Source organism: Aulonocara stuartgranti, assembly GCF_965226115.1.
Source record: "Aulonocara stuartgranti genome assembly, chromosome: 6".
Lineage (NCBI taxonomy): Eukaryota > Metazoa > Chordata > Actinopteri > Cichliformes > Cichlidae > Aulonocara > Aulonocara stuartgranti.
This window is the reverse complement of record NC_138944.1, coordinates 16,708,291-16,815,837: the sequence shown is the minus strand read 5'-3', so window position 1 is coordinate 16,815,837 and position 107,547 is coordinate 16,708,291. Positions and strand designations below refer to the sequence as shown.

At 40.4% G+C, this 107,547-nt stretch overlaps 4 protein-coding genes and 2 long non-coding RNA genes across 13 annotated transcripts; 3 read left to right on the top strand and 3 right to left on the bottom strand.

The window, feature by feature from the left end:
• Window positions 1–22,794: 22,794 nt before the first annotated feature.
• Window positions 22,795–62,753, bottom strand: LOC309709374. 4 transcript variants are annotated; one of them, XR_014277491.1, is made up of 4 exons: window positions 61,679–62,753; window positions 41,943–42,175; window positions 24,231–24,330; window positions 22,795–23,925 (listed from the first exon to the last, which is right to left on the bottom strand). It is a non-coding gene; the product is annotated as an uncharacterized lncRNA (long non-coding RNA). The 4 variants fall into 4 exon arrangements; XR_014277492.1 differs by having other exon boundaries at window positions 61,740–62,752; XR_014277493.1 differs by lacking the exon at window positions 61,679–62,753 and having other exon boundaries at window positions 41,943–55,611.
• A 2,035-nt stretch (window positions 62,754–64,788) lies between these two features.
• LOC309708366 lies at window positions 64,789–68,192 on the top strand. The gene is made up of 2 exons (XR_014277249.1): window positions 64,789–64,938; window positions 66,398–68,192. It is a non-coding gene; the product is annotated as an uncharacterized lncRNA (long non-coding RNA).
• On the bottom strand, window positions 68,119–80,618 carry utp6 (UTP6 small subunit processome component). The gene is made up of 19 exons (XM_082536340.1): window positions 80,362–80,618; window positions 78,642–78,726; window positions 78,505–78,546; window positions 78,304–78,396; window positions 77,940–77,987; window positions 77,783–77,846; window positions 77,499–77,617; window positions 77,296–77,373; window positions 77,120–77,201; window positions 76,054–76,135; window positions 75,762–75,940; window positions 74,296–74,375; window positions 74,107–74,184; window positions 73,132–73,311; window positions 71,190–71,270; window positions 70,702–70,811; window positions 70,471–70,537; window positions 70,238–70,310; window positions 68,119–68,707 (listed from the first exon to the last, which is right to left on the bottom strand). The coding sequence occupies exons 1-19, from the start codon at window positions 80,451–80,453 to the stop codon at window positions 68,553–68,555; spliced, it is 1,788 nt and encodes a 595-aa protein (XP_082392466.1). The 5' UTR covers window positions 80,454–80,618; the 3' UTR covers window positions 68,119–68,552.
• A 3,414-nt stretch (window positions 80,619–84,032) lies between these two features.
• Window positions 84,033–96,195, top strand: suz12b (SUZ12 polycomb repressive complex 2 subunit b). 3 transcript variants are annotated; one of them, XM_082535313.1, is made up of 17 exons: window positions 84,033–84,344; window positions 84,588–84,732; window positions 85,163–85,209; window positions 85,306–85,370; window positions 85,523–85,591; window positions 85,715–85,764; window positions 86,241–86,326; window positions 86,412–86,643; window positions 86,915–87,020; window positions 87,121–87,226; window positions 87,346–87,523; window positions 89,320–89,405; window positions 90,109–90,252; window positions 90,619–90,776; window positions 91,430–91,628; window positions 94,557–94,636; window positions 95,418–96,195. In XM_082535313.1, the coding sequence occupies exons 1-17, from the start codon at window positions 84,330–84,332 to the stop codon at window positions 95,722–95,724; spliced, it is 2,073 nt and encodes a 690-aa protein (XP_082391439.1). In that variant the 5' UTR covers window positions 84,033–84,329; the 3' UTR covers window positions 95,725–96,195. The 3 variants fall into 3 exon arrangements, with proteins under 3 accessions (XP_082391439.1, XP_082391440.1, XP_082391438.1); XM_082535312.1 differs by having other exon boundaries at window positions 84,034–84,344; window positions 89,317–89,405; XM_082535314.1 differs by lacking the exons at window positions 94,557–94,636; window positions 95,418–96,195 and adding an exon at window positions 94,182–94,549 and having other exon boundaries at window positions 89,317–89,405.
• A 1,852-nt stretch (window positions 96,196–98,047) lies between these two features.
• atad5b (ATPase family AAA domain containing 5b) lies at window positions 98,048–104,258 on the top strand. Of its 3 annotated transcripts, none has more exons than XM_082535373.1 (15): window positions 98,048–98,848; window positions 98,943–99,188; window positions 99,285–99,381; window positions 99,484–99,566; window positions 99,673–99,821; window positions 100,255–100,417; window positions 100,532–100,797; window positions 100,891–100,984; window positions 101,060–101,124; window positions 101,300–101,474; window positions 101,559–101,671; window positions 101,759–102,546; window positions 102,963–103,121; window positions 103,839–103,967; window positions 104,178–104,258. In XM_082535373.1, the coding sequence occupies exons 1-14, from the start codon at window positions 98,203–98,205 to the stop codon at window positions 103,915–103,917; spliced, it is 3,123 nt and encodes a 1,040-aa protein (XP_082391499.1). In that variant the 5' UTR covers window positions 98,048–98,202; the 3' UTR covers window positions 103,918–103,967; window positions 104,178–104,258. The 3 variants fall into 3 exon arrangements, with proteins under 3 accessions (XP_082391499.1, XP_082391498.1, XP_082391500.1); XM_082535372.1 differs by having other exon boundaries at window positions 101,553–101,671; XM_082535374.1 differs by lacking the exons at window positions 98,048–98,848; window positions 98,943–99,188 and having other exon boundaries at window positions 99,312–99,381; window positions 99,479–99,566; window positions 101,553–101,671.
• On the bottom strand, window positions 104,006–107,197 carry tefm (transcription elongation factor, mitochondrial). The gene is made up of 5 exons (XM_082535375.1): window positions 106,817–107,197; window positions 106,118–106,602; window positions 105,139–105,288; window positions 104,828–105,006; window positions 104,006–104,704 (listed from the first exon to the last, which is right to left on the bottom strand). The coding sequence occupies exons 1-5, from the start codon at window positions 106,857–106,859 to the stop codon at window positions 104,443–104,445; spliced, it is 1,119 nt and encodes a 372-aa protein (XP_082391501.1). The 5' UTR covers window positions 106,860–107,197; the 3' UTR covers window positions 104,006–104,442.
• Window positions 107,198–107,547: the final 350 nt, after the last annotated feature.

The following is a 107,547-nucleotide window of genomic DNA, read 5'->3' as shown; positions in this document are numbered from 1 at the left end:
ACAATCCACCCCTCACAACTCATCAGGAAACTGACAGACCTGGGTATCAGTTCCCTCATCTGCAAATGGTTACTGGACTTCCTGACCAACCGCCCCCAACATGTCCGGCTGGATAACCGCTGCTCATCTACCATCACAATGAACACCGGTGTACCACAAGGCTGTGTGATGAGCCCTTTCCTCTACTCCCTCTTCACCCACGACTGCAGACCTGCTGATGGTTCCAACACCATCATTAAGTTTGCAGATGACACCACGGTGATTGGCCTCATCAGTGACAACGATGAGGCCGCCTACAGGGAGGAGGTGGATCGTCTGGCTGAGTGGTGCGACAGAAACAACCTGCTGCTTAACACCGAGAAGACCAAGGAGCTCATCGTGGACTACAGGAGGAATGCTGACCCACATCCACCCATCCACATTAAGGGGACGGCTGTGGAGCGTGTGAGCAGCTTCAAGTTCCTGGGAGTCCACATCTCCGAGGATCTCACCTGGACGACCAACTGCTCCAAGCTGGTCAAGAAGGCTCACCAGCGCCTCTTCTTCTTGAGGACTCTGAGGAAGAACCACCTGTCCTCAGACATCCTGGTGAACTTCTATCGCTGCACCATCGAGAGCATCCTGACCAACTGTATAACAGTCTGGTACGGGAACTCCTCTGCCTCGGACCAGAAGGCGTTGCAGAGGGTCGTGAAAACTGCCCAGCGCATCGCCGGAGCACCACTTCCTGCCATAAAAGACATCTACAGGAAGCGGTGTCTGAAAAGGGCTGGGAAAATCATCAAAGACCCCAGTCACCCATCACATGGACTCTTCACCCTCCTGCCCTCTGGGAGGCGCCACAGGAGCCTCCGGACTAAGACCACCAGGTACCGGAACAGCTTCTTCCCCACAGCTGTCAGACTCCTGAACTCTGCCTCCTGACATCTGACCCACGTTAAACTCATGGACTGAACATACACACACCCACAATGGACAACTGTACCCTCAAACACAATAATAACATGGACTGAACCACCACTCACAACCACTAGCACTTATATAGCCTCTGTAGAAACTATCTACACCCTCACTTATCTTAACTGCACTACTGTATAGCTCTGTGTAAATAATCATTCTGTACATTCGATAATCTTTAATCCTACAACTGTTTACAACTTGCATAGTTCCCATTTCTGTATAGCTGTATATCTCAGATTTCTGTAAAGTTATTTATTTCATATTCTGTATAGTTTTTCATATTTATATCCTGTTCATATCCTGTACATAGCTTGTACTCACTACAGCCTGTACATACTTATAGTTATAGAATATTCACAACATACTTCATACCGTGTACATTATAACATACCATAATAGACCCATTTCTGTAATATACTCACATATCTATATTATTGCTAATATATATTGTAATATATCTATATCACTAAAGCACTTCTGGATGGATGCAAACTGCATTTCGTTGCCCTGTACCTGTGCATGTGCAATGACAATAAAGTTGAATTCTATTCTATTCTATTCCTGAAGTTTAAAATGTCCTGGGTTGCTTTCACTGTATATTTAGTTTCATTGTACATTGTCTGTCTAGTAAACTTTGCTACATTTGTCTGAATTTTACCAGCAGTTATATCCCTAAACACAGAATTCATCCTGTGTCTTCTGTGTTTTAGTGACCCAGTGAAAGGCATACATGACCATGCATCACACTGCCTCTAGTGTGTGTTACAGAGTATGTGTCAGATCATGAGCTGTTAAAAGCATACTCCATACTTTACTCTGGTACGGGCAGATCTTAGCTTCCTCTCTTACAGATATTGTTGGATAAATGGCCTTTCATTTTTTGGTTGTTTGTTCTGCAAAATTGCAGATCTGGCATTGCTGTTCAAAAACCCGAGGAGTGGTTTAAATCTTGTAGTGTTTGAAGCCTTCCCTTTATCTCTTTGTGTTATGTTGTTCAGCAGAGGATGAAACTTGTGAATTTTTTTTTCCCATGGAAAGGATCCTGTGATCATCCTCATTGTTGTCTTCCATAAACAATCAGACTTTATTATGTTGCGATGTGCGAAGCTCATGTGAGCTCTTAATTTTTGTACCTGAATTATTTCTATTGTTTCTCCACATTTTCTCCATTATCTTTTTGGTGGTTTTGAGTTCTTTTGTTTGTTTGTTTTTCTTGTTTGTTTGTTTTTAAATTCTGAGGATGGCTATTCGACTTGCCTTTTACCTGCCTAATTGATTAAAAAATACAATTAAAATCTCCTTGCCTGTTGATAAACAGCTTTTGAATAAATAGTCCATTACATTTGACCACTTAAAATAGAACACTAATAAAGTAAATATTAAAAAAATATAATAACAATCTTTTTTAACCCCTTGAATTAAAGCTCAAATTCCATAGTTCAATAACATCATGCCAAGTTCTGCCGAAACATTTCAATACTTTACACCATGTTATTGCTGACGGAGACTGACCAGTCATTGAGCACAACCTAAATACCAATGAAATGGTCATAAAAGTTTCAGACAGTGTCGAAAATGGGAGAAAGGTGGCCTCAAGTTCTTCAAAATATAGAGATGATTCAGTCTGGATGTGTCACTGTTTCAAAGGTTATTGTGTTCCATGTCTCAACAGAACGGAAAAATTTGCACGTTGTCTCCGTGTCTGTGTAGGTCTACTGGGGACTGTTTGTTTGCTACCTAGGGTTTGTGGCATAGGTTAGATTATTTACTTTAAATTATTTAGTTTTATCATAGATATTTTTAGTTTTAGGTTTTTTTTCGTTTTTATTATAGATATATTATTTATTTTATTTTGTAAATCTGTGAGCTAATGCAGATGTTTTTCTCACCGCGTCCCTATGATGGCCTCATAATAGCCCTAGAAACTGCTCGAATAGCTTGTAGCCTGCACACACCTGAACAGGATTAAGCGATACAAATTGGATGGATGATTTCCTGATTGTTCATTTTAATCTGTGCTTGTCTCCATCTGTTTGAAGCATTCGTTTCCAGGAAGCTGACCCATTCTGAAAGTCATTTTTAATTTACTGTAGCGATCATCACTCTTTGTAAACTTGGCTAACCCTACAGTGAAAATCCCCTGCGAAGCAGAATTCACATATGTTATTTGTTTGATCATAGACAGTTGATAAACACTTGTGGTCACGAATAGCTGCCTTCTGCAAAAAGAATCCAAAAATCCCAAAACGAACTTGGTGTCACTTTGACAAGATGCTCCTTTTGACATGAAATATGTCACTTTCACTGACTTTACATATGATCTTCTTTTCTAAAAATGTGTTTCTACATTCAAAGTCAACCTAAACGTGCTGGGTCTGTACCCAAAGACATCTGTTACTCATAGTCGTGGTGCTCACTTTTAGCTCTGAGGTGCTGCTTCACATTTGTAACCACCATTTGGCTTTCAAGGGATTTCCCTGCAGCTATTCGTGACCACAAGTGTTAAGCTGTAATAGTTTTGCATTACCATTTTGAGGGGGTGGCGATGGGAGCTCTAATGTTAAGAAATGGCATGTTTGATAACATGTTGTAATCTCTATGAGGGATTAATACATCTATATGTCCCAGTGGACCCTTTACCACATCCTGTATTTGGACAAATAAGTAGATACAAAGAACCAGCCCTGCCCTGCTTGCCCTCCTACGTCCTCATTGTTGTTCATAATTCATCTGTTTTCATTGTTTTCCTTCCTAGAGTTCATCTTTCAATTGAAACAAATTAGATTGACGTTCAAACACTGCACTCGCAGTTCACTGGCCAGCTCACGATATGGGATAATGATGAATTCTTGCCAGATATCCTCTAATTGTTGTAAAAATGTTCTCATGCTGACATGACTCTGGGAAATCAGCCTGAGGTCTTAACAGCTACATTTCTCATATGTGAATCACCCCCCAGTTATTTCATCTGGATCCGGTGTGACCAGTAATTTAGCATTCATCGTCTTTATTGATCTGGCAACATAATGGTTTGTTAGGCTGGCACATGAAGAGACCCAGGAGGAGACAGGAAGCAAGAATGTGGTCAGTTCAATCCCCTGCAGCTAACTAAAGCAAACACACTGCGGTAGTGGATGGATGTTTGTCACAGTACTGACCATAATACTTAGTCAGGGGTCTGACTTTGATAACCTTGTGTATTTATATTTTTCAGTTATTTACTATATGGTCTTCCCAATGTAATTATAATCAATCAAAGAAATAAAAGAAAAATATTTTCATAAAAAAAAAAAAAAGTAAATTATATCATAAGATGGCTATAGACATATCATCATAATAATAACATATAATAATTTGATTATAAATTCTCAAAAGTACATTTATTCCTTGTTCCTTCTCATAAAAGTTTTATATGCTGTCTTTTTTGTTTTCATATACCAATAATCAGATATAATCTGCCTCTTTAACTGATGTTCAGAGTTAAATGTCTTAAACTAGTATTTCAGCTGAATACAAAGGAGCATTCAGATTTCATCAAATACATGTGTACACATTTTAGTCTTCTAGTACAAAACCTTGCACACATTATGTAGAGCTCACTTATCTAAGGAATGTTTGAATACGGAAGTTGATTTTTTTTGTTTTTTTTAAATAGTCACTTACATACAGATGTGTTCCTGTTTGTAAGTAACATTTTCGTGTGTGTGTCTGAAACATGCTGGTTTTGGCTAACGGACATTATTTATTTGCACATCATCTAACCTAATTGTACTCAATTATTGTCCATGTTAATGCAAGCATCCAGCACATTAGCAACATCTGTAAATGACAGAAAATAAGGAAGAGCATATTGAATCAATTTAAGCAACAAATCTGCCAGTCAAACATATTCATGGATGTACTAATGTTTGTTAATTTAGGCTTTTTCTGCAGGATGAAAATGGAGTATCAATATTTTACAGTATATTGCATTGTATTTGTGAGGTACCTTCCTAGACAGAGGTACTTTTAACTAAGAAATGGAACCAAATATTAAATGTGCAGTATTTTATAACAACATTAGAATAAGTTTTTCAGCTTGCACATCTTTCTTCCTAATCCAAATATTGTTGTTCCACCAGCTGACACAAATTATTCTGTTCCCGTATATATGGTCCCATGTAAACAATCTGTACTATTTGTTCTATCAATAGGATGCAGACCCGCCTTCCTCTACCTCTAAATTACCTCCCACCATGCATGATAAATTGTACAGCCAGTTCAGAAAGGCATCTAACGCTGTATTCTTCCTTTGTGACTCACCTCCAGTCATTGCTTTTTCATCTCGCTTCAGTGTGTCCGGTCATTTTCTGTGCCTTCTCTTGAGTGATCTTGTAATGATGTGTTGGCAAGTAGAGAACGATGCAGTACCGCCAGAACTAACCACTACAAAAACATAAATCGGCAGTTTTCGGGGTGCAGAGATTCCAGTAAATTTGAACAGATACTAGCAGTCAACTAGTTAAAATTGCTTAAAGATGGAAATTTCAAGACCTGTTGGAAAAATATCCTCAGTTACTTGTGATCTGTGCCAGTTTAATTTAATTTGGGATTTTTATTATTTTGGCAGGATTAAATATAATGACTTGTTGGCATTTTTAAACCTCAACTTTAAGGAAATGGTGGATGGCTTTTATGGCTTGTTTTTGACTGTGAGGATGAGAAGACTCTGTTGAGTTTCCCTGTTGTTAGTTTCTGCAAAGCCACTTGTATCGCTCCCAAAGAAGAAGGCTCATAATTTCCTGTCATTGTGACTTGACCCAGTAGGAAGACAGCCAGAGTGCAGAGATCTGGGTGACAGACCATCAAGAAAAAAACCCACACACAGCCTGTGGAAATAGCTGGCAGTAGTGACTGTAAAGGTTGCAATAGCCTGATGACAAAGCACTCTGTTTCTTAACTTTGTGATGAAATAAAAAGGTTCTGCAATGCTCCAGGCAGTCCTTCCAACTAGGTGAGCTTATTACACACTAAATAATTTCAAAGCTTTAACTCTGAGCAAGGTTATTGATGTTTATATTTCAGAACACGGGCTCTGCAATTAAAGTCTTAGCATGTTAATGTTTATTTTTTGGTGGATTGCTCTGAAAGGAGCCATTGCCACATCTGGTGAGCAGAGGAAAGGCTAATGAATTTTGCTGAGTCAGAGTGATTGGAATTTGCATGGACTGAAATCTTCACCATATGGTGAAACTGGAGCACTGCACAAGTGCTGCAAGCCTGCGTCTGGTAAAATCACTTCCTGAGTGTGAAAGTAATGCTTTTGTAGTCCATTCTTGCGGTAACATGATGACTTTTATTGGAGTACAGTTGAGGAAATACGTATGTTTTAACATTAATCCCTCCTGACATGAATTAAGGCAGCATTTGATGGTTATGATGAGGTCCAGTTTGCTTCAGCGTTATCAAAAAAGTCTGTTTAACATCACACGGCAACACTTTTCCACAAAGAATTCGTAGGACAAAAGGAAAATTTGTCAGTGCCATTCACAAACAATATTAGCTTTGTACTTTGAAATGGTCTCTGCTTATAATACACTATTGTATTCTTGTCATGGCCTGCTCTGCTACATAGCAGTATTTAATCTTAAATTCACCGCATTGTAGTTGTTGCTTCAATAGTCACCTTATACTAAAACTGTAAAAATAAGTGAATACTGTTGTTTGAGTAACAGTCTAAGCAAACTGTGGATGAAAACGTGCACGATAATTATCTCTTCAGCAGCTAGTCGAGCTTTGCTTTCAAGGTGCTGGAAAGCTGAAGCTTTATTTAAACGCCAAATGACGCTGACCTTAATGTTCACTCCATTCCTCTGACCCTTACTACCGGTTTTAGGATGAGGTAACTGAACAGCCTGTAATTAGACTGTTATTCATCACTATGCGGGCATCAGTGATTGCCTGCAGTACCGTGCCAGGCCCAGACAGCGGCAGTGTTTGTCAGCCGTGCACCCACTGGCCCTCTGGCATGTTGGGATGCTGGGCTCGTAGTTTGGCTGGCTGCTACACACCGGCCTGTGGCGACCTGTCTGGCTACTCTGCCTACCTGTTTCTCTTCTACTTGTCTGCCTTTATCTGTCTTCTTACCTGTTTGGTAACCTCTTACTGACAGTCCGTCTTGTCTTTTTGACAGACTACTCTCTTAGCTGTCTCCATGGACATCTGCCGTCCAGTTGCAATTTTTTTGCCTTTCCTCCTGCCTGTCAGTATTGCTGCAGAGGCTGCCCAGCTGTCACTCTTTCCTCCTTGCTGCTCTTCTTTTGTCTGTCTATCTGCCCTGCCGCCTGTCTTGTCGTCTGGCTTCCCAACCGGGGGATGTCTGGAAAGGTGCTGGATAACAAGCACCCTGCAGACCGACCACTCACTAGAACAGAGGCGTGGAGGGAGGGTGAGAGAAAGAGAGGGGGTAGGAGGTGGCTGTGACAGATGAAAGGAGAGATAAATGGAGAAAAAGGAGGAGATGAGTAGGGAGGGAGCACACAGAGTTAAAGAGGGTGTGGAGAGCAATCCTGAGAGGCAGAGAATGAGCGAGCACATGAAGATAGACAAGCGTTAAGGAGGAACAGAGGTAGACGACGAAGGCAGGGTGAAGCAGATGGATAGGTGGGAAAGCAGAGCGCAGTGAGTGAAAGCAGTAGTGAGTCGAGGGATCGGGAGACAGACAGACAAGGCATGCTGCTTATTAAGAGGCTTACACACCACGGCTGTTCTGTTATTGAATTAGTGTGCGAGATGTACTGTTAGTCTGGAGAGCAGAACTGTGACTCTATGGGGATTTTACATGCACAAAAACACACATCCTAGCACTCCGTGTCTCTCACATTTTCTCTCACACTCTCTTTTACACATGCACACCCACACAGGCAGTTATCTAGTGTCAGACTCCTGTGCCTCTGCACACAGGCGTTGTGATGAGGCTTGCATCTGAATTACAGATGAGACCATCTAATGTAAAGTGCTGTAGTCAGAGACTCATTTGTATACATAACTTTGACTCTAGTTAATCCCATCAAGACACCCTGGGCCTGTCTTTCTATATAATGCTGTGGTCAAATGCCCTGCTTAAACCCTCTGAACAAATAAACAGGGATACAGGGCATCATCTGAAGCTGTACTCTGAAATGTAAAAATTAGATATGAATCTGTGTAGGATTCAATTAATCAATAAATTTTTTTCTGTCAAGAAAATGTATTCAACAAGCAAAAATGCCCAAAAAATTCTGCTTTCCTACATTTTATAGAAATATACCTTTTTACAGAGGAAGTTTTGGACCGTCTTCAATGAAGGTCCTCAGTTTTTGTTTACTGAGGTTTCATTTACTTCAGACCATCTGGCCAAAGGACCAGTGAGCTTATGCAATAGCAGGGTGTCCATTGTCCATTCCTCCATCCATCTGTTACTACACAGTTTACAAGAATTGCTTGTCCTTAATCTTAAGTGCGTTGGACCAGTGAAATTTTCCTTGTCTGTCAATGTAAAGAAGCCCACACTGTCCTGTAGTTAAAAAAAAAAAAAAAAATTAATTCACAGACATCTCTATAGTTGATAGGTTGCTCTTTTTCTCCATTTAATTATTTACCGATTGCTTAATTACTTTGGTGTAGTCTCAATGGCCATGGGGGAAGTCTTTATCAGTAGAAAAAGTTGAAAACCTTACAGCTAAAACTCCAACAGTGGGGCAGATTAGAGCCTTGCTGGGCCTATTCTGTCAACTTTGTCTTATGTTCGACCCTCCTGTCTTACAATAACCTGCAAATTGCGTTAAGTCTTGACCCAGATGAACTACTGCTTCATTGACATTCTGGTTGTTTATCAAAAAAACCCCACCTTTTTTTTTGGTTATTTTGTTTTTTGGCAGATAAATGACTACCGCCCAGCAGCACTCACCCCCATCATCACAAAGTACTTAGAGCAGCTGGTCCTAGCACACTTCAAATCCTGTCTCCCCCCCACCAATTCGCATACCACCAGAACAGGAGCACAGAGGATGCAGTCTCCATCGCACTGCACTCTGTCCTCTCACACCTGGACAACAACAACACCTAAGTCAGAATGCTGTTTATAGACTTCAGTTCAGCATTCAATACAATCCACCCCTCACAACTCATCAGGAAACTGACAGACCTGGGCATCAGTTCCCTCATCTGCAAATGGTTACTGGACTTCCTGACCAACCGCCCCCAACATGTCCGGCTGGATAACCGCTGCTCATCTACAATCACAATGAACACTGGTGTACCACAAGGCTGTGTGATGAGCCCTTTCCTCTACTCCCTCTTCACCCACGAATGCAGACCTGCTGATGGTTCCAACACCATCATTACATTTCCAGCTTCAAGTTCCTGGAAGTTCACATCTCCGGGGATCTCATCTGGACGACCAACTGCTCCAAGCTGGTCAAGAAGGCTCACCAGCGCCTCTTCTTCTTGAGGACTCTGAGGAAGAACCACCTGTCCTCAGACATCCTGGTGAACTTCTATCGCTGCACCATCGAGAGCATTCTGACCAACTGTATAACAGTCTGTATGGGAACTGCTCTGCCTCGGACCGGAAGGCGTTGCAGAGGGTTGTGAAAACTGCCCACAGCCACCTACACACACAATGGACAACTGTACCCTCATACACACAATAATAACATGGACTGAACAACCACTCTCAACCACTAGCACTTTATATAGCCTCTGTAGAAATTATCCACATATCTCACTTACCTTAACTGCACTACTGTATAATTCTGTGTAAATAATCATTCTGTACAATACGATAATTTTTAAATCTACAACTGTTTATAACCTGCATAGTTCACATTTCTGTATAGCTGTATATCTCATATTTCTGTATAGTTTTTCATATTTATATCCTGTACATAGCTTGTACTCACTACAGCCTGTACATACTTATAGTTATAGCATATTCATAACATACTTCATACCGTGTACATTATAACATACCATAATAGACCCATTTCTGTAATATACTCACATATCTATATTATTGCTAATATATATTTGTAATATATCTATATCATGGCTAAAGCACTTCTGGATGGATGCAAACTGCATTTCGTTGCCTTGTACCTGTGACATGTGCAATGACAATAAAGTTGAATTCTATTCTATTCTATAAATTACTATTTAAAAAATAAAGTAGAGATGAGACAATTCAATTCAATTTTATTTATACAGCACCAAATCACAACAACTGTCGCCTCAAGGTGCTTTGTACAGTACAATAGATCCTACAATAGTACATACAGAGAAAAACCCAACAATCATATGACCCCCTATGTGCAAGCACTTTGGCAAAACTGGGAAAGAAAAACTCCCTTTTAACAGGAAGAAACCTCCGGCAGAACCAGGCTCAGGGAGGGGCGGCCATCTGCTGCGACCGGTTGGGGTGAAGGAAGATAGGATAAAACGAGTAGGAGGAGCAGGATTTTGGATGCAACCCAATTCTGGATTTAACAGGGAGCTGATGAAGAGAAGCCAATATAGGAGAAATACGCTCTCTCTTTCTAGTCCCTGTCAGTACTCTTGCTGTAGCATTTTGGATTAACTGAAGGCTTTTCAGGGAGTTTTTAGGACATCCTGATAATAATGAATTACAGTAGTCCAGCCTAGAAGTAATAAATAATACATGAATACATGTATATGTACTAGTATTTCAGCATCACTCTGGGACAGGATGCTTCTAATTTTAGAGAGATTGCGCAGTGGAAGAAAGCAGTTCTACATATTTGCTTAATATGTGCATTGAAGGACATATCCAGGTCAAAAATGACTCCAAGGTTCCTCACAGTGTTACCGGAGGCAAAGGTAACACTGTGGTTTTAAGACATTCCTGCAGTTTAACTATTTGGTGTGTGTTATCTGGCTTCATGGATAGATAGAGATGGGTGTCATCTGCATAGCAGTGAAAATGTATACTATGTCTTCTAATGATACTGCCTAAGGGAAGCATGTATAATGTAAACAGAATTGGTCCTAGCACTGAACCCTGTGGAACTCCATAATTAACTTCAGCATGTGAAGAAGACTCCATTTACAAACTGGACAAATTGGACTCTATTAGATGGATATGATACAAACCACTGCAGCACAGTACCTGTAATGCACACAGCATGCTCTAATCGTTCTAATAGAATATTATGGTCAACAGTATCAAACGCTGCACTGAGGTGTTTCAGGACAAGCACAGAGATGAGTCCACTGTCAGAGGCCATAAGAAGATCATTTGTAACCTTCACTAAAGCTGTGCTGTGATGAGCTCTGAAACCTGACTGAAACTCTTAAAAATAAAATTTCATTTGTGAAGAAACACCCTTCAACCATCTTATGAGTGTTAATGTTAAATACTTTGTCCACTAGAAAGCACTCTACAACTTTCGTGTTGGCAGCGTATTTGGAATGCCACAAACATGAAAACGTGATCCAAAACAGATTTTGCCAGAACATAAACGAGTAATCCACGACAACAGAAAAATTATTATTTTTAGACTTTCAGAGCACACAAAAAATGTGTGGCATATGTTTTTATCTTTTGTGATTTTAAAAATACAGATCCACTGATACAGAAGCTTTTTACTTCACCAAATATCGGTGTTGGCCTTTAAAATTCTATATCGGTCAGGCTTTGCTTATGATTAAGGAAAAGAGGTTAGCTGCGGGTCACTGACCGGTCTTTTGGATCAGTTGCACAATGACTGCCAGCAATTTTCCTCTACTAGTCAGGGATTACTCATTTCTCGTGAGTTGCTGGCTGTTGCTTGGTGGTCACCAGCTGATGTCTAGACCTGTGGGACTGGGCCCTAAGCTAGTAATTTCATGATGTTTCATGAGTCTTTTATCTGAGTGTATAGTAGATGTAGGTAAAAAAACAGGTGGTTTTTTTCATTGAAATTTCTCACAGATATTTAAACTGAACTCCCTCTGCCTTTCAGTGGAGTGATCACTCAAAGTCTTAGCCTACATGCTATTTTGCTGAGCTTGTAATTTTATGTGTGTGCGTGCATCGACGAGTGAACTGGAAAGGAGGGGAGCAGCAGGGGGATTTTGTATCACCGTCTACGTGTCTTTGATCATCAGGGAAGAACCCAAAGTCTTCATTTTCTACATTGCTCTGTGAAGCAGTAAGAGGAGTTGCAACTAGCTAGCTTGCACCTCCCACACCCATTTCTACAATACACAGACTCTGTGCATCATACATCACACAGGAATCTGCCCTTTTAAAGATGAATTACATCCACTTTCCTGTCTCTGCCTCTCCCTTCTTCTAATGCACACAGGAACAGGCTAATACATGATCAGGGCCAAGGTTCTTCAACTTTTCTGCCATCCATTCAGAAAAATAACCCCTTTTTTTTTTTGTTCCACCAATCTTACTCCCTCGTCTGTCTCAGGCCATGTGTTCTCTTTCCATGCCTTTTGTAGCTGTGGTCATTGGAGCCATCTTTGCAGCTGTATCTACAGTCATAACCAACTTTCCGAAGGGGAAGGCCCATCAGACAGCACATAACAAAGGAATGTGACCTCACTGTCACAGCTGATAGAGTTATCTGTGGCCTTGTGTGTTGCAGTGGCTGGTGGTGAATTTCAGCTGTTTGCGACTTGATTAGATTTCAGGTAGTCTTTCAATACAAGCTTGGTATACTGTGGAGGTTCTCACATTGAGTGATCCCTCCCCATGACCTACAGTGTAATATATTTCTTTACTCTTGGGCTAAAGTCAAATACTGTGTGGCAGTGTCATGATGGCCACAAAAATGCTTTTATTTGGATATGAGAGGCCACATCCTTCATTTGTACAGGAGCTACAGGATTCCTTTGAAGTTTTAAGAAGTATTAAAGTTTATTTCTTTAGAAAGAACAAAACTAAAATTGAGTATAACATTAGTGCAGACAGGCTGTAAATTCAGTCACAGTCCCTTAAAATCAACTATCTCAGTGCCAGGTGATGGATCAGCTGATGCCCTTTTATTGGCATTTGGCAAATATCATGCAGTGCACACTATTTAACATGCTTCAGCCTGCTGGCAATTGTTCTCTATCTGCAAGCTGCTTTGAGGCCCACCTCCACCCCAGCTCCTCCTCTCTTTGCTATCGGATGATTTGCTATCTGAATTCTTTGCTGGGGTCTTGCTGCTGTGCTCTCTGCCTCTGCCAATCCATGTATCCACATGAAAGTATGGAAAGGTGTGAGAGACTCCTCAAATATAAATGACTGCAAATGGAAATTAATCATGTTTTTTGTCTTTAGTGGCCCAACTGAAGCGAATCAATTGTCTTAAATAGTATACCGGTATGTTACTTTGTGGATTTTGGGTTACATTTGATTTCACATAGCATGTTATTTACACTGTCATAAACAAAAGAGAGCAAAGGAAGCTTGCAAGAATGGGAAATACAAACCTAATGGCACATGACTCCAAGATGAACTATACCAGGAACAGCTCGAGACAACTTCCAAGATGTGCCAAAAGAACATGGGCTTTTCACTGACTGCTACACTGAGGACTGAAGTATTGGGGGTTCTGCAAATGATAACTCTGCACAAGTCAACAGGCATCCTTCACACACTTTTCAAGGCAATGTTTCCTGCCTTAGAACATGTAAGACTTTCCCTGTGACAGAGCTAAAAGACAATGCATTAGGTCTGAAATTGTTTGTCTGTTGTAAAGTAATAGTTGTTCTTAGTTTTAGTCTTTAAATGATTAATTTAATTTTTGAAAAAAGTATATTGCACATATTGAAAGCAGCCGGTTGTTGAGGTGGTCTGGGCATCTGATTAGGATGCCTCCTGGGCAAAGTGTTCTGAGCACGTCTCTCTCGGCCTGCCTGGGGAGGTGGAGGAGGTGACTGGGGAAGGGAGGAAAAAACGGTGGAAAAGGGGTGCTTAGGCTGCTGCCCTTGTGACCCAGCTCTGGATAAGCAGTAGAAAAATGGGTGGACGGATGTATAGCGCTTGCTTGCTACTTTTGCTACTACTGTGAATTAAAACAGTGGCTGTTGGCACGCCATGCATGCAAGTTTTAAGTCTGACTTGGTCGCTTCTTTCAGGATCATACACATAGGAGTGTAAAGATGTGATCACGGTTTTATGGTTTATCAAGTCTGTCACTTATGTCTCTTTATGAAGCAATCAGGAAAGTAATTTTGAAGTTAAAGTCCTAATATTGATTCATATGTCATTTTAGCAACATATATTATTGTGCGCTCTCAAGAAATTACTTGTAGTTTCGGCTTGGTGTCCATTAACGTTGTCAAGTGAGGCTTATGTATGACGTTTATATATCTCCTTAGGACAAGCTCCAAAGTTTCCATGTTTCTTCCTTTAGCTCCAGATGCATGATGTCATCCTTTTCAAGTTCTGAGGCACATTAAAAAGTGCTCGCATTAGATCCGGCTCTAAAAGTACCAGATCTTAAAGGGTTAACATACATGCACAACTCTCTAAAGGCTCACTTTGGTTAATCAAAACCATTCTTTCATTATGTGCTGTATAAATCACTTTGTAGCCGTCTGTCAGCAAAGTATACAAAGAGGAATAGGATCCCCCACATAGTAATTAACGTGGATATGGTTTGACATAAACCCCTGTCAAAGATCTCTCTTAACACTGATGGAAAACAGAGCTGTCTGCCTCTGAATTTTTGGCACAGCGTGAGCAGAAAAGTGGGCATCTTGTGGAACGACACCTCTGTGCCTGTGGCATTGTAACCTGGCACCAGCTGCAGAGAGATGGCAGCAGGATGGCAGTGTAGCAGGCAGACAAACAGAGGGAGCGGGCACTGTATCCAGGACAAGCAAGGTCGCCGCCAGGTTGATTGAGTGCTTGTAGGCGTAGGTGACCTCCTTCGCTTCCCCTTAGTGGCAGAAGACAGGAGAATGAGGGGAGGATGAAGCAGGAGAGGAGAGGAGGGAGCTAAGATTTTGTATTGCTGCTGTCTGTCCCACTTTCACCCTCCCCTCTCTCACACTTTCTCTTTCTCTCACCATCTCTGTCCCTGTTGTCACACAGACACACTCTTTATTCCCATACACTTACATATTTACACACTACAACGGAGTATACTCCCATACACACTTTTCAAGGCATTCACGCATACAGCGTTCATGCTTGTTGTACTTTGGTGTGTCTGCCACACCACATATAAACACACTGGACCTTGACCGTGTTCATTGCATAGCATCGAAGCGACGCCCTATAATTTAGAGCTTATGTTAAGTTAATCTGTTACTTTCTCTTTGTGTGTGCCACTACATTCAATGCAGCCAACTGCAGCTTTTATAAAAGCCATATTATTGTGCATTAGCGCAGCCGTGGTTGGCACACAGCATTGATCATTTGACAATCGCTTTGACAGACGAGCAGGTTAGTGAGTCAGCGGGCATGCACGCACGTCCGTGTGTGTCAAGTGGATCTGCCACTGAAATGTAACAGACAGGCTTAAAACCTGGCCGTCATATGCAAACCTGAAAAGCACAGCGGGGCTGAGAAGTCTAGAGCAGAGAGGAAGTGGAGGTGGAAAATGGAGATTTAAAGTAATAGTTTAGGAGATATGCTAATTGGCCCCTACAGCTACACCTGTAGGGTAAATATAAAGAAATAGGTTGCAGCCAATTAGCTCAGCTACACCTCTGTATATATTGATATAATGGTGGTGCTCTTATTAAATATGGCCAAAGTTTTAAATATTGAGGTTGGAGTATGTACAGGTAATTGCCATGAGCCAAAAGCTTAGGCTTCAGACTGCTCTAAACACTCCTTTTTGGACAGTTTTTTTGAGTGGGATGGGATAAACTAAATATATCAGGAACACACCTCTTACTGTGTACAGAGCTCCATTCACCTGCTGTTCAACCTTGTGTTTCCGAGGGGCAGCCAATGATAAGAATGCTGACTTAGAGGGGAAGGGGGAGTGGAGCTAAAATGTCTTGTTTTAGACAGTGTGTACACTTTGGAGCTGCACTGAGGCCCAGTAAATCATGCAAAACTACTCTAGAAGAGTCCAAGAATATGAATATGGTGCTGAAGCATAGTAGGTCCCCTTTAAAGACCTGAAACAACTTGTCCGAAAGTAACATATTCTTGGCTGTGGTGCAGTTAAATTTCACCAGTTTCCCTGAAACCTCACTGTGAAAACGAGACTAGATCTAAGTGCTCATCATCTCATGGTTGAAGCTTCTTATTGGGTTTAAAGATGTCAGTAGCATCAAAGCTACCGTTTGTTCCATGGCAGTAAAGCAAATTGGCATATCTCCCCAAGTTTTTCCTTAAACAGAGCAGCAGTTGTTCACAATGTTTTTTTGTTTTTGCATTGAGTTCTTTACACACACCCCAACCTCCCGGACTCTTTCTTCATTTAACATTTGAATCCTTAGTTGTCTGTCTTTGTGCCTTTGCTCAGGTATGTGTCTCTTCCGTCCATTCCCCTTTTCCACCGTTTTCTCCAGTGTTTGTTCCTTCAGTCTCTAGAATAAGCTTTTTAAAATTCCCCGTGCTCCTCAATGGCCTCCAATACCGTTTAAATGTGTTTTGCGTGTTTTCTCTCCTCATGCACGGCTTCCCATTTTCATTCAGCTGCAAATTGGTCTGTGCAGGGCTTTAGTCGCCTGCTGGATACAAGGAACATTTCTCGCTCTTTTCCCCTCTATCACACATCCACACAACACCTCACTCCAGGCTGTGTTTTTAGTGCCACGATAGGTGTGCATGCTTTGTCTGGAATTGAGACTTCCGGATGTTTCTAACAGGTGGCCTTCGACACTTTGTATCAGAGTCTGGTGAGATGCGAGGCTGGGATGATGTGTGCGTATATGTATGTGTGCTGGAACTGAGCCCTGTATCCTCTGGGGGGGTCATCAGGGTCACTTACTGTAAACAGATCTTCGTGGGCATCAGCAAATCCCCTGGCTGGAGTGTGTGCTCTTTACCATTCTGTAATTTTCTATTTCACATACACACAAACACATACAAGGCAGGCAGGCAAATAAACACGCCCACTCATGCATTCACACATATTTCTTATCTGCTGGACAGAGGCTTTAGTCGCTCTCTCTGTGCACACTGTCACAGAGTTTCTCTCTCCCTCTCTTTCGCTACCCCTTTCCCTGACAGCGGGGCCTCCCGCTTGCTTTACCGTTTCCAGGAAGCGGGTAAAACCAGTCTTGAGTTTCCCTCCCCACCGTTCCAAGCTTCCAGGTGGAGAAAATAGACTCTGCAGTCGCCCTTGTCCAAATCTGTCCCCACGTTGGAGTGGAAAACAAACAGTAGAGCTGCCTGAAAGGTCCAAGGGGACATGCGAACCTGCCGGTTATTTTAACAGAGCCCAAGACGAGAAATAAAGGGTTAAACTTTTGAAGCGCCGCTGCATTTCTCGCAGTTGACCTTCTCTCGCTGTTTTCATTCATTTATCATTTCTTCAACTTATTGCTTGTCGCCAGAAAAATAACAATAAGCTTGCCACTCTGACAAGCTTCCACTTGCAGCTGGTCTGGAGATGCAAAACTCTCTGATGGTTTAGTTATTTTTCAACATTTCCATTTGCTCCTCATGTTGTAAACAGTTTCTTTTTTTCTTTTTCTTTTTTTTTTTAAATGAAGCTTGTAAGGATTCCTAGAAGGAGAGGCGTGGCTATTTGCTTCATAGAAACCATCAATCATGTGGCAGTTCTGTCGATTTCCTCTTCCTTTCTTACAAATAGCTGCACTCCTGACCCACAATAGCTGTAAGTAGCACGCAGTAGACACATTTACAGCACTTAAATGACATACTTTACCAACATTGTCCAGCATTTTAAAAAGACAACTGTCATAACCGCAACACAAAACTATATATTTTAGGGATTGGGTGTGTGACAACCATTAATTATCAATCACCTCTCCTCTCACTGCAAGACTGAAGCAACTTGATTATAACCTCTCTTTTTTTCCCAAGGATGAAGGTTTTATTCAACGTTTTCTCATCGCTTTTAAGGTTACATTGAAAGTATTTTTGTCTTACTGCCAGGCAAAGAAAACAACAATTTCTACAAAAGTCCTTCTAAACTTCCCACACAACAGCTTTCTACCACTTTGGCAGGTCTTTCAGTGAGCAGAGTTTTGGCTCGTCTCCCATTTGTGTGATAGTTGTTTGCTGAGTTTCAGGAAGGCTCACTTTGCCAGCAGGCCTGAAACAATAGAGCACGGTTTTCTCAGCTTGTTGCTGCTCGGTGTAGGCCTTCGACTGCAAGAGCAAGAGGGAAACTCCAGACTTGCCACCTCCTGCTTCTCCTCCTCCCCCTTCTTCTTCTTCGTCTCCTTCTTCTTCTTCTCCTCCTCCTGTTTCCCCTCCCTCTCTCCCCTCTGTGATGACTCAGAGAAATGTGCTTGGCTTTGCTCCCGTTGCCAGAGTGCAAACCAAGGTTCAATGAAAACGGAGTGAAATCGACAGAGGATTCCTTTACAAGAATTTGGCTGCATTGCGGCCTTAAGCTTTGTCAGATGTATCTAGTTCGATAAGTGCAATAAAAGGAGAAAGATCTGTTGAACGCAGACCAAATGGATTCATGTTTCATAACTTATTCATACATGTTTGTGTGCTGTGCTGTTGTGCTGGAAGCGGCTGCAGGCATCCAGTTGCTGCCAAGCACAGTTAGAAAAATCATAGCATTTTTAATCCTGTGAGTTCTCAAGGAGACAAAAAAATACTGATATAATTTAAGTCAGGCTAATGTATTCTGTCAGTTTTTACTGTAACAGACCGAAACTGAAATCCTTTCTGACACTGATGTTTTTAAAATATCTGTTTTCTTTTCCTTTTGTAAAAGGACCTTTGGCTTGAAAAAACACACTGAGGAGAGTGATTTCAGATCAATTATGATTGACTATAGGATAGTAAGTGTTACCAAATAGGTGGTATTTTTAAAAAGAGCTGTTACCTTATTTTTCTGTACGCTTTCTTGACTTTATCCTTATTTTAAATTCAGTTCAGTTCAGTTCAGTTCATTTTTATTTCAAACATTTCAAACATGTGCCTTCACAATCATTACAAAATATCATTCCATTATTTGTTTGAAAAGGAGTAGGCTGAAGTATTTACTTATTTGTCCCTACCCCCTCAAGTTTTACCTCTCATTCATTTAATTTTTTTTTGTCTTAAATTAAACAAACAACATATGAAACATATGAAGTGAAACAAAACATAACATACATAAATCAAAAACAAGAAATTAGCAAGCCCCACCACAGTATAGTTTCTTTCATATGAAAAATACAGAATGTGTATATTTGCAGATACACAAGTTATGGAAAAACAACAAACCAAAACAAAACAAAAAAACAACCAAAAAAGAACCGCAACACCATTACCAGCAACATTACCGTCCTGGGTTAACCCCGTTTTCTTCATTCTTATACTTATTTAAAATTAGGTTTTTATATTTTACTTTAAACTGTTTTATGTTTTGACTGTCTTTTATTTCTTCTGTTAGACTGTTCCATAATTTAACTCCTGCAATTGAGATAGACATAGTTCTTAAAGTTGTTCTAGCACTTTGTATTTTTAAATTCCATTTCCCTCTTAAGTTATACCCACCTTCTCTTTCTATGAACAATTTACAGATTTCTTTGGGAAGCAATTTATTTCTGACTTTATACATTATTTGCGCTGTTTTAAGCTTCACCAAGTCTTGGAATTTAATAGCTTGCATTTTGACAAAGAGTGCATTTGTATGGTCCCTGTACCCTACATTATTTATTAATCTAATGGCCCTTTTCTGTATTATAGTTATTGTTTGTGTGTTACTTTTGTATGTGTTTCCCCAGACCTCTACACAGTAGCTCATATATGGCAGTAGTAAAGCACAGTATAAAATGTGCAGTGCTTTCTGATCCAACATATGCTTTGCTTTTCCCAGGACGGCAATGCCCCGTGCCAATTTCCCCCGAACATAAGTAATGTGTGGCTTCCAACAGAGCTTGTGGTCAATGATCACCCCAAGAAATTTTATTTCATTTACTCTTTCTAAATATACATTGTCAACACATATTTCTACTTCGATGTTTTTCTTTTGGTTTCCAAACAACATAAATTTGGTTTTATCGAGATTCAATGATAATTTATTTATATCAAACCACTTCTTTAATATCGTTAATTCCTGTGTGATCATTTCCAAAACCTGTGGCAATTCCCCACCTGCACACAGTATATTTGTGTCATCTGCAAATATTACAAACTTTAAAATCTCAGATACTCTGCAGATATCATTTAAGTACATAATAAACATTTTTGGACCCAGTACTGAACCTTGAGGTACTCCACCAGCTATATCCATCAAATTAGATTTATATTCATTTATTTGTACATATTGTTGCCTATTCCCTACATAGCTTTTTAACCATTCCAAAACCACTCCCCTAAACCCGTACTTTTCCAGTTTTTTTAATAGAATTTCATGATTAACAGTATCAAACGCCTTCTTTAGATCTAAGAAAACTCCGAGCGCATACCTCTTATTATCCATACATTCCGTTATCTTTTCCATTAAATCTATCAGTGCCAAAGCTGTTGATCTGTTGTTTCTGAACCCATACTGACTATCTGTCATTAATTCATATTTTTCCACAAAACTGTCAAATCTTTTTATGAAGAGTTTTTCCAGTATCTTAGAGAACTGGGAGAGTATTGACACTGGTCTATAGTTTGTAAAATTATGTCTTTCACCGGTTTTGTAAATGGGAATAACTTTAGCAACTTTCATTTTTTGTGGAAAAACTCCTTTTTGAAACGACAAGTTGAATATATATTTTAATGGTTTTACGATACCATCAATAACTGTCTTTACCGTTACCATATCAAATCATTTTGATTTCCAGTTTTATCATTTGAGTGGTTTGCAGGACACGTGGAAGAAGGCTGTTTCAAACAGTCACCCTCATATGACATTTGTGTGTGTGTGTGTGTGTGTGTGTGTGTGTGTGTGTGTGTGTGTGTGTGTGTGTGTGTGTGTGTGTGTGTTTAAAAGCCAGGATTCTTTTGAAGCTATTAAAATGTTGCAGAAACCAAATAACAGAGTGCAGAATTTCCCTCACACATTTTATTCTCTTAAAGAAAATTCATTGCTGACTAAAAAATTGTGAGCAGGATTATTTAGACTGGTTAAATTAACGGTCTGGTATTCGGGGAATGATTTTGAAATAGAAATAGAAATTTGTGTTCATTTTGTAATATATTAAGGTCTACTGTAAAATTACATTTTAAAATTACAGCAAAATAACATTTAAATCATTACAGGGAGGTTTTTATGGGTCTTCTTTTCTCCTGGATAATACATTTATATATTATTAAAGTGTTTTTTATAAACCTGATCTGACACGATGTTCACATCACAGGTTCATAACTAACAACATCAAATTCTCACATTAGCAATATAACTTATTTATTATTATTCCTTTTTGTCTGTTTGTACAAAATTATTATATTATTTATAGTACAAATAAAATGCATAGTAACAGCTAGAATGCTGATTATCAGTCTCAACTTTTTAATATATTTAAAAAATTGTATTTATACATATGTAAAGCAGACCCTTTCTCATCAGTTCTCATCAATGTGAAATCTTAGCTTATCTCAGCTGCCTATTTTACAACAAATAATGTGTTTGTTTTAAATATATTACATATATTATATTGTAATATTTTTACAAACAACTACAGATAATAAATGTATGTTCTTAGACTATTATGAAGGAAGAATATTCATATTTAAAATCATAATAGTTAAAGAAAAAAAGTGTCTGTCAGGCTGGTAAGTATTTAACCTCCTAGGACCCGGCGTCCACATATGTGGACATCACATTTTGGGTTATTTAGACCAAAATACTCAATTTTGTTCTACAAGGGCCTGATATCCACTTACGAGGACATTATACTGCTACTGTTCTATCAAAATTTTAAACGAATATCCTCATATGTGGCTCTGATTTTTCATAAAAACAAAAATAAGGTAAAAAAAAAAAATCTGGTAATTCTTTGGGGCCTAATGAATGTAAAAACAATCAGCCCAGATATCAAATAGAAATTAAAAATGCATGCCGTGGAAGAGTTCGGGTCTTAGGAGGTTAAACAAATAATTTGAAGACTTTTTTTTTTCCAGCGAATGACTCACAAATAGTTTTCTGGATGACTTTTTATTCTTGTTGTTTCTTGTCCGACCACTTTGCTTCTTCACTGAAGTTTTACATGCCATGGCTAATCTGCAGTTCTGCATCCTTAAAATGGCAGCTTTGGGATTTCTGTCCAGTCGGCCTTCCAGATTTATCTTTCCGTGCCAATGGAGCTCAACAACAGTGTGCTGAAACTAGTGTGAAGGTATATATCTTGAACACTTGGCTGTGTGTGATTTGTTTAATTTTTATTTACTTTTTGCAGAAGTATTTGTCACTGACCTCTATTATTTTCCTCCTTCCTTCTTAAATTTCTCCACTGTTATTCTCCATTTGAAAATTCAGCACACATTTTCCTTTCACGAAAGTAATTTGTAGATTATTTCTGTTTTGGCTGTCTTTGTCCTTCTTTATCTTTAAATCTGTTTTTCTTTATAGTTAATATTTCTTTCTTTATTTGTCACTCACCTCTGTGAGGAAGAGATCTCACACAACACATCCAAAGACCCCCGACAGTTCCTGTCAGGAATATCAATGCGTTGTCACAAACGTCCCTGTTGGGAGGGCCTGATATTATTCAACTTTGTGAATAAGAAATTTGGACCAAAACCCCAAGACAGATGGTTAAACGTGACAATAATAACACATCAGATTTTCTTGGCAGTCCTTTATACTGTGTTAGATTAAACTGTTGGCGTTCATACATTCAGCCAAATACAATAGTTGCTCCAAAGCACTGTAGAGGGGTCCCCCAGGGTTTGTATGTTGGCCTTGTGCAGTTTCTTCTCTGGAACAGCATCTGCTTTGTTCACTTCTCTGAAGTAGCATCCCTCAGATCACATATCTCACCACTATACTGATCTTAATAGCTTGAGCCTACGGCCCTCTGATACACACAAACACCCGCAGAGACACTATCACAGAAGCTCAGTTGGTCACTCTCTCACGAAGGGCACACAGACACAGATAATCGAATAGGTTGTGCAACACCGGTGATAAATCTGTTGAAAGAAATGGCCTACTGTAAAGGAAAGAGCGAGATCTCCCAGCTAGGGTGCTGGATAAATGTGTGTACGTGACAAAGAGAATAAGTTGCTGAGTTAGGTGTTTACTTAGCACCCTATTTACTTTACGATTACACACAAGAGTACAGCATCCATACAGTAAGTCTGTATGTCTGTGAATGTGTACTCCAGTACATGTGCGTGTTCTGCAGGAATTGATCCTTTACGATACACCGATTATACGCTGAATTGACTTGGTTTATTTGTATGCTTAGAACTGTTCTGTGTGTGTGCCTATAAAGTTGCATGTGTGTGCCTGCACAGGGAGAGAGGTTTTACATGGTCAGAGGTGTTGCTGCTAGAAGTCTATGTCTGTGCTGGAGAGCCAGATTGTGTGAGTGTAGTGTATGCAGGTGGTCACATGTGTGTTTGTGTGTGTATGCATTGCGTGGAGAGAAGCTGAGTGACAGGTTTTTGTTTTTTTTTAAGCCTGCCACTGAGACTAGCATCAAACACCACCTCAACTCCTTGCCCTTCTCTAATCTCACACACATACACACAGTGTGCTCAAACTCACACATGTGTGTACACACACACACACACACACACACACACACACACACACACTCCTGTTACAGCTCAGACTCCCTTTTACATCCCTGAGAGCTACACAGATCTTTTAAATACAAGAATAAAAATAACAACAAAAAAAAGATCCGACACTCCTTCTGCAGGTATTTTACTCTCTTCACAGCAGTCAGTTCATCTGTCTGATGCATCTGTTCAACAAAGGAGACACACACACACACACACACACACACACACACACACACACACACACACACACACACACACACAGAGGGTGGTTTGTCAGTTATCTGATGTAATCTGTTGTACAATGTTGGGCAACAATTATTTGATCATTTGTAAGTTTGCTCAATTAGAAAGAATGAACAGTCTCTAATTTGTAAGGTATTTGCATTTTAATGGAGAGAGACAGAATATCAACAAAGAAGCACACAGTTACATAAAAGTTAGAAATTGATGTGCATTTTATTGTGTGAAAAAATATTTGATCTCCTACCAACCAACAAAGACTCTGGATCAGATTCAGTTTCTTCCCTTCCACAATCATGGGCAAGGCCAAAGAGTGGTCAAAGGACGTCAGGGACAAAACCGTAGACCTGCACAAGGTTTGAATGGGATACAAGATCATCAGAAAGCAGCTTGGCCAGATGGTGACAGCCATTGGTGCGATTATTTGGAAATGGAACAAATATAAAACAACCATCAATCACCCTCAATCTGGAGATTGTAAGATTGTACAGGACAACTTCACCACATTGAGCCAATGGACAATAAATTTTTGGAAAAGAACTTCCTTTCTGGGTGGTGGGTGGGTCTTTCAGCATCACAATGACCCAAAACATGTAATCAAGGCAACAAAGGAGTGGCTAGAAGCACATTAAGCTACAGACCTCAATCCTATAAAAAAATCACCAAAATGGCGCCTGAGATGTGTGCAAACCTGGTATCCAACTACAAGAAACTTCTTACCGCTGTGCTTGCCAGCTAGAGTTTCTCCACCAAGTACTAAGTCATGATTTGCTTGCGGATCAAGTACTTCAATTTATAACTTTTAATGTAGTATGTTTAAAAAAAAAAAAACTTAACTCAGCAGGGGATTAAATAACTATTTCCCTCACTGTAGATTAAAACATTTAGTATAATAAGACCAAAGAACTACCATTAAGTAGTTAGTCTAGACAAAGTAAAAATAAAATGAAATAATTGCCTGAGTAAACATCCTATAATTAAACAAACACAAGTAAAAACAGACTCGTGCATATTTAGACGATTGCTAATGTTTGAGGTGTGTCTGAACTGAAGGCCTTGGTGCATATGACCTAGTTTACTTGATGCCATAGATCTCAAACAGGATGTTGAAAGTAAGAAAGACTGTCTTTGGTTAAAATATGTGTCAGGGAAATTCCTTTGTGACTCACACTGAGTTGGTGTTGGTTTATTATAAATTGGTTTGGTAAAATACCACCCTCTGGTCTCCTTAGTTGGTATTAGATTTCTGGGCAAGGCGGGAGGGGTGGATGAGAGGGATGGAGAGTGGGCTTGGGTGTGGGGAAGACAGGTTGTCACCCCTGCCCTTTATATTGAGATACAGTCTGGCTGATGACACTGACTCATCCTTGCTTTCCAAGCTCTCTTCTTTCCTCTTAGTAACCTCCGTCATGGCGTCTGTTCTCACCACACCCAGCGGTGCACATGCCACAAAGTGTGCTGCAGGTCTACACAATCCCCATTAGGCGTTTTTGTTGGAGTTTTTTTTTCTTTCTTTTTTTTAAATCTGGGTCAGGAGCCAAATGAGAGTAATGCGAATAGGAAAAAATGCCTCTCAACAATGTCTATTATTACTATTGCCTTTTCTTTTTTAACAGAGACTCAAAGTCTTCCTGTATTCATGCTATGTAAGGACAAAATACACCATTGCCTGTAGATATGTCCTTTTACATGCTAAGTGAGGGAATTGCATCAGTTCTCCACATGATGTAACCCATGCTGCAGATAGGCAAACATAATAGTCTGAAAAATCTGGGCTCACAAAGAAAAACATGTTGGAAATATGAACTATCAACCACGCAGCTGACAGTTCCTTTTTCTTTTTTTAATTCAGTGCTGGTCTGCCTTAGTACAGTTTAGAGACATGGGATCCCGAGGTAATAGCGATACGCCGGCTTTACAACTTTTGGCTTTTTAGCAGTGTTAGCAGATTAATGAACAGCAGTGTTGGTGTGTTAGTCTTCCTATTGTCGGTGAAAAACTTCAGTCCAAATTAAAACATATCAAGACTGATTTCTGAGAAATTTTCTGGTTTGGTGACCACTTCAGGCACGAACATGAGGTTCATATTTGTGGTTCTAAAGAAGATGTCTCAGCAACTTTAACTTTAGCCTCTAAACCAGTCACCAGTTTAAAATTTTAATTTGTCTACTGGCTTGGCTATTGGATGACTAAATACTGGCAAAGCAAATACACCTTCCCATCAGCCACAGCTGTACTTTGTTCAGTTCAAATAAGTAAATGTTAGCATGTTGATACATTGGATTAAGATGGTAAACAAGGCTTGTTGGCACTATCATGTTTAACACACTTTTCCCACCAAAAGACAAAATTTGATCTTTTGTGTTTCATATCAGAATTTACTCTCCTGCCAAAAATATATTACTAAAAAAAACACTAAAATGAGATTTTACTGACTGTGATTTCTTGCAATTAAATGCAAGCCAAAAAGCAGAGGTTAGTCACCCCAGGCAGGAAACATCATGAAGTAAACTGTACTGACGTGCCACTCATATCCATAACTTTATAACCTTGATCATGATTGTGCCGCTTTGCATACGCTGGGAGTTAGCCAGAGTAAACATACGTGTGCTGCCACAGCTCATTGAACTGAGTGAAATACCTGAAATAACTCTGAGTCACAACTAAATCACTAAAGCATGTCATGAGAATTTGATCAGAAGCATTTTTAAACTTTAAGGACACTTTTTGAGCATGTTTATGGGAAGCATTTGGCACGTAAAAGTTTTCTTTAGGAGTATACATGTATTCTAAGCAGCATGCAGCTAGGGAACATGCAGAGACAGTTAAACTCCTGAACTGGATGTCAGTAATGGAGGGTCTGTGTGTGTTTGGATAATTGCCTCATATTTCACAGGTAGGCATTTCCCCCCAGGGATAACTCCGGCCTTCCACGCCCCATCACCATAAGCACAATATCAACGCAAATGCGCTGAGTACTCTATTTGCTTTTCAACTGGGAACTTGACTCCCATGCTTTGAGCGAACAGTCATGACAGAAAGACGTTTTTCCAGTCAAATTAACTCAACTGTTAGATAAAAGAAAACACATTTCTAACTTTGCTCATTTCGTGCTTACATTCATGGACTTTCTAGTGTAAAATACATAGTATGTAATAATCTCAAAAATCAAGTCTGCAAATATCTTTCACTTGTTCTTATTTGCCAGGTTACCTGGCAAATTTCTGAAGAAAGGCTTCAGGTTTCTGAAGACTTTCTTCAGAAATCTTTGAACCACAGGTTACCAAAGGTCACACTACAAATGATCATGAGATCAAAAAACTGTGTGAAGCACCTCTCTATGAACTTATTCTAAACGAGGCACACACATACTAGCATATGACTTATACTTTGTTACCTACACAGGGATTCCTCTTGTTAGTGGGAATACTGGCACAATGCCTGGAGAAAACATGTTTCATACATTTATAATAAACAAGTGTAAATACACTGGAGATCTTTAGAGAGTTCTTCAAACCAAAACCTCACCGAGTGAAGTTCAGAAAAGAAATTATTTATTTATGAGTTGATTCTATTGTTGGGTTGGATTTAGTTGTCAAACAGAAGTAATTTACTAAATCATTTGAATGCTATCATTACCTTCTTCTCACTAAACACTATCATTACTTTCATTACTTATTTTTGTACTTATACTTTCATAAGATGATACAGTAGTAATCACAATTACTGACTTATTTATGTATTGTTTTCATGTAATTGTATTCATTGTGTTTTGCATTGTAGTGCTTTATACTATTTACTATTACGTGTCTACACTATAGTATTGACTGGTCTGTTCTTGCCCTTGGAAAACTGATCACATTATAACATGTCGTGAATAATTCAACATTTGTGAATTTAAATTTGATGGTATTGTTGTGAACGTGAAACCACAGGATGCCTTAATAAGAGCTTACAGAGTGATAAGATTATTTTAGCCATTTGCTAAAATGACTGAAACCTTGGGTGGCCTAAAGCTACGTACACACTGGTAGTGAGTCGCTCATTGCGCGTTGCTTTGATGCTCACAGCTGGTGGCTTTTATACATTCCAGACTCTGGTTGTCCTGGTAACCTTCTAAAGTCCTTACTACCAGGTAGAGATGGCACGATACCACTTTTTTATGTCCGATACCGATACCGATGTCATAAATTTGGATATCTGCCGATACCGATATGAATCCGATATAGTGTTTTTTAATCAACAAAACTGTTTTTTAAAATATCTTGCTGCATTTTGCAAGTCTGCAAGTTCATACTCAAGTTTAAAACAACAACTACACTAAAGCTATTCTGTTATACCTGTATACAAAAAAAATATTTCATAGTTCAGCAATACTGATCAATCTAATAAACTTAGACCTACACCATCCTCCCTATTCTGGTATTTTAAAGAGTACTTAGCGTAAATATTAAGCAACCTAACTAATAGGGTTCCAACTCCCAGCAACAACAAAAATAAATAAATAAAAAATAGGGAACCACCCCTCACGCTCCACCTCATGATGCTTAATCAATGTAATCAACCTTAATTTGATGCAGTGTGAAAAAAAATGCACAGAAATCAATTATTTTTCAAGAAATATTAAATAGATTCAACATCTTTCTTCAACAAAATTGCAGACTGCACAGATGGTACCTTCCCAAAGGAAAATGTACTATAGCTTACTAGGGTATATATATTAGACTTAATAGTCACTATATACAGTAATTGACTTCTATTCATTTTACATCAAATTAAAACTTTGGGTGTCAGATAATTATTTATTAAAAGCTAGACATTTTAAATGAGAATGAGAAAGAAAAGTATGTCTTTGTGCCCCCTTTTCCCAGTTAATGCCCTATCGGCCCCCCTGGCTAAACTTTGCTAGATCCGCCCCTGCACAGTTACCAGCGTCAGCTACGTAGAAAAAGATCCTGGAGTAGAAAGAAATATTAAATAAATTCTAACAACAGCTTATCAAGCTTAAACGTGCTGCTGTTGTTCAGCCGCTGGTTTGCTCTTTCTGGCGCAAAGTGGACCAAAAACAAACAAGAGAGACTCATGACAGAAAAGCCGATCAGCTGATCATTAGCAGTTTCACGATTGAAGTAGCAGCCGGAGAGCGAGAGGCAGTCGCTCGTTAAGCTTAACGTGGGAATGCTTTACAAACATTCAGAGATGGACTTACACACTTGCTTTACTTCTCTCGGGGATAACTTTGTCGGAGATGAAATGCCAGGTTGCTAGCGAAGCTCCAAATGCTATCCAGACCACCGACAGGTCCCGCATGCCACAGCTGCTCTATCACGTGATGCATACTGCTCCGACGTTCTGAGGCGAGTTACGGTGTGTTGCAAGTTTTGTGAGGTGCTTTCGTGATATTTAATGGATCGGATTACATTTTTTATTTTTCTCCGATATCCGATCCAGTAATTTAGGTCAGTATCGGACCGATACCGATACGTAATATCGGATCGGTCCATCTCTACTACCAGGTCATAAGTCAATCATTGGTATTCTTCACTCCCATTGGTAGTTTCCTCAGTGGAAGTTGAGAAGTTTATCTTCCCAACTTCCCATCGCCAATGGATATTTATTTCTTCCGTTGTTACCATGTTACAGCAAATAACTTCCAGTGTGTACAAAGCTTAACACATACCCGTGTGCCACATTTGGTTGCTCCTGATAATCGAGGAGGGGTTTGCAGACAAAGACGTAAACAAACCAAGGCAGACAAACACAGATTATAGTAACACGGATATGGAAATGGATATCTCTAAGTGTATATGTTTTTAATGCAAAGTTCTATATTTTAGTTTCTGTCCACGGAATTTGTATTGAAAGATCTTCACTTGGTTTTTCAGACTGCTGGATCCTCACAGAGCTTCAGATAAAGGTTAAACTTTCTTAAGTAATTAAGTATGTTTACCATCTACTGTTGCTGCTTAATATAAAATCTCTTTCCAAGACTTTATATTAACTTATGTGCAAGACTTTGATTTTATAATGAGATTTATATTTTCATCTTAGAATAATGCACATATATTTTTTAAATGCTGTCTTGTCTAAGTTCCTGAATTCTTCAAGTTGACCTTTGGCATCTATGCCTAATGCACCCCTTTTTAGGCATGAGTTATACAGATCTGTCTCTCCTAATCAATCACATCAGCATGCTTCTGAAGAACCGCTTGGCATCAAATTTAAATGCACTTGGTAAGAAATTATTTCTTTTAAACATGCAGGGTTAATATTGTGATGGGGCATACATTAACTTAACCCTAACCAGCATGTAAATGCAACATTACAAAGTGAGAAAAAAATCACTGAAGCAAAATTCAAAAACTCAAAGACAGTTGATCTCCTAGCTGACACACGTCCACCCTCCAACTGTTGGACTTCATGGCTCTAAACATCAAATTGTTCAAAAATTGTTGTGGCTGGTATATCAAACCAGACATTTGAAAACACCAGCTGCAGTGGCCAGAAAGCAATTTTTGTCTCTCTGGGGTGAGAACACACTAGCATTTTGCAACTTCATCTTTGGATTATAAATATTGCCAGCAAGAGAAAAAAAATGAGCGAACCAGATAGGACTGATGACTGAATATTTCTCAACATTGTGAAAATAAGCCAATAAAATAAAATGAATAAAGCACCCCTGTACAGAGCGTAGGCTTGTTTAAAGGCCAGTGAGTGATCATGATGGTGTGTCATGTGGGACGAATGAGGCAGCTGAGGACTTGTTTGAGGAAGGAAGTCATAGTACTTCGAAATAGATTTGGTTTGCTCGTATGGTTTCTATCTTTTAATCCTGCCTTTTCTGTGTCACACACACACACACACACACACACACACACTCATGTGCCCAAGCAGCAGGCTTTGTGATGTGGTAGGAGGACCTCAGGAGGTTTGGCTCCTGATGATTTCTGGGAGCAGCACCAGCATGGTGACTTGATCCCTGCTCGGCAATTGGATTGGCCTGATCTGGCGGTGGCAAACCAGTTCTGCCTGGAGATTGAGGGGGGGTTACTCAATAATAGAAGGAGTTTTTATTAAAAGGCAGGCTGGCTAGAGTTCATTGGGAGTTTGTGTGTGTGTGTGTGTGTGTGTGTGTGTGTGTGTGTGTGTGTGTGTGTGTGTATACATGTGTGTTTTGAATGGGGCTTTTTGTTCCAACGTGACTCACCATGTTCTAGCTATGGTTGGTGCCTAAAGGGAGAGAAGAAGGGGGGGTGAATGGCACACAAGAGAAATAGTTGATGTGGTTAAGTCATTAGGAAACTGCATGTTCAGTTGGCCTGTCAAGCTTCGGCCTTCTTATATGATGAATCAATACACCAAATTCTTGCCTGTGAATGGGACATACAGAGAGTTGAAGAGGGATCTATCCTCTGCTGTCGCTGGCTTGAGGTCATCTAAACTTTTAGCCAACTCTTTGGCAGACTGGGCGTGCTAGTATGGCTAAAAGTAACTTCAACGGGACTTGATCAAAGCAGATGGGGCATGTGATTGCTCGCTTACTGACTATAAATTTGTTAGCAAAATTTTATTAAGCTGATGTACACAAATAACTTTTGTCATGGTTCTGATTGTTGTGTGAAAACATAAAGGAAGTCAACAGGAAATGATTTCATAGATTCTTAGAAGCCACTGTTTGTTTATTTGTTTGTTTAACATATTTTGGAGCGTTACTTCACTACCCTGCTCTCGACATAGATATAGGGTTTTTGTTGAAAACTCTTATTGTCAGATGATTCCCATCTAGAGCTGTGTGAGTGGAAAATAATCCAACATCCTGCACAGGGTCATTTGCTTGTGCTATTTTCATAGAGCCGAAGTGAAACCCAAACTTCTGGATTCTGTTTCAGAAGTACGAAAGCCTTCTTCAACTGACATTTGTAACTACATGTACAACTTTAAAAGAAGAGTTTCACCACAGTATTGCAAATGAGCTGGCGTTTACATACTGCTTTCATAGTTGTATACGCTTGTTAAATCTGATATAATTAGCCATTTCTAGGGTCCAAAGTCACCTTCCTAAAATTAAATTAAACAGTAACAGTTAACAATGGTGCATATTCTTTTGGCTCCAGTGTGGCTGATCTCCCAGTTGGTGCAATAAAGGTTAACATCCAGACATCAAAGAAAATAAGATTTGGCTAAGTTCAAAGTTGGCAGGAAGTTAGCTTGCTAGTTTCTGGCTGAAGATGATAACACCGTGTACTGACTTAAATATCTCTAAAAAACTAAAGCATAAATAGCTGTGATATCACTTTGGACATAAGCAATGACAGAAAACTAATTAACAATGACATTTGGAGGGTTAGTGATGTTGGGCTAGTTGACATATAATGAGTGTTACCTGGTGGCTAACTATAAAGCCTCGGTTATGCTAATATAAACAAATTACCACCGGGAAGAAGTAGCAGTTTAACATGTCATCACTTAACCAGCAGATTGACCACTTGAAAGTCTTTGCGCACACATATTTACACACATGTTGTGTCTCAGAGGATAAGACCATATAGTCTGCTAATCAGAAAGTTGTTGGTGTGATCCCTGGCGCCTGCAATATGTGCACTAAAGTGCCAGTCATCCATTTTGTGATGTACAGGTCGTGGGATAGGCAGTGTAAAGAGAGACCGGACCTCCCTTTCCCCAGCTACCCCTCCAGCTCATCCAGGGAAACACGGTGGCATTCCCAGGTCAGCTGAGAGACATAAATCTCTCCAGCGTGCCCAGTGTCTGCCCTTGGGCCTTCTCCCATTGGGACAACCTGAAACACCTTGCCTAAGAGATGTCCAGGAGGCATGCTAGCAATCCTTTGATGTGGAGAAGTAGCAGCTCTACTATAAGCCCTTCCCAAATGACAAATGACAGCCATCCTTCAGAGTAAGCTCATTTCCCCTGCTTGTATTTGTGATCTAATTGTTTCGGTCACTACCCAGAACCCGTGGCAAAAGGTGGAGGTACAGTACTGAAGTACACTCAACGCCAAATACCCATGTTGCATCCATCTGTGTGCCAGTGTGTCCTTGATAGTTAGAAAGTGCTTGGTGACGAGGTGAATATGGTTTGTAATATGTCTGTGAAGGTTCTCAGTCATCCAGGTCATCGTAGTCTAAGGACTACTTTCCAAGCTCCTTACACAATGGTTTGTAATAAAGAAAAAATGCTTTAAGTACCAGTCTATCCACCATTTATATAGGCTGTCCAAAGATACTGTAATTTATCATTGTACCGCTCACTACATGCAGTCAGATTACATTTTAAAGAGCACCATTTACTTTAATCTCCAGACCAGTAAAGGTAAAAACATGTCAGTGAACATAGAAAATGGCCAAGTTAAGCAGCACCGTGAAAAAGATCAAATGGTGTTGCTTTCTTAAGGAAAAAAAAACATGTTACAGTTATGACTCTGAATAATTGTGCTGATACACTTTTAAAATTTGATTGGAGCAGTAGGTTTATTTTCTGTAATCCTTTAGTCAGACTCACAGCACTTCTGTTTTTGCCAGTTAGTTTCTGTTTTGTTTTTTTGAAAAAGAAAAAAGTTGTGTTGCGTTATGAGCAAAAGGTTGTACACGCCAGGGAAGTGACATCAATACTCCATATAAATATGCTCAAATATTGGAAATTAACCATGCACCACCTTTTGTTTACACATTCATACACACACACATATTACCACTTTTCCTTAGACACTCCTATTTGTTGTTAAGCACTCATTGTCACAAAATTGCGAAAAAAGCCTCTATTTGACGCCCACCCACAACCACCTCTGTGGAGCCCTCCAAGAGGCGGTCACACACTTGTTGACCCCTCCGCCCTTCACTCCAGCGCCGTTTGCCATGGATGTTTCAAATCCATCTGACCTGCCTGTGCTAATGGACGGCTATTTTGGGAGAGGGATGGCAAAACCGTCTGCTACTCACAACGGCCGCTGTGAAAAAAATACGGTTTGCTAAGAGGGAGGTTCTCCTGTGTATGTGTGTGTGTTCACAGCCAGCCATACCAGTGACTAAGTTCCATGTTGGGTTCATGTGTCGCTGTAGGCCATTGGGATTGCTGTTGAAACATGAGATATCTTACTCTTGCAACACTAAGACTCTGAAATTAATTCCCCAGCAAGTACGTCTTGTCAATTTAGTTTTATGAGGGCGTTTTATTTCGGATGTTTTATTTCTTCACCCTCTGAGGTGCTGCCAGTGTGTACATGTTCGTTACCTCAAAATTGTCCATCCTACGCAAATTTTAAAATAAATTTCTTCCTTTAGACAGATAAACCACATGCCACTTTTAAAAGGAAACACCTCATAGTAATATAAGCATTCAGGCCCTTTTGGAAAGAGCCTGATCAACAGGTTGAGCAGTGGAACATGCCAGTAGGTGAACATGCCTCTCTATTGCTTCTGTAAAATCATCTCGCTCTGTGGGACTTGACAAGCACAACACTGTTTCCATGAAGTAGTTAGGCTGAGTAAAATATAAATTAAAAATAGAAAGCATTGATTTGTTCCCTATATTTAAAGTTTATTTTTTTAAAAAGAGGGAAATTGCTGTAACAGCAGCTAAAACATTAAACATAAACCTATAAAGAAAAAAAAACTTAAATAAAGAAGAAAAGCTGAAGAAAATGATGGAAAGAGTACAACATATTAAATACTGATACTTTTTTCAGTTGATGGGAGGAACGGTGCAGTAAAAGACTGGAAAGTTGTGTAACTTCTCTAAAAACAGCATTACTGAGACGGTAGCCCAATAATAAAATACTTTTTATTTCTCAAGATAAACTTCCAGAGAAATACAGAATTTCATCATCTACAGTGCATGTATCATTAGGATTCAGAGACCTGGAAAATCTCTGTACCTAAGGGAACAGGCTGAATATCAGTACTGAACGCTGGCTGTGATCTCCACACTGAAAACAGACACAAGTCTGTAGTGAAAATCTCTGCAGGAGCAAAAGAAAACTTCTAAAAAACATTGTCAGTGTGCACATTTTTTCCCTGCATTCACAAGTCCAAGTCAAAACTTAACCATTCAATGAAGAAAAGTCATACGTAAACAAGATGCAGAAATGCTGCTGCCGTCTCTGGGTGGAAGCTAATTAAAGATGCACTGAGACGAAGCGGAAAACTGTCCTGTGGTCTGACCGATCGTGGATGTCCTGTGGTCTGGGATAAAGAAAAGGGCTTGATACCAAATTATTCTTTTTGTAGTTTTTTAAGACATTTCACAACAAGAAATTGGATGATTCTCGCAGGAGAATATCTGATTTAAATAAATAAAAGTATCTAATTTAAATAAATAAAAAATGGGGATAAAGGATACCTCATAGACGCTTTAAATTAAAAAAAAATTGATGCAGTTTTGACTTAAATTTCTAATTTTTCCCTTCTCTCTTCCACTTCTTACACCTTTCACAATCTCTGAAGTGAAGTTATCACACATGACCATTTTCTTCCCCAGCTGCAGCAGATGTGCAGTTAACTAAGAAGACAGATTGTGTGCCAAATTATAGAGAAACAGCTTGTGTTTGGTGATATTTGCTGAGTTATTTGAAGCGTTGCATTTGAAATTACCTGCTACTTCAAACAAAGAAAACCAAGTTCATTTTTGCTCTTCTCCTTCTGTAGCACCTACTAGTACGACTGCAACTTTATGTCATCTACATCCATGACAGGGATAATGCAGGGGGGAAAAGGTGTGAGTAGCGTCTGCAGGCCGGCTGGTTGGCTGAAATTACTTCATGATATGTTGATTGAGTATCATCTGTCATCAGCTGGAAAGAACTCCAGGCTTTGGGACATGAGAAATGAACTTGGTTGATATTATGAATGAAACTTTCTTTTTGATTTCATTAATAATTGAAGGTGCTGGAATGCTGTTTGTAATCGCACAGGCCCAGTTTAACCCCTAAGATTGGTTTAAATCTTCTCATCTGTTTGGGAACAGTGAGCAGAAGCCACCATGCTTGGCACTGAAATTAACTTACACATTTAGCCAGGTACCGAAAACTTATAAAACTTTACAGATGTTGCAAAATGGCCTCATTCTAAAGGATATTTGAAACTTGACATGAACTTTAAGCAGAATTGAGCATATGTGAAGCAGAAATGAAAGCAGAATAGTGTGACATTTTCTGCTTTCCAATGATTGATTCATGTAGAAGAAAATTCCATAAAAGAAGCGTGTATTTACTTACATGGCTTTAAATAGATCCTGTTCCACTTCACACTAACATTTTGCAATCCATTCGCCTGCAATAAGATTTTCATCCTACTCTCATGGTGAGGACATTATACATTAAACACTCCCTCACACACACAAAGTATGGGCCAGTTCCTCCTACTATTTCTCTTAATGTGTCCCTTGTGCTGGAGGTGTGTAGCTGCCAGCATTGTTCACTGGACTCTAACAGCTGTGTGTATTTACCGATGATAAACACACAAGTTGCTGCAGACATTTTAGCCCTGTAACTGTGTTTAGTAACTGGTAACGTTTATTTTTTATTTATTTGTTTTTTTAATATAGGAATTGAAGACCAATATTAAAAGTCTGTAGGTGCGCTTTTGCTGTTTTTCTTTTTTTTTTTTTTCTGCAGCCGTCTTTGTATCTGTTCAGTATCTGTCAGAAAACAGCACAGATAAGGCGTTCCTGCATGTTTGCACATCCAAGACTGGTCCCACTGGGCTGTGTGAGCTGTTCCTCCAGTGCAGCTCTGGGGTGTGGATCACAGGCTGTGCGACGGGGCCTCCTGATGCAGCTTCTGGGTCAGGCCGTTAGGATTTATTGGTAAGTCTGGAGATGCAGCTTCAGGGCTGGGCTCATTGACTCTATGAAAGGGTAGTTACTTGGGTGGGGCACATCACTGGCCTCCCACACTTAAAGTTTTTGTTTTGTTTTGCTTTGTTTTAAATATGATGTGCTGGATCACTGGCAGGTAAAAAGGGCTTTTTTCCCTCCTCACTTTTGCCTATGAACTCATTAGATAGGTGTTTTCCCAAAGCTCAGTTCAGGCATGAGAGCTCATGAGAAGATTAAACAAATGAGAGTGAATTATTGCTCAAAAATATTAGCTGTAATAAAAATATAGAGAGAATTTATTAAAATTCTGCAAAATCAGAATGATAATTCATCCTGCCAACGCTCTGCTTGTATTTCCGAGCTCATTCTTTTATTCAAGCTCGAATTTCAAAGCATTTTTAAATATGCTGTGTTTGGAGCTGTTAATAATTTGGTGGAGTTGGGGGAGATTTAAAGGAATTTTGTGGTTTGCCAAACTTTGCCTAGGGAAACAAAACTCTCACAAACACTCACAGATTCTTTACACATGACTAATAGTGATATCAACACATACCAGATAAGGTACTGTATAGTGCTGCAGTTAAAGAGGGTATATTTTAGAACATCTCCGGCTGCAGCATTTGTGTCATTCCTCTTTCTCAGAATAAAAAGGAGAACTTTTTTTTGTAAAGTGAAAGTGCAGCAAAGAGCAGCATTTACCATAGCTTATCATAACATTTGTGAGAGGAGTGCATTTCATATGCAAGGAATGTCTGACTCATTTTTCCTGTTTGTGTGCGCTTGTCAGTTATATCTTCAGAAAAGCTGATCTAAACAAGATTACTTAGATCATTTACACGTCTCTTCTCCCCGCAGAGCTCAGGGGACTGTTTTTTTAGCTGTCACTTTGCATAGACAACGGAGGCCTAACTACCCAGTTTTACATAGCAGTTGAAGCCTGATAGCAAGCTTTCTTGGATAAGCTTCCTGCTTTAAATAAGCTCATGTGTTTTATGCTGTAAACCATTCACGAGTTCTTCAGCACTTTCAATCGTAGCAGATTACTCATCGTAAACGGAAACGACAATATTTTGTAACCATTTTTTTTAAATGGAGAACTTGAAGCAGCCAAATGAATCATACTTGTACGCATCTGAACTTTATTGGAAGGATTCAGCACGTGAAAATGCACACGTGTTCCCTCAGATGCGCCTTTTGCATTTTTATACTTGTAAGGTTGACGATGTTCAGTGCAGTTCACTGTAGTTTATCTTTAATTGGTCCCACATGTACAGTGTCAGAGCACCAAATTCGTATTATTCCACAGGTTTAAGTAGTCCGTAAGCAACACACTGTTCACTCCTGTTTGGGCATCGTTTGCCAAAAGCAACTGTGCCCAGCTGCGTCGGGACATTTGATACATTTGTGGGCTTGTTTTAAAGATTGGAGGACAAAAAAGTTCAAACACTGTTGATCATCAAATGCAGGCCATCATTTAAATTAAACGTTATACAGTAAATATTCTGTGCACAAGGACAAGAAGACAGTTTTAGTTTTAAACAAACTTTATTCAGCATTTTACTCAACCAGGAACAAATCATTTGACAAACTTTATTTTATTTCACTTTTTTTTATATTGCATTGTCTTACATTTGTCAAGGCCATTATCGATTATCAAAGGACTCAGTCTCTCCAACCCTGTCTGCATCTGCCTCAGTTCAATCTACAAATAGCCATGTCCACGTATAGGCCTGGGATTCAAAACTTCTTCACTCTATTTTCTCTGGGCCATCAGCACAGCACCAGACAATCCCCCCTTTTCATATCTCTCCAGCAGATGAACTGTCTAACCTTGTGTTAGTGAGCATTACTCTAATTTAAAGTTCCCTTGATGGACTATGGCCAGCTGCCTCGGGGCAATGGCTCTCGACGACACTATCTTGTGATGGGATTATACAGACACATGCACACAAATGTCCTTCCTGCTCAGCTTGATTTCACCAGTTTGCTCACACTTTTCAAGCTTTTTCCAGCTAGGTAGAAAGAGAAGGGGAATGTTCAGGAGTAAGCTTGAGAATCCTCTTTTCACTTCTCTTGTCATTGTGGAGTTCTGATTTATTTATTTTTTAGCCATTTTAACTCTCACAGAAGCACTTGAGCAATTGCAACGCGCATTATTTCTCCTGTATTAACAGGACTTACAGGACTCCAAAACAGTTGCAACAGTTGCAAAGATTTGTTCTGATAAACAATCTTATCACTGAAGCTGGTGACTCAATGGTGACGTGCAACTTTGGTGGATGAGACTATAGCAAGTTTTACACATAAATTCCAGGTAATGTTGAGAGAATCAGGTCTGCACATTGTCCAGAGTTGGCTTTTCTCACATGTGATAGATGCATAGTGACACTTGAAATGCATTGTGCAGTTTAGGTTTGGGCAAAGAGTGGCGACTGGATAGTCTGCGCAGGAGGCGGGACGTGATGCAAACTCACTCTGTGAATTACCTGAACCTTTCACACATGTGCTCATTTGGACTTTACTTTCTACAAGGAGGCTGCCTGGGTAATGTCTGGTCCAACTGATATAGATATTTACATTCTAATATTCAGCTCCGCTGGTTAATGTTAGAAAAGTTCAGAGCTACAATGCATTTGAGAAAATGAAGAAATATTCCCTGTAAGATCTGACATGGAGGTAGCCGTCATGATTTTGACAGTTAAATGACAAGTTTATCAGCAAGACACTTAAATGAGACAAAACACAATAAAGCTTCTGTGATAAACATACTTGAGTTTATTTCTGCATGACTGCAGAAGCATGTAGAAGCGACGGGTTGAATGTGTAGAATACAAGCCCTCCATTCTCACTGCGAGACATCAGACCCTCAAGGTGAGACATTTATAGGACATAACAAGAAATTCAAAGGCTTCATTCTTGAAAAACGTGCAGTGTTTTGCACTTCCTCTCCCTCCCGGAGATAACGTTGCTATCCTCAGGGAAAGCAGCTGATTTATTGACAACACAGCACCGCAGCTGAAAGTTTTAAAAGCAGGGGATTTTTTTTTTTTTTAACTTGAACATTTTATGGACTTTGAACCACGAGACACAGCGTGGCAAACGAGATGGAGACCTCATGACTCCCAACAGACAGGACAAGCGGGGAGGGATCGTCTCCCCCATCAGCTCTCTCTGTGGGACGCTTTTGTTCGATAAGATGTCATGCACCACACCCGATTTAAGTCATGTGCTCCTCATTGAATGATGACCAACACAAGTCAACAAGGATGTGTTTGTGTGTGTGTGTGTGTTTGAGCCACTCGGTACATTTTGTGCATGTTTGTTGTTTAAGGTCATATCGTCCATGTTGTGCTTGCATATCTCCGTGTATGTCTAAGTGCATATTTCTTTGCTGCGTAGCCAAAGTATGAAAGAATGTGCTGGACTGGAGAGAAGGTGCTGTGTCCCTGTGAGTGGGTGTATATGGTCTGGGTCAAGGCTTTTTAGTACATTAAGACCTTAACTCTGCTCCAGGGGACTCTTACTCCACACCCACGCCTCCATTTATTAAACTCTGGACCACATCAACATTCCTGGGATTAGACACAAACCATATAGCTACACATGCACTCGCGATATATTATCGCTGTGAGATATATTCATATATAGCCAGCATGAAACTGTTGGTCAGCCCTCATGTGAGAGCTTTATAGGGTCTTTTGGCTGTAATGAGCAGAGGGACTGACACATTTATTCTGTATCTAAAGGAACTTTGCAAGATAATTAAGGTGGCTACAACCACATTTAAGTAAATTCTCCTTCATTTGCTCAGTATCTAAAAAATATAAAAAAAATGGCCTTGAGTATTCCACCCGGTGGGGGGGGTTGATGATGTCTCCAGTAATTCGCAGTATAATTTTGGATATCTGGTGACAACTCAGAAAAGGTTGAGTCACAACTTTAAGTTGTTTTTTAATTTCACTTTTGCAGTTTTGTTATGTTTAGGCACCAAAACTGCGTGATTATGGTTAGGAAAATATTTTTGGTAACCATTTCCTGGAAGACTGTCTCTTTTTAGGTGAGTCACGATGAAAAACATTAACCAGCCCCAATATGATTTTCCTGATTTTCTGTCAAAAATGTGTTACAGTGGCTTGAGAGGTTTTCTTAATTCACTTCAGTTGTGTGAATTAACTTGCCAAATTACATACGTCGCCTCGAAGCACGATGTATTGTAAAGTAAAGGCCAGAAAACAGAGAAAATCCCAATATTCAAACATTAAACTGAACAAGCACTTGGCAACAGTGGGAAGGAAAAACTCCCATTTAACAGGAACAAACCTCTGTCAGAACCAGGCTCAGTCAGGGGCAGCAATCCAGTTAATGGTACATAGTACACGCTTGTGAGCACAGAACGCCCGCCCACTGACTTCTATTAACGAGGGGCAGCCAATCAGAAGAAAGGAGGATGAACTAAGGGGCTGCACCAGTAATGTCCAGTATAATATAAGGATGATGTTGCTATAAATTGACTCCAGCAGTATCCAAACATTTTTTAAAAATGGAGCTGGATATAAGCACAATATAACACACACACACATATATATGGAGGTAATACACAGTGCTCTCTTTTGTACAGGGTATAAACAGCATACTGAAGCTCCCTCTCTCTCACTGTCACACGCACTTCCTGTTAAGCCTTTAATCACAAACATGCTCTTTTTCAGTCCTCATGTTTACCCAGACAGATCAATCCAGCTGATCCAGCAGCTGCTGGACCTTGATCTCAAACTACCCCTGACAGATAGAGCCCCTGTTGGACGACATGCTCACTTTACTGCATGGGTAGAAGCAGGGATATCATTTATTTAGGCTGCAAATACCAAATTTATGATTGTGTGTGATTGTATGTAAATGTAGTCTATCTAGTGGTCCAGTGGAGCTACAATCTCTTTTAGAGGGGTATCATTATGTATGAGTGTGCATATATTTGCACGTACAGTGTTATTTCTTTGCCTCTGTACTGGTTTATGGTTGCACACATATATTCCTCTATGTATTCCACCTGTGCGTGCGCCTGCATGCCTACATAGTGGGTGCTTGCTTCTGCATTAGCATGTGTGTGTCAAGAGCATGGGTTGTAACTCACTTTGACTTCGAGCGAGGCCCCTGGCAGGGAAAGCTGTGGGCCTGGCAGGTCTCAGCAGGGCTCTAAAGCGGCTCAGCTCCGCTGGTGGCTGCAGGCCCGTCTCCATGTCACTCGGAAGATGTGTTCACAAGAACTCCTTACTGGGAGGCCTCCAGCAAGAAAGCAGGATAAATGTCATCATGTCTTATTGCTGGCAGCCATGTTAGCTCCACAATAGGTTCAGAGAGACTGTGCTGTAGAGAAGCACAGAGATTCATGCCAGTTGATTTGTACAGTGTTTGCCATTTTCCCATTATTAATGGCAGCAAGGCCACTGTTAGAGCTGCTGCAGGCCTGCCAGGTCTGCCTTAGAGAATAGGCAACTATGTGGCACCTCTTAAATTTTATCTCTGGCTCTTTCTATTCAACTTTCTAAAAGTACACAAAACAAATTAAAAGATTAATAATAATATCTGACAAGGAATTGACTTAAAAGTTGCTATACTTAATTCTGAAATTGATATATTTAGTTTAAGTAGCAGTATTATAAAACAAGGGTTAGCAGCCAGCTTAGCTCTGTAAAATATGTATTAGACAAAGTCAAAAATGTATATTTTTAAAATTTATATCCCATATGTTTAATGCACATACAGTCAAAATAGAAGAAAAGGTATGTTTTTTGGGATTTATTTTTAAAGAGCGGGTGATTTATGTGAGGAAATGTTCCCCGATAAACAGAAACTGGACCCAGTAGCAATATGAAGAGGAACTCACGTAGCTCTTAGATGAAAATGCCTGCTAGGCAGCAAAGTATAATTTCTGTGTGCTACGGTAAACAAAACAAGTCCAAACACATCAATCACATATCAAAGGTCATGAGGCTTATCTCAGAATACAGAGTATGTCTTTAAAATATGGGTGCTGTTCTCAAGTATCTTTTTCAAAGTACTAAAAGTGGTTTCAGAACATAACTCGTGTGTGGGTAAAACAGCAAATAACAAGTAAAAAAATTTTTTTTCATTCTTTTGTTCTACTTTACAATAAATAAGTTTGATGTAATTATCCGTTTTCTGGTTCAAATGCTTCTTCACTTCCTAAAAGCAAACAACACAGAGAAATCATTAAGAGTTAAAAACACTGGAAACACTTTCATCTCCAACAAAGGGACCATTGTGGTTTTTCTTTCAGATGTTATAATCAAAAATGTCCCAAAAAAAAGGAAAGAAAGAGGAGAGGTACTAAGCCAGTTCCCTAGTTGACATCTAAAAATGACATGCTGTCTTCTGGCCCTGGTATTTCTAGAAAAAAATGCAGCATTATACATATATAATATAATATAATATAATATAGTTTCACTATTATCTCAACAATTCACAAATTTAGATTTTTGCCATTATTGTATTTAAATGCATCGTTCATTGCCATGAATTCACAATAAATTTAATATAATCTAAAGATGCCATGTAGCTCAGCACAAACAGCCTGCCTGCCTGGATTGCTCGGGCCGAGTAGGTTGAGACAGGGAATGAAATGCATAAAGACGTGGATGTGGAAAGTGGGTGAAGCGATTCAACTAAAAGAGGGAGAAAACACAAAGATAGAGTTGTGGGACGAAGGTGGAATCGGGTACAGAGAAGCGAGAGCGGAGCCATAGTGAGAGCGAGGTTACGGCCTGGACCCTGACCCAGATTTTATATATGGTCTCTGACAACCTGATCTGACCATGCTGCTGTGTGGTCTTCTTGTCTTTCCATTCGTTATGGGTGCATGACGACCACAGAGATCTCCTCCTAGCTCTCCGTGCAGTCGTTTGACGAGATGGAGCACGTTCGTTTAATGCCGCATTAAAGTGACGCCAAGCTCGAGGTCAGACGTCGCAAGGTCCTCTTTTGTGATTTTCAAAAATGTACATGCTCATCCAGCAACGATGGAGAGAGAGCTAGAAAATGGAGATCCATATAATTACGTTATGCAGCTGCTTAAAAACAGAGGTTTGTCAGTATTATGAATAAGAACATTTTCCATGCAGACTGGAAAATGTCTTAAACTCAAAGGGTAGAAAATTTATTTATGTACCAGCAAAGAGAAGAACACTCTGTGCAAAACAAAGTCACTGGCAGTTTGTAGGAGCTCGGCTTTTAGTTTTGCTGGTTTGCTGACAATGCCTACGCCTGCTTGGTTACTTAATGGCCAAGAAGGAGCAAATCCACGTGCCCATATCAGCAAACGTACATGCTCAAAAAAACAAGAATCTACATAATTTCTCTTAAATCTTTCTGCTTGCAACAAAAGGTTTTCATTCTTAAAATATTTTTTAATTTTTAAAAAAATCCATACAGGGATAGAAAAATGTACAATTCGAAGAAGTAGGCAGATCATTTCTCTGTGTACCAGTAAGAGAAGAACACTGGGTGCAAGCTGAAGTCTTTGGCAGAGGTTGCTGGCACTCGCTTTTTGCTTTTGCTGGTTTGCTGGCAATGCCTACGCCTGTTTGGTTACTTAATGGCCAAGCAGGAGCTATAACCAAGCCAGCTTCTTTAGAAGAAGAAATCAAGATTTTGGGGCATTTGGCAGAGTTAATGGGATTATTTTTTAATAGCCAGTATTAATAATTCATAATAAAATCCTATCAGAGAGACACTATCATAGTAGTGTCTGTTGTAAAGCTGCGGTTTTTATTTGCTCCATTATTACTAGCAAAATAAAACGGGGAATGGGTATGACGTTGTCTTTATATTTGGGAGGTATTACAGTTTATAGGGGGGCTGAATGTCGGTGTACATTTCTTGAATTTATAGCCTGCCTCTGTGGATAAACATAAACCGACACACACACACACACATGCGCACAACTACACTGTGTGTTGAGATCACTGGGAGTTAGGTGACAGATACTGAGAATGCCTGGGCCTAAATTAAGCCCACTGCTTCATCAAAAACATCCTGCCTTTCTGCTCAGGCTGAGATTGTGTTCGCTTTTCACGGGGAGCTCAGGTAAGCTAGTGGGGGCAAACGCACTTTTATTCACACGCACGCTCAAGCATTACATTTTGTTACAGAGGCTGTGAGAAGCGATGGAAAACTGTCCTGTTTAATCTATTTAAAAAAATAAGCGCTATTCCTCATATTATTCTTATCACATATTTGCGATGATAAAATTGACTCACTGCAGCGTTGCTGTTTGTTGTGCCAAGAACAAAGACATGGAAAAAATGTAATATTGCTTTATAACCGTCGCTCCTTCTCTGCAAATAAAAGACATGCACCGCTTGGGATGATTCCTTAAATGTACTGTATAAATTCTTTAAATGATGACAACATAGCTGAGCTTAGCCGAGTTGACACTCGCATGCATACATGCACACAGATGTCGTTAGAATTCTAGAAATGTTCCTAGTGCTGTAGGTGTGTGGCAAGAAGTTAAAGTAAAGAGTTTTACATAAAAAAACCATAAAAGTAGCTCATAAAACACGTTTTACTTTAACGTAAACACTCAAATAAAAATCTATACATGACACAATGAATGCATTATTTTGATTTTTTACAGTGAGGATCTGTTCAGAATGAGTTCTCCTCTAAAACACACGAAGGCATGACCTTTGCTTCAAATGCAGCATTGTTCTTCTGTTCAGTTACTTCTAGGAAATGTTTTGAGTACCTCTTTCCATATGCTTGCTGGGAAGGAGAATAAATTCACCTGTATATACACACGATCACAGTGTGACCTATATACAGTAACAAAGAGCCAAAAAATTGGGTGTGAGCATAGGAGGCTAAGGAGGCCAGGAGGGAGGGAGGCAGGGAAGGAGGAGGAGGCGAGTTCTGCACCACTCTGCTCCAGCTCCGACTCTACTGGTGACCCCGCGGCTGTAAATCTGAAAGCAGAAGACCATTCCTCACTTCTTGTTTTTTTCCTTTCTCCTTTTCACTCTCTGGCCCTTTCACATATCAGCGTCTGTGAATGACTTTCAGTATTTGATCTCGGCTCATTACATCTGCTCGGCAAGTCACAGTAGGATATTTAGTTTTACAAGTGAGATCGGGAGGTGAAAATAAGCGTTTAGTTGCAGATGTTTGGGACTCTTTCAAACGACAACTTGAAGTTAATCAGATATGATGTGACCGTCACCACAGCAAATGTCACTGTTGGCCTCTTTGTGTTAACAGGCAGCTTAATTAAGCAGTCACGCTGCCTCGACGTTCAGTTCGGTAAGCAGAGCTACATCGCGAAAACAAGTATTAAGCCATTTTTACTCGTGCTCATTAAGCATGCATGTCTTCTTATTTACACCCACTTCAAAGCTTTCTGTGTGACAGTTGCCAAGCGGGGGGAAAAAATTAAAGGGAAAAGGCGAGAATAAGAGAATAGACTCACTAATGCAGTCAATTTCCAGGAAAACCTGACTGTGACCAGTTAATTATCTTGATGCCTAACACACAACATGTCTGTCTTAGCCCGAATTCAATGCCGTGGCAGCTGTTAGAAAAGAACAAAATTTGGTGACGGCCAGGTAGAGGTTTTTAATGCAGGTCCCACCGCTTTTCACCAAACTACGACTGAAATGTTTGTCAAAATGACACTAAAGGTATAATATCTGCAGGGGAGTTGCGTTTCCCTAGCAAAGTCTTCCCAAATGAGTTCTCCTAATGTAATAGAGTAAACAATTCTTGGCTTCTAGTTTTAGAGCCAACTTCCACATTTTAATGTTTACCTACCTAATTCCCTCCAGCATGAGACTGGGTGGAAAAACTGCCATACGACCGAGTCACAATTCCAAAACCTTAATGAATGACTGTTTTAGTTAGGATTTTTCAGGGATCATTGTGCATTACCTGTCAAAATTAACTATATCAGCATTTCTGAAGACACTGCCGGAGTCTGTGTGTGGCTTAGTATGAAAATGTCCATGAGCAAAAGACTAATATACGTTCTCATGTGTGTGATCTGAGATCATAACTCTGTGAAACAGTATCAACACTGGAAATGTGGCCTGCTCTTTAAGAGCTGCTATTTTGCCAACAAAGAATGCCCAAAGCTTCATTACTAATCTAACTATATGACAAGACTGACGAGAGAACCTCAGAAGGAAACTGAAAACACAATGAAGATTTAAGCTTTACCAGATTTTAAGAAAATGATCAAGACTGTGATTTTCCCACATGCCGTATTTAGTCCCACAAGGATCCTGTCAAGATCACTTGAAAGTTGTGCAAAGTTTGACCTTTTAGTTCTTGTTATTTTACAGTGATTTAACAAAAACTACAGCAGGGAGAAGAGTATAAATACTATTAAAATATTACAGCTGGTGTTTCTGACACAATCAGACAACATTATGTCAGCTGAATAATAGAAACCCAGGGAGACGTCACAATATTTTGGACGTCAGACAGCATCCTGTCAAAAAGACTGCAGTATGCCCAGTTTTTGTTTGGGTTTTTTTGCATTCTCTCTTGTAGTTTTATGAATGTAACACACAACATTTTGGAGCGCGCACACACACACAAGTGAGCCAACAGAAAGATGATATTGGTTCTGTCAGTTGTGGCGATGGAAAGCAATAAAGTCATTGTCCCTGATCACTGAATCTCGGTCAGTGTGCTAGCAAAATACGGTGTAATCTGTTTCATTATACCGCCTTAGAAAAATACAAGCCAATAACATTATGCTTGGTCAAGTAGGAGTCATGATACCTTTTTCACTGCTTAGCTGTCAGCTTAGAACAGAAAACTTGGGTTAGAGTTTGCACAGGCTCACCACAATTGGACAATGGAAAATTGGAAAAATGTTGCCTGGTCTGATGTGTCTTTATTTGGAAGGTGAGGTCAGTATTTGGTGCAAACAACATGAAAGCATGGATTCATCCTGCCTCGTATCAACAGTTCAGCCTCGTGGTGGTGGTGTATCAGTGTGGCAGACATTTTCATATTTTGGGCCCCTCAAGTACCAGCTGAGCATTTTTTAAACACCACAGTCTATCTGAGTACTGTTGCTGACCATAGTGTACCCGTCTTCTTCTGGCTGCTTCCAGGAGGATAACACACCACATCACAAAGCTCAAATCATCTCAGGCTATTTCTTTAAATGAGTTCCCTATCCTCAAATTGCCTCCACAATCACCAGATCTCTATCCAACAGTGCACCTCTCGGATGTACAGTCAACAAATCTGCAGCAAGTGTGTGATTCTATCAAGTCAATATGAACTAAAATCTCTGAGGAATGTTTCCAGCAGCTTTTTGAATTTGTAGCGAATGAAAGCAGTTCTGAAGGCAAAAGGGGTTCCAACCAACTACTACCAAAGAATAACTAATGAAGTGTCTCGTGAGTGCATATATCTGATAGAAAGCGAGGAAGTCTCCTAAATAGGTCCCCGTTTAAATTAAAAGTTACATATAATCTAAACATTTAAATGGTAGTGTTTGCTGGAGTTGACGCATGACTTAGATTTCCAAAATCCAACAGACCGCAAGATCCTTAGGCATGAACTTACCTTCCATTTTAGTTTGAGCTCAGCTTATAGCGGTGATTCTGAATTGGATTATTTGTATTTGAGATGCAGTAGCTGATAAAATCTACAAGCACCCTGCAGGCAAAACTGCAAACTCGCACAAATGACGTGAAGAGTGGCTGAAATTCTGAGAATTATTCCTGGAGGGATTGCTCATTGTATAAACGGGATGCTTATTCAAGCTTTTGACATTTTAAATGATGAAAGAAGTTGTGTAGTTCTTTAATAGCTTTTTAAATACTGGCTTTGTTAGCTTTGCACACTGTTGGATACGGATGGGTAGAGAGGGGAGGATGGCAGGCTGGGGTCTGATGAGGGGAATTTCGTACACTGACAAAGTTTAGCCAAGTTTATCTTACAAACTCCATCACCTCCTGACCCACCCCCTTCCACCACCATCCTCCCGTACAGCTTTTAGGAAAATGGGAGTGCTTATTCTCTTATGTGCATGTGCTTTTTAACAAGTTGATTTATGAAACAAGTGTAACTGTTTCTAAGGCTTTGTTGGTAAGATAAGCAGCGTTGCCTCTACATCTCCTCAGCTGATGTTGCTTAAAGGCATTTGTATCCTCCCCTGGCTTAATACAGCCCGAGACAATTTGGCAATTATTCGCACAGTTTGAAATGTCAGCAGACGTGAGAAAACTGAGAGGATATGAGTATGTGATTCATTGTTGTGTCAATATTTCCAAATAAGAACAGGCTCACTGTGCTGTAGCTCCACGTAATCACTTTTAAGTATGATTAAAACCGATACCTTTTAATGGAGCCATACAGGCGTACACACCTTTCCAAATGTAGGTGGTGGGAAAAGGAAACTGAGAATTGTTGGCGATGAGCATATACTGTATCTCTCAAGTCCTCCATTTATATTCATTATATGCGTTGGCGCACGCGTGTTTGAATGAACTGGTTTGTTTTGAGCACCCTGAGCTTTCAAAGAAATAGCTCGGCATTTTTGAGAAGCACGCGCACTTTCTTTCTGGCCAAGAGTTAGATGAGAAGACTGATACCATTCCTGTGTCTGTAGGGTGAGCGTGCAGCTGGAGCCAGGAGCTGTGACGCAACTTGTTTTAATTCAGTTTAGGGATGAAATGATTAGGTGATTGATCGGTTAGTAGATCGACGGAAAATTAATCAGACTTGTCTGTGTTAATGCAATTATCTCTGCAGTCATTTCGAAAGCAAAAATGTGAAAATACTGCCACATTTTCTCGAAATGCCAGAATGTGATGATTTTCCTTGCAGTTTTCTTACATGTTATAGATATAATTATTAACTGAGGAGGAAAACTGCTAATTAAGCACTTATGCACATAAGTTACAAGCAAAGTTTAAAAGCTGGAAAACACCAGTGCAGTCATCTCTACGCCACGGTGCTGGACGGCAACAACATCATCACATTAATCAATACCAGCTGATGTATAACTCTGAGGAGATAGTTACTATCAGGGTTATGTGAAAGCTGATTACTTTCCTCACTGTTTGCTCAGGTTGAGCCTGTTGTCAAGGGCTGATTGGCTGAAAGCAGGTCAAGAAGGTTCCTTCTCTCTATTTATTTATTTATTTATTTTCTTTTAAAGAGGGGCACACAAGAAATGCCTGCTCCGCTTTTGATCGCCTCGACACTTTTGTTTGCAGTGTTTGCTCTAGATTTGAGTGGCTTTCAGATCCTGCTGGCACACACCCTAATGGTTAAAGTCTCTTTGCATAAAGATTGGAAACGCGAACGTGGCTAATATGACTCGGCCTGTCAGCTCAGTAATTAGCTCGTTTTATCTCCATCAATTACAGCTGTACAGAAAGGATTAGGTAAACAAAGGTATTTTGTGTCAGACTCATACCTTGTTAGAAACTGGACGATAACAAGAAGACTTGAGGTTGCCAAGAAATCACACATTAGCCCTTTGAAACTAACAAACTAGTCTTTTATCACTTATATGAGGTGCTTGTAGGTGGAATTTTTATTAACTTATAACAGAGAAGGCATGGCTTCTTTCACATTTTTGTATTAGGCATTATCCCACAAAGAGGATGCCCACAGATTTTTGGTCCCTCACAAGGAGATGCGATTCAGAGTAAAAGGAAATGTGTGGTTTAACTGTTTAAGATTTAATTTACTCAAACATATTAGACTTTTCTGTCAAAGACATTTGCAGACAACATTAAATTTAAAAGAGAGCAATTAAAGAGGTGTGTGACACTCTTCTTTTCTTTAATATTATAATATGTTAGAGTGATGAGCCAATGAGCCACGAGCTCGGGCTTCAGACTGCTCCAAACACTCAGTTTCAGGCAGGTTATTTTCTAGTCATGGCTCTTTATAATGTGAATAAATGTGGATGTCCTGGTCATATGAATAACACCGAAGCCCCACCACCGTCCAAATCCTTTGCTTGTGAGGGGCTACCAATCAGCAGAAAGTTAACGTAAAGGGATTTAAAATAGCTTATTCCACTAGTTGAACTGAGAGCCTGAACAGTATTAAAACAAGGGATTATTTTGAACTCTGAATCATGCAGGGCTACTCTAGTAGAGTCCAAGAATAAAAATAAGTGTTGGGAATGAGCATAATAGGTTCTCTTTAAGTGTTTTTTCCACATAGCGATGAAAGAAGAAGAAGAAGGTGTATTGGAGAAAAAAGTCAACATTAAAAGTGGCGACATGACCACAGGAATTTGCCTCAATCGGAAACCATGTTTACGCCATTCCTGCGCGGACTCTAAGTTGTACATGTTGTTTGCAGTCAGACATCTACGCTGCCCAAAATTACCCATCCTGTGTGTCAACGAGATAAGTCAACACAAAAACAGCCAAGTACGACAAGAAAACACAAGAGGCACGAAGAATGAAAAATGAAACCCTGTCAACCCAAATAAGAACATCATGCAAGCTCTTCTGAATATTTGGGATGCAAATGTAACAGATATTTCCAAAACTGTTGGTTTTGGAGTCTAGCCTGCGCTGCACCGCTGTTCTTATGCCCAAGGAATGAGAAGGAAGTTCCAAGAAGGCACATTTCTGGGTCGCCTCAGGCCTGGCTGTCACGCCGCGGCGCCTATTACTCCTGCGCCAACATGAAACAGCTCGTCGTTTAAAACTAAAAAGATGTGCTCCACACACAGGCGGCATATTCATGTCCACATCAGTTGCAAAGATTACTGTGAGAAAAAACAATGCAGGTGCTGATATTTCACAGACCTGTCAGCTGTGCAGCTCAACAATACATGCACACAACAAAAGAGAGCATAAAGGACATAAAAACACATGCACAACCTGCCTTTTCTTCTGAAAAACTACTACGAAAGGATCATGCTGCTCCTGTGACTGATGATTTTGCCAACATAAAGACTGAAAAAGCAGCAATTGATGTTTTCCAAGTGGCTTGAAAAACTTCCACTGACAGTTTCGATTGAAGCGGAAAACCTCTTTTCTGTAATGGAAGAAGGTTTTGGGGGAAGATGGGTTTTCCCTTTTTGTAATATCCTCAGAGCCATGCTTGGCACCGACGCCCTCTGGACTGGAGGATCTTGGCTCGGAGCAGACAATGGGGCTTCAAGTGAGTCATAGCAAGTAGAAGAAAAGATCAGAGAAACCATAAAGCTTTGTCATGCTGCTGATTAGCTGGAACTGTTAATTTCATTCTCTTGTTAACAACAAATGTTACAGGGAAGTTTTAGGGATCGCAAGCTTTTGAATTTAATGGAACACCGCGCTAAAAGTGGCCGAGCGGCAGCTCACCATTAACCCTCTTAGCTGTGAAGAGCAGCAAAGAGTGCGAGGAGTAAAATGGCCACCTTCTCATTTCGCCCGCTGAAGTGCTTGGACTGATAAAACACTCACTGCTGCGGGTTTGTTTGGTGAGAATTGGCTGCGGAGCCACTTCTTTGGCAAATGATCTTCCTGCCAAAACAAACAGCCGCTTTTCTTCACCCCTTATCCACATATGCACACAAACACACACATTTTACTTGCTGACTCCACACAATGGCATGACTGTATCTGCAGCACCAAACAGACATCTGCCAATCGCCCTGCGGACCTCATTGTTACTCAACACCGGGGCACACAAACGCTGAGCCGAGTTCAGTCTCCAACAGATTTTTGCACTGCAACGAGAAAGTTGCCAATGAGGTCTGCCAACGTGCATCGCTGACCCCGAATAGCCAGAAAACAACTGGAACCTGATGTGCCCCCGGACTGTGGTGGGTAAGACAGAGAGAAGACAAGAGAAAAGGAAAGGAGGCTGAACTTGAACTCAGCTCAGGCAGCAAAGCACCTCTCAGCTACGAGGACTGCATTCCTCTGCATACTACACAAACATCGGCACTGTATCTGCACTTGCATATTCAAACAGAATGACAAAAATAAACAGCTGACGATGAAGCATGGCTGCTGATTGAAGTCATGGCTCAGTACCTGCAAGCAGTTACGCATACCCTATAGAAGACTAACAGAAGGGAATAATATGGCCAGGTGCATTTGTGTGCCACATTTGTGTTTACAGTTATAATCCAGCAAGTCTAAAGATCTCATATGGCTATGTGTACAAAAGACACACCTCCTTCTCTTATTTCTCTTATCGCTAAAACCTGGGAGGCATGTGCAGAGTTTATTTTGACCTTTCTGTCTTCCTACAGCATGATCTGACTGCTGTGTGCAGCAAAGCCTTGGCTTTTTGTTTGTTTGTTTGTTTCATTTACCACTGCAGCATGCCGTTTCCAGATCTCTTCAAAAAGTGGCAACTGAAATGTATTTCTTCAAGAGTTTATCTATCGATGCTGGAATTCATAAGTGGATCTTTCACATCACTCAGTCACTGCAAACTGAGTCATAGAAGCTATTCATAAATCGAGCTAGTGATTTACTTCCACCACTCAAAACGTAAGGAATGTCTTAGCTAGTAGAGACAGTAATAATGTGTAACTCAGTCACTGGGAAACATTTGTGGCTCCATCTAATAAAAAGCAATCATTGGTGCCAACAGGAGGTCACTGTAGTACCAGCATAACCATGAAACATTTCCATGGTATGCATTAAAAGTAGCTGCCAATTTTATGTGTGACTGTAATACTTTTTATATGTACATTCACAGAGGGATATTTCGTGTGGGTCTCAGAGTGAACAGTATTCAAATGATTTAAACTGGATTAGCGGACAGCTGATGTTTCGGGGCCTCCGGTATACCCAGCGGATAGCAGGCCAAGAGTTCCTGTTCGATGTGCCAATCACTGGTCATGAAAGCAGATGCATTTTTAAAAAGAGAAACTGTTGTCAGGCAGCAGATGACAGGTTCAAAATTGCATTTCGGCTAGTGTGTTCCCCGTTTTGCTTCCCCCTACACAGCCTGCAGACCTGCAAGCAAGCGAAGCCCACTCAAACATCACAAGTCAACCAATGGAATCCAAAAAGGGTCCGCTACCAAAACTTTTGTGCTGTCTTAAAACCTGGTTTCAAAGAGCAGAGGTGGGTGTTACACAATTAGTGACATTTTTACTTGTGTTTAACCCATTGTCCCAATTTTTCCCAGTGAACATTGTGAATATGTTCTTACTTTCTTTGTAGAAAAAATGAGTAGTGTGAGAAATAATACTTTTTCTTCAGCATCTCCGCTGCCTGTTCCTACCCCAGCTCAACCTGTTATTTTACAAAGATCTCTGTTCAAAACTGTCTTTCAGTCTTATCAGTTTGCTTTCATTAATCAAGACCAGAACGCTATCATCCACCCATTAAAAACAGAAAAACAGCTTGTCGCCTCTCTTCTCAGTAGTTACAGGCTAATCTTAAAATTACCTTTTATTTTGGAGAATGTCATAGCTAAGTGGTTTGGACAAAAAAAGCATCTTGGTAGATTTCAGTCTGGCTTTCATAGACCTCATCAAAACAGCTCTTCTTAGAGTCTCAAACAACCTCTCGATCCGAAGTGGTTCAGGGAAATGTTCTGTTTTGCTGATGTTGTTCTGACCTCTGCCATTGACACTGATGACAATCATGTTATTTGTCATAGGCTGAGATACTGGTCGGTCTCTATCGGCGTTCTCTTTTAGGGCCCTTACTGTTTCTCTTATATCTGTTCGTTCTTTAACACATTTTGAGCACTCAGAAGGACATTTCTTAGCATGGCTATGCAGATGACATTCAGTTATATATCTATTTTAAGCTCCAAGATATTTCTGTTGCACATCAAACTTATGCGAATAGATTCTATTAAAAGTTGTTTAGCTGACAATTTTTGCCAACTTAATGAAGAAAAAACAGAAGTTCCTGTTTGTGCCTATAAGGCTACGTTCACACTGCAGGCGAAAGCGCATCAAATCCGACTTTTTTGACCCTATGCGACCCACATCCGATCATGGTATGACAGTGTGAACAGCACAAATCCGATATTTTCAAATCCGATCTGGGTCTGAATCTGATACATATCTGATGTTTTAGAAAGCGACTGCTGTTTGAACGGTCATGTCGCATTAAATCCGTCTTTTACGTCACTGACACAAGACAGACGCCAATTATCAGCCCTGGCCATCCAGTGTAGATGTCAGTGAAACTGCTGGGAAGACAACGTTGGAGAAATGTGAACATTTTATTTGTACTGTATAATCTGCAGATTCTGACAGAAATCTGCAACTATCCTTTGAAGCACCGCTCCTCTCTAAAACAGCAGTAGAGATAATTATTAGGCCATATGTAAGTAACAAAATAACTTTATAACTTAAAGCAAAATTGGGAAATGGAAAGTCTGAAACAAGTCTTTATATTAAGGGCCATCAGTCAAACAATACTGGTTGGTCTGGGTCTAAACAGAGCGCGTTGTGTGTGACGTCTTCTTTTGCGCATGCGGGCCGCTTTGAGCGTTCACACTAGAGCGCGTTTGCTGTCACATTTTATTTGTAGTGTGAACAAGCAGACAAAAAAATCGGATTTGAGCATTAAGACCTGCAGTGTGAACGTAGCCTAAGAGATTTGTGCCTACGGTTATGGAAACTGCCAAATTTTCTATCAGGAATGTTTGTGTAACTTCTGACTCCGCTTTCACTTTGGTTGCTCGCGTTAAATCTCTGGGTTGCTCTTGTTTTTAATCACTTAAGTTGGCAAGGACAAGGACTGGCGTACATCAGTGGAAGTTTTTACCCATACATCCCCAGCAGGTCCCTCTCCAGCAATCTCTCCATCTGAGCCTGAAATCTGTGAACATTGGGGTATCTTTTAAAAGGCAGCTAAAAACTTACCTTCTGTTCAGAATTTTTGTTTGCAAGCAGAAGCCAATCAGAAGAAAGCTGGCTTAAAGCAGTGGTTCTCAAATGGTGGGGTGTTGAATCACTGCAGGTGGGACTCAAACAACCAGGTGAAAAATATGGGTTAAAATAAGGGTTATTTTTAGAGAAAATAAAGGGTTTGCTTATGTTAATCTCCTGACCTTTAAGTAAAAGTCAGCTTGAATCCTTCTTTGCACTGTTAATGATTGAGTGTGGGGTGTGAACATTTTTTGCCTTCTGAAATGGGGCGTGCCAGAAAAAGTTTCGGAACATCTGGCTTAAAGAACGGGGAAGTGCACTAAAATGGCTTATTTCAGTCAGAGTGACGGAGAGGCTCCACAGAGGCCCAGTATAACATAAATAAGGATTATTTTGAACTGTGAATCTTGCAAAGCTACTCTAGCAGACTCCCACATAGAAAAATGTACTTAGAAATGAGTAAAGGTCCCCTTCTAGGTGGTTTTCTAACAAAGTGCTGAACAGTTCCTCTAAGAAAAGAACATTTTTATGTTTATTAGAGGAAAATGCTTAGCATAGATGAAATTAATTATGTGTACACTGTTCCTGTACTGTACTGTACTTCAGTGAAGTTCAAGAATAAAAAATTTAAAGCTGGAAAAGACCATAATAGGTGTGCTTTACTCTTTCAAGTAAGAAATGACCGTGAGAGATATGTGATAGATGATTATATTAATCTCTGTGTAGTCCAACCATAGCCAGTGTCACAAGCTCTGGCTACGGCAGTGCTGCAGGCATCTACAAAGAGAAGGCCTGCTCCAGTTTTTTCTCCCTGTCTCCCTTTTGTCTGCAGTGTTTGCTCTGGATTTGAGTGGTTCTTCTGGCGTTGGAGTGCTGTCGGCCCACGCCCTATAATGCCAACCTCTGTTAGAGAAAGATCTGGGTCTGTGCCACCACCGGTAAGATGAGGCCTATGCTAGTGTTATGGGCGTGCCAATTTCACCTGTTGAGTCATGCCACTATCGTATATTCATCGCCAGCCTATTTGCTGCGTGTGCAAAAATTAATTGCTCGTAGTTTTTGCACACCAAACGGTTTGGTGTGGCAGGTGCAGGCATCACATATGCATGTATAAAACAGATGTGGGTGCATTTGCTCACAGTCATTCAGACTTTCTGCTGACTCCCTGTCATGGAGTCGTCTGTTAACACCCAGTTCACCAACATTCATATCCGAGGACTTAAGCTGTTGAATCGCAGGCAGATGAAGAGAAGCCACGGTGCATGCTGCGCCGCTACCCCTGTTACCTATATTTATTCTCTGTCTCGTCATCACTCTGCACAACTCTGTCGTCCACAGGCTTGCTGTTGTGGCACATTTATCTCTGTAAAGATGGGTTCACATAACCATGAAAGAGCTACTTTTTTGTAAGCCGAGCTGGACAGAAAGAAAAGAAGCAACGAGACTTAAAACATCTCCCTCTGTTCACTGTGCACTACCGATACATATTCATAAAGCAGTTCTTCTCCTTTTGTAAAGTTTCTTTGATAAAATATTTTGACAGTGTTGCCTAATTTGGAGCAAGAGCAGAGGCCTGCACTGACTTGCTGTAATCTAAAACCCAAATACAAGACGATAGTTACTGAAGTAAATCTTCCATTTCAAAATACCTCAATATTTAACATCGATCATACTTCTCATTCTAGACTTTACGCCCGAATCTGTCTGGTCTCCGACAGTGTTTCTACCGTAGCTACTCCGACGTGTCAGGTCAAACGCAAGCTCTGTAAGCAGACGTGTTCTCGGATACCCAGAACGACCTTTAAGAGTACAAAATGTGGTTATCAGAAGGGTCATTATGGCCACTGCTGAAATTCAAATGCCTTTGGTCAATAATGATGCAGTATTTCCAACATACGCTCGTCAGTCACTCGAGAGCTGAGACATTTGGGGAAAATTTGTGTGACTCAACGCAACTGGAGTAGGTTCAGCTTTGGTAAATAATTCATTTATCATAATTTGTGCCTTATGACGTGTCAAATTACACCAAAGTGGAACGGACCTGGCTTTGATGACAGAATCTAAAAAGCTCATCCCTTGTGAATTTGACCTCAGGCTCACCCGGATTCCCCCCCACCTTCCCTCTGTTCTCGGCTGGTAAAAGAAACGCTGCCTGGTGTTGAGCTGGTGCCTCAGGGACTGATGGCGGCTGAGCAGCAGCCATGAGGGAAGCACACTGTCAGTCCTGTGATAGCCGTATGAGATTCCACATGCTCTGATGAGTAATTCCTCCCTCCCCTCTCCATCACCATGTGGTTCGTGGCCCTGAGTCATCGTCCACACTTTCCCTCACTCCCTATCCTCTTGTCTGTCTCTCTCTCTCGACGTGAAGAGGTCTCTTCCTTCAGCGACCGTCCCACAGGGAAACTCAACAGAATAGCCTCCCTCAGATGACTCACTCGCCAACATCGAGAGCTCCACACCATCCACTCTCCAGCCATGACAGCCCACCACACCACACCCAGGCCTGGATCCCATGTCCTCCACGGCCCGCTTGCCTCTATTAGTGCGTGTCTTCTTGCCTGTCCTTTTCTGTTTTTCTGTCTGCCTGGTAGCCATTTTCTGTGTCTCTCTGCATAGCTGCTGTCTTGTCAAGATGCTTCATTGTTTACCTGTCTTTACACTCCCATCTGTCTGCCTGTATTTCTACCAGCCTGTACTGTACATCGTCATATTCTGAAATTGTTTTTGATATGGCTTCATGCTTGTCAGCTTGACGTATTTGTCAGACTACCTGCCTGCCTGCCGCTCAGTCTCTATATCTCAGTATGTCCCCTGATACTCCAATGCAATGTCAAAACACAGAAGGACACCCAGCGTCGACTTCCCGTCTGCATATTAAACTATAAAGACTGGCACGACTGTAATGGTAATATTATTCAAGTCTGCCGAAGAGAAGCGTTGGATTTGTTAGTAAATAGATGCTTTTGATTTTGCTTGTGCAGTTCTCAGACAGTTGTGCATCCACAGACATGCAGTGAAACTTTTGACAAAGGTTACTGCACAACTGCAGATGGTATCCTTGATTTCACGCGTTCTGCACTTCAAAACATATTGTGATTTCTATGGCTGTTTGAACTGAGGTGAAAAATCTCTGAATGTGACCCGTTGGCATGCACTTAATTGCGCCTCGGCCCTGCAGTGTGACAAGTTGCTCACGGGAAGCTCTTCAAAGATCCTCTACATGCTGCAACAGGAGATTTGTTGACCATTGCAAGAGCAATAAGGATTTTTAGGGGCATTATGACTGGGTTAATAAAACACAGCTGCCCCTAAAAGTCCCTCACTTTTCTTGCTGCCTTTTCTTTCTCTCTCCCTCCCTCCCTCCCTATCTTTGTGTCTCATTCCAAACTTTTGAGATCAAACTACTAGTACATTCGCTGGCTTTTTCAAATGCGATTTGGTGCATGACTCCGGTATCTGTTCAGCCCTGGCTAAAGAAATGAAACAACCTGAAGTGACCACCGTGTCTGGAGTTTGACCTTTTAAAGGGGCTGGGTCATATATTTCACGAAACTGAGCATGCTTTCCAGTATTTATGAATTGTATATTTATAATGGCAGAGTTTTATTGGGATTTGCAGTGACGTTTTTAAAAGGGAGTTGAATGAGTTCAGAGCAGAATTTCCGAGAAGGAGGCCTCCCTGTGTTCATTACAAGTTCAGCTTTCACAGAAAGCATAAACACAATCCGAGGCCGTCACCTTACACAGAGTTTTCTATATGATGCACACAATAACATACACACGCGCTGACTTATGTTCGGAGAGCAGTGAACCCAGTGACCCAGAGCAGAAAACAACCTGGGAATTGTAGGAAAAGTCTATTTAAAGTAAGTCTACAACCCTGCCAACAAATGGTGAGGAGAGAATATGAGACAGCCGTGGTGGAAAAAAAAAAGAAAAAAAAAGATGTAAGCAACACTGTGCAGCAAGTGGTGAGATGAGTCCGATTGGACCTTTTAAACAATGTGAAATGCCACTGAGAGAGGCTTGGCAGGCGGCAGCAGCCAGCACTGTTTAATATCACAATTTTAATCAGCACACTTGGTGACTATCCCAGAGCTCTCCGTAGCCATGCTGCTTATTCAAACCAGGCTCGTTCCACCAAGCCTCCCTTACTAGGCCCTCGGCTCTCATACTCACACTGGCTTGTACTCTCCTGCAGCATATATGGAGAGCTCTTGGCTGGAGTGGTTTTATCTGTTTTCTGTGATGTGTCATTGCACTGTAGTGTGCTACGTTGGAGGGAATCTGTGATGATAGTTGAGCGCATCTCAGCGAATCTTAGGTGGACTAGACACATTTAATGTGTTCTCCCGATTGGATTTTAAATGTACTTTATAGCTATCTGATAAGAGCGTGAAATAGTTCTATATGTAACGCTGCCAATTAGCATTAGGATGCCACAATGAATTTCATTAGAACGCCCAGAGGTTTGCAAGGTGTCAACTTTCCAGTAACTTCAGTCCACAGCTACTTATTATAGACGCAACGAGTAATGGCAGGCTTGTAAACACAAATGGCCCGCCACTGATCTGTTATACGCAGCCTACAAAACAACTCAGGTTCAAGTATTAAGAGTTTAATAAATAACAGTGACAAAAAAGATCAGCGTAACGACATCCCACCTACTGTGATGTCAGCAGAGTTTGCTCCATTTACAGGACACTTTTAAGTGTGTGTTAATAATCATGGAGGTCTTGTTTTTTAAAAAAAAAAAAATCCCATTATTCAGCAAATGTCTTACCTACGTGTCGCTTGCAGCACAGAGATGCCACCACTGCCCTCGGCTCTATTAATTACATAAAGCATCTAGTGTCAGGATGCTAAATTCATTAGTGAGGTATGTACGGCATGCTAGGGTCAGGACAGATATAGAAACAGGCCTCCAAAACAACTTCTTCACCATTTGACACACTTGTTCGACATAATAGAGGAGGCCACTTTAAGATTTTTGACAGCTCTGCCTGTTTTATTGAGATGCGTTTATGTAGAGCTTGAGCTTCAAGTTTCAACAGTAAATTCTGACTTGAGTGCTCATCTGCATTTATTAGTGCTTTGACTGTTGCTATACACCTACTTTCTTTTCTTTTGAGGGGGGGTTAAACAAAAACTAATTTGGCCCATTTTGGAAGAAAAAATGATGGGAAATGTAATTTGTTTTCAAAATAATTACTCACGAATTGTACAGCTACATGAGAACAGTGGGGGGGATATCAGAGGGTTTTTTGTCTTGTTTTTTACTCCAAATTCTTCATTGTATAAATCGGAAACAACGTCTGCTCTCGGTTTCTGGGTACACTTGACACGCACTCTTCTGTATGTAAAAAGTTTAAGCTTGACTATTCAAACACCTTTTCGCCAATAATTAAACAGTGACGTTCACTGTTTGATCTATAGATATATTCAAATCGTTATTTTCACATAACATGACATGTTTTTTTCTTTACTTTTTAAAATACATTCGTGTAATTTTCTTGTCCATAAACTTTTAAAATTTAACTAATGTTCGCGTAATTTTGCCTGGAGTTTATATGTGTAGGGATTTCATTTATGGTCACGTTATGTTAGTGTATTTTTTTCCCTCAGTTTCGCCATAACATTTGCACTAATTATTCTGGGTAACTTTAAGCTATGTGTCTGCTTGCAACACAAAGGGTTTACCTCTGCTTTAAAATGCTGTCTGTTCCCTAAGGTTTTTTCTTTTCTTTAATAATAGATACATAGCCGAGGTGTATTGTCTATGACTTGGGGGGTCACATGAGCCAGAAACTGGGACTTTGTAGGCCAGTTGAATGAAATGAGGACTCACCTTGCCCGCAAAGACCCAGCCTCTGACACACTATCATCAGTCCCGTCGCCGGGGACTGCATGAGGAGGAAACTCCAGAGGTTTACATACTGAAATATCTCTCGACTGCACGATTTCACTTTCAGAGCAAATAAGAGAAGATTTAATCTGCGCCTGTTCATACATACCCTCTAATCTGCTGCCTGTCGGTGTTCGAAGAAGTAGGCGACACCGTCGGATTGTAGTTACCTGTGTACCGGGCAGGTGTTCGCATCCCATAGCCCATATGGAGACCTCTTCACGTAATACGCGCCGACTGTCTGGTGGGTTTGTCTGGCTGCCTGGAGGAGATCGCGTCTGCATGCGAAGTTGAACTTCACCGTCCATCCACCACCAGCACCACCGCCGCCCAAGTAATATGTGATCACTTGGTGTTGCACGCATCCCAAATTGAGCAAGATTATCCTTTTGGGGGGGGTGGGGGCCGGGAACTGTCTTATGGAATAAGTCGGACAGTCCCCCTGGTCCATCTTTTTTCCTGTCTGTCCAAAGAGAAAAAACATGCAGACGCAACAGTGTCGAGCCTTGTGCCACTCTCCCACCTCCCGCCCTCCCTCCCTTCCTTCAAGAAAAAAACGAGAGAGAGAGGGAGAGACAGCTTTTGCGTTTCCCAACGAGAGATCCCCCCGTGCGCACCCAGCCACTCACCCAATATCCATTCTGGAATGGGGGGCGGGAGAAAAAGGCACCCTGCTTGCGCCGCTGCTGCTGCCGCCGTGCTGCAGCTTTTCTAGAGCAGGATATTCCCAAACAGCTGGAAAGAGCTGATATATGGTGCTGCGCCCTCGTGTTGGGCCCTCCCCAAAATGGACCGGTACTAAGTGCTAACCTGGTTATTTTCAGCGCGTCACTGGCTCGTTTCCAATTATAGGTTTCCGACAGCGGCACAGCAAAGTGACCCCGTAGTCTTTACTACACTGCCCGAGGACCTGAAAACGATCGAGCACCACATACAGAGTAAAAACCCGAGCATGTGCGTTTGCTTCTGAACTGCACACATTCCTGCGGTGCGTTGGCTTGCCCGTCCACATGCGCCACAGAGGCCCCCGCGCTCAGCTGCGGTGTCCGGCGGCTCCGCGGCGGCTCGTCTGCGCCTCTCTCAAGGTGTTCCCCTTTTACCGATGCTGTGCGGGAGGCTATATACATCCCAGGTTCATCACACCTCTCCCGTTACCTCCCCGACCGGCAACGCGTTAGTGTGCCGCGACACCTGCTGGCTGCAGCGTGACGTGACACTTCATCGTTCTGTGTATGTTTCAAATGTAACCTGTATTGTTTCACGCAGATCACCGATCACGTGTCGCTCCCCAGCAGGTGGTAATTACGGCGTGACAGCTGGATTCAGTCCGTGGCTCCGTTAAGTATTTTCAGTGAGATCATGACGGGTGTGTGTTTAGTTATAGTGCTCTGTGGGCCATTATTCCAGCCTCTCTGACTTCATTTACTCACTCTGGTCAAATATCTGTTGGTATTCTCTTCAGTTCATCTCATGTTCTTTGCGTCTTTTGCTTCTGTTTGTTCTTTCGTTTTCAGCTCTTTTGCAGTTAGTTATATTCGTTTATTTCGTTATATTTTTACTATATTGTTTGATTATTCTCTCAGCAACATTTCATTCTCCTTTGATCTTTTACATTTTGTTCTACATTACTTACACACAATAGTCTATATTACATATCACATCTATTTGACGTGTGATAGGCCTACTATATTCTATATCTCTGACATCTATTATATTTTCAATAAATTGTATATAAATATTGTATTTTCTATTACATTCAAGTTTTTTGCATAATGTGAAGGAGTACTGTCTTCATTTTGTTTTGATGACAGTAAAGAATACTGAATCTAGTTTCTGAGGTTCAGAGGTTAAGGTTTGGTATTATCATCGGTGCCTGATCAGAATACATGAACACTAAAACATTAAATTATAATCCAGTGCTAAAATGTTTATTTTTAGTTGAAATATGGTTTCATTAGTGCCATGGATTGCATGAGAAGTGGACAGGACGCGAGGAAAAGGGTTAATAAGATGTTGGAGCAGCTCGGTGAGGGTCAAGAGGTCACTGGACAACCAGCTCTCCATCACAGACAAACTACCTCCCCCTCTCCTGCACAATACGGAGCGGGACACACTTCTCCCTCAAACTTCTTCAATCCCACTACCATAATGAATGTTCTGGGAAGTCATTCCTACCCTTCCCTTTTAAACTTTACAGCAGCTCTCCTTTTTGTGGTGACAGGTGATCACACCTGTCCACACACACATACCTCTATATCAAACCTCCTTCCTGTTGTTTGTCAGACTTATAGTGTGCATGGTAATGCCATTTGCACTGCTCTTTGCTGGAATTGTCTCTTGCACATTTTCAGTGTTATTTTTTTTATTTAATCCCACTTATACTGAAAATCCTATTCTCTCAATGTTGCATAAAAAACTGCACTCCCTTGCATCATAAGGCCTTTGACGTGTGGCTGTGGTACTTTCAATAATAGTGGTTTTATTGTTAATTTCACTGTTATCATTATTATTATTTATGGTGCTGCTGCTGCTGCTGCTGTAACACACCGAATTTCCTTGTGGAAGTATCTGTCTTTCTTTCCGTTACTACTGATGGCCCCAGATTTTTGGTGAGATGTGTATTAGAGGAAGCCATAATTAAAGGGCAGGAAGTGGGATCAAACAGGCTGCAGCCCTGATGGAGGACTTCCCTTTAAGTACAGCTGCAGCTGTTCTCATGCTGGCTTTGTACGTCTGATTTGTCCTTTTTGCCCCTGTGTCGTTTTTAATGATGAGTTTGAATCTTGTGTGAAAGTTTTCAATGTTTGTGCGTGATTGTTCTCTCTGTTCTGATCATTTATTCAGTTCTGTTGAGTTCTACTCGGTCCTGAACTCATGCTCCACTTTTAGTCTTGCTGCTGACGCTCCTGTGTGACGCCCTCACAAGGCATCAGTCAGCTGCTTCACCTCACTTCAAAAGCCCATAGTAATAACACCGGAAATTGGAGGATTTCTTATCAAAATAAACGTATGACCTGACGCTCGGTACTAAAGAAGCTATTATTAATAAGAAAATCAATGATAACTTTAACCCGGTGTATTCAGGTGTTAGAGCCTTTCTCCAATAAATATATCTGTTGCCGTGGCCTCATTCCCTCATTGAGTTTTGCTATTATCGATTTAAATAGATAACTATTTAATTTTAAAGGTTCGGTCCGGAAGCGATGCCTCCGATCGAGGTGGACTTCTCGCCAACCAGCAATGACCGATTTGGTTCCTGACAAGAACACGCAGGTTTGCCACATAAACAAGATAATTCATTACTCCAGAAACAGCAGGACGGATGTTCATCATCGGCCTCATCATCGCTGTAGCATCTGACACTTGTCGGTGAGTTTTGGCTCCGTTTCGGAAACGTCTTCGTCGCGTTAGTGTTACAGCCTGAGCGGTTTGTGCGCAACACAACAACACGTCCCCCCTCAAACTGTGGATTAGGCGTGAGGTTTGCGAGGTTACTGATCCCACAAGGCCAAACGCTGTCATGCTCGTAATGCCAAGAATCCAGTGGGTGCGTGACGTCATCGCGCGTTGGAGTAAGGTTCGCGTTGTTTTCAGTAAAAAGTGCGAAAAAGATACGAAAGTTTAAAAAGGAATATATCAGTAGTTGATCGTTTTTGTGTCAAGAGTTAAAAACTGGGTTAGTTTCATTCGTTAAAAAAGTCGTTATCTGGTTATTTCATTAGCAAAATAAAAAAATATATAATTTAAAGTCATCGCTTTTGTTTCAGTGAAATAAAAATCACGCAGTAAATGTTTAATTTTTAGCTGTGAGTTGGTAGAGTAAATTATGAAAGTGTGTACTTGAGCACAGGGGGTATTTATCTATCAGCATAAAACATGTTGATGGTTCCGACTTAATCCTTAAATTTTTGAGTTTTGTTTTATTTTTGTTTTTATTTTATTTTATTTATTTTTCCAATTTCATTTTAGACTTCATGTTGGGCATATTTTTTGTGTGATTTTCTTCCTTTTTGGAGGTAATAGAGGCAACCCAAACACATGCGATATCAGTGGAAAGCAAGGAGGTAGTAAGATATCTCAAATAAGTCAAAAGATAGAGACCAAGACGAAATGTCCATTACAGAGGACATAAATGAATAGGCTGGTTCTCAGGAGAATATATTAAAGTTCTCTGTTGGATACAATAGAATGCAATAATATCGAAAAACAAATTATCATTAATATTATACAATTGTTTATTCTGAAGGTAAAAAGCAAATTGTCTTTATCATTATTAAATTAATTTAAAAAATACAGTAATTGCATGATAATTATTAACGTACCTCAATTGCTTAAACAGAAGAGTTTCACTTGCAGACAGCTATCCATCCATCCATTTTCCTTGTCTTATCCAAGTGGATGTGCATGTCTTCCCACTCCTTTTCAGATACACAAACTAAATCTGAAGGTGTCCTGAATAAATTAAACAAAACAAAATTCAGGGTCTTGGTGTGGCTGGAGCTCACTCCACAGGTAGGTGGTTGTGTTGCAGGCTAAAACATACTAGCATTTACACCTTTCTTTCACCTTTATGTCTGTGGACTGTGGGAGGAAGTCCAAGTAGCCAGAAAGATCCCACACAGGCACGTGGAGAAAATGCAAACTCCACACAGAAACCCTCAGATTTTTCAGTAGTTTGGTTTATTTAAAACCTGATTTGTGTGATGTTTTCTGTTCGTGGCTGTAGAGCTTTAACTGTATTTGCCGTTTCACAGGCAGTCATTATGCCCACACATCGCCATCTCCTCGCTGCACCATGTGTCACCCTCTTCTCTTGCTCTCTCTTTAGTGCAGCAGGGGCCAATAAGCAGCGGATGCGGTGGGCGTCCAGCTGCAGGCGGCCCTCTCAATGGTTTCTCCCACCATGAAGGCGCTGGTGGATGCCGTATGGGCGGTGTGGAGCATCGGGGTCTCCATCTATGACTACATCCACACCAGTGCGATGGAGGAGCGCATCCACGCCTTGGAGAACGTCATCACCATCCACCAGTTTGTGATTGGGCTGTTGTCTGCTGGCGTGTTGGTACTCTTCACCTACATCTTCTTTAAAAAGCTCTGAAGATGTGTGATGTGGAGGGCTGGGGTTGGCATGTGGGAGGTGATGTAACCAGAATTTTGGGTACATTAGAAATGCTCACAGGAGTCGTGGTTCTCGGTTTTGGTGTTCATGGAAGGTACGTTAGTATAGTTTCAGGTTTTTCTTTGTGTTTTTTGGCGGGGGAACACATACAAGCATATACTGTATTTATTCCTAAAATAAGAAAAGTGGTAGAAATGTGGAAAACACTAAAGATCATCAAGATATTAAGTTCATTTTTAACTGTTTTAAAATGTGGTCCAACTTTTTTTCCTAAACATGTTTTGTAGGTTAAAACGTGCTGAAGTACACGCCTTCTAATAAGCGTCCAACTATTTTTAAAAGGCTACAATAGATTGAAGTTGAAATTCGTCTGTTGATATTCATAAAATGTTAACTTTTTTTTCTTTTAATAGCTAAAATACTGAAATTGTAACAGTTTCCACAAATTTAAGGGTTATAAATCCTTAAAGACCATCATGAGCTGATATGGCTCCCCTTGCACTCTATTGCAGATTTTGCAGACTGAAGCTGCAGAGTAAAATGTACCCCTCACTGCATTAATATTTCTCAGGTTAGCTTCCCCCCACCCCACCCAAATTTTAGAAACAGGAAACCCAAGTAGCTCAACTCCACTTACAGAGAAATTTGCAGCTCTGCTTGTTTTTGTAGTGGGATCATTAAACATACCACTTTCTGCCTTAATTAATATTTTCATTCAATGAAAAGTCAGTTCAGGACAGAGATGATGTAGTTTTGTCTCAAAGATCTTCTACAGAGGACTGTCATTAATTTATCTCAAGCTCCCCCCAAAACTGCCACATGGACCTCATGTTAACAACCTGTAGGGTGTGAAGAGTAAACACCCGCACGCTCTCTGTATTTATCATTTTCAGTTAAACATGCTTTTGTCTAGTGATACAATTTGATACTGTAGGTCTACATGTGTATTTTCTACTAGATTTTAATGTGTAACATGATCTATTTATAAGCTTTTTCCATTAATATTGTTATACCTCATAACTTTCCTACATTGCTGTATAAACTGTAACAATTTAAAGTGTCCTTACACACTGTAAATATATTTTGATGTTGGCAGGTGTGGGTTTTTTCCTTTTTAGTTGGCCTTGAACTCAACATACATGTGCTATTCCCTCACAGAGTACTGCTGCTGCTGCTTCGTATTTATGGTTTGTGACCTTTAAAGGCAACATTTTGTACCATAAAAGGTGAGAATTAAGTGATACTTGATACTAACAGCAAACAATGTGTGATGCAAAGTATGCTTCAGAGGATAAAAGGATGTTTTTATCAAAATAACCGCTCCAATCTATAAGTGTTGGAACAGTGAGAGCTACCGTTACATGACTGCTTCGTTAAGAAAAAAGTGGTTGTGTAAGTTTACTGCGTCAGACAGACCATAACCCGAGAAAACACCCAAGAATGAAAGACTGTTTTAATATCATCTTCATAACAGCATTAAAATTTATCTTCTCAAAATGACAAACGTGTATTTAATGACTCTGGGCGTCATTACTGTGGGGTTAACAAACGCAGCACAGACCTTAAAACAAAAACGAACACCTGTTGTAAATTACGGCTGCAATCGATAAGAAAAAAACAAGTCTGTGAAAATGAGAATTGTTCTTGTAACATGGCTGGAACCTTTAAAGAGGAACGAGCAGGTTTATTTTGAATGAACCGCAAACAACAGAAACTGCAAAGCTGGGAACGAAAGAAATTCAGCACGGGACCAGTCTTCAATTAGACTGGGAGGAAGAATCACTCAGAAACGTGCTTGTTCGTCAGCTGACAAACCTCCACAAGGTATTTGTTGTCTGAACTCACAGCCTTGTTTTTCTGCTACTTATAAGTGTCCAGTCTGAAGGAGTGCATGTTTGGAAATGAATCTTTCTACACTCTCTCCTTCCAGAAACTTCATGGCTCTCCAGTGGATCTTTCCACAGTTCTCTGGCTGACCGAGGGGTCCGAGTTCCTCGCGGATGTACTGCAGCCACAGATCTTTAGAAAAACGAAACAGGAAACAGTTATGTTTAAAAAAAACAAAAAACCTAAAGGTTCTTAATCTAATTGTATCTATCCATACTTTTACACTACAAGGACAGAAGTATTGAGCCACATCTCTATAGAGCTTATAGCATTACAAGTGTGATACTGTAACATGCCACTCACTGTCTTCCTCCCTGAGCCTGGCTCTGCCAGCGGTTTCTTCCTGTCACAAGGGAGTTTTTCCTCCCCACTGTTGCCAAGTGCTTGCTCAAAGGGGATCATTTGATTGTTGTTGTTTTCTGCATAATACTATTTATTTTTTCCTTTAATATATAGGTCAAACTGAGTGCGTTGAGGTGATTGTTGTTGTGAGTTGGGTCACCAAGTGCAAGGGCACATAATGCACCGAGACCTTCATGCCATGGGTTTCCATGGCTGAGCAGCTCCTGTAGGTGCAATATGGAGGTGGCCCGGTATTTTCCATCTCGTCTAACTTTGTTCTTTAGCGATACAGATTCTCTTGAACGTGTTTTACTCTTGTCCTCTGACTCAGTCTGATCAAATAACTCTAACTGTTGATTAGCTGTTCAGTCCAAACCTGTATTTGATTTGTGCTCACATAACATACAAAGACACATCCTCTCGTTTTGGCGATCTCTTTTTTAATCTCTTCCTCTAATTTGTAAATACTGTTCCTGCTGTTCAACCCCTCTGTTGGAATTGATATTTTTTATATTGTCATTTGTGCTTAGAAATATATAATCATTTGTACGCTGATAAAAATCATATCCTTATTAGGTCTGATAAGATTCTGTGTGCGCGTGTGTACCATGAGTTGAGAGGAAGCAGCCTCGACGTTATCATTTCCATTATAGCTTTAGAAACCAGAATCGTTCTGTTTCTTATAAGTGCGAGACTTCACACCTTTAAATGTTCGTCTGAGACATGACCTGTTGCAAGTTCCTGTTCTTATCATTTAGCGAGACGCTTACTTCTGCCTTTCTGCATACCTCATACACAGTTTAAGTTCATTGAAAGGTCATATGCCTATGTATGGTACAGCTGTAAACACACACACATGCACCTACACACACCCACACACACAGAATATAGACACTGATGTTGTTCAGATATGCCTGCTTAAGAATGTCACATGTATTTGTAATTGCACATTCATGAATGATTGCTTGCTTGCTGACAATAAAAAAAGGGCTGTAGCGAAGGAATCAGTTGAAGTTGGCTAAGGACAGGTGAAGGCCTGGGCTGACTTCCCTCACGGGCCACAAAGACAAAGAGCTCTGTCTTGACTTGTTTTGTCGTGCAGTTATTGTGTGTCTCGTGTTCCAGTGGGGTTTGTGCCTAGATAAACTCAACACCCTCCACCACCCCAGCATCCACCTGGGTCTGTTTGTATTAATGGGGAGCAATGAGCTCACAAACTTTAATATTCGTCTTAAAACTTGAGCTTGCTGGCTGAGCTGAAAGCATAAATAACACCAGCTTTCCGGTTCATTCCAGCTCCTTAACCTGATTTAAATTCACCTTCATTGGAGGTGCCGAACTCCTGCAGCACCCTCTCATAGTAGTCCCTCAGATAGTTCATCTTTGGATTTTCCTGAAAAAACAACATTGTAATCACATTAATTGTTTTCACTTATCAGCAACATCAAAGGTATCTTTCCAGTGTCAAACTATCAATGAAGTCAGTACAACATAAACATTATAGTTGGTGGCAGGCAGAAGAATGAGGATGTCACTGGGCTTCATATACGTACTTGTTCCTTCTCGATTTGAATCATTCTGGTGAAAAACTCCTTGGACAATGGGCGGTTTTCCTGTAAGCTACATAAGAAAAATGCAATTTAATTAAAAGGTATTAAAGATCCTGAACGTTTATTTTGCACCTGCAGGTCAGTGCTTTGAGACCCGTTAAACTTATATGTTCCTGCTTCATTCATCACCTAAATTAAAAACTACATGAGCAGACAGAGTTATCTGATTTTCACCTTGTAAAGGTCTTCCTCGCCTTCTTGTAGCCTCCAGTGGAGTAGGACCAATCGAGGTAGCACTCTTTCATCTCCATGGCAACAGCCGGGACTGCAGACAGCAGACCTCTCTGGGAACAAGCAAGAGAACAAACTGTCTGCAAGGCATATCCTCATTTCAGAGGCAAAAACACTATTAATCTTGCCTGCTTTAGCTTTTATTGTTTACTCTTTATCTCATCTCTAGCTTACTCAGCCTTTTCTGATCACAGTCTGCCTGCTGTACTTTATATTACAGTGCAGGATCATATTTTATCCTGTCATTAACTTCTTATGTTGCGCATTTCATTTCTAACAATTCAAAACTGTGTTTCCAGCGTAACTCTTATCGATAAAATATCGGTGTAAACAAATCCACAAAAAATGAAGCGGATAAATTGCTCTAAATGCTGCAGGCTATAGCAAGATCACACTGCAGCTGTTCAAACGGCTGGATTCGGGTGCACTACCTTGAGGATGGCTTCTGTCTCCTCGGCACTCTGGCTGGCCTTGCTCCACTCAAACTGCAGCTGCCACAGTGGTAGACTCTCCTGTCAAGACAAGACGCGGTTACATGAATGAGCTTCACCCACCTTAAAAAATGTGAATGTACCTTACGCCTGTTCATTAATAAGCAACCATTAGGCGCACGCATTTTGTTCAGACACAAAACTTTCACGACTTAACACTGATGAATAACAACAACGTAAAACAGTCAATAAAAGAACTTCTGGATTATCGTGAGTTTGTATTAGAGGTGCCTCACTGTTAAAACACTTAAGCAGTGTTGACAGTCCAACCTGGGATATCTGTCATCAGACTGAGTGTTTCTATTAAACACTAATGTCAATTTTAAACTGGCACATCATTGCTAGCTTGTAAGAAACACAGCTACCAATTGGGTGGTCAGTTCTGATCTTTTCTAGTACCGTAAGTGGGATTGGTATCATTTAAAGTAAATATAGCAAGTGAGGGACACTATGCATCATCCGGTATGACACTACAGCTGATATTCACATTTGAGAAGCAGCAGGAACCAGAAAGGATTTGGCCTTCTCAGTCTCCAGTGAACGTGTCAGAGCATGCAAAGCTCAGATCAGAATTAGTTACCGGGTTTTGCCATTATATGCAGAGATTTTAAAAATGAATAATCACTCAGGCAGCATCTGTTCTCAGCCAGGAGGGAAGGATCAATATACCTTCTGGAATCGGCATGAGTACAGAATGACAGGATAAAGAACGTGCTTACATTTTCACCATTGATTTATCTGCACTTCTGTGCTTTTCAATGCGGAAACTTAACATTGTTGGATACACAGGCCTCCAACCCTGGAGGTGTGTGCCACTTCTCCATGCTCAAACAGGGTGTTTTGTTCAAAAGAAAAGACTTGCATAATAAGCAGCTGTACTAATCCTCCTTCTCAGGGCCGTGGACTTATGAAACCCCCACCACAACAATAATCAGCTATTCTATTCACTGCTACAAAGGCCCGCGGCTCAGTCGAGGCATGCGTATTCATAGTTGTACAGAACTGTGCAACTATGAGGGAGGTTCAACAGAAAAATTAAGAAGAACGTTCTGACTACTCTGAAATATAGGAGAGATTGTAAGATAAGGTTTAATTCACCACTGACCAGAAGAGTACATAAGAAATTCTAAACGCTAATTTATAAGGTCAAACTGAGCCGAGATGGAAATCGGGCTTCAAATTATTAATGGTCAGACTCAGGCTGCTGCGTGGCCTCCATAAATATTCTCCCTTTTTTTTCCTGTCTGCACTGAACTGATTAACTGATATTAATTTCTATCTGCTCTCTTCTGTAGTTGGCACCTTCTTCTCTGTCCCCTCTTTCCTTGTACCCGTCTGCATGCGTTTCTAATTCTGGACCTGCTGTTCCTGGTCCGTATTTATTGGCCCCATCAACCTGCAAAATGTCTTTTTAATATATACACATGCATGTCTACCGTTTCCCTTTATTCTCTCTGCACTTGACACTTGTGACAGATTCCTGCCCTAAACCATAACAGCCCCCAGCTTCATCACTGGGGTAGCTTTTACCTTTAAAAAAGGTAAATTGATACACAAATATCTGCACGATTAAATTTAGTTTTTCACCTGCCTTCATGTGCGCTCAGGCAGATGAAGACAGTTGAGGAAATTAATATGACTGAACAGAGACTAATTAGGCCAAGGAGATGGCCCACTTATACAGCACTGCTGGTGGCTAGTGTGTGTATGTGTGTGAGTGAATCCATATGTCTCTTTTCTCCAAGGACAACAATTAAAGCGGTGCTGCCACTCAGTGTGCTGAACAGTGTTTATATGATAGTGTAAGATGAGAAAATTACTGAACCCCATTATGTGATTTCAGAAAAGCAAACGTGGCTCTCCCGGTCCAGTGTGTGTGTACCTTGGGATTAACGTGTTTGAGAGCGTCCTGGAAACACCGGCCTATGTCTCGGCTCCCTAGCTCCATCAGCGTCTGCAGGCTCAAACTCCACATGGTCACTGATTGGCTGTAGCGCTGCGTGGCTGTCATGGCAACGCTTGCTGCTCCCTCAGCATCTCCCGATGAGAGCAAGATTTGGAGCTGGTCACGTGGACAACATCAGGTTGGTTGATTCATACATCAGTAAAATGCAAGGTATCGTTTCCTTTTTGAATATAACCTGATGTTAAAGGAGTTTTTCGACTATCACCATTTTCAGTTTTTTTAAACAATTTCAGTCCCATTACCAGACAAACTGATAATCCTACACAGGAAACATAGCAATTGATTTAAAAAATACAGGCTTACAACCACCAGGATATCCATAAAGCCACCATGTGCTGGGTCTAAATGTGCACTCTGTTTACTTTGTTATTCATTATTGCTGGACAATGTGTGTTTGTCGCACCACCAAATAAATTAACAAACAAATACAGCTATTAAATAATAGTCACACAAACCCATAAATTACTCAGAGTGCTTGGTATTAGCCTCTAACCACTAGGCCAACAATTACCACATTTTTATTCTAATTGAGATTCTCATCATCATAGAACTGGTTTCATTTGCCTGAACGTCAGTGTGTTAGTAACTTCTGGCTGTCGGCCTCAGTTGTTTCTGCTTTTCCAATAACATGTTGTGTTTTCGGTGCAGTGCAATTACATTTTCATTCCGTGTTACCTCTGCTAGTGTATATCTGAAAGAAGAGACGACTTGCAAGGTTTTAAAGATTTTTGCTGTTCCTGTCAGACTTTGCCTGGCGCTGCTCTTACCCGACCAAAACGAAACGTGGTTTGAGCGAAATGAGAGCCGACAGGTCATCATTCAAATAAAGAGAAGACAGGCTTACGGGTGCCTAAAATTCCATTCACACATTGAAAAGAGGCTTTATCTCACCCAGTTCTTGTAGTAATTCTCCTTCAACAGCGAGCAGTCATGGGCACGCTGCAGCACTCCCAGCAGCCTCTCCTGCCTCTGTGATACAAACACTTGTTTTTACTCCAGAAAACACTGAAGCCATTGACATTTCTCAGCGTACCTGAGGAGGAAATAACTTCAGGCCAAACTTAAGGACTTTTCACTTACTTTTTCTTTCAGCTCTTGGACGTTGGTCTTCCTTTTCATCCTTTCCAACAAGAAAGCCACGTAGCAGGTCCACATTGGCTCTGGGAGGCAAAGCAGCAGTTTCTTATACTAACGGAAGCAGTGAATGAATACATGCAGGAACAAGGATAACATTTTACAACTTTCTGGGCTCCTTCTTGGAGGTTTTGACCAAAATAAAATTCTTCCATTAAAGCTTTTAACCCACTGCCAGCATGTGCAAATTAAATAAAAGAACAAGAAGAGAACAAGAAGAGATCATTCTTGTTTTGGTAATATGGGTGCATTGACACATAAAAAAGCTACACACACGCTCAGCTGCACATTAAAGAAAATACCTAATCAGCCAATCATATGGCAGCAATTCAATGCATGTAGGCACGCAGACATGTTCATGAGGGCCTGCTGAAGTTCAAACTGCACATAAGAATGAGGAAGGTGATTGAAGTGATCTCTAGGATTTACAGAGAAAGGCCAGAAAAAGAGAAAATATCCAGTAAGCGTCACGTCTCTGGGCAAAAATGTCTTTCTGACATCAGAGGAGACTACACCAGACTTCTTTAAGCTGACAGGAAGGCAACAGTAAGTCATTACAGACGTGGGATGCAGAAGAGCATCTCTGATGCACAGATGACACTCCCATCAGCTAAGAACAGGGAGCTGAGGCTACAGTTCACACAGGCTCGCTATAATTGGACAACAGAAGACTGGAAAAATCTTGAGTCACAATTTCTGTTGTGACATTTGGATGGCAGGGTGAGGATTTCACATAAACAACATGAAAGCATGGATCCACAAACACTTATGGCTGCTGGCATAATGGTGTGGGAGATGTTTTCTAGGCACACTTTGGCCCCTTGAATACCAACAGAGCATTGTTTAAATGCCACAGCCCACCCGTATGTATTGTTGCTGACCACCCTTTATGACCACAGTGTATCTATCTTCTGATGGCTGCTTCCAGCAAGACAAGGCACGTGACACAAAGCTTAAATCAGCACTTTGGTCAGCCTTGGTTGTTTTTAAATGTGCTTTATAAATAAACTTGACGTGACTTGACGAGTTCGCTGTACTCAAACGGCCTCCGCAGTCACCGCAGCTTTGGGATGTGGGGGTGAACACGAGATTAACTTCATGGACGTGCAGCCAACAAATCTGCAGCAGCTGTGTGATGCTATCAAGTCAACATGAACTAAAATCTCAGAAGAAATTTTCCAGCACCTTGTTGAATCGGTGCCATGAAAAATGAAGGAGGTTTGAGCGTAAAAGGGGTAAGATGTCCTAACAAAGTGGCGTCTTTCTCGTACTTCTTAGTTTACCCACCAACTTCATTTGCAGATGAAGATTGTTACAATTAATAATTAATCACCAAAGTCTAAATCATGTCTCAACAATTCATTTTAAAATTGAAATATATATGTTCTCTCTGTGTATCAGGAAGCTCCTACCAGTGTTTAGACTCTTGACGCCCTCCTCATAGACCTGGCAGCAGCGCTCCTCTCTGCGGTTTATATCTGAGGCCCTGCCTTTGGCAGTCTGGAGCTCCTCTCCTGCTCCTGGGGCCTCCAGCTCCCTCTTAGCCATGAAATCCCACGTGGAGCTGTCATCTGTGTAGTTAGTCTGTAAGCTGGAAACAAGAGGTGAGATGAGGTTACTGCTTAAAGGTAACACTATGGAAGTTGAGGAATTCAGAGTTCATGTAAAAGAGAGTTAAATGAAAGCCTTTTGGAAGTAAATTACTCTTGCAGGATGGAGTCCTGGAGGTCTTTGGTGAAGTCAAAAATAGCCGCTATGTTCAGAAGTGAGATGACAAACTCTGCTTCTGTAGGATGAAAAGATGCACAAGTAGAGACACACGCTAGGTTGTTTCCAAAGCCAATGGCTTGTTCTTACTCACCACCATAAATATTTTTAATAGACAGTTGTCACATTTAGCTAAACTAAGGTCCAATTTTCCCCAGGTAGCAGGTCAGACATATAAATTCAATATTATGAGACAAAACCTCCTTCGCCGTAGTGGGAACGCCGTCCCAGAACAGTTTTAAGAATGTGACTGCGCCAGAATACATGAAAGTGATCTGCCAAACAATGATCACATCCCAGAAAGCATTCAAGTTGTGCACTGGTGTGTCTGGACTTTTGTTTCGGAGTTATTATTAAAAATAAAAATCTTACAGTTTTTCCATGAAAAGTCCTTCCACATATGTAAGTCTGTGATTTCAGCGTTTTTTAACAGGTATCCTGTGCTCAGGGTTGATTTCAATTGCCAATTCTTATCCCCATTTAGTCTTTACATATCCCACTGCTAAAGGAATTCACTTTAATGACAATATAGGTGGTCTTGAACTGAAATAAAAACTAAATAAATAACAGTTTGCAGAAAGAGTTTAAATCTACGGCTCTACAAATTATGTGCATTTTATTTAAACAATAAATGTGTTATTTTTAAAGCCCAGATTTACTAAACAGGCCTAAAGATCATGCAAGCACAATCCCTATATAGTGTACACAGGTGTGCTTAGTTTTACGGCGATTTATAAAAGCTGAGCTGTTTTCTTAACACACAACACAACTGCACTTTAGCATTAAGAGTTTGTTTTTTAATATTCTCTGTTACACCTGGAATTTTCTAACATCTGGGTCTTGAGGAGCAGTTAAGACCCTATGTGCGTTGGAGGCTACAGGAGAGAGTGCGACAGCATTATGCTGCTCTTAATATTCAAATGTATTTGCAGCATAAACACTTAAGTTATTTTATATTTTCTCATATTTGCACAGGCCTGTGAATAACCATTGACAAGCTTACCTTTGATTTTCCCTGTAGCATCTTTGTATACAACCTCAGCCAGTTTACCACTCAGGATCTCTGGAGAAAATTCATATTCACCCTGGAAGGTGTGAACAGTGAGTTTTAAATACAACGAGCAGCATATGCACGCGCTTACTTCCTACTGTTTTGTGTTTGCTTTGTTTCACGCTCACCAGGTCCATCTGAGCCTGCTCCAGCTGAATCTTCTGCTTCCTCAGTTTCTCACAATGCAGCAGCTCCATACGGAAATACTAACACAGAGTGGTTGGAGGATTTTAGACGAGCATGTTTTAAATGAATAAACTGTTGCTTAAAGTTTTAAGTCTGGGTTACCTTAAATATCAATAATAAAAAGAAGATATTTGGCATCTTTTACCTCCTGGTAGACTTTCTTATCATTTGGGTGGAATCGCAGCGCCCTCAGAAACAGGTGTCTGGCGCTCTCAGAAGAATTTCTATCCTCCAGCTCGCTCTTGGCAGCCATGATCCACAGAGCTAAAGCGGGACGGAAACAGTGTTTATTAACAGCATTCGTCTTGGTCATCTCCAAGATTGCAATCACAGATTTCCTGCCTTGGTTTAATTTATTTTAACGCACATTTCCAGCCACTAAACATCGGCAAATTGCCGTGTGTTTGTAATGCCCCCTTTCTTCTGTACCTGGTTTGTCAGGATGGATGGCAAGCATGGCTGAGAACACCTTGCTGATTTGGCTCTTGGTGGCCTGATGAGTGAAAGGGATCATTATAAGAATGAGAAGACACGGTGTAGAGCAGACTTATCTGACTTGAAGGCAAGTGATGAGATCTTTACATACCCATTTCTTACAGAAAGCAACGTGTGAGAGCCATAGCTGCACATCATCCTGCGGGGGAAAGAAGACGTGTGACTCTTCACTCCTTTCGGCTTTCATTCCTTTTGTAAATTTAAATCCAATGTAAAAATCTACAATTTTAACTTTTTTTTTTTGCCATGTTTGTTAACAAAAAGCATCATATTACTTTCCAGCAATGGCTCAGTTACACATTAGATAATATCATACAAATTTAGAGGAAAAAATGTCTAAAAATGTTACAAATATTCGATACACATGGCTGAATTTAATAATCTGATGTTATAAATTAATTATTACAACCATACAGAATAATAATTACAGATTACAAATGCTCTATTTACACTACCTTCCACTTATTTGTTGCTCTTTTAAAGATGCTATTTATTCTGTGGATGATGGGGTACTCAATCTCCTCTCGCTTGAACTGGTAGTGTATGTGCTGAAAATGAAAAGGATAGTAGAGTCACTCTCAGGTGTGGTTTCCTGACAAATATAGTTTTTAATCACATGAGCTTAAAATAACAGATTCGGTATGTAGGATACTTACTGCTCTTCTCTTCTTGATCAGCTCTAAAACGTTGATTTCATACTATAAACAAAAGGAGAGTCTCTGAACATGATTCACGATCTTTACTTATTTATTGAAACTTAGAAGAAACATGATGTATCATCACAGCCCCCTACCTGAATGTATGCAATGAAGTCCTCCTTATTTACAATCAGCCTGTGAAGCTTGTACTCCAGGGCTGTTACTCTCTTGATTATTGATCTAAATGAAAAATAGAACAGAAGAATAATGTTGAATCAGTGAGAAGGACTTGCATAAACACACACGGGAATATTTTCACATGGAAATTTTAATACTGACCAACAGTTTTTTTATTAGGAGAAAAGAAAGCACAAAAGAAGAATGGGACATTTCGAAGTCAATTTTAGGAAATACAGCATAAAATGCATTTTTTGTACACTGAATTTACACTCACGGGCAGTTTTTAGGTGCACCTTGCTAACACTGGACCCCTTTTATCCTCAGAACTGCTTTACGTCTTTGGGGCATAGATTTAACAAGATGCTGGAGACAGTCCTCAGAGATTTTAGCCCGTACTGACATGATAGCATCACATAGTTGCTGCAGTTTGTCAGAGAACATCCATGACCCGTACATTTGATGACCGTGGAGGCCATTTGAATACAGTAAACTCACTGTCATGTTCAAGAAGCTGGTTTGGAAAGATCTGAACTTTGAGACACAGTATATATTATTCTTCTGGAAGCAGCCAAAACAATGGGTACACTATGGTCCCAAAGGAACGTACATGGTCAGCAGGCTGTAGCATTTAAACGATGCTCAGTTGGGGCTAAAGTGTGCCAAGAAAATGACCCCGTGTGAATTGTAGCTTCAGTTTCACCATTACACCACCGCCATCTTGAAACGTTAATACAGGGCAGGATGGATTAGGGCTTTCATGGTGTTACATCAAACTGGGTCAACAGAACACTCTTATTCAGAACAATCTCTACAGATAGCTGCATAAGAAAATCAAGGTAAATTACCAGTTTCTGAAATACTTAGACCAGCTACCATGCTACGTCATTTATATCACCTTTGTTCCATATTCAGATGCTCAGTTTGAACTGGGAGTACTACAGAAGCACAACGCGTAGTCTGCACCAGATCTTTCATTCTCTGTGCCATTCCTGTATCAAACTTCTTGCCCGACTACTACAGCTTCTGTAATAAATACACCCAGTAAAGAAAATAGAGCTGTGTCCAAGAGACTTCTGAAGAAGAGGTCAAGTGTTGGAAAGTGATGACTTGTTGGGGTGTTTAAGACAGAAGGAATTCTCCTGACAAGTGCTGATTTCTATTGTGATGTTACACAAATATGGTGATGTATCGGTATTCCTATAATGTATTGATCATCACCAGTTACTTTGAGATTCACAACCCTAACACTGATTTTAATTAAGGATGTAGATGTGCAACTATCTGCAAAAGGGATCTTCAATATTTCCTCCTTAAATCTTCAGGACGATATCTTCCATGTATTTCTGCTAACTATAGATGTCAAAAAGTTAAGTTCAGCTGCCCAGATTAAGCACTTAACTATATTTGCTCTTTATTTTGGGGAATTTTTTTTCTCTAAATCATCCAAAATTTAATCAGTAGTAAAAACCGTTTTTTGTTGGGGTTTTTTTTTTTTGGAGAACAAGAAGATGATCAATAGACTTTCTCAGCTTCATCTCTCGCAGTTTCTCGGCCCTGTAATGTAAATAATTAAATATTTCACAGGTTCGAGGCCCTCTCTGAGAGTGCGTCCGAGAGTACGTGATGGGCTCACCCATCACCTCTTTTGCTATTTTCCTGGAAGACACAGCGTGTAAAGGCTCGGTGCTGCCTTACTTGACTTCTTTCTTGGTGAACAGTCCCACTCTCTCCAGCTGCTCCAGCTCAGGGATTCTGTCCTCGATCCGCTGCTGAACGATCTCCGCCATCTCGTCGAAGCAGCCGTTAAACGCTCGTGTTCAGCTGCTGTTTGGTAAAACTTAATAATGGTATAACAACTGTACACAGAACACCACGAGAGGCCAACTCTATCCCCAATTACACATGTGTGGAAGTTGTGACTAGCGGAGCTTCCGGTTCCGTCTGCAAATAGGTCCGACAGGAAATCTGAGCTGGAGGAAACCTTTGTTAACTCAGAGTTTTAAACTCCCAAACTCCCTGTTTCACAACGTATTAAAGATGAAACGAAAGTTTACCTGTCCTTTTATATTCGAAAACGATTTGGTGTATGTTTTCTCACCTCAGATTAATTTTGATATACACCAGGGGAACATATAGAGTGGGGAAAGCTTTTTTTTCAGAACTTTATTTGAAATTGTAACGTGAACAGTCAGTCATCCCAGCTCAGTTTGTACAGTAAACATACAGGGCAAATAAGAGTAACAATAAGTATTACAATGAAAATAAGAAGGGTAAATAATTAATAAAAGGAAAAAAGAGGGATGTGACAGACTTCATAATAGCTTTGTACTTGAAAATTATATCTGTGACAGCTCATTTGTTGAAAATTTCTGAATGAATTTCAATCAATGATGAACCTCTTTTATTTGAAGTTAATTTAAGAGAGTTTAAGTAATATTCAATTTCAAGTAAAAAACAAATTCAATAATGGGGTTGAGTTTTAAAATTTACATTTATGTATGTGGAATTTCCCTAGTAAGATATAAAGATTGACAATGGTACATAATTTTTTTTCCTTTGGTTTCAAAATAACTGATAATGTCCTTCCCTTCAATTTTGACTTCGTATGTTGTTTTGCACAATATATAATTTTCAAGTTCTCTCCAGAATGTAGTACTATATGAACGAGGGGGGAAATGAGCTGGCACAAGCCTCCTCACATTAATTGCATCATAATAATGCAATATATCAAGCTACCCTCCAATATATATATAATAAAATAATCAATAGCTGGACCATTGATGTGTATATATGTACACACATCAATGCATCAGTAATTATGATCCAATGTACATAGTACATATGTACATAGTATTGCATATAATTCTAAAAACTGCTTACTTTAGGTACTTTAAATATAGTTAAAGAATGCACTATTTACTACTCTACATTACTTGGGTAGGATAATTTATACATTTTACTTAATGAAAAGTCTACATACTTTCTTTTTGTTGCAAAAGGTTTATCCAACAAAAAAATATATATTAAAAATCTTGTGGAGCCCCATTTTATGAAAAGACAGGTGGAAGAGCTGAAGATGTTCAGAATTTCACTGGGAGTGATCAGGATGGACATGATGAGAAATGAATATATTAAAAGAAAAACTCAGGTTAAACTGAATATATATATATATTTTTAAATACTATCGTCACGTTTAGCGTGGAATAAACGGTAAAACAAAAAAGCATTTTCTAATTACAGTGCAAAAGGGAAAAAAAGCCAACGAGTGAGAGAGAGAGAGTTTTGAGATGCGAGAGATTTATGACGTTTAGCATGGAGTTTATAGTTTGTGTGTTATGTTGTATTGTGTAGTTAGTGTCTTGTGTAGTCATTGTTTTGTTTTGTGTGTCAGTGGGTACAAATGAAGGCCACAAAGGTAGATTTCAATGTAAACACCATCTCCAGGTGGAAAACCAGAGGAGTGATACATCTCCTGTTGTCAGGCCTGCAGAGTTTATCCCTGCGGTGTTCTCCTCTGTCTTGTGTCAGACAAACAATTTTTTTACTGGCGCAAATAATTTTATCGGGCATCTTACTGTGACAACTGATTGTTCTCTCTCTCATTTTAGTTATAGTAGTATTTTTAAATGGTTGTACAAACAAACAAAAAACGCCAGATGCATTGGCTACATTTTTAGATAAATAGTTGTATATAACTTTATAATTTTCAAAATTTGTGCATAAGTTTTCAAAATTTACAATTTATATTTGTATTTGAAGTTATGAAAATAATTTGCTAAACGTGTCTGTGGTTTTTACAGTTAACCCCCCCCCCCCCCCCCCCCCCCCAAAAAAAAAAACAAAACAAAAAACAAAACAACTTCTCGGATGTTATGTTTTGTGTTTGATTTCAGATCAGTTGTGTTAATATAGTATGTCAATGAAAGAATAACTGTAAATTCAGATACGCGAGGTTAAGCTAAAAAGAATGATACCAAGCAACGCAAGGGAAAAAATTATTTAAAACAATTTGAAGGTGAAATACAAATGTAAATCAAAAGTACATAAAAATGTGAATTCACATGTTTTATGTCACTGAAATTTTTAATTATGTGGGCTACAGAAAATAATTAAGTGATAGACTATATTTGTATGAAACGTGTATACTTACTGCATTTGAATCATTTTACCCATATGTAACACTTGCATGTGTGTTTTTCAAAAAAGGCTTTGATTTTGCCACCCTATTTGATTTCCATGCTACCATCATGCCACCCCCAGAAAATTTCTCTAGATCCGCCCCTGGTTGAACGCTTTGGATACAAAATTAGAGCGACAAAGCTGACGTAGTTTGGACATGTGCAGAGAAGAGGTAGTGGATATACTGGACAGAGGATTTTGAATATTGAGCTGCCAGGCAGGAACAAAAGAGAAAGACCTCAGAAGAGGTTTGTGGATGTAGTGAAGGACAACTTGCAGAAGTTTGGCGTGACAGGTGAGATGGAAAAGGTGAGATTTAGCAGATGATCTACTGTGGTGGCCCCAAAAGGGAGTATCTGAAAGAAAGAAAGAAAGAAAGAAAGAAAGAAAGAAAGAAAGAAAGAAAGGAAAAAGAAGGAGTACAGCAGCACTTTTCATGTAATAAATCTATAATAGGACACAAGGGTTCACACATTAGTCTCCTTTGTGTTCTTATTCCTCCCTGTGCCACCCCATTAATAAAAAAAACTACAACAAAAAACCTAGAAACGCCCGTGATATAAAGTAATATTTTTTCTAACGTCTTCCATGGATTAGAATATGATCTTTTAAAAATTACAGTAATCGTAGCATTTATACCACGTATGTAAATATTACAGTTATTGTAACCTGCTGGAAGAGTACAATCTGTTTGAATAATGTCGACATTATTAAAAACTAAAAAGTAAATGTTAGGTTTTTAGGTTATTTGTTTAATGTTCTTAGCGTCCACATTTTATTACTAACATAGATTTTATCCACACTTTTCTACTTTTACAGCACAATTTAACCTACAGCACCTGTATCCTTATGTTCTACTGAAAATATTCGTACAAATGTGAAGTACCTCTCAACAACAATGGGTCAATGCAATAAAACAGAAAATATAAATATTAATTCCGATCTTTGATTTGCTATTGATTTTTCATTGAATAAATAGTCAGACGGAATATATTTGGGTTCGTAGGGTTTATATTGTGAATTCTTGAGTACATTTTGTGAATGACAGAGCTCTGGCTGCTGTGTGCTCGTCTGGTTATGATGAATGCAGATGGACTCGATTTCCCGCAAAATCGTGGAAAGCGAGAGCGCGTTGTCTGACGTTACTGAAGCGAGTAGCCAATCAAAGTTCTGCATTGGCACCGCTCATCTCCTATTGGCTGACAACTGACCAGTGCTCTGTTGTTCAGTACAAATTGAAGGGATACCGCATTGAGAACAAGTTATAGATAGAATATCAATAATCGGGTCCAATATACCCAGAACTACTGGTAGTATTTCGGACGGATGAATGCAGAACAGCTTCGAGTGTCCGGAGGTTTGTTTTGAAGTAAACTATGCTAGCATTGCTAGCTAACTAGCCAGCGTCTTGTCGCCTCCTCTTCACAGGTTTCTGCTGTTGAGTCTGCCAGGCTTGTGCTAGAGGCAGCGAGGCCAGCAAATTAATGCCATCAGCCAGGGTACGTTACTTTTTTTTATATACCCCATATTTGCCACTTTACAAATTTTGGAAGCTTTGTTAACGGCGGTTTGATTAACCGAATAAATAGTGCGGTAAAAGGCAGGCTAGCGTGTTAGCGCTGTGCTTCTAGCCGTTAGCTCGCGTGCTAATGCTAGTGTTTTGCTAAGCTAACTTGTTGTGTTTCCCGCACCTATGCCTTAATCTTTTTTCTTCTAACGTGTGGTGTTGTCTCACTCCGCAGAACTCAGGTCATATTATGAGCGGGGCCAGTTGCAAAGCTAACGGCGCCGTCTACCCTGCCTCATCAGCAATGATGAACTCTGTAAAAAAGCCCAAGATGGAGCAGATTCAGGCCGACCATGAGCTGTTCCTACAGGCCTTTGAAAGTGAGACTTCACTACTTGTTACATTATAGTACAAGTTTACGGTTTGGGTTCACGAGAGACTTTCCTGTGCTTTGCGTGATTGTTCCGCTACTCTGATCATTTTTACTGTGATTTATTGTGGGGTTTTTTTTTAGTTGCCTTTTTGACTGTCTGGCATTTGGTTTAATTCCAAATGGAGTCCTAAATATTGTTTTTAACTTAACGTAATGACTACTGTAGTAAGGTAACAATTATCAGACTGAAATCAGGCTAAAACACACGCCCAATACTTTTTTCTCTTTTTTTGGGGGGGGGGTCATGTCAAATTAGTCACCACATACCAGAAGAAGTGTTGGCATGTGAGAAATGCACTACATAGATGGGTTTTTCAGATCAAGTCTGTATGAGAGGGGTGTGATACTGTCTAAAACAAGACTTGTTGTATTTCTAGAACCAACTCAGATATACAGATTTCTACGCACAAGGAATTTGATTGCAGTAAGTGAATACTCTACACATTTGTATCTTAATTTAACTGCTTTAAACTGCTGATGGAAAATGACTGATATCCGCCCACCCTCTTTTTTTTCTTAGCCCATATTTTTGCACAGGACACTCACCTTCATGTCTCACAGAAATGGTCGAACAAATGCCAGAAGGTATGGAGTCTGGAGAAACAGGAATCCTTCTTTTTTTTTTTTTTTTTTTCTTTTTTTTTTTTTTTTGTCATAACGATGCACTGTCATAGTTGGTTAAAGATGATTTGTTCCTAACGATGTTTGTGAACAAACGTTCTCTGACTTCTTTCCAGGAAAACATTCAAAGTGGATGATATGTTGCAGACAGTGGTGAAGATGAAGGGGGAGCAGGATTCTCCAAGGTAACACAGCTTTACAAGTGTTGCATCTGTTTTCTGTATTTTGTATTGAACAAAGCTAATAACAGTTGTAGCACTTGATATGACCTAGTTTCACCTGTGCATTTTTTTTATTTTTTATTTTAGCTTGTCCTCACATCTACAGTTAACATTCACTGGGTTCTTCCATAAGGATGGTAAGCACATGTTAATCTTCACCAAGTACCTGTGTTTTGTGTATTTCCCTATGAAAGAAATGACTCAAATGCTTAGGTGTGTCAGAAATTTCTATAATATTCAGCTGTTTGAAATTTGGTTTTGCTTTGACACATGTTAAACAACCACATTGATAGAAATGACAAAAGTAGTCACACTTTTTTTTTTTTTTGTGCCAACATACTGCTATGCAGTCTTACAGTTGCATGTAGGATAACATTAATTGATGTTAAGAGATATGTCTGTGAAGGTTCTCAGTCCAAGGTCAACCATTTGACCCTAGAACTGAAGAAGCTTCTCGGATGAGAGGTGAAACGTCTTCAAGCAACTTAAAGAAGTCCAGACGCTTTTCTTTCCAAGCTCCTTAGATGTTAAGAGATGCTTCTTATGTATATAAGAAAGAAGAAGAATATACAGTTGTTTGTGATTGACACAAACTCTTCTTGTTTCCCTCTAGAAAAGCCATCTCAGAATTCAGAAAATGAACAAAATTCTGTGTCCTTAGAGGTGCTACTTGTCAAAGTCTGCCATAAAAAACGCAAGGTAAAGTAAAACACTGGGTCTGTCACTTTTGGCAACATGTCAATGCATCTGCCGTTGCTCACTCGTGGTTGTTTTTGTATTTCAGGATGTCAGCTGCCCGATAAAGCAAGTGCCTACAGGTAAAAAGCAGGTGCCTTTGAATCCCGACAGTAACCAAACCAAGCCCGGCTCCTACCCTTCCTTACTGGTTCCCAGCAATGAATTTGAGCCCAGCAACAGCCACATGGTGAAGTCCTACTCGCTTCTGTTCAGGGTATCACACACAGGGAGAAGGGATGCCAGTGGTCTAGTGAATGGAGAGGCCAATGAAAACATTGGTAGGAATCCCACAGTAAAACCTTTTCATGCTCTGTTTTTGACTGTGCACCATTTAGATGAATAATTTAACAGTGCAGTTTGTTGGGAGAGTAGCATAAGGGATTGAATATTCTTTCTGTGAGCATGTCATCTGAAAATGATACCAGCTGTAACTGAAATAGTTGCTGGCTAGATATTACATTCTTGGTCTCAGTTTTTGTTTGTTTGTTTGTTTGTTTGTTTGTTTATTTATTTATTTATTTATTTATTTATTTATTTTTAAACATGAAGATGTAACAGATACTCCTAATAGAAAGAAGCGAAGTTCATCCCATAGGGATGAAGGACAGACCACAGAGACCTATGTTGCACAGATGACCGTCTTTGATAAGAATAGGTAAGGATTTGTACTTTCTTTCCTTTTTAAGTTCTAAATATGTCCCTCTTCCAGTCGCTTTTGCCTGTACTCCTCAAAACATGCACTGCTTTGTCCACAGGAGACTGCAGCTGCTGGATGGGGAGTATGAGGTGTCAATGCAAGGGATGGACGACAGCCCTGTGAGCAAGAAGCGAGCCACATGGGAAACCATTCTTGATGGGAAGGTAGGCTGGCTGGATTCGGTCTCTGAAAGGAAGGTGTAATTGTGTTTGTCATATTGAACTTGAATGCTAATTTCCTTCTTGTCCACCTCACTGCTTCACTGACCATGACTGTCCCACAGAGACTGCCACCATTTGAGACATTTTCTCAGGGACCCACATTGCAGTTCACGCTGCGTTGGACAGGTGATGGCAGTGGAAAGTCCACTGCTCCTGTGGCTAAACCCCTCTCTACGCGCAACTCGGATAGCTCCAGCCCTATGGAGACCAGAACCAGCAACCACCGAACTGCCCTCATGAGTAAGTACAAAAACAATTCACGGTAGCTTGAACTTAGAAATTTAGAGCAATGAAATGACGTGGAAAAATTCTATCAGTGTGATGCTATCGGTTTTTTCAAAATCCCTGGATTACATTTTATCTTATATTACATTCAAGAGGAGGACCAGAAAATGTCCACAGATGACAAGAGAAGGCCAGATCTTCTAATTAATTAAAAGCACTGCAAAAGGGTTCAGACAAAACACCAAATAAAGAGATTTCCTGAACAGATTCTCTGACAAACCCGAGTGGGTCATGCTTTTGGATTATTCGCCCACTATGATGTTGGTGTGGGATGATCTATTTGTAACTGAATCTGGCAAAAGGCGCTGTGTAAATAGCTGTTGAGTCCCTTTCAGACATGCTTTTCATCCCATAAATGTGCAGGCACCTCTGCACGTCACCATCATGTTGGAACAATCCCGTCAATCCTTCTGTAAAAGGCACAATGTTGCTACTTAATTATTTATTTATTTTTTGGGGGAGTATTTTATATGTATCAGTATTTGGCATAATGCTTCCAAATGAGCAAAAAGCAGTTATGAGTCACTGCCTGACGTCTCATCATTAGTAACTGTGTGTGGACTGACATGTGTGCATACACACAGTTATGAGTTGGTCCTATTAATTATCTCTAAAAGCTCGGGTTGTTTTGATATGGTGAGTGCTAGCCATCTGTTTGGATGTAACATTATTTACATTGACTCCAGTGCTAACTGATATACTTTACTTACTAATGTTACCATTTTGCAGTGGTGCTCCTCAGCCAAAGTGTCCCCTAGCATTAGTCAGAGCCCCTAATGGCTCAATTTATTTAATGCTAAGATAGTGTAACCATGTCATAAATGATCTGTTTGCATTTAGGTTGGTTTTGGAACAGGGGACCAGAGGTCTCTGCTGTGAAGCTGGATTTTGGCTTATCTCAGCAACTTGAGGGTTAACCTTGGGTTTTCAGTACTACAAAGGTGGATTACTTCTTACGGGAGTAGCTCGCCATGGTAACTTATGCTGCGTATATAACCTGTCCTGGAGCAGGTTATGTTCCAGATTAGAGGAACAGGTATGAAATCGCTGACTATTGAGCAATAATTATTTTATTTTTTTCTGGAACATGGCAACACCTTTCTTGGAAGATCTCTCGGACTTCTGCGCACAGAGTAGGAGTGTCTAAAGTCTTTGTTTTGCGAATGAATGTCAGTATTCAATATGGGTTCTTATATGCAACTAAATATAACTAACGATATAGTTAAAGGAACGCTTGACCTGCCTAGTGAGGGGGTGGGTTAGTATCTCTCTCATCTCTTTCACCTTAAGCACTTGTGATTGTTTCTCTGTGGCTTAACCTTTCATCTGCACATCAAGTTTTAAATCCTGTCACTTATGCTCTCCATTTCAGAAATGTAAGCACTCATCCTCCTTTATTTGCTCATTAGGTGTGCTTCTACTCTTGTGGTGGAAAGGAAACTCTTTTTGTGCTCTGTGTTGTAACAAAGGTGAAATTCTTCAGTGACCGTGTGTTTTTAATGTCATCAGGTCATTACATAAACATGTAGGTGAAGCTACAACAATGCTGCGTATTCCATGTCTGAAATGGGCTTTATCAACAGGTGTATTTGCACTTAGATTGTGTATCTTTTGTTACTGGGCGGGGAGGGGGGGAAATGCAATTTCTCCTTCTCAAAGAAGCCCTTCAGTGTGTTTACAAAAAAAGTCCACATAATTTGTTATTTGGTGACTCTCCAAGAATTAACTTCTCCATCTGTTCCTGTCAGCAGTGAAAGAGTCAGTCAGCACAGACATTCAGACGAAGAAAGAGCAGGTCCCATGTGAGCCGCGACAGAAGCTACGTATATTTTATCAGGTACACCACACAACAGTAAGGAATACATTTGAGCCTGGCACACTTATTATAAGAACCATTTGTTTAGGTTGATAAAAATGTGCAGTGTCTTTGTGGTATTTTTTTTTTTTTTTTTTTTTTTTTTTTGGAGCTGTTTTAGAATTACTGTCATGTTTTGACCCCCCCCCCCTCCCCCTCCCCCCTTTTTTTGTAATCATTAGTGGTGCAACGGATCAAAAAATCTCACGGTTCGGATTACAGATCAACCGTGATCCGTTGCACCACTAGTAATCATTCACCTTTTTAAAACTTAATGTAGCGGCAATACTAAGTGCAATAATCCTTTCTGTCATCGTTGTATTTTTACTCAGGTGTATATAGTATTTGTATTCTATTTTTATCTTATTGTATATTTATTTTATTTTATTCTACTGTATATAGTATTTTATTCTATTCTGTACAGTTGTGTACTGTATTTATTCTTATTGTATTCTAATTTTTGCCTCATAACTTTTGCACTGTCCACTTCCTGCTGTGACAAAACAAATTTCCCACGTGTGGGACTAATAAAGGTTATCTTATCTTATTTTTAGCTTTTGGGTGCTTGCCCTTAGTGTGTCATAAGTGACAGTAACTCTGATTTTTATGACCCTGCTTTACATCTGCTGTAGGTTCACCATCTCTGGTTTATCTTGTAGTAAATCAATGGTTTGTTCTTCCTCAGTTTCTGTACAACAATAATACGCGGCAGCAGACGGAGGCGAGAGATGATCTTCACTGTCCCTGGTGTACCCTGAACTGCAGCAAACTCTACAGTCTGCTCAAACACCTCAAACTCTCCCACTCCCGCTTTATCTTCAACTATGTGGTAAGAAATAAGTGTGTGTGTGGCTGGGCAAGTCATGAGTCTTCACAAGACATCATGGGATCTCACACAGTCTTAAAGTTCAAAGATGCTGTGTGTGTGTGTGTGTGGGGGGGGGGGTGTAATCTGCAAGCTGTATCTTAAAACACTTGTATAAACTATACACTTGTGTTATGTGTTTTCAGTCTTGTCAGTTAAAGAGTGCAAGGAGACTGGGATTATTCTAATTGTCGTTATTCCTGATTTTTCCTCAAATATTTAATCTGTTATCTAATCACATCATTTGCTCCATATTAAATATTAACCATTGAATGATTGTTTTACCAGTTGAATGGTTGATATAGTTCTTATTTGTTTCTTAATCTGCAGCCTCACCCTAAAGGAGCAAGGATAGACGTTTCCATCAACGAGTGCTATGACGGCTCATACGTTGGCAACCCTCAGGACATCCACAGCCAGCCAGGTTTTGCTTTTAGCCGCAACGGCCCAGTCAAGAGGACCGCTGTGACTCACGTACTGGTTTCCAGGTAGACACACGACCTTCAGTCAGAGTTAACAGAACTGACTCATTTTCCTCTTTGTTTGTCTGTTAATGAAGGGGTAATGAGCTGAATTAACGTTAATGACGTGATCATGCACACTAACCATGGTTTAAACAGACTTGGAGCAAAAGTCTGAGGAACTTGGCAGGAAGGCAACTCTAAACGGATTAGCTCTGATATGTTCTTATACTAATGTATCTGGTAGAAATGAGTTTGGTTGATAATAGTCTGGAAAGCCGAGATGTAATTGTCTGATGAAAGCATACACCGACAATAGCGTGAAGAGTTTTTACTTGATTCCTTTGAGGGGAGTATCTTCATATTTATCATAAACCTTTACTTTAAAAGTCACAAACCTTAACACGTAAAACTTCATACGCAAATTATGGCAAAAAATCCGGACAAGTGTATAAAAACCCCCTATAAATTTATATCCTAGTTTTAACAACTGAGCAAATGTTTATTTTGGTGAGGATGCAAGGTTACGTACATTTTATTAAAGGTTACCTCAATTCCACCTCAAACTGGGGATGCTTTGAAAATATTATTTCATATGTACGACAGTAAAATTATATATTTCTGAAATGTCAGCCTACACAGTGTTAAATACAAAATGAATTTTCTTCTTCTCTTGCTAGGCCCAAAAGGACCAAACCAAGTCTTTCAGAGTTCCTGGAGTCTGAGGACGGAGAGTTGGAGCAGCAGAGGACCTATGTCAGTGGACATAACCGCCTTTATTTCCACAGTGATAGCTGCATGCCCCTGCGGCCTCAGGAAATGGATGTAGACAGCGAGGATGAAAGGGATCCAGAGTGGCTCAGGGAGAAAACTGCCACGGTGAGAAACCAGTGCTCATAAAGTCATTTTTACCCAGTAAAAGGCTGATTGTCATCAACTTCAGTAAAGGAGAAATGATTCACCAATGAAATAAATCCAAAGAAAAGTTGTGATTGTGTCCTTGAATTTCCCAGACCCCCACAATTGGGATGAGAGGGAAACATTAAAAAAAAAAAAAAAAAACCTGAGAAATGGCAAAACAAAGATTTCAGAGTTACCATAGCAACAGAGTGAGAAATCATTTGGGTCGGGCCGGTCACCCATAAATAACTTGGAGGTGCTCAGGGCAGAAAAACTGCTGCCAACACTGAACACCTCTTCAGCTTGTTCTTCAACTGATACACAACATGTGTCACTTCATTATTGATCTCACCGAACCCTGTAGAACAAAGTCTGTTAGTTACACTTCTGACAGGAGTGACAGAAAACCTGTGAGATTAGCCCCTGATGAGTTTTCATTACTGCTTACTCACAATTGTCACAAATCTAGAGGATCATCATTTAGCCTGGAGAAATAGTTTGCTGCTTTATAAGAAAGCCCTCCGCAAAGCCAGAACATCTTACTATTCATCACTGATTGAAGAAAATAAGAACAACCCTAGGTTTCTCTTCAGCTCTGTAGCCAGGCTGACAAAAAGTCAGAGCTCTTTTGAGCCAACCATCCCTTTAACGTTAACTAGTAATGACTTCATGAACTTCTTCACAAATAAAATTTTTATCATTAGAGAAAAAAATTACCAATAATCATCCCACAGATGTAATATTATCTACAGTTACTCTTAGTACCATTGATATTAAGTTAGACTCTTTTTCTCCAATTGATCTTTCTGAGTTAACTTCAATAATTACTTCCTCCAAACCATCAACGTGTCTTTTAGACCCCATTCCTACAAAACTGCTCAAAGAAGTCCTGCCATTAATTAATTCTTCGATCTTAAATATGATCAACCTATCTCTAACAATCGGCTATGTACCACAGGCCTTCAAGCTGGCTGTAGTTAAACCTTTACTCAAAAAGCCATCTCTAGACCCAGCAGTCTTAGCTAATTATAGGCCAATCTCCAACCTTCCTTTCATATCAAAAATCCTTGAAAGAGTAGTTGTCAAACAGCTAACAGATCATCTGCAGAGGAATGGTTTATTTGAAGAGTTTCAGTCAGGTTTCAGAGCTCAGCACAGCACAGAAAGAGCTTTAGTGAAGGTTACAAATGATCTTCTTATGGCCTCTGACAGTGGACTCATCTCTGTGCTTGTCCTGCTAGACCTCAGTGCAGCGTTCGATACTGTTGACCATAATATCCTATTAGAGCGATTAGAACATGCTGTAGGTATTACAAGTACTGCGCTGCAGTGGTTTGTATCATATCTATCTAATAGACTCCAATTCGTGCATGTAAATGGAGAGTCCTCTTCACACACTGAGGTTAATTATGGAGTTCCACAGGGTTCAGTGCTAGGACCAATTCTGTTTACATTATACATGCTTCCCTTAGGCAGTATCATTAGAAGACATAGCATACATTTTCACTGCTATGCAGATGACACCCAGCTCTATCTGTCCATGAAGCCAGATAACACACACCAATTAGTTAAACTGCAGGAATGTCTTAAAGACATAAAGACCTGGATGGCCGCTAACTTTCTGCTTCTTAATTCAGATAAAACTGAGGTTATTGTACTCGGCCCTGAAAATCTTAGAAATATGGTATCTAATCAGATTCTTACTCTGGATGGCATTACCTTGGCCTCCAGTAACGCGGTGAGGAACCTTGGAGTCATTTTTGACCAGGACATGTCCTTCAACGCGCACATTAAACAAATATGTAAGACTGCTTTCTTCCATTTGCGCAACATCTCTAAAATTAGAAATATCCTGTCTCAGAGTGACGCTGAAAAACTAGTTCATGCATTTATTACTTCCAGGCTGGACTACTGTAATTCATTATTATCAGGATGTCCAAAAAACTCACTGAAAAGCCTTCAGTTAATCCAAAATGCTGCAGCAAGAGTCCTGACAGGGACTAGAAAGAGAGAGCATATTTCTCCTGTTTTGGCTTCCCTTCATTGGCTTCCTGTTAAATCCAGAATTGAATTCAAAATCCTGCTCCTCACATACAAGGTCTTAAATAATCAGGCCCCATCTTATCTTAATGACCTTGTAGTACCATATCACCCTATTAGAGCGCTCCGCTCTCGCTCTGCAGGCCTACTTGTTGTTCCTAGAGTATTTAAAAGTAGAATGGGAGGGAGAGCCTTCAGTTTTCAGGCCCCTCTTCTGTGGAACCAGCTTCCAGTTTGGATTCGGGAGACAGACACTATCTCTACTTTTAAGATTAGGCTTAAAACTTTCCTTTTTTCTAAAGCATATAGTTAGGGCTGGACCAGGTGACCCTGAATCCTCCCTTTGTTATGCTGCAATAGATGTAGGCTGCCGGGGGATTCCCATGATGCATTGAGTTTTTCCTTTCCAGTCACCTTTCTCACTCACTATGTATTAATAGACCTCTCTGCATTGAATCATATCTGTTATTAACCTCTGTCTCTCTTCCACAGCATGTCTTTTATCCTGTCTTCCTTCTCTCACCCCAACCGGTCGCAGCAGATGGCCGCCCCTCCCTGAGCCTGGTTCTGCCGGAGGTTTCTTCCTGTTAAAAGGGAGTTTTTCCTTCCCACTGTCGCCAAAGTGCTTGCTCATAGGGGGTCATATGATTGTTGGGTTTTTCTCTGTATCTATGAAGCGCCTTGAGGCGACTTTTGTTGTGATTTGGCGCTATATAAATAAAATTGAATTGAATTGAAATTGTAATGATGTAAAACTCGACACACATTACACTGTTTTACTGTTACATTTGGCTTATATGGCAAGTTGTTCATATTGGAGTGTATCTTAATTGAGTATCATTTATTTATTTTCTTTAATTACTATAGCAACTGGATGAGTTCACGGACGTTAATGAAGGAGAGAAGGAGGTGATGAAGCTGTGGAACCTGCACGTCATGAAGCATGGGTATGCTGAATATATCAGTTTGAAGCAGAGATTTTGCAGGATGCTTATAACGGTGTAGCTAGTTTATATTCAACTGTGTCAGGGTTTTTTTTTTTTTTTGTTGTTTTTTTTTCTCAACTGGGTGAGGGGAAAACATATTGGACTTTATTTATTTACTTTATTTTATTTCTTAACTTTTTGCTCTGGGAAACTTTTTGCAAATAATAAATGGGATTAAACAGGATGTCGTCACAGACAATTCCAAACAAATCAGAAAAAAAAATCCTCAAGAATATGCTCAATTTAATAAACCACCCAGCAGTTATATTGTAGTTTTTACATATTTTGGTCACAGTGTGGAGCCTCTAAAACCTGCATTCTTTCAGTAGCCAGCAGGTGGCGACACATTTAGTTGTAAAAGAGTCAGATCATAGATGTCTGTGAGAAACATGTCTCCATTATGAGTGTGTCAAAAAGCCTTGAATTTGATTGTCAGTTTCCAGTCTGTTTTTTGTTTTTAAGGCACATAAGGTTCTTTGTACATTATGTTAAAAGTGGTCCCAGAGTAAAATCAGTAATGCAGGGTATCCTCTAGGGCAGGGCAGCCTTTGGTTGACATGTAGCTACCACACACACACTCATGAAATCTGGTTCCAAAACATCAGTGCTGGAGCTGCTGAGCTCAACGCTTCTAATGGTAGTCCGCAAATTAATGAGTGACTTCAAAGTAGCTGATGGTGTTTTTACAGCCTCTGACTGTAGAAATGCTAGACTCGTATAATTTGATTATTCCCCCCTTCAGCTTCATTGCAGACAACCAGATGAATCAGGCCATCATGCTTTTCGTGGAGGACCGCGGCGCTCACATCATCCGGCGCAACCTCTGCCGCAACTTCCTCTTGCACCTAGTCAGCATGCACGACTTCAACCTGGTAAGCACATCCACCATCGATCGTGCGATGGCCCGACTGCGGCAGATACAAGAAGAGCTGCCGGAAGTTGAGCTGGACCAGCAGGATCAGAATCCAGCAGGAGCCTGTAATGGAAATGCCATCACCCCAAGTGGGGGACAGCAGGGCAAGAGGACAAAAAGCGCTCTAACAGACTGATGTAAAGCTGGCTGGAGGGAACTATGATTGTTGTATTTTTCTGTATTTTTCTTCCCCCCTCCCCTGCTCCCTTAAATGGACTTTACCGACATTTTGGTGCTTAGATAGGTGGGAGAACTGAGCAGCAGATGAACTGACTGGACACAGATCAGTATACAAGGTAAACAAGTTTTCGGAACTTGAACTGAACCAAATATGAACAATATAAAAGTGAATTGCCCACTTCTACACAAACCAGGAATTTGTGGACTGAATGATGCAAGTTGAACCTACTTAATATGCATTTTGTAGGAGCCATTGAATTATCCTTGTGTCACTGAGAGTAAACGAATGGAGTGTCTTTTACTGTGGCACGACTGCCTTCGGTATGATAGACAGCTACAGTTAAAACTGTACTGGTAACATTGTCACTGTTTATTTGTACACGTACACAATAACCTTGATTAAAAATGTATCCTTTTTAGATGGTTATTTTAGCACTTGGTGTTTGTATTTAGAAGGCTTACCTTGAAATTGTCATTTGGAAAGGGGGAAAAAAATGTGATCATGCTGCGTCAGCACTTGAATGCAGCTTTTTCATGATCATCTGTGGAGGGCTGGATTCGCTGCTATGGATGACATTTCAAATGAAGGGCGATACAGTAAAAGGATTGTGGGGTTTCCTGACAAGGTTGTCAGTGTTGTACTGTAAGCATGGATCCTGGACTACAGAATAAAGTAAGATTTCAGTCCAGGCTAAAAAAACAAAACAAAACCGAAATTACATTTCATCATGTTTGACATTGATGATAGTGCAAGGAAAGCCAAGGAAGTCAAGTTTTCTGAGTATTTTGTTTGTGGACAACCAGCAGCACATCACACCGTGTGCCGTGCAAAGCATCAGAGAAATCAATGTCGGCTGTTTTCTGTTGTAGGCACCTGCAGTTTGTTTGTTTTTTCCTTCCCCCTACTTCAAGCTCTGAGAACATTGGAGACACATTAATTGAATTTTATATTTTTAAACGTGGGTTACGAGTAGCTGACAGAAATGTGTATAGTGTAATCACATCAAATGTTTAGCTGTGCCCCGTTTAGCTGTGCCCCGTTTCGCATCTAGTAAAGAACAGGTTGCAGTTGTCATTTCAAAGCAATATGGTGTTGTTTGGAGGATTTTTCAGGTCCAACTAAGTTGTTCTTTTAGTTTCAGTTGATGCCAAAGGGGAATGTTTTCATCATTCTCTTAGTTCTGTAAAAAAAACAAATTTAAAGTATGTATAATTTTCTTCTTTTGAGGGAAAAAAAGAAGCAGTAGTTGTGTTTAGTAGTGTGCACATAAATTGGTGAACATCACCATTCAGTTTCATCAGAATTCCCTTGTGGACAACCAGATTAACAGTATATTTCTCCCTCTGCCCTCCGTTATCCGTGGAGGCTTTCTGTGTCCATGTGGAAAACAAAAACGTTGTTGTCAAAACACCCTGTGGAAAATTGTGGCATATACACTCTGGATAAGGGGATTTTTATATTTAAAGAAATAAAACATTTGTCCTTATCCATTCCTGTACTGTTTTTAGATGTACTGGCTGCAGGACTGACTGACTGACTACCCTTCCACAATTCACAAGAATCACTACTGCTGCTCGAATATTGTACGGATTTTAGTGAAACCTGTGCACAGTGAACACATCTAATAGGCCTTCAATCAAATTGTAGTCAAGATCACTTTAGTTTGTGCATTACAGCCAATTAATGACAAAACTGCAACTTTCTGTACATTTCTCCCACTGAAAATGCTACGTCTAAATGAACAGAATCAACTTTTGGGGACCTAGAGATGGTTGTTAGTCCCAGAAGACCAACAGTTTGGCACTAACAACCATGCCACGTTCAAGTAAATCACTTTTTTTCACCATTCTGGTGCTCAGTTTGAAACTCACCAGGTCCTCTTAATCACCTCTATAAGTCTATAGTTACTGAGTTGCTGTCATGTGATTGCCTCATTTCAGATATTTTAATAAACAGCTGAACAGGTGTACTTAACAAAGTGGCAAGTGGGTCTATAGAAGTAGATACACAAGACTGAGACTGGATGGTTTCATATAAATACATGTCTATGCTACAAAAATGCACTACAGGTGACAAAAGCTGTAAAATCTAACACTGCACTTTATTCTATTTGAGTAAAAACATCTGTAACTAGCTGGTCTGAGACTTTAGAGAAAGGTTTGTGTGGTTTTGGGAACTTCTGTAACTAGTGCGGCAAATCTGTATCAGTGTGGGATATCTGTGTACGCACGATCTCTGACTGCAGAGAAACACTGCGCACTTTTAAAGCGTCACTTCAGCTCTGCGGATGAATGTAGCACTGACTGTACTCGTGTATTTCCATGTCCTATATTCCTCATACCATTTTCTTCTTACATACAGCCCTAACTAGCTAGCTTCGTTTGAAAGAAACAAAAAAAAACGATATTTCTGTGTTACGCGAACGTCGCACAAATGACGTCATACGTAAAACCCAAGCGCCAAATTCAAAATGGCAATAGCCAGCCTGCAGCCTGCAAACTAAAGCCTTTTTTAAAAATTAGTTTGCCGTGTTTTACGATGCGAAATAAACTCAGAAAGGTCAAAACAGTCAGAGACTCAAACTTCCGGTGCAAAGACGTGACGCAAACTGCCGGGGTTATAGTTTTATCAGAGTCGAGCTGCTCTAAAGAGGAAATCTCGCTGGATGCAAAAGATAAAAACGGCTCAAATTCAGCTACATGGCTTTCGGGAACACACCCCCAACCAGTCCTGGAGATAAGAGATTCTTTGTGCGCAAAAGGAGCTAAAATTGCTCCGATTTTCTTACGAGCGATACAGCAAAGAAAGCGGAGCAGCGACGGGGAGCTGGACCAGCCTCTGGATAGCACGCAGCAATCCGTGCTCCCTCTTCAAGGTGATAACGTGCAACCAGTAAAACGTCCACCTGCAGTTTCTCACGTGACAATAAAGGACGGGTGTCAGGGACAGCTGTCACCCTCAGTTCTGCACAGCTGCCTGGAAAAAATCCAAACTTCTAATCCAGCATTTCCAGTCCAAGCTGTGCTCAACACTTTGAGGAAGAAGGCAGGAGAAGGGCTGCAGGAGCATGCGCTCACAGGTTAGACTGAACAACTGTCTGTACATTTGCTCCTCAGTGAGGATATAATTGTTCCCCTTTCTTTCCTCCTCATATCCGCATTATCCCTTAAAAGAAAAGAGAAAACGGGTAGATGAACTCTTGCAGAGGGTACCGAAGCGTCTGAGGTCTGCAGAGAGTGCTGCAGATGTGGGTCACTCGTCACATCAGGATGTCCTGGGAAGCAGTAGTGTTCACCCTGCAGAGAAACAGCCCAGGTGCAGTAAGCTGAGTCGCACTCGCAGACTGAAGCAACAGAGGGCGAGCCAACCAAGTCTTGATGAGCCGAACATAATGAAAAGCTGTGATCCTCTTCAAAGAAGTAATGCTTGTCTCATTCAGAACAGTTTGACATGTGCTTTTATTCCCTTTAAATTGCAGGAAATGTACTTTTTTTTCTCTTCTTTCTTCTGTCTAGATTTATTTTTTGAGGATACGCTGTGGACAGATAAGTACAGTCCCCAGCATTCGAGTGAGGTCATTGGTAATCCTGCATCTGTGAATAAATTGTACAGGTGAATTTAAGATATTTACACAAGTCTAATTGATTAATTAGTCTTTTGAAGTCAGCATCAGGAGTGTAAACTTTTTATGGATGTTTTCTTCTTGGAGTTCAGTTGGTTAAGGAAATGGAAACTAAGAGCCGCCCGTGACAAGGAGAGACAAATGGAGGAAAAGAAGCAACGGGAAAACAGTAATGGTATGAACTGGTTCTTCACTGTGAAGCTTTGCTCAGTCAGACATGTTATTCTTTTTTATTCCATGCGTGTGACTTTTGGAAAAGTAACAAGTATCCTTTTGAGCAGAGTCATGGGATTGTGGAGACTTCCAGGGTGAAGCTGGATCAGACGATGGCAGAGAGGACCCACTGGGTAACACCCTGCTGATTACAGGACCGTCGGGTGTGGGCAAGACTGCTTCGGTGTACGCCTGTGCTCAGGAGCTGGGCTTCAAGGTGGGATTTGCAAAAAGGTCCGGTGTTTTTTAAGCGATGCTGTCAAAGGCTTGTGAGAAATCAGTTCCACCAAACATGGATTCATGTTAGGATGAATCTTAATGCCAGTTCACCATCCCAAACATGTCCAATAAAACCTTTTTCCCATTTAAGTAAAGCAAAGAATCCCCGTAGATAACCTGTTTAGTTCATTGTAATATTAATAACGATGATCCTTAACATGAGTTTGATTTCACTAACTTTACATAAAAACAAACGACCCCTATGAAACTAAGCTGTGGTTAAACAGCTAATTTAAAATGGCAACAGACAGCTGTAATATGAAATGTACAGAAGTTCAAATTTAAAATTGAATCCTTCTCACAATATATTACTTTTCTACTGGTTTTTTCTCCACCGCTAGTCTTAATGCTTTGGTTTCTTCTCAACCAAGGTGTTTGAGGTGAACTGTTCCTCACAGCGCAATGGGCGCAATGTTCTGTCCCAGCTAAAGGAGGTTACCCAGTCACACCTAGTGGAGACGTCGGGGAAAGACCAGCTGAAACCGGCTTACTTCAACACCAACACCTGCACTTCTAAATCTGAGATTTTACTAGGTGATGATCATTTGTTTTCATTGTAACACGAGTAATCAGAGCCCTCAGTTCTTTTACTGAAAAACAACAGAGGCACAATTTTACCGTACAGGTAATTATATTTTCTGTTAACAGGAAAAAGGGTGCTTCCTAAAAATGTCACTTCCACCTCAAAAAGAAGAACATCACAGAATTTGAGAGGCTCTCGTCGCAGCGCAAAAGCAAAATCAGCCACAGTCACTCTGACTCGCTATTTTAGGATGAAGGCCAAAGCAGATCACTTACAGTCTGGTTTCCTGTCACCATCTGAAAGGCCAGAGAACAGGAAACTGGGCAACTCATCGTCAGGCTCTGATGTAGCAGAGAAAAAGACAGCCACTTCACTTATTCTCTTTGAAGAGGTAAACCATTTCTGAGCACGACACCGTTTGGCATATAAAGCCACACGTTAACCGTGTTTGCTTCAGATTCACTGTTATCGCTTGCTCTTGCAGGTTGACGTTATATTTGACGATGACGTCGGTTTCCTTGCAGCCATTAAGGCTTTTATGAGTGCCACTAAAAGACCAGTCATTTTGACTACGAACGGTAAAGACGCACACGCAGAGTTTGAATTTCACTTTTAAAGATGAGCTGTTGGTTCTAAACTAGTGTCTTCCTCAGATCCCTTATTCAAGGATCGATTCGACGGCAGCTTGGATGAAATAATTTTCAAAACTCCATCAGCAGTAAGTCAAAGTTACCTCGACCGCCTCACACAGCTTCAATGACAACTGCATGCATGTGTTTGACAGTAGCGCCGCACTCTTCTTGCATGTTTGTGCTATAGAAGAAGAAAAATGTTATTAGAACTTCATTAATAGAAAAATAACTCAGTCTGTCATTAACTCCATCTTTTCAAAGGTGAATATGTGCAGTTACCTGCAGCTGGTGTGTCTGGCTGAGGGAGTGCAGCTGGATTTAGGTGACGTCAGCAGCCTACTCAGACTCACCTGTGGTGATGTCAGACGCTGCCTGCTGCAGCTGCAGGTCTGGGTGCAGAGTGGTGGAAGGTCTAAGAAACCCATCTGTGTGCAGTGTAAGTTTCTCCAACATAAAGCATAAATAACATTTAAAACAAATTTTATGTTATTCTCTGTAAATCTTATTGTTTTAGACTCAGATGCTGCTGAAGGAGAACATTTAGACTCATTGCCTCCGTACAAAACGGGCTGCTCTGCTAACATGCTGGGTCTTTGCGGTGTAACTCCAGAACATTTGCTGAACCTTCTAAAGGCAAGTATTTGTTTCTCTGCATAAATCTTCATGATCATTTCTCCAAATGAAATTAACGTTTCCGATCTATCGTGTTTTGATTCTCAGTCCTCGTCTAAAAAGCACATGGACGAGCTCTTGATGCTTCTCGCTGAGAGCTGGAGACGAGGCGTGCCGCTTCTCTATTTGAACCTGGAGCTTCTCCTGTCTGTAGCAGCTCAGCATACTACGGTTCGATGCTTGGAAACAGTAGCTTATTCCAGGCTGCAGTGCGAGCAATCTGATGTTGGGCTTCACATCGAGCAGCACAATAGAAGCATTTATCAAAGGGCTTCACTGACCAACAGCAAATCTGTAAGCCATACGTCAAAGCTTAGCAGAAGGAAGTATAACAACACATCATCTGACAGTTTGGGCCTTGAAAAAACATTCTCATTCAGTGGGACTCCTTCAAAAGCTCTGCACTCAGGCAGTACGGCTCAACAAATTGCAGCTAAAGAGGAGAGTGAGTGTTTAGACGCCCTGACTGACTTCTTTGACATCATGTCCTACCTCGATGCCACCCTGCCGCCCACAGGGACACGTGTTTCCGACTCCTGCGCACCCGAGTCATTTGTGTGGACAGGAGCGGTGCTAAAGGCTGGTTTGTTGGATGAGATGAGGGAGGAAGAGGACAGCAGCTACAGTCAGGAGAGGCTGTTGGACATTCAGGCTGCTGCTGAAGGTTTGGGGTGTCACAGGTGCTTGTGCAGAGCGTCTGAAGCATGGACTGAAGTGCAAAAAATCAGACAGGTGCTGGAGGACAAAAGGTGGGGGAGGCTGATGGAGAGACTTGCATTGACCTCTTCTAAAAGACACAGTCTCAGCTTTAGTTTTCAGCCTCTCTGTGAGCCAAGGTGAGTCTGCTCTCCACCTCATCTTCTGAATGCCATTTCAAGTTGTTTACCATCTTTCCATTTCAGTTGTCCAGTCATACACTTAGTTATCGTTGCTTAAGTTTCAAGGATGTTGACTTCTTTTAAATGCTTTATAATGTAAGTATAAGGGAAAGCGCCATTACATGACACTCATTTGATAAATTCTTGTCCAAATCCATTTAAAAAGCAAGACACTGACCAATGAAAGGTTAACAATTTCAGTTAAATAACTCAAAGCATCTTTAGTGGAAAAGTACATAGAACTTCATTCTACCTGCGATGTCGCTCCAGGATGAGGGGGGGCTCATGAATGCACGTGGATGCTTCACTAAACATTTCTAATATTGTGCACATTATAAAGCAGAACACCAATTTCTTTGTTCCCGTGCCTCCAGTTTGTCCCAAAGAAGATTCAGACTGAACAGGACGGTTCTCAGCAGTAAACCCTTCGTTTTGCTGGGGAACAGACGGGCTGTGTGTGTCGACTACATGCCGGTCCTCCGCTCCATCTGCCGCTTACATAAAGCACAGCAACAGAAACAAGAGCCACTGAGGTGAGTCAGACACAAGGTTTAAGAGTCCGAAAGTAGGGGACAATCATAAATGACAGGAAATGGAGATGGATTTTATGTTACTAGTGAGGTTGTAATATCACAATAAGTTCATGTGAGAGAGAATGGCAGATAACCTCCCTGAACACCTCAGTGTAGATCAGTGAAGATGTGGTTTGACAACATTTAGAACAGTTTCTTAGTTTGTCCAGGAGTATATCTGCAGAGACCACCCTCACTAACTTCTGATGCACACCCAGTCATTTAGTTTTATAAGCAGAAACCACTCGTTTCAGAAAACCGCTTAAAGATTTACTCATAGTAGGCTTTCAAGGGGACAAGAGTTAAATAACACCGCTTCTTCACACTAAGGCTAACACACAGAGACAGACAACCTTTCATTCTCACTTTCACATGGCCAATTTAGTATCTCCAGTTAACCTAACTAGCCCGTGTCTGGACCATGGGAGGAAGCAGAGGTACCTGTAGAGAAACCGCACAGGAAGTCATTTTGTAAAACAACTTGTTCCCTTGCTGCTATGATTCTGTCATGAATCATAAGCCTGACATAATAAGAAATATAGATTGATAAATAACACTACACCCCAGAAGGGAGTGGAGGAATGTACATTTAGTTTAAGAGTGAATAATCCCTTTAAAATATATCTAACATTTTGTGCATTTATCTAATACTTTACATACTAATTTCTCCCACAATAGGTGTATGAACTACCTCAACAACATTCACCTGGGCCTCTCAAAGTCAACTATGCAGCTCCTGGCAGAAGGTTTCACGTGACTCCTAAAAGACTATTGAACCGTACATCATCTCTACCTCAGTTTACTCCTGTCAGTATTTATTTTAGTCAGATACTGTGAAATGAAATTAACATGGTTTATTTGAGGAATGATGTTTTTTATTTATATGCAAGTGCAACCATTAAGTAAATAAAAAGTTTGCCTTTTTTTTGTAAATTATACTGAGCATTTTAAGTACTCACATGGGTTTTTGACACAAACTTTTATGCTTTTCATCCTTTGTGTTTTATCCACAAACAGGTTTTTCACAAAATGCTAGGACGACAGCTGTCACTGCCCCTGTCAGGGTTAGTAGCAGAAATAAACACAGGAGCAGCCCTTATACTCAAACAGTACCCAGAAAACAGCATTTGAGTGTTTTAAGTCACAATAAAAATATTTAATTCTTGAAAGTTATCATTAATCTCCAAAAAGTTCAAAGGAAAAAAAAGTTCAAAAGAACTCAGAATGCCATTTCTGAGGTTTGTTGGTTGTGTGGTGACGAGACGAGTCCAGCTAGTGGCTCTCAGGAGCAGTCGCTGAGCAGCTCATAAAAGGCTATAGCCTGAAGGAGAGCGTCACAGAGTTCCTCCCCTCCTCTTCTGCTGCCCATCTGGAAGGAATTCCTGTACTTCACCAGCAGATCCTGGGGAAAGTTTATTCTGGGAAGCTTCTGCGTCACCGACTCTGTCATGAGCTGTCGAACTGCCTGCGCCCCGCTTGTTCGAGACTCACCCACCATCAGTCCAAAGTGGCGCCCTACAGCAGTCCTCATCATGTTGAGAACCCTGTAAAGGAAAGGAGAGAATTTCTGGGTCAAGTTTCTGCATGCACGCTCGCTTGTGCAGGATTACAGATGTGACCAGCACAAGTTCAAACCAAATACTTTTGATATCTTTTTTTAACTTCACCTGGGAGGAATGTTGGATTCTGGCAGGGAATTTTTGGGCTCCAGCAGAGCAAAAAGCATGGCCTCCACAGCCCTCATGTGTGCCATGATGGGGAACAGAGCTGTGTTTTGGACTGAAATGGAAGATTTCTCTATTATGTAGAAATCTGCTGATGGCAGGAGGGCCACAACTGAAGACACCTGTTGGCATCACAGAATTAATGAATTATGTTACAGAAACAAAGTTCCAAAACACAGTGACTGTTAGTCTACATTAACGTTCTCATTTAGCTAGACTTTACTAGAAATAATATGCTCTACAAAAGTACTTACATCATGCAAATAAGCAGAAGCCATGTAAGTTCCCCTCAGGAAATTCGGACAGTCCACCTGTTGCCAGTCCAGTACACTCATTCCACGGTCCACGTGTGCCCAGGCAATTTTATTAGTCCCACATATGAGTGACACTATGGAACTGGCATCCTGCATCGGCAAATACAGAATCATGATTAGAGAGCATTATCCTGCTCTTTCTTTTCATAGTTAATATTTTCTTTTAACAGCTCAAGGTTATGAAGTAGACAGTAAACCCTATCACAGCAAAGTCCATCACCAGCTATCCAACATCCTGTGATATTTGATTTGATTACAATATCATGTATGCTTTTCCAAGCATAAAAGTTGGCCCCAAAGATTTAAACTTCTGCCAAAGGAAAATCAATGGGGCTGCGATTACATTTGTTTACGTGGGGTTTAATTTACTGAAGCATGAAAACATTTATCAACACTTATTACAAAAAAAAAAAAACAAAAAAAAAAAACAGGGAGAAAGACTTCTAAGCAGGGTGGCAGATTGTTAGTCTTGAACAGTACACGTGTACCAACCTATGTGCATATCATGTGCAAAAAGCCTACTTTGAGTCAGGAAGAACCCACTTATGTGGTTCATAATTCTCATAGATCATGTAATTACATAACAGAACATCTGTGTCATCCAAAATATGGGCACTGTTGACAGAGGATGGCTTATCAACAAATAAAACGAGATTAAGTGCAAACAATTAAGAAAAAAAATCCTAGAATTGCCCGTGATCATACAGACCAATGTAGATATTTCAAACACGGATGTGTCAAATGTTGATCGTCTATCAAGAAGTGATTTCTGTTATTTGTCAAATAATGATTGAATTGAATTCAATTTTACTTATATACCACCAAATCACAATCATGACCCCCCCCAAAAAAAAACAACAAAAAAACAAAAACAAACAAACCACACACCGGAAATCACCTGTTAACACGAAAAGCTCACCTCTAACCAAGACTTGTCGACCTCTGGCCTGATGAACTTGGCCAGCTGTATCCTCACTTTCCTCTCCTTCTTAACCGTCGGGTTGAGAATGGAGTTGAAGACAATGACAGCACTTTTGTGCTTTAGCAGTGGAACATTCACCACACTTTCCAGAGTTTTAAAGGGTCCGTTTTTAGTCCTGTACTCCACAATGTTGAGGGACTTGCGACCTCGCAGCAGCTTTATCCCGGCCAGCTCTCCTGGCGTGGCGGTGTTGAGGAGCTGGAGGATAGCGTCTCGCTGCTCTGGGGTGTAGCAGGTGTCCAGCGTTCTGCTCGCGTCATCCTTGCAGGATTCATTACTGGAGGACAGATTAGCGTTAAGGGTCTCAAAGCTCGCCACGGGAACCCGGCTTCTCCAGCAGCATGTGCATTGAAGGTACCGCAGCTCAGGGAAGGAGCCGTACTGAGGGCGGCAAAACAAACCGGACTGTCCCGCATACTGACCTGGAAACACAACGGGGCAACATGTGTTGTCTAACGTTTAAGGTGTTAACTTTTACAATATGAGTGTGGAGCTCAGCCAAAGTTACTTAAGGTATACCTGTTCATGAACATTTAAGACCATAAAAGAAGATGCAACTTCTAAAGGCTTGCAATGAAACGACATTTTACAACTGGCGATACTAGCTAACGACATATGTGCATTAAAAATTCTTACTTCTTTTGACCAGCGACGACAAAACTCTCCTGGCGACCCACATTATCGTTACTTGAAGTTAAAATGAATATTTGACGGTTTTGCTCGCCGGCATAATGCAGGTGGAACAACTTCGCCCTCTGATTGTTTGGTGTCCAACGGTTTTAACTGGTCGGTGTGGCACAACAACAACACTTTAAATGGTTCCGGAATGCTGCTTAATCCCTCCCAGGCTTCGATGTATCGGACGTCGTAGAGATAAAGGCAAAAATAAAGAATTAGATAATTAAACAAAATAAGTAAATAATAATACCATAAATAATAATATTAACTGATAAATAACAGAATGCTTATTCGTCCACTCCCGAGCTGGGTTTATTTTTAATGTTTAATACATAATGATAAACTATCTTTTTTCGACTGCTGCATTTAGGGGTGAAGGTCTCCAAACCACACATTATAGCAGGTCTTGCTACTATCTTGTAAACCTCCCCTTTCATTCTTGCTGGTATCCTTCTGTTGCAAATCGCCACTGACACACATCTCCACCCACTTCACCCTGCCTCCACTCTTTTCTTTACTCCTCTTGTGCATTGTCCAGTGCTTTAGATGGTTTACCTCAGTTACTTAAACTAATTTTCCGTCAATACCTTTACTATTTGCAGCTTCATTGTTACACTTCTGTCCGTGTCATTCACAAGTATCCAACAACTCATGTTTTGAATATGTCATTCGAACATTCCATTGTTCCA

Bases quoted from the DNA above. Each gene is read 5' to 3' on its own strand.
- suz12b (XM_082535312.1), top strand. The intron at 84,733-85,162 runs GTGAGACTTCAC...TTGTATTTCTAG, and splicing joins GTTCCTACAGGCCTTTGAAA to AACCAACTCAGATATACAGA. The intron at 85,592-85,714 runs GTAACACAGCTT...TTTTTATTTTAG, and splicing joins GGGGAGCAGGATTCTCCAAG to CTTGTCCTCACATCTACAGT.
- atad5b (XM_082535372.1), top strand. From the start codon at position 98,203: ATGACGTCATACGTAAAACCCAAGCGCCAAATTCAAAATGGCAATAGC. The intron at 101,475-101,552 runs GTAAGTTTCTCC...TTATTGTTTTAG, and splicing joins GAAACCCATCTGTGTGCAGT to ACTCAGATGCTGCTGAAGGA. The intron at 102,547-102,962 runs GTGAGTCTGCTC...CCGTGCCTCCAG, and splicing joins CAGCCTCTCTGTGAGCCAAG to TTTGTCCCAAAGAAGATTCA.
- utp6 (XM_082536340.1), bottom strand. From the start codon at position 80,453: ATGGCGGAGATCGTTCAGCAGCGGATCGAGGACAGAATCCCTGAGCTG. The intron at 77,847-77,939 runs GTATGTAAAGAT...TTCACTCATCAG, and splicing joins TTGCTTTCTGTAAGAAATGG to GCCACCAAGAGCCAAATCAG. The intron at 70,538-70,701 runs GTGAAAATCAGA...TTTCTTATGTAG, and splicing joins GCGAGGAAGACCTTTACAAG to CTTACAGGAAAACCGCCCAT.
- tefm (XM_082535375.1), bottom strand. From the start codon at position 106,859: ATGTGGGTCGCCAGGAGAGTTTTGTCGTCGCTGGTCAAAAGAA. The intron at 106,603-106,816 runs GTAAGAATTTTT...TTGTGTTTCCAG, and splicing joins GTCGTCGCTGGTCAAAAGAA to GTCAGTATGCGGGACAGTCC. The intron at 105,289-106,117 runs GTGAGCTTTTCG...TTGCCGATGCAG, and splicing joins TCGACAAGTCTTGGTTAGAG to GATGCCAGTTCCATAGTGTC.